General features: G+C 39.9%; 9 protein-coding genes and 1 long non-coding RNA gene across 10 annotated transcripts; 3 read left to right on the forward strand and 7 right to left on the reverse strand.

Moving 5' to 3' along the window:
* Window positions 1-10,154: 10,154 nt before the first annotated feature.
* smad7 (SMAD family member 7) lies at window positions 10,155-28,350 on the reverse strand. Its single transcript, XM_053340400.1, has 4 exons — window positions 26,876-28,350; window positions 25,889-25,942; window positions 21,947-22,018; window positions 10,155-11,050 (listed from the first exon to the last, which is right to left on the reverse strand). The coding sequence occupies exons 1-4, from the start codon at window positions 27,339-27,341 to the stop codon at window positions 10,512-10,514; spliced, it is 1,131 nt and encodes a 376-aa protein (XP_053196375.1). The 5' UTR covers window positions 27,342-28,350; the 3' UTR covers window positions 10,155-10,511.
* A 10,707-nt stretch (window positions 28,351-39,057) lies between these two features.
* dym (dymeclin) lies at window positions 39,058-90,334 on the reverse strand. The gene is made up of 17 exons (XM_053340397.1): window positions 90,143-90,334; window positions 88,653-88,859; window positions 86,906-86,958; window positions 86,562-86,655; window positions 85,371-85,507; window positions 84,350-84,422; window positions 81,908-82,033; window positions 79,701-79,840; window positions 73,571-73,756; window positions 73,239-73,417; window positions 71,648-71,773; window positions 71,404-71,517; window positions 71,060-71,154; window positions 67,124-67,223; window positions 51,197-51,379; window positions 48,801-48,914; window positions 39,058-40,613 (listed from the first exon to the last, which is right to left on the reverse strand). The coding sequence occupies exons 2-17, from the start codon at window positions 88,790-88,792 to the stop codon at window positions 40,464-40,466; spliced, it is 2,010 nt and encodes a 669-aa protein (XP_053196372.1). The 5' UTR covers window positions 88,793-88,859; window positions 90,143-90,334; the 3' UTR covers window positions 39,058-40,463.
* A 1,054-nt stretch (window positions 90,335-91,388) lies between these two features.
* Window positions 91,389-93,521, reverse strand: LOC128380546 (UPF0729 protein C18orf32 homolog). The gene is made up of 3 exons (XM_053340403.1): window positions 93,393-93,521; window positions 91,954-92,170; window positions 91,389-91,759 (listed from the first exon to the last, which is right to left on the reverse strand). The coding sequence occupies exons 2-3, from the start codon at window positions 92,131-92,133 to the stop codon at window positions 91,694-91,696; spliced, it is 246 nt and encodes an 81-aa protein (XP_053196378.1). The 5' UTR covers window positions 92,134-92,170; window positions 93,393-93,521; the 3' UTR covers window positions 91,389-91,693.
* Window positions 93,522-93,730: 209 nt separating this feature from the next.
* rad1 (RAD1 homolog (S. pombe)) lies at window positions 93,731-97,018 on the forward strand. The gene is made up of 7 exons (XM_053339486.1): window positions 93,731-93,786; window positions 94,254-94,455; window positions 94,706-94,814; window positions 95,015-95,172; window positions 95,333-95,433; window positions 95,809-95,907; window positions 96,832-97,018. Exons 2-7 carry the CDS (start codon window positions 94,261-94,263, stop codon window positions 97,016-97,018), a joined length of 849 nt encoding a protein of 282 aa, XP_053195461.1. The 5' UTR covers window positions 93,731-93,786; window positions 94,254-94,260.
* A 908-nt stretch (window positions 97,019-97,926) lies between these two features.
* bxdc2 (brix domain containing 2) lies at window positions 97,927-101,881 on the reverse strand. Its single transcript, XM_053340401.1, has 10 exons — window positions 101,728-101,881; window positions 100,645-100,756; window positions 100,483-100,526; window positions 100,329-100,399; window positions 100,187-100,236; window positions 100,019-100,092; window positions 99,262-99,312; window positions 98,911-99,012; window positions 98,631-98,759; window positions 97,927-98,442 (listed from the first exon to the last, which is right to left on the reverse strand). The coding sequence occupies exons 1-10, from the start codon at window positions 101,875-101,877 to the stop codon at window positions 98,200-98,202; spliced, it is 1,026 nt and encodes a 341-aa protein (XP_053196376.1). The 5' UTR covers window positions 101,878-101,881; the 3' UTR covers window positions 97,927-98,199.
* Window positions 101,882-104,366: 2,485 nt separating this feature from the next.
* dnajc21 (DnaJ heat shock protein family (Hsp40) member C21) lies at window positions 104,367-111,819 on the forward strand. The gene is made up of 12 exons (XM_053340398.1): window positions 104,367-104,860; window positions 105,277-105,370; window positions 105,486-105,609; window positions 106,322-106,453; window positions 106,674-106,978; window positions 107,063-107,229; window positions 107,807-107,891; window positions 108,665-108,850; window positions 108,980-109,028; window positions 109,143-109,285; window positions 111,057-111,141; window positions 111,363-111,819. The coding sequence occupies exons 1-12, from the start codon at window positions 104,764-104,766 to the stop codon at window positions 111,522-111,524; spliced, it is 1,629 nt and encodes a 542-aa protein (XP_053196373.1). The 5' UTR covers window positions 104,367-104,763; the 3' UTR covers window positions 111,525-111,819.
* A 491-nt stretch (window positions 111,820-112,310) lies between these two features.
* Window positions 112,311-119,799, reverse strand: LOC128380545 (alanine--glyoxylate aminotransferase 2, mitochondrial-like). Its single transcript, XM_053340402.1, has 13 exons — window positions 119,734-119,799; window positions 118,628-118,818; window positions 118,406-118,529; window positions 118,224-118,318; window positions 117,007-117,100; window positions 116,570-116,663; window positions 115,776-115,876; window positions 115,484-115,576; window positions 115,183-115,315; window positions 114,049-114,137; window positions 113,440-113,589; window positions 112,979-113,077; window positions 112,311-112,425 (listed from the first exon to the last, which is right to left on the reverse strand). Exons 1-13 carry the CDS (start codon window positions 119,767-119,769, stop codon window positions 112,324-112,326), a joined length of 1,401 nt encoding a protein of 466 aa, XP_053196377.1. The 5' UTR covers window positions 119,770-119,799; the 3' UTR covers window positions 112,311-112,323.
* Window positions 119,800-123,135: 3,336 nt separating this feature from the next.
* Window positions 123,136-133,672, reverse strand: LOC128380541 (alanine--glyoxylate aminotransferase 2, mitochondrial-like). Its single transcript, XM_053340399.1, has 14 exons — window positions 133,448-133,672; window positions 132,082-132,170; window positions 131,706-131,896; window positions 131,452-131,575; window positions 131,270-131,364; window positions 130,661-130,754; window positions 130,024-130,117; window positions 128,551-128,651; window positions 128,236-128,328; window positions 127,331-127,463; window positions 126,250-126,338; window positions 125,982-126,131; window positions 124,535-124,633; window positions 123,136-124,178 (listed from the first exon to the last, which is right to left on the reverse strand). Exons 1-14 carry the CDS (start codon window positions 133,524-133,526, stop codon window positions 124,077-124,079), a joined length of 1,533 nt encoding a protein of 510 aa, XP_053196374.1. The 5' UTR covers window positions 133,527-133,672; the 3' UTR covers window positions 123,136-124,076.
* Window positions 133,673-135,310: 1,638 nt separating this feature from the next.
* prlra (prolactin receptor a) lies at window positions 135,311-143,372 on the reverse strand. The gene is made up of 8 exons (XM_053340405.1): window positions 142,745-143,372; window positions 142,356-142,488; window positions 140,137-140,306; window positions 138,878-139,044; window positions 138,440-138,581; window positions 137,485-137,581; window positions 136,548-136,617; window positions 135,311-136,417 (listed from the first exon to the last, which is right to left on the reverse strand). Exons 1-8 carry the CDS (start codon window positions 142,812-142,814, stop codon window positions 135,311-135,313), a joined length of 1,956 nt encoding a protein of 651 aa, XP_053196380.1. The 5' UTR covers window positions 142,815-143,372.
* LOC128380548 (uncharacterized) lies at window positions 142,452-143,323 on the forward strand. The gene is made up of 2 exons (XR_008323489.1): window positions 142,452-142,564; window positions 142,663-143,323. It is a non-coding gene; the product is annotated as an uncharacterized LOC128380548 (long non-coding RNA).
* Window positions 143,373-144,179: the final 807 nt, after the last annotated feature.

The raw sequence follows: 144,179 nt of genomic DNA on the forward strand, positions 1-144,179 counted from the left end.
GTGCATCAAAAACATGCTTTATGCTTTAAAGCATTACTGCACCGATGTCTCTCTACATTCTCTGTGCAAACACGTGGAAGCACAAGAGAAGTTGGAACAGAGCTGAATAAGTGTTGGCGTCTAAACTCACAAACTAATTAAAACTGCAAACAGTACACAGAAAAGCGAGCCTTGAGCGTGACTGTTCCCAGCCATAAATCAATATTGGCTCAGAATTCATCACATGGAGAGTGCTGAACTCAAAACATTTTTCTAATGATGACCAGCGAGCTGTATTCTTGCCATTGTCAGCTAACTGGTTACCGTAAAATAATTATGCATGAGGCCGTTTTGACTACCTTCTGTATAAAACCTTAGAAGTATCTACTTTGTGCATTTGTGTGTGTGCACATATGTTTCAGGCACTGGGTATGTGCGTATGTTATGTTTTTGTGTGATTTTTTTTCTATGATTCATTGAGGTTAGGAAAAACATGACTGCAGGCCACACTAGAACAAAATAAGCATAAGAATGCCAGAAGTGACTGTCCCCTTCTTTAAACCCCCACCCGACACATCCAGCCTGTAAACATGGCTAGACTGTCCCCACCCCGCCACCTCCATCACCCCCTATCCTGGGCCCCAGCCCCCCTCCTGCTGGGAGCAGGCAGATAGACAGACTGTCTTATCTCCCCCCCCCCCAGGGAAGAGGAAGAGGGGGTGAGGGAATGGCTTTGTGTCTACCGGCACAGACGAGGACTTTGTGTTGCATTTCCACATGCATGCATGCATGCACGTGTGCAGGAATACATGGACATATACGCACACATGAGTACACACACACACACACACACACACACACACACACACACACATATACATACACAGGCGAGCAAATAATATATGACACGCAGCAGGCAAATGCAAGGACAAAGCAGAATTCTTTGATCTATATATACACTGCATAGGATGTTTCAAACAATAATGCCGTTTAAGATGCCTTACATTCCAGATAAATCTAAAGCAAATTCCAAACAATCAGGAGGATGTTTACGTCAGATTCAATGCCAGATGATATTCTAATTAAGAAAAACAAATCCTCAAGTGAAAAGGTCAGGGGACATTCACACACAAAGAGCAACCCAAAGCAACCCCCACTAACCCCACCTAGACAGGCTTGTGAGGCACCACCTATAGCTCACAACCCCTTTCATTACCAAACCCCCAGGTCTACAAACACATACAAACACACACACATACATACATAAGCAGTGGCTGTGTAGCAAGCCCTTTTAATATTTAACCAGTAGCGGTAATATCAACAATTGCTTTTTTGACTAGGATTTCAAGGCAGTAATTATACAACAGCCAAACAGCCAGTGCCATGGATGCCCCGGAGCGTGGTAGTTAAGCCCCTTCTAAAATTAATAACCCACATGGTCATTTTGGCATGTCATGTTTTGAACTGGTCATTGTGCCATTAAATGAAATCATTTAAGACTGCATGCTGCGCAGCAAATAAACAAACACATTTCCATGTCATCGTCATCACACTGGACATCAGCAGTGGCGCAAGATTTCTCCCACTCCAACAAATACATGTGTAACATTAACCTAAATTAACCTGCTAGCTAACATCAGCTAGCAATTAACGCTATTTGATAAGCAGCTAAATACTGTTTCACTGTACTCTTTATCTTAAACAAGAAATGTGACGTCTGGGACTGGAGAGATAGGAACAGAGACAGTTTAAAAGGTAAATGCTATTGGTTACATAATGAAATATAATTTTAATTAGTATTACACACACTGTTGCTCTTCAAATGCAATTTAAAATTCATATAAGTATAATTATGTGTTATAGGTAATTGAGGCGAGACAAGACCAACTGGATGCTTTTAAAGAGCCTACTGATGGTGTGCCACTCAAATTAAAACTTCAAGGACAAGGAAATGTCTTGTCTGTATCCATTAAGGTAATCACTTTTCCTGCTTTACTGTCTTAAAGAAGCAGCATCAACCAAAAGCAATCATAAGCACACTGTGGAGATCCATTGAATACTACAACATCAAAAGGTGTTTCAAGCCTCTATGTTTATGTGTGTTTGTGTGCATTTTGCCTCAAATTCCGGAAATTGATCCAGGTGTAACCAATGGCGATTGCCCCTGCAGTCCAATGTAACCCATCATCTGCTCCTCCTCCTCCTCCTCACCAGTCTTTTGCACCATCACCTCCACTTGAACCAACTCCTCATTAACTAATATGTGAACAAGTATGTTATTTTTCTTTAATTTGAATACTTATTCTAAATCTTCAAAGTTCTCTTTAGTCATTAAAGCTTTATATTTCTTTTTATGCTGCAGAATTAAACTACAAACTGTCTTGATAAAGCTTCTCAGCAAAGTGGATCTCACCTCTAATCGAACAAGCAATCAAATAAACATTTACAGAGACAACATCTTGCACGGTAGTCTTCAAGCATTTAAACAATGCTGTTTTGGCACAGGAGCAAAGCTGGGTGTGATTCTTATCAAAAATGAGGGGACACGACAGGATGGGGAGGGCTATGGATGATGGTGGGCCAACTAGGGAATACCAGAGGGTCAAAGCATGGTAGGCTGCTGGCACTTGATATGATGATAAGTAAGATTTCTGTACTTGGTTAAAAAAATTTAAATATAATCTGTACAAAACCACATTTTAAATATTTGTTTAAATGTTGAGACCAGATTGTACATGCTGTTTAGAAAAACAGTGGCTGTGTGTAATTCATGGTGGAGTTGGACCACAATTCTATTCAATTCTAGAGTCTATTTTTTCAGCTTTGCAGTAAATCGCTACCTCTTGCCCCGATGGACAGTAGGAGACTTCATCAATTATTAAAAGTGTGTGTTGCAATTTAAAAGGAATACTGGTAATTATTAGAAACCTGGTCACTAATCAATACTGGGTTGTTGTTTTATTAGGGGGGTGGGGGGTTGTTTCTGGCATCAGCATTTTGTCTGGAGCTTGTTGGCAAGCTGGAATATGAAGCATTTTTAGTTTTCAAGAGAACTACTCCCTTTTTTATTTAGATTAAAGGAACTGAGACTGTCCATGAGGCAAATGATGCAACCACAGACACAAAAGATTTGTCAGGTGATGTCTGTAAAATCAGAACATCTGTTTCTGGAGAGACTGGTTAATTAATGTTGAAGTTATGATATTTTAATGGCATATAATAACCTCTTGTTCCATAAGGTGCGGATAAATTACATAGGCTTTTGTGTTTTTCGCTGGACCATTGGGTCAGCAGTAGGATTTGCAATTTGGGTGGATGTGTTCCGTCTGTCAATCATTTGTATCTCTTTGTGCAAACAAAGTAGCGCTAATGTGCCACAAGGTGGCCGTAGGTATGTCAAACCACCATTCAAAAATTGCCTCATACATCTAATGGTAAGATCGTACACAGAAGAGTTCAGCGTTAATATTCCGGATCTGGACTCTAGACATTAGTTTCATCAAGATGCTTAGTTGAACCTTACTTGAAGCTTTTCAGTGTGACAGGCATGTCTATTTCTGCCATACACGCTACAATTTCTCTTGCATCTTTGTAGAGGGAGAATACAGCCCCTTGACACTAGAAATAGTGGTGGAGTTTGCTTCTGGAGTCTCAGCAGTGCCTCCCCTGGGCTTCCCACAGCATCCTGTCACTGAATTTCTCCACGATGAAGACATGAAAATCTTTCCAGAGGCAAACACGTGCATCATAATGCTCAGACTCCCCATTCACAAACAATATGGGGAATTCAGAAACTGTATGACAGAAGGAATTCTGCAGGCTCCACATTTTAGCATTGCATAATTTTACATAACACTCAAAACAAGAAAAATAAAGTTCATTACATGTATTGACCACCTACAGTCCAACACAGCCTTCCTTAGAGTGCACACACATTAAAGTTATGGTATGTAGCATGAACAATTTCTCAGGTGAGGTAGTGTGTCAGATATTTAATGGCATATTCATTTTTTACTGAGTTCTTGGGTTTTTTATCAATAGCTCTGTGGATTACCAAACTCCAGTTTGTGATAAAAATAAAAGAAAATGGTACAAGTTATCAATCCAACAGATTTTGACGCAGTTGGATTTGAACATTCATGGTCTGAGATTGTTTTTTTACACCTCTAGATTACTTAAATTAGAACTACTCAGTGAATGTATGCCTGCAGTCCTTTTACAACATACGGGCCAATTACCTTATGAGGCGCATGTTTCCGTCTATGTGCCATAAGCTGTTGGGATGAGGAACACAGTACACCCTTCTGGTCACAGCACTGCTCCACCTGCGTGCAGCTGTAGCAGGATTTATCTGGGTCAACACGTCCCGTACCCTACGCTGTGGAACCAACAGCCCCTCAGCATGCAGACATCCTCTCATCGTCTGAAAAAGATGAAACCAACCAACAAACTAACCAACAATACTTTCAGCTCATTTTAATGGTGACAAAAATCTAAATAGCAATTTTATAGATCATGGGAAACTTAACAACTACTGTACTCGACTTCTCATAAAAGGATAAACACCATGAAGTCTTGTAATTTGTTCAATGGACCCTTCGTCTGTTAATGGCAGATGTCCTCTCTTAACAAACTCTCCGAAAAAGCTCTGCTTTCTAGTGCTGAAACGATGAGGAGCAGGGCTTGAGACTAACAGCATCCCATCATCCTCGGGAGGGATCCTGTGTTTGGGACCACAAAGATATTCCTGACCGGGGCCATCACGGTGCAGAAATGTTCATTACGATTTTTCAATTTAAAGCCATTATCGACCAATACCGATGACGTGCCGATATTATCATGCATCCCTATCTTACTTTAAATTCAGGTGAAGCTAGTATGGGGCTTCAGCAGTCTATGTCCCCCAAATCAAAATGGTATCTTCCAAAGTTATGAAGTCTTTTTATTAGCTACTAAAGTACCTCTTTCCTAATGTTTCTTTGCTGAGCTGAAGTGAAGCGATAGAAAGAAAAAGAAGCAATTTCATACTTGACAGATTTAAAGGCTGTAAAGTATCCACATAGCCCCATGGGTCCATGTGACTTAAATTTCATCACCTACCTATGTCCAAAAGGCTCTTGCAAACACCTAGCCTATGTGTTGTCTAAAATGCATGATAGCACAAGCAGACATGTGTGTGTACATTTGTGAATACACCCATCTACGCAGACATCCAATATAGTACAAACAGAACAACGTGCATGTCCACAGTCTGTCTCTCTGTTTGTTTTGGAAAACATTAGGGCCTTAACTTTGGAAGATATTCACTTGATTTGCCAACTCTGACTGTTGACGCCTAAGATTAGATTAGATTAGATCTTATTCAGCATAGTCATGTTAGGAAGGAATCACTTCATTACCAATATGGAGAAGAGGAATGATACAGTGACCATAACTCTGAATCGAGAGCTGAATTGATTAGTCAATTGAAAAAAAATTCACTGCAAAAATGTTTTGATAATATTACTATCAGTTTGATTATGTCAGTTTGCTTTGGGGAAATTGCGATGGGTATTTTTCAATATTTTATGACATTTTATGAGTAGGCCTATGTTTTAATTGGTTTAATCCCATGAAGATAGGAATAGTTGTGTGTGTTGTGTTGTGTTAGAGGGAGTGGGTGTATCACCCCCATTTTACTACATAAGACACACCCCAGATATGACCGCTAACCCGCTAACCCTAACCATCCCGCTCCTTGTGCCTAAACCTAACCAAGTGAGTCCACAGATAGACATACCTCCCCCTTACATGGAGCCCGCCATGTTTCTACAGAAACCATAAATGGACAAACCAAACACTGGCTCTAGAAAGGGCCTTATGTGAGTTTTAGCAGACATCTTAGTTCCCCTACACACTTGGATGAGCAGGGTGAAAGGAGGGGTATTCGATGGTTGTAGTCACACACACTGGTCCTTTAAGGATGAATCAACCTAGTACATATCCCACATAAAAATATCACAAAAAACTCATAGATAAGTATAATCTGTGAATTAAACTAATGATCTAGTTGCTAATGAAAGCTACTTATGCAATAGGATGAACAAATATAAGCCCATTATCTTCATGGAGGATTGCAACTACAGGTGAACATCCAGGTGATAGCCATGTCCCACACTGCACTTGTTGCTGTTAACATAATCTCTTTTCTCCACCACTACCAGTTTAACAGTCTCACAAGACAGTATAAGCTGATATGACTAAGTTACCAACGCTGGTAAAGTAACTCCCAGTTTGAATGTTGTTACCTCTTCCGTTTATCCGGGGTTGGGTTGCGGGGGCAGCAGCCTAAGCAGGGAAGCCCAGACTTCCCTTTCCCCAGCCACTTCGTCCAGGCTCTTCCCGGGGGATCCCGAGGCGTTCCCAGGCCGCCCGAGAAATAGTCTTCCCCGGGGTCTCCTGAATGTTGTTTAAGTCTATAATTTGTTTAATATGAAGCCTGAGAGAGAGTGGCTTCACAGTTTATTTCGAAGTTATGCCCATTAACAGTTTAACACTGACCGCATCTAATTGGTATAGGCTAGTTTATGCTAACCTAGCCATGTTTAGACTAGCAAAGGATGCCAACTTCATCTTCCTCACTTCAGGTGCGAAATGACAATTGCCAGCTTTTACAGACCACAGGGGTGCTGTTTCACCAAGTTGAAGAAACGCGATTAAAATGTATGAACAACATAATATTATATAAGTATGATATAAATCAATCAATCAGTCAATGATATGATGATGATATGTGACATATGGTGGAAGAAGTGCTCTGATCCTTTACTTAAGTAAAAGTAGTAATGATACAATGTAAAAAAAAAAACAACCCCCATTACAACTAGAAGTCTGGCATGTAAATCCTACACATTTATTAGCTGTAAAATGTAAAGGATTAATGTAAAAGTACTAATTTGGTCCTTCTGACTGATATATTATATATGACATCATTAGATTATTGAAACATTAGTGTGTTACACTAATAACTAATGTTACAGTTGTAGCTGCTGGATGTGGAGCTAGTTTCCCAACCTAAGGGTCACCAGGCAAATCTGAGGGGTCCTGAGATGATTCATTGGAAAGGAAAGAAGAAAAACAATTGTATTACACAAATCTGGTTTCAGTTTTATACTCTAATCTTGAAATGTTGGCTCATTTATTGAAATTAAACCAATTTTAGAGGAAAAAATAATTTGGTGGAGCTGTTCACAACTCATCTGACACCTGAAATGTGACCCTGACTACAAACTGCTTTTTGTAAGCCCTCCGGTTTCATCTTTAACAATGTGTTGTATTTTAAAAGCTTGTAAAATTATCCATTGTGTCAAATCTTCATCTGAAAAGTAGGCTAACTAAAGCTGTCAATTAGTGGAGTAGAAAGTACAATATTTCCCTCTGAAATGTAGTGAAATGGAAGTAGGCTAAATGTCAACATTGCACTTATGTACCGTACTTGATTAAGTGTACTTACTTACATTCCACCACTTGTAACAAATAATATTGTTAGATCTTATTAAATGATAAACAGATTAAATAATATTGGAGCCTTAGTTCCTCAGAGACAATGCACTGCATATTAGGAGACGTACAACAAAGACTGGGATTTGAAAGATACTGCACCCTGTTCACCCAATAAGAATACTCAATAGAAACCAAAAAAAGGTCATTTTGAATTATCAACATTTAATTTATTCAGTTAGACTTTATGTACATTTTATTTCCCAACACAATAGTCTAAACAGTGTTTCAAGGCCTTCGTCACATTGCCAGGAATAAAATGACGGTTGAGATATGCTGGAGCCTTTACCTTGGCCCGAGAGTAGTCAAATTTAACCAAATTAAGTATAATAATCTGGAACCAGCTAATAAAATACTCAAGTGTTTTTCCCTAGAAGCTGCTAAAAAAAACAGCTTACAAATGTTACATATACATGCGCATGCTGAGTCAAGATGCCGGTGAAATCCGTAATAGTTTTTGATGGAATTATTGTTGAGTGGAATCAGGGTCAGCCTGTCTGAGTGAAGTCATGGATATAAGGCCATTCCTCTCTCTCTCTCTCTCTCTCTCTCTGTCTCTGTCTCTGTCTCTCTCTCTCTCTCTTTGTCTCACACACACACACACACACACACACACACACACACACACACACACACACACACACACACACACACAAAGCTTCGAGCTGCTTTAGTTGTATTAGCAGGGTTAGGGATTACTGTTGCGAGGGCATGCAAACAGATATGAGTTTAAAGTGCATGATGTCAAGGAACAGGGTCCCACTGTGAGGCCACGACCTCCTGGTGTGCCTTTCTGTCATTGTTTTGGCAATAATTTATCTGTAATTTATCCTATAACGTTTTCTTTCCAGGTTTTAATAAATTCAAAGGTACACAGAGTAGCGCATGCATTGGGTGCAGTCATAAAACAGAATATAAATATCTATATTTTCAGTCATTCAGGGAAACATTTAACAGCTAGTGTAGATTTAAGTTTAATCTTCTTAGCATGGATTATTATGCTTGTCAGCAAACATCACACAGATGTATGTCACCTGGTCTTTTTTCAGAAATAATTTTGCAATTATTTATATACAAGCAATACAAATTTGAATTGTGCTGGGAAATATCTACTTCTCACTCTTCACATTGAAATTGCACTGATTGCAATTCAAATCTTTAAAGTCTCCCTCCACTCAAAGATGTGTATTCCTTCTTGATCTTTCAGTTGGATGTTTGAGCTTCACTGTGCAGAGTAATGTATGCAGACTTCAACACTGAAAGGCTGTTTTCAAATTCATATTCTGAAAGTGGTAAGTTTCTCTGTGCTTATTGAAATCTGGTTTTTAGGGGTGGGCATGTGAGCATGATTTGTGACATCATAACTAGTTTGGAGCCAATTTAGATGTGAAAACTTGAGGGCTCCAATGCAAGTTCTGATATTGACAATATTTATATAATCAAAGATTCTATGAAGGAGAAGAAATATATGCCATTTTAAGGAGTTTAATGTGATAAAAGTGTGTCTTTTTGTCATTAAAAAAACATAATTGTTCCAAGCACATTACTTTAATGTCTTAACACATGTCTGGAGGGGTATTTCAATTTAAAAAAAGGCCAGCCAGCCCACCCAAATGCTAAAGGGACAAAGAGGAAGCATACATACACACTCCATCAACTCAGTGTCACTAAATATGTATTTTTTGTCATATTTGAAATTGAAATTCGAGGCTTTTCAAAGCAAGGTTTTTTTTTTAACACTGAGGGTGGGGGTTGGATAGTGTGGAAAGTGGGTCTTGTGAATGTAGGTCTTTGAGACAGTGTATGTGGGTAAAGCAGGCTTACAGTAGTAATCCTCTTCACAGACACCCATCTGACTAGCAACAGGACGATGCCCAGACAGACACACACAAATACATGCATGCACACACACACACACACACACACAGAAGGGAGGGATTGTTAGAAGGAAATCTACTCTGTTTAGTCTTGTTTTTTGAAATACAATAGGTCATAAATAGGCCATCGCCACTAATCTCATTCTCAGACCATTCCTTGGATATTTTAGATGTCTAAGTGAAGTTGTAATATTCCAGTACATGTTCATTTCCTCAGGTGTGGCACCAAATTCTTTGTGTTATTGTCTGATACATTACATTCCTTCCTTTTATCAGCCATTAGAATAAGGAGGCTCCTCCAGGAAGCCTGGATCCTCTGTTGACTTTATTGGTTCCTGAAATTTGTCATTACTGCTTCCTGGCTGTGATGTCATCAGTCGGTTAATGACAGAGAGGAAGAGGGACATTCATCCCAAAATAACCCAGAAACAACAGACAATTTTGAAAGGCATAATGAGACCGAAAGAGCAGGGACAGTGAGTTATGACTCTGTCACAGTCTGACTCATTGTCACAGAGGGAAATGCTTTTATGAGCCACGATATGACATCAAAGTCTTTCAGTGATGCAACGTTGACTTTGGCTATAATGAGGCGACAGCGTTCTTCGCCAAACCCAAGCTGGAAAGTTTTTAAGACAACTGATATATGGAACAATTTAAATAATCCAATTTGGATTTAATTTTAACATTGTTTTGCAAAAAGCACAAACACCAAGACAGATAAACAATAAAACACTGACTGAACAGAAAATGTTATTTGTATTTTTTTTTTATTTTGGCATTTCTTTGTTTTGCATTTATATTAAGCAAAGTGCATCTTATTTTCTTTTTCTCATCAACACATTGCACAATACATAAATAATGATGCATATAAAACGTCTTCATATTTACAATTAATAATATATTTATATATAACATAAAATACATTTTTCGCTTCTTATTTTATTTAATTAAATCTTACTCATTTATTAAACAAAGTCCGTCAGAATTTTATACATTCTTCTTCTTTTAAAACTTTTTTTCTGTTTGAACCTCTGGAACAAAAAAAAACAAGGAAAGTGGGTGTAGTCTGTTTTGTGAAGGGGGTGAGGAGGGTGAAGAAGAGGAAGGCTGCTGCTATCGGGTGTTGAAGATGACTTCCAACCAGCACGGGCAGCTACTGATGAACTGTCTGGTGTAGCACTGTCCCCAGCCTTTCACAAAGCTTATCTGGACCGTGAAGCCTGTGCGAGGCTGCTGCGTGAACTCGTGGTCGTTTGGCCTCTGCAGGCTGCCGGCCTTGTCATAGTCAAAAGCTTTGATGGAGAAACCGGGGAACACCTTGTGCACCAGCAGCGTGCGTGAGTCTGGGTTGTCCAGTGTGGCCGACTTGATGAAGATGGGGTAGCAGCTGCGGTTGTAGACCCACACTCCGTCTGGCTCACGCGTCAGCTGGATGCCGTAGCCGATCTTGGCCCGCACCATCTGCACCAGCTGGGACTTGTTGTCGGAGCAGAGCTGGCCAAGGCAGAAGCCGTTCCCTTGAGGTAGATCATAGAAGATGTCCAGAGAGGGCTCCTGGACTGAGTAGAGGCGCCCGACGCGTGTCTTCTCCTCCCAGTATGCCACCACGCACCAATGGGCCCGCTCGCCAGACTCCTGCAATGCTAGGGAATCTGTAAGAGACACATAAAGAAAAGGAGACGGTTAAACGTGCTGAAAGGTGCAAAGGTACAACATGATGGCACTGAAACATTACAGGAGAACGTACACAGATCAAGAAGTAAAGAAAAAGAAAAAGAAAAGAGAGGGGGGAAGATATGAGTGTGTGATGTAGAAGTTTTGCTTTAATAAAACACTACATGCTAAACCAAACTACTCAAACATGGCTACTTCTCCAGAACTTCTTCCTTATGCCTGTTTTGGGAAATAGAGAATTTGCTTTAGTCGAGAGCCAAAGCTAAACTGTCATCCTCAATTTCTGCCATACAGGAAAACCATGTTGGAATTCTTGGACTTCAGACAGGAGAAGCAACTCAGAGACACTGGCAGGCAAGTGTCCACATGCAGTACAATATTTGTCTAGGCATTAAATGCTTATCTTCTGTCTGGCTTGCTGTATTTTTGTAGCAGCATGGCCAACAATGCTCTGACATCAACCAATCATCTCTGTACGGCAGTGCACTGTTAAAAGGAAATTACAAAACTATCTTTGAATTTGTCTTCTACAAAAAGCCGAGGTCCACGGTAACCGTAACAGCAACAAGACAAGCTCACATAAACACAGCATCAGCCATTTCCACGTCTACAGTGAAGCACTTGGTGTTTAGCCGAGGAGCCATGCAGACCGTTTACTCTCAAACCCTGGTGTCTGAATCGTTGATAAGCTAGGCCTCGCCGGTCTTAAGTTTCCCCTGAGCGTAAAAGAAGTGTAGCATTGGCCATGCTCCAGTTTCCAACCCCCCCCCCCTCCTCCCCGCCCACCTACTCCCCACCTCCTCCCTCTCCCTTTAGTCTCCCTTTAGCGTGCCTCCTGCGCCGTCCCTCTCCCCCTTCATATCTCTATTCCACAGAAATCTGGCTCCCAGCTACTCCCAGCTAGAAAAGTGGGAGCCAGTCAGGCGCAAGGGAAATAGAGGGAGACAGAGAGAGCGCGAGAGGAAAGAAAGAGGGGGCGGGGGTGGAAGAGAAGGAATGCTTTTCGCATATTTTGACTGTTACTTTTGCAACTTTGCTTCCTCTTCTGGTTTTTAAGCGTCTCCTGCGCTCCTAGGGTCATCAACTAATTGCTGGAACTTCTATCAACTGTCTTTAATATTTCCTCTCTCCTCTCTCTCTCTCTTTTTCTCTCACACACACATACACACACACACAAACACTCAATGAAAGACACATCCAAGGGTTAAGAAAGCTTGAAGAGGGGAAATATATGTGAGCTAAAATATGAACAGAGCCCCCTCTCAGAGACATTTCAGTTGCCCCCGTCCTTCCCATCCCTCCCCCTCTCTCTACCGCTCCCCTTCTTCCTCGTTTCATCTGGCGGTAGCTGTGAATGTAACCGGTAATTTGGAAGGTCCCGTCTGAGACAAACTGCAATGTTAATGCAGCAGGATCTCTGCCGGCCCGAGCGGACTCACCGCGGCCTGTCATTAGCCTTCATTAGACGCAGGGAGAAGGAGGGTAGTGGAGGGGGGGGGCAACACTGGGATAAGAGAGACAGAAACAGAGAGGAGGGAAGGGAAGGGAGGGGGGCAAAACTGAATGCATGCGTTCCATAAAACAAGAAGGGCTGTGTTCTTTGAAGTTGGTCAGAGCCGAGCCTCGGGGAGTTTATCGTAAATCCATCCTCATGGGGTGCTGAGGGAAACTAAGTACCCAGCTATCTACCTTAGACTAAATTGAGAAAAAAAGAGCATTTATCTTTGAGATAAGAGACAGAAAGTGTCTTTTGTGTCTCAGGTTGATGTCAGACAGCGTCTCCGCTCCCGGCCCGGCTTTGCTAACGGGTCTGTTTTACATGTATGTACAGGAACAGCCGGGGTTGATAAGGAGAAGGACGCATTCGGCTTTCTTAACAGCTGACAGAGGGCCTGCTGGTGGAGCTCACCTGTGGGGCCCTGTGTGTGTTTGTTATTGCTGAGAGAAACAGGGCCTGGCGTCAGAGGTCATTAGAGTGGCTGCCTGTCTGAGCCTGTCATTGCAGCCTGAAAACACCCTGCTATTCAGGACTACACTAACTTCCCCGCTTCCCCTCCCTCGCCTCTCTACTGCTCTCTGAAACTCAGACTGGTAGCAAGTGAGAGAAACGAAAGGGAGGGTTAAGAGACAGAAAGGGGGGAAATATGATGGGAAATACTCAACAGAAGGTGTCAGCTGGTATAATAGAGTTGAAAGAAGTATTCAGATCATTTTCTCATATAAAAAAAGTGCAAAACCACAATGTAAAACACCACATGTCAAGTCCTGTCTTGCCAAAGACAGATTAAAAGCTAAAATATCCTGACTTTGGGTCCCTTGAAAAACTGAATCCTACACTTCCCACAATGCAACTCGATAGCCTCTTTTGTTCCCTTCTTTTCCTCCCTGACTAGCAATGTCTTTCAAACTCCATACCCTAAGGCTTTCTGTTATACATTCTGAATTAAAGACCACAATGAAATAACCCAGATGACATCAGTCTGCCATCATAAGGGGGCTGTTTCATACCCCCCCCCCCCTCCACAGAGCCACAGAACAAATTATACAAGTGTCTCAGGAAGGTGGAGTGCCCCTTTAACAAGTAAACAGCATTTCAGTGTTGTTGCTCTTTGAGTTGCAGCTACTTTATAAACTGTTTGAGTAGTTTTAGTAGTTTTATCTAAGAAATCATCATATTTTAAAAAGCTGGTCATGTGATTAATATGTTAAATCTGTAACTATAGTTGTGAAACTATTATAGAAGAGTACAAAGTACAATATTTGGCTCTGAAATGATGCATAAAGTCAAGAAAAATGAAGTTCAAGTGGCTAAGAATTGTTCTCAAGTACTTCCAGCACTGTTGTCCAGCTATGTGACAGCAGCTAAACTGGATTCTTCCCATTTCTCAGCGGTTATATAAATGACTGGAAGCAAATCTCCAAGAGACTAAAACAAATATAGCTTCTGTCCAGCTGAAACGATGCTTACAAGTAAACACAACCAAACTTTTTTCTGCTCAGTATATCAGCAGTCAGAGAGCGAGACAGGCAGACTCCTCCATCTGTGGGGCGCAGCCTCGTGAATAGTATGTTCACAGCTTGTCCTGACAGCAGATGAGCTTACACCTCATGAGTAATGCTGCTGAACACAGACCCACACACACACACACACACACACACACACACACACACACACACACACACACACACACACACATAAAAACACACAAACACACACTAATGTGAGTGGCCCCGTATCAACACACCTTGCAGCAAGTACAAGGCTCATTTAACCGAATTTTAATTTTTTAACACATGGTGCGAGTATGTTTGTGTGTGTTTGCATGTGTAGACATGTGAGGTATCTGCCGGTCATGCTCCTCATGTTACGGTCTGACACTATTTCAGGTACTTCTCGCATAGGTGTGCGTGTCAGACAGTGTCGTCAGAGTGTCTGCGCCTCGTCTGTCTGTCCTTGGAGTGGTGTGTTTCCGTCCGCTCCAGCTCCTGAACATTTACAGAGCTGTCTGCAGTGCCTGTCTGTACATCTGTCTGTCTGCAAGCTGGACGTCTGCCTATCGGAGCATTAGTCCGTCTTTCTGTCTGCCACCCCATCTGCTAGTGTCTGTGCTGCAGCCCTGCAGCCCTGCAGCCTGTCTGCTCGGGCTTCTCCTCGCTGGAGATAAGCTGGCTAGCTGGCAGCCTGAGGCCATCTGTCACCCCGGCCCTTTCTACTCTGCTCTGCTCCTGTCAGTTGTCTGCTGCAGGTCTGTCCCATTCTTGTTTGTCCCATGGGGTCCACATATAACCCCCATTCAAAAGAAAAGAAAAAAAGAACTTCACAAAACACATATGAGAGCTAAAATGTTGACAGATTATTCCTGCAAAATGAGCAGATTGGTGTGGAGTGCATCATGTGACCGTAGATGATGATAATAATGATAACAGGCCTTGTTAAAAGCATTTTACTGCAATGTAAGAAATTGCAAGAAGCATCTGGTGAGAGCTAATGTGGACGTTAGCCATTAGCAACCCTGTGCAAACAAAAACAGCACATTGCCACCATGTTTTCTAGGTATTTAATGGATGATCAGCTTATGTTCCATGAGGAGGAGGAGGGGGAGCTGCTGAAACAAGCCACCATGCTCTTCAAATACATCACGTAAATATCTGAGATTAAATAAAAACCCCTGCGCAATGTAAAATATTTCAAGCACACAGCTCAAGAGAGAAAGGTTTGGCAAAGACGGCACACACAGTTCTGCTCCCCCACCCCCACCCCCGTGGATTTTAATGGTCGTCTGTCTTAAAGAGTTGACGCCACGCTCACTGAGACAATTGGACTTGGACGAAGGGGGGGAGGGGCGACGACAGACTGGGTGCTTCACTCAGGGCCACAGTCTGGAAAGGTTAATCATTACCTCTGTCTGACTCCACACACACACACGCACACACACGCACGCACACACACACACACACACACACCAAGTCGCTACTCATCTTTAGCAGTCAGCACAGTCACAGAGAAACACACCTACACCCTCATGTGCACACACAGACACAATTTTCAACCTTCAGTTCTGGACACAACACTATCAACATCAGTAAATAGTGAGAAGGCTTCTGAGAGCTGTCTCGTATCGATCCCTGAGCGCTCTATGTGTGTGTGTGTGTGTGTGTGTGTGTGTGTGTGTGTGTGTGTGTGTGTGTGTGTGCGTGCCTCTCTCAGCTCAGACGTGTAATCACCCTGTCGTCATCAGACACACACAGTGGCTGACGGGAGGAATGGGGAAGACTTGAAGGAAACTGCTCTAGGGGGAAGGAAGGACTCTTCATGGTGCCTTATTTTCTAAGTCAACACCCTCTCTCGAGCCGGGGAAAGTCTATTCCAAAGGTCAAAGGTCACACTTTAAGGCATTCCTTTTGTTCTCTCTGCCTAGCCATATATGCTCAATTCTGTGTGTATGTATGTGTGTGTGTGTGTGTGTGTGTGTGTGTGTATCTCACTCTCTATGTGAAAAAAATTTGCTCTCAAATTAAAAACTTTTTTTTTTTGTTAATACAAGTTGGAATCTGTTGTGTTCACATTTTTCTGTGGCGAGAAATTCAATAACAGGTGACCCATCAGAGAGAGAAAAGGTCTGTCCAGTGAAGACAGAGAGCTGTCCTTGTGAGTTTAAGTTGTTGACAGTACTTAGTCTGGTTTAGGGTGTTTTTGTACTGTTGCAGAATAAATGAGTCAATCTCCTTTTTTACGATTGTGATAGGAAATTTGTCGTGTGGCAGAGCGTGCAACCAGAAACCAAAAATCAGGCTAAATTATGTCTTATCAGTTAGATTGCTTGTTTTATTTTTTTTGCAGCTTTCACTGTCTATTAAGCAGGAAAAAGATTAGTGAAATATACTACATGAGTTTCAATTGCCCTATTAAAACGCCTCCTCCTATAACTACTTTTAGGTAAAACAGATACAGACAAATACATGTTAGTGGGTTCAGTGGCTGATAGAGGAAGGGCCTCTTTAGGGTGGCAGCTTACGTAAGAAGATTCAAGCACCCCCACCCCTCCGTCAACCCTGAGTTCAGGAAACCTAAATAAGCCCTGATGGCAGGAAAACCACACAGGGGAGTGGCACAGTTTCGCTATCTACAGATCTGACTCCTCGCAGAAACACAGATAGAGAGAATGAGTTGCAGACACGCCATTGCTAACATGAACCATCCGGCCACGACCGGGAGGAGATAAGGAGGAGAAATGGTGCATGTTTTCCTAATGCCTCCATCTACGGTATCATTTTCTCTCAGTGGAAGTTTCTGCAATAATTACACAATCCTGCATGCATTAAAAAGACAAAACGCAGGGGCACCTTCTGCTTGAATGCACATCGCCACGAAACTACAGCAGGATGCTTTTTTTACTGAAGGACATTTTGTTGCTCTGTAACACCTTCCTTCCTACTCCTGCTGAGTTATTATTCCAACACTTCATCATGCTGACCCTCACACACATGCATGCACACACACACACACACAACCGTCCCCTGCAGTCCAGATTTCCCAGGGTGACAGGACAAATAAACACAAGCTAGTTGGGCACAGGGTGCCAGGCAAGCTTTAATGATGTCATCAGCTCACTTTTGCAAACACACAAGTCAGAAGATCACCCACAGGCTCTGTATCTTGGAGCTATTTTCACACACACAGTGCTACGGACAGATGGACAGACAAGCTGAACAATCACCCACATTGTTGTGGCGCTAAAACACCGTGGGAACAAAGTGGTACAGACACCACAAACAGATAGAAAGATAACCAGGAGAGCCAGTTGTGTGCGGTATGAGCGTTTGTTGTGTTGTTACTCTGTTATTAATGATTACATACCTCTGCCTGTCTGCCAATGTGTGTGTGTGTTTGTGGCTATGCCAGCATCGCGGTTTGTGATAGAGACGCGGGTCTGTCACTGAGATAAAAAGAAACACACGCACCCCTCCAGTTTGAGTACACAAAAGACAAACTGACTACATGAATGAGCAGGCTGGAGGGTGGAGACAGAAATCCTGTGTGTCACACAAGAAATCTGACACACACACACATACACACACACACACACACATATAAACGTTTACAGGAATGTGTCTCCACTTATTTCCATTTCCGTCTTTATCCTGCTAAAGGGGGGCTTCTCTCCCTCCTTTCCTCCTTCTCCTTCAAACACACACACACACACACTCTGACTCTTTTTCATATCTTCCTACATTGAGGTAATGTCAAAATCCACTTCCACAGAGTGACTGGGAACCAAAACAATGTTCATCTTGTTCTGGGCTTCCCTCCAGCTCTGGCCCGCAGCCAAATCTGCATAGCCCACCTTTCAATCAGCTGGCAATGCTAAGGTAGGCCAATGTCTTCAACTGTGAACGCTATCTTGATGCTTTACTGAGAACAACAGAGCATAATGCATCTGAAAAATCTTCAGCAAAAAAACAAAAACATGCAAGCTAGGCACGCTCTCCGTTATCCTCTTCTCTCTCTTTTTTCCCCCCACGTCTCTCTCCATCCTCCACTGTCTCTGTGCTGTTTTTTCAATTTGTGCAGCATAATGACACAGGGTGGGGAACAGAGGACAGCCAAAACCAAAATTAAGTCCCTTGCCAAGAGGCGGCTTGGCTGCCGCGCAAGGAGAGGAAGTGGGGAGTAATGAGAGATCCTGGCCCGGCACGGAGCAGCCCGGCTCTGCTCTACTCAACTTGCTGGCTAACACACAGCCTCCAAATTACAGAGAACAGAGCAGAGCTGCCAGCCATCTCTCCCTCCACCCAAAGCCGCCATCTTCTCTCCCTCTTCATTCCTTCCTCTTACTGTTCAAGCAAGGGGGAGAAAAAAAAATAACAAAAGGAAAATCCAGATTGGACCAAAACAGACACAGTTTTATGGTGAAGAAAATGTTTCTATAGCAAAGTTACATGACTGTAAAAAGGCTGCTATATATTTCTGTCACTGCAGCAGTTAAAATCATTCCTCTCCTTCTCTCTTGTTTTACTCTCTCCTTTCTGGTTGGTGCACTGTTTGTTTTTTCGTCAAGAAGAGGCCTCGGCTGCCTCCCTGTCCGCTCGCCTTTTCCTCAAAGACATGAGGTCATATCCTGCGCAGCCCTTTCCTTTCCCTGCTAACCCAAACAAGGCAGGAATGCTGAGAGAGAGGAGGGAGACTGAGGGTGCTCTGTTTCTGAGTGAAGCTGTCTGATTGCAGGAAGTTGGTTTAGAAAAAAAAAAAAAAAAGAAATCAAAGATAGTGTCTTGGGTATAACACTAAGTTAAAAACTATAAACTACCAACGTAATTCAAAACAACAGGCAGGCCTTATCTCTCATTGGGTTTGCACCAAAAATGGCCTTTTCTTTAGGGCCTTCCATATGACAGCAGAACTAGTTTGATTTAATGAGCCATGGTGCCAAGACTAAATTTAATCTCTGTCAGAGACCCTGATGAAGGTTATACCTCCAGCCGATTCACTGGATGACTAATTGACTGACTGAAGGGCTGGCCGTCTATCTGTCGAGCGAGGTGACTGGCTGGTGGTATAAGAATACAACTCAGCCTAAATTTAACCTGCAGTGGGAGGAAGCGCCTGTGTGACAGTCGGCCGTGCGCCAGGGCTCGCACCAGGTCATTCTATCTGCCTGCCTGTGTGTACGTGTTCGTGTGTGTGTGTGAAAGTGCGCGTGTGTGCGTACATGTCACCGCAGCCCGACTGGATCCTCTTACACACAGGCACTCCGGGTCAGTCCCTGATGGCACCAGCAGGCATGCCACCGACACATACACACCAATGCTACACATCCAATGAGAGCTTGGCACGAACAGAAGTCTCTAACTCGCCTCTAAAACACTGTAAACACATATATGTGCACACTAGAACTGGGTATTCATCCTCAATGCTTCTTTGGGCTGACTAAAAACAGCCCATACCATGATTATTAACTACAGAAAACTGACATTGAATGATTATACAGCTTCATAATCACGTTATTGTTTGATGAGATAGTTCCAGACTCTATTCAAAACATTTTTAAGCTATTCAAAACACATCCACACTTTGTGCCACAGCCCAGACCTCAAACAAAACAGATCTTTTTCCAGGCCTTGTGAGCTCAACAAGATGGACGTTTGACTACGTGGTTGCCACCTGAGCTGCTCATCAACAGAATTTAAGGCGATATCTGGTCTCTAACAAGTTTAAATATTACTTAACAGTCAACAGATTCTTAACTAACAATCCAGTGCCCTCTTAACCCTGACCCAATCTCTATTTCCAAATCTCTCTCTTGATCTCTCTCCTCAGTTCCTGGGTCAACCTAAAAAACCCTGCAGCTAAGCTCCCACCCCAGCTCGAACCAAGATCAGCACCCCAACACCCAGCTCCAGGCCTCCAGCCATCGACCCCCCTCTCCTCTCCTCTGCTCTCTGCTCTCTGCTCTGTTCCAAGCTGATGACGTGAGCCAGCGAGAGGAGCTTTGGAGCTGGTAGCCTGGCAGGCAGCCTAGTTTGCATTTGCGCTTGTCGCTGTCGCAGCTCACTTAACTCCTTCCAGCCTGGATAGTCTTGACTCTTTCCAAGATGGATAAAGGGGGAGAGTATAAAAAAGGGGGAAGATGAGGAGTGGAGGACGTTATCTTTAACCTCATCTCATCAGCTCTATCTGATCTCTGTTTTCAGGTTCATGAGGATTTTTTTAGGGGTAGTTTTCCTGCTTTTATAACTCCATAACAGAGCTACAGCGTCTCTTCCCATCTGCACACTAAATTCTTTTAAGTCGACAAGCCCTTAATTATTCTACTACAATGCAAAAAAGAAAAAAAGTAAAGTACAACTGCTGACTTCAAGTCTTTGCCACCCTCTTCTCTCTTCCTCCTTCCTCTCTGTAAATATGTCTGGAGAAGAACATAAAAAGGGCAGAGTGAGTGAATTAGAAGGTCAGCAGCGGGCCTCTGGGAGAGCCATGTTTCTTTTGTCAGGGCCCCAGAGGGAAGGAGGGAGGGAGCGAGTGTGAGGGGGGAGAAAAGGAGGAATGGAGCAGCCTTTTTTTTTCTTGGCTAACCAGGGAAATCATGAGGGCAGAGCGCTTCGGCCATCCCGCCCCGGCCTTTCTACCTCGCTCTTACTGAGGAGGCCCATTCACTGAGCGCTGGCCGCCGCTGCCATGTCATCCTCGCCAGGAAGGAAAACAAGGGAGGAGGAAGAGGAGGAGGAGTAGAGAGTACGCCTTACTGGGGGAGGGAAGGAGTAAAGGAGGGAGCATGGGGGCGCCTGTTAAGACTCCAGTTCTTGGGTTTCACAGTTTGAACTGGGTCTAAAATGTGTCTTTAGTTAATGCACACAGGGAGGACTCGGAGAGGAGGAGAGCAGAGGAGAGGCTGATTTTTGGTTCCTCTCTTCTTGTAAGCACTGCTGCTCCAATCTCTTCCCCCATCTAAGGACACACACACACACACACACACACACACACACACACACACACACACACATATGCAGGCAGGCGGGCTAACCCCCTATCACCAAACAAAGGAGGGGGGGGGAATGGGCAGCGAACACCAACTGACATAAAACAGGCTTTAAAGGCCCAGTAATGAGAACCATCTGAGGCAAAGGAAAGCAGAGAACAGCACAGAGCAATCTCAGGCAATGGAGAGCAAACTCTCTCTCTCTCTCTCTCTCGCTCTCTCTTGCTCTCTCTCTCTGTCTCTCGTGAACACCATCTTATTCTGTAGCCTGCGGACAGGGCGCTGGGTAAGGAAGGCAACGCTGCCAAAGGGGATTATGGGAGAAAAGCTGAGGAAGCCCGAAACACGTCCTGCATGAGAGATGGAAGAAAGAAAGGCGCCTGTGTCTCACTCTTATCCACACACAGAGACCCAGAGGAGAGTTAACTGTCTACAAAGGCGTCCCCTGTACGCACAAACACACCCAAACAAACACTCGCGTGTCAGTTGAAGCCTCTTTTTGGTGCTTTTTTTCCCCCCGCACGCACAGAGCATATTCTTCTCCAAACAACTGTTCGGCGTGTTTGTCTTCCATTACAACATAACACGGAAAGGGATGAGAGAGGAAGAGGAGAAGAGAGGAGCCTTGTTCAAAGAGCCAGTAGGGAGGAATTTATGTGGACGTGGGAGAAATACACCACCCTCCTTCACTGGCTTTTTTTTATTACAGAGGGGAAGCAGGGCCCCCACAATCACTGCCTCATCACTAGTATAGAGGGGAGATAAGTCTGAGTTGGGAGGGATGCATAGGAGAAGGAAAAGAAAACAGAAGAGGAAAATAATATGTGAAGCAAAGTGAAGGAACTGTAGAAAAAGATGAATAGTATAAACAGGGAAGCTATTTGTAGGAATGTTTACCTGAAAGCCCCACAGGGGCCGAGTATGTCGTTCCCCCAGTATCACTGGATGAAGGTCCAGAGTCTGGAGAATCTAATGGAGAAAGAGAGAGAAAGAGAGTCTTTGAATTAGTACTCTGTGTATGTATGTGTGTATGTGTGTGTGTGTGTGTGTGTGTGTGTGTGTGTGTGTGTGTGTGTGTGAGGGGAGAAGGCAAAGCAGCAGCTGCGAGGCCGTCAATCACTCCGGTGAAATCAATGCCTAATGAAGACGCTGACGACGAAGCTCACACTCTCTCACACACACACACACACACAAACACACACACACACACACACACACACACAAGACTTATAGAAGAGAGTTTCTTACACCCCTGATAATCCCCCATAATCCACTGCTTCAGGAGGAACGTTAGCCCTGCATCTCTGCATGGACGAGCTTCTGATCTGGAGAGAGCCGTACTCTTTCTGCTAAGGGCTTGGGTTGGAGATCCCTGCTCAATAACCATACGCAGATCAAATATTAGAGATGATTGCAACACATCGTGTTCTGGATCTCTTTAAAAAAAATTGGTCTCATAATTGTCTCCCAGTACTTTTCCTGTTTTTTCTTCTTCCTCTAAAGACAGAAAAATGTTCGCAATTTCACAGCCCTTGTTCAGGTGGAAAGGTCTAAATTTGATGCTTGCAAGCTACATTGGAAAACTGAGCCTTCTCACCAACAGCAAATATGTATCAGAAATGTTTCCAACCAATGTGGCTGTCTTGGAATTTCAAATTTTAGCAAGATGCACTATATCCAGGCAAAAACAATGAGGCAGACAGAGTGCAGAAATCCCTTGAAAGCAGCTCACTGTAAATTGTCTCTATCAGGCAGACATGGAAGAAAAAAAACTGTCATCTTCTCCCCCTCTCTTTGCATTCGAATACTTAACCCCCACCAGGATTGTAATGTAGACTAGTTTCAACATGACACCTGAATGGAGCTTTAACAAAACCACTGTGTGTGCTAAGTGCAGCAGTGCACCGCTGGGAGCGGGCTAGCTCTGCTGCAGAGCTGCTGCTGCTGCTGGTAGCTTGGTATTCACTAATGATACATTCCTTTTGCTGCACGTCAACACCGTGCTACACCTACCATCCATTCAGCCAGAGTGTTTGTTGGTGGAGGTGACCACCTCCACTCTTGACTGAATTATGACTCTAAAATGAGTTTTTTCAGAGCAGATACATGTACATTTTAGTCACATTCTTACTCAAGTCACCAAAAAACCAAAAGTTACAATTTAACTGTGGTTCCTCAAAATTGAGGCGTATTGTAACAACTGCAGAGGACGTAAATTATTCTTGCCATACATTGCAAGAGGTTTAGGAGGAGGAAGCTGGTGTTTCTGCTTCCACACTCCAGCGAACACATCGTGTCATTGGCCTCCACTTTGACCGAGCAGTTGCTATGAAGTAATAAAAGAAGCAGCAACCAGAGCGGTTTCTCTGCGGGCCCTTACACCCTGCCACCCTGCCCCATCCGGACGCAGCCCGTGCCCCTGTGGTCACACTAACGAGATGCACGGGCATAGCCCAGCCTGCCGCGCTTTCATTGGCTGCCAGGAGCCTTGCCCTGGTCTCCCGGGCAACAGTTCACAGCTGACCACAGGGCTGAGGGGGCATCAGAGAGAAAGAGCGAAACACTGTGTGATTTATATTCCCCAGAGCTGAAACAAGGTAGCGTTTTACGTCTGGGGCTGCTTTCATATTGACCGCTGCTGCTGGCGGAGCGGACAGGCACCCTGACACATATAACCCCACTTCCTGCTTGCTTGGAATCATAAAACCATCATCATAAAACCCACCGCTCTTCCACTTCATGCAGATTTTTACAGCATCTGATTGCCTTCTAAAAGTTAACTGTGCATATTTTCTGAATGTCATTATGATTTAACACAGCCTAATATGAAGCAAATACAGGGGAGAAAATTGGAATATCCTGCAGTAATGGGAAGGAGTCAATGACTGACAGCCTGCCTGAGGCACTGGGGAAAAACCCATGTCTTTCTGCATGATAAGCTCATCTGTTCTCTGTGTGTGTGTATGTGTAGCCTCCAGTTTGCTCCATTGTCCTATTAATATGTTGTCTTTCACTCTCCTTCCCCAATACAGAGAGAGAGAGAGGGAGAGAGAGAGGGGGAGAGAGAGAGAGAGAGAGAGAGACAGACAGTCATACAGCCAGACAGACAGACAGCCAGACAGACAGACAGACAGACTCTCCTTTGAATGACCGCAATTGCAGCTGCACTCACTGAATTCAACCAAATGAGGAAACAGTGTGGCAGGTGAGCCTCTACACTTAGTCATTTAAATACTGAACAAAAATACAACTTACAAGATTATAACAAGTATAATAACTTTACTTGGAGAGAGACAAGCAACTTGGTGATATATTCCTTTTCTTTTTCTGTTTTCATTCCCAATGTTTAATTCCCACAGCAGTCACACCAATTCAAGTTTTTTTCAGTTTGCTCTGAAAGGGGAAACATGGGTGGTAACATGAATTGTATAATCATTTCCTTTGTCTGCATCCAGCTTGCTTTTCCTATTTACCTTCTTGTTTCCTTTTATCACTGGAACGTCTCCAACCGAACTCACACAAAAAGATACTAGTTCTACCCTGAGACTCTGGGTAAAAAGAGGATTTCACTTGTCTATCATTGAATATTTTCCTTTTTAACATTTTCGATCAGGTCTGCTTGCATTTGGATGTTTTAAGAGTGCTTTTCAGGTAAAACAGCATCGCTAAGGCTCAGTAAATAAAGGTAACAAAGACAGAGAAAGAGAGAATGGGAGGTGGGGTTGGTGGGCTTTGAAGAACCACAGCTGCAGCTGCAATGACTTCCTATTGTTTCCACTCACTGAAAGCCACTTTCTCCTTCTCCTGACTAACTGGCCAGCCACTCGGCTGACTGGTCATTGTTTAACTCTCAGCCTTTCCTGCACTGACAGACAGCCAGACAGGAGTAAGGACCAACTCACTCTGTTCATTTATATCTTTGTCACCCTCTAAGTGACACCAAGAGAAGTCAAAGGGGGCCTTATCTCTGTCTCTTCCGCCCCAGTCTCGCACTATTCTGGTTATAGCCTGAAATTTAACACACTTCAAATCCGACTTAATAGGCGATGACATAACCTGATGCCACTTTCCGGCGCCAGGGAATAGGATGACAACCACAGCAGCATGTGGAGTCTGGCACAGGTGGAGGGAGGAAACAATTAGGCATGACCAAAGCTTTCTCTGGAAATGTTTTAGAATACATGGTTGAAAGACGTTAAAATGACAAATGCTCCCTAAAAACAAACACAAAGAGGGATGTGAGATGGTGACACACGCACACCCACACGCACACCCTCACAAGAGCCCAAACTTAATGTGTTGTTTAATTCAGCTGATAAAAGCTGGCTGGCTCCAGAGACGCCGCTGCCTGTCTGTTTCGCTCTGTGCTGCGATTTACAATAGATAGATGACACACACACACAAACAAACAACTCCCTCTCAGACACACACGCACGCGCACACACACACACACACACACACACACACACACTGCTCCCTGGTGATGTGCCAGTCAGTCTATAGCTGGTATCTCAACTTTGTGCTGCTTTGCCCTGGCTGCCAGCCATGCTAGAACTGCCCAGCCAGCCAGGCGTGCCACTCCACTGCTATCATAAATCACAACATAACATGGAGCTGTTTCCTACACACACACACACACACACACACACACACACTGCAGTGGTTGTGTGTAAGACTATATGCATATGTTAAGACATACAGACAAGCACATAAACAGTCATGAATACAAGATGGCTTTTTAGACATGTGTGTGTTTTGCATAGATTGTGCTTCAGGCAATAAACACATACATACATACATACATACATGTATTCATATATGCATATATTTCAAGCTCACCTGGTGGTTTAAGATAGTCCATGGGATAGCGAGAATATGGAGGAGGAGGAGACTCTGCATGGAGAGAGAGGAAAAAAGAGGCAGAGCATGAGAAAAAGAAATAAAAAAAACAAGGGAAAGATCTTAACTTTATGATAAGAGTTGTGATTCTTCAGGGAAAAGGGTTTGTGTCTGTCAGCTCAGCCTGGAGAGGCAAGCAGTGAGGCCGGCCGGGCGGCTATTGCCTTTCATTGGCAGGCAGATAAACAGGGGGCCGCCTGGCGCCAGGAGGGCCACTATCAGCGTCTAGGACAAACTGAGATACGGGCCTCTTTTGGCCCGGGACGCCAAGCAAGCACACACATACACACACACACACACACACACATACACACACACACACACACAGGCCCTGGAAACTTCACCGTGGAAAGACTGTAAAGCCCTGGCTGAGTCGCTTTGCACTTTGGAAATGCCAATTGTGAAATGTTAAAAAGCCAGATAGGTTGTTTGTTTAAGAAGCGTGGGCTTTGTTGGAGTTGATCATATCCAGATTTATGTTGGAATAAACACATCAAGTAAATTGGCCAGCTTTAAAGTGTAAAAAAAAGCATCTCTATTCAGAAATCAGCACATTTAAAAACATAATCAAGCCTTAAATAATGGTTGTAATATAATTAGGATGTGTGATGTCATTATTCAGATGCCAAACTCAGATTTCATGACGCCACACTGCTGGTGGAGATGAAGACGACTACTTGGCACGCTTTTCCCACACCGGTCAAGTTTGACCTTATGGAAACTCAAGACAACTGTGCCAAGAGAGGTGATGTCAATTTGAATTAGGCTAATTAGCCAGTTTAGAGTCTGGCAATTCTTTGACATAATGACACGGTGTCTGTTTTTTTTTTTTTTTTTGTACAAAATTAGGCCCGACCACCAGAGAATGCAATGCAATTTGGAGAACTTTTGTTTGGGAGATGAGGTTATTATAATAATCCAGCTCACCGAGTTCACAAAGCCTGCTCATGTGGTGCGGGTTGCAGCAAACGAGCTCTGGGTTGATTTTCCCGTAGGATTCACAGCAAGACAGCCTCTTCAGCTCCGAGGAATGCCTGAGGTCCGGCCACCTGAACACTTTGTAGAGCAGCATAGGGAGAGAGTAAGACTGTTGACCCACTTTCGCGTCCACTTTGCTGGGCAGGAGCAAGCAGGGGCTTCGGGCACCCCCCTTGGACTCCACCGCCTGCAACAGCACCTCTAATTGTTTCTCTTTGATTTTTTTCAGTATGGAGTGGGTCAACGCCTTTAATTCAGCCTCCGACCCGGCGTTGGACTTGGCCACCTTTGTCGCTTTGCCCATGCAGCAGCCCCCGGAGCCATGCGTCCCTCTATCCGCCTCCCCGTCGCCCTCCACGGGCGCACGGCTCCTCCAGAGTCGCCGGACGAGCCCCGATCGTTTGGTCCTAAACATGCGGGACGAAAAGAGGGTTCCCCGGCTAAAAAACGAGCATGGTGTCCGCAAATCATGAAGATTCCGGGATCCGAGTCCAGGCAATGACAAGCAGCCTGAGAAAAGACGGTGGAAAAACTGGGAGCTGGAGAAGCAGAGGAAATCTGTAGCATACGCCAGTCTCTGTCGCCTTCTCCTGCAGACTATATCACCGAAAAGCAGTGGAGGTTCACGGGACAGTCAGCTTTCCCGTGGGGGATAAATAACCATCACCTCCGGGCGTGTAAGACTCGCCTATAATGATGAATCTAGCAGCGTATACGCGTCTATAACAGCAGGAGAAATCTGCTCCAACACAGCAGCATGTAGCCTCAGTGTGTTCTAATTATTCACTTGGAGATGTGCAGCCTGAGCTCGCTGAGAACTGACCCCTGTTAAACAACACTCAGAGGCGATTTTCAACTCATAAACATTGTCAAAACATCTTTAGGTCTGTGCGCAACCGCCGTGGTAGAAATGAAGACAAACCGGGGCCTAATTAAGCCTAGACTCTATCACAATTATCCCATGAAAACCGACGCTCGCCCAGGCTATGTGTCTTGAAGAGCATTAATCCACAAAGTCCTTGATCCGACTGCACAGAGTAGGGCTCTCCACCAAAAGGCTTGCGGAGGATTTTCTTATCCGTTATCGTCTAAATATGCCCCCTCTTCTGCAGAGGATGTGGTCTGCTGGCAGCGATGAACCTCATCCGAAGAGCCAGGGAGCAAAACCCAGGACTGAATCTCCAAGCAGAGTTGAGTTTAAAGCCGGAGAGAGAAAGCGAGAGGGACCCTCGGGTTACGTCCACGCACCGAGCCTCGTAACCTATTTTAGCAGCCGAATCCCTCCAAAATGAAATAATCCAAGCTCGTATCACACCACACGAAGTTTCCGTGTCTGAGTGTGGAAGAAAGCAGAGCCGACGAGTGATCTCGAGGGGGGTAAAAGGCTCTCTGTCTGTAAATGAGGCGGATGGTTTTGGTGCCCTTGCTCCGTCTCCAGTCTCCAGTGCGCATTGACGCGCCCGGTCACGTGTGTGTCTAGACACCCTGTCGCTTAAAAGAAATGTGATTGTGTTGCGCAAACAACAGATCAAGTAGAGCCCACAGCGCACACACACATACATATACACACACACACGCACTCTCTCACACACATACTCGAGCACGCGCACGCACACACACACACACACACATTTGAGGAGTCGGAAAGTTAACATTTTCTCAGAAAAAGTTGACAAAGTGTAAAGTTGAGAACATAAGGGCGATGAGGTTGGGAAACTATAGAAGTAATAGTTCAAATACACAAACTCTCCATTCAAGTAATTTCTTTTTTATATGACGTGTTAAATTCATTGTAAAACTGAATAATAGTAATCTAGTTTAAGTTCTTTGTATCTTATTAAAGCGTCTGTTTCACTCACAAGTCTTGATTTAAAGAGCTTTGACAAAGATAATAGTAAACTGCCTAAAGGTGTGTAATCTGGTGCTTCTTTATTTTAGAGCCAACAATTCCTGATTCATTGGCACCTGAAGCGTTTGATCAGTGTTTTTATTAGCAGTTCATTCATAATAAAGAATGAATGTGTGCTAAAAGTGTGTACCAGTGGAGCTGGGGATCATTCAGGAAGTCAACATATTATGTCAACAGTTCAATCCAGGCATTCCCATTTTTTGGGGTAAAAATAAATCATGTTTGCTTTTGTCATGTTAATCATTCAGGACAGTTTTCCCTGATTGTAGAGATAGGGTTTTATTCCCTGAGCTTTGCCTTTCAGGAGGAGCTGCGACTCCCATAAGCTTCACTAACCAAATAGTTTTTTAGGTTTTAGTTTTAGGTGGTTACAGTTGGGATTTAATGGTTGAAATTTGAGTCTTCTACAAAAACCAAGTGAGCCTAGGGAATTTCAACATGACATACAGCTTTGTGCCTATAAGATTAACATTAGGGCATAAAAACCCACACACTACATGTCCGAAACACAGACAGGAGCGCGCTGCTGCCGCCCTCTGGACGTTTAAGCGTTCAGGTGGGACAATCACTAAACTGGCCTTTAAGTTTGTCTGTCTTAATTAGCAACACAACCGTCTTCATCCTTCTTTATTTATCCAGAATGATCCATCAGCTGAAGATCAATTTCCTTTCTTGCCTGACAGTAGATCTGTAACAGGAGACCCACTTTACTTACTGTCTTTATATGATACATTCATAGGCAGATCACAGCATCATGAGACAAAGAAACACACAGTCATTTAAGCGTGTCATTTACTTTTATAATTATGCATGGGATCAAATCTATACATAATAAAAAGAATGTAAATGGTTTAAACAATTGGCTACACTCTTTAAAGCAGATATGCATGTTGAATTGTAAGAACTGTAAGAACCAGAAACCTATAAAATACCAAACTCTGTTCAATGAAACTCATTTTAAACAGCAATGATCCTTGTCTGCAGCCATTCAGAATACCTCAGACACTTCCAACGTCCCTCAGTCACTTTTTGCTGCATTTGCATGAACGTAGGCTCCAACTTCTTTTCCTCGTGCGTTTGTGTGTGTGTGTGTGTGTGTGTGTGTGTGTGTGTGTCCTCCGTAGCCTAATTGTGTTCCCTAGACAGACAGGGGAGGAGGTGCAGGCAGCAGCAGTATGTTAATGTGCCAGTGAGCCAGTGTCGCTGCAGGGCAGAGGGGGGTGGATGGCTGATAATGATGATGGGAGAGATGTGTGTGTGTGTGTGTGTGTGTGTGTGTGTGTGTGTGTGTGTGTGTGTGTGTGTGTGTGTGTGTGTGTGCTTGGTAGGGGTGGGAGGGGGGGGGCGGTGGAGTCAATAGCTCATCCCCACATTGTCCCAGGATCCCCCACTGGCGCCGCGCAAGAGCGCAATGCAACAGCCCAAAACAGGGACGGGGACTTGCATGCGCCGCTTTTTAAGGTAGTCTGGAAGCAATCAGTCAGGGGAAAAGCTCTGTCAGAGGAATTGTGGAAGTGACTGCAGACACACATTGTCCCCTCCCCTCCCCTCTCTCTTTGCCTCTACATCTCCCTGCCCTTCCTTTTGTGTGTGTGACTGTTCTCCAGACTCCAGGAAGTAGCCAATTTTATCTAACCGTTTTCCATTTCAGTCTGGCTGGAAGAGTCTGTCTGCATTCTAGCCCGGGTAAAGCTGCAGGACAGGGTTTTATTAAATATTTAGTAGTATGACAGTGTTTGAGCCACAACACTTTACTCTTTACTTACTCTAAACCCCCCACCTCACATCAATTAAAAATAACATAATATTAAAAGGTACATGGGCAAATACAGCCCACTATTTCTTAATGCTGCATCCTTGTACTTTATGGTTGGTTCCTCACATGTATGTTAGGGTTAGGGTTAAAATGTCAATTTATCCATGAGATGACATAAATTATTCAATTTATTTGCTTAAAAAGCTTGTTATATGATTTTGCATCAATAGTATGAACTGCCTTAACCCGTCAGGTATTTAATTTGGTGGATTTGCCCCCCAAAACGGTTGTGTTTTGAGAAATGTTATGTTTTGCACCTCAGGCCAGGAAATTAATTATCCTATATCACAATATGTATTAACATCACAGTTTATATTCATAAATGGGAGATTTTATCTACATTGTCTCTATAGCCTAATTAATTTTGCTTAATTTATTTTTAATTTAGATTTTCATTTAGATGGGGGGTTTTGGGTTTTTTTAAGATTTCAAAATGTGGCTCCTTTTTGTGTGTTTCCAGGGCAACGTACACCCTCTCAGAATGTTTCATATGTGAGATTACTCACTTAACGTCTTTCAAGTTGAGTATTTTAATGAGTGTTTCTGCGTTTATGGATTGTACACCGGTATGGGTCCCTTGAACACTCTAAATTTAAAGTTTTCATCACTGCATAACAAGCTGAAGATCCCCTGCTACAGTCTATCACCACAGGTGTGATTAAAGAGAGAGCACACAATGAGGTAAAACAACACTGTAGAGGAAAAAGGATGATTAATATTCTAGATAGCCATCCTGGCCTTTACTATAATTTATTGACACAGTGACTGCTCCAGACAAAGGGTAATGCATATGCAATTAAAAAGGCTTATTCTGTCTAAACTGCAGTGCTCAGAACAGGGTGAAGATGGCACACAGGGTGCTTGTCAGATAAGAGCGATAAAAATAAGACAACTTTAATTAAAAAGATAGAGGAGACTTTCCCCCCCCCCCCACCGCTCGCACATCTAATATCTTGACAGGAAAGAGTAAAAACTCCCACAATGGTAAATGTCACTGCATGATTAAAAAATAAAAAATATTCGAGTGAAAGGCGAGAAACCGGATCGGCTTCTGTTCTCATCTTATTGTGTTGACATGAAAAAAATCAAGCATTTGTCAGTGTCTCCAGCCGTGTTTCTATTATAACAAAAGAGTGAGAGAGTGATGGAAGCTCTTCTTCTTCAAGCACACTGTCAAATCAGACAGTGACCCAGATGTTTATCCAAAGTTACAATATCAGTTCAACCTGTCCTGCAATCTTTTTTATCCAACTGATATTTCAGTGATTGCATCCAGGTCAAAGGCCAGTCCACATTTTGCTCTCCTCTGTCTGTCTAAACTTCATTAGTTCTACAAAAAGTCAGAATATTTAGAAAAGATTGGTCTAAATGAACAGTTTCTCCAAAGAGTTCAAATGAAATCTGACAGCACAGTAATGAGCGGCTGCTGACAACATGGAGATGAAGCCCATGGATGGTTTGAAAGAGCTTTTGAGTTCACAAACATCAAGGTGTCAAGTCAAGCTCCAGAAAATAATGGCCAATGATATTATGCCTCAGGGTTCACAGAGAGACAGATATAGATTACAGAAATTATCTAAACAGCAGGAGAGCCTCTGAAGGAAATAAGTGAGTTTTGCTATGATTACATTCAGTGTCAGGATTAATCAACCAATTGGTCTTTAAAATGTCAGATAATCATTAAAAAGGCTGACTACAATTAAAAGTAGCTATACTAACCCTTTTGTCTGACAAACAGTCCCAAACCAAAATACATGCAGTTTATTGTCACATAAAACTATCAAATCAGCAAATTTTCACAGTTAAGAGTCTCAAAGTAAAAATATATAGTAAAAAATGTTAGTGCTGAAAATAGTTGCTGATTATTTTTTTGTCTATCAAGTATTATTTGAATAATGCGATGAATCATTCCACCTTTAAAAACAATACATTTCAATCAATTCTCTATATTCTTGTTTTCCCTTGGTCTCTACATTTATTGTTACTGTTAACTACATGATAAAAATGAATACAATTTAGCTCATAAAAAAGCTGTAAAATGCAGCATGAAGCTGGAATGTACAGCGATATCCCCAGAATATAAAACTGGAGGCATATAAAGCAAATTTTTATGTATAAGCAGGGGAGCATATCTTGTTAGATCTCCTTAACAGCTAATTTCAGCTACATGGAGGGTTAAATTATTAATCGGAAAAGCAAAATACGCAATGAAAAAGCAATAAAACCCTACACATGCAAACAAATCAGACCACATGCCAGCAACTCATATATAAGCACTGACAAGAGATCTTTACTTCAGATTGACATGCAGCTAGAGTTAGAGTTATCTTTCCCTGTAGGTACATAATTCCAAAAAAAACGAATAAAATGGAAATAGTGAACGATAAAAACATGTTTCAACAAAGATATCAACTGCAGGTCTTTTAAATGTTAACACTATATGAATGGCTAAAAACATTAGGGGAAATTTGCATCATACCGTCTCACAGAATCAGCTACAGGAATGTAAATGTTTGTATCCTGAGCAGTGGTTACCACCACAGGAGTCAGGAGGATCCCCCCGAGGGTTCACAAGGAAAATCTGAAAGGTAGTGAGATGATTAATAATGCAAAGGAAAGTTCAGAAAATGACGGTTTTTCTCCAACATTCCTCTCATAAATCTGCAAAAAACTGGCTAGTTTTTCCTCTTGAAGCCAAATCAAACAACTTGGTGGTTGAAAATGCTCACAACTCATTGACATTTACATCTATTTATTAACTTGTGAGAAGGGATCATGACAAGACCCTGCTTAGCTTTAAAGCTAGATTATGTCATTTGTATTTGATAGATGCATTAACAACATTTTCCTCTTACCAATAAAAAGTGTAATTTATAAGCAAATTAACACACCCTGACTCAAGTCAATACACTGAAGTGTTTTGCTGATACAGGCTTGGTCTGGTATCACCAGTGCTAATGGTGGCTGGTATTAGCTCATGTTAGCGAAATACCTCCAGATCACTTGCGCTCCTATTAAACTATTGTCTTTTACAGGTCACACATTATCTGGTTTTATTGATTTATCTTAAGCAAAACAAGAAGTAAACACAGTATCTGAAGATAAAGATATTGTTGCACTTTTAGGAGTTTTCTGCAGCTTAATGCACTGAAAGATGAGAAAACTTTAACAGAAAGCAATTCAGTTTTTTTTTTTTATTATTCCTTCAGGACTTATGCATTTTTCCAAATACAAATTATTATTGATTTAATTTGACACTTCCAACAGGTATAACAAGTCATAAATCTGTCAAATTTAAGGGTGAGCAGATCAAAACTTAACCTTCAGCTCAGTACATGAAAGTTTAAAACTGGAACAGTAACATAGAAACATATCATAGCCTGCAGACAGCATTTAGTCAATGAACATAAACACCATAATGCAATAATTCATCATTACTTTTAATCAATCCAAACTTTTCAAATGGATCAAATGGATGTTTTTTGTACTGTTACCTGCCTCATACAGTACATTTACATATAAATAATGATATATAATAATTAATCTGCAGCTAATCACAGGAAGTTATACAGTGTATAAAAGAGGCTGGCTGAGACTGACAGGAAGATACAGAAACCTGATATCAATCTTCACTGGTGTTATCTGCACAGCCTACAGCAGTCTTCATGTGAGAAGCATTACATTCATGTCTCCATCTCTGTAACATTTCCAATGAAAATCAAAACCTTGTTACCTTTGTTTTTGCTCCTACAGACGTATCCTTAGGGGCATTTGATATGTGCAGCACATGAAAATCTTGATGAAGAAGAAGAAAAAAATCAGTATGCTCAAGTTTTCCCCATTTGTAGGTGATCAAAGAGGTTTTTCTCCCATTGAAAGGGTTTGGTTAAAACGTAATTTCAGTGTTTTACAGAGTTGTCTGAGGAAAGTTTTACAGTCTGTACCCGTGAGCGCCATATACAGCAGGTCATCCTACATTCACATACCTTAAAAGTGCTTTTGTCCTGGGATTCAATTTGTGACATTTTATCGAAGTAGCTGGAGGCCTCAATGACCCACTTCTCTTTATAGGCTGTTAGTGTGAAATGATTTTGAAGATCTCACACATTTCATTTTCTACATAAAGGAATGACAGTCAGTGTGATTGTCCAGGCATCACCGGTGCAGAATAAGATATCTCAACTACTACTGGTAAGATTGTCATGAAACGGGGTCTGGATATTCATCATCCCAACAGAATGGTACTTCTCCTGAAATCACTATTATGCCAAATTATCCACTTGTGCACATGGAAAATAAAAATCGACCAGGCATGAAATTCAATGAGCACATTCATGTTCCCAGCTGAGGAGGAAACCTTTCCTGTTTTGATACTCAATTATGACCAAAATTTAAACTTTGCTCAGACATAATAACCATGACTGTTTAAACTAATAAAAACCTTAGTGTGTTAAGTGGTATGTGAGGGGGGCCTAAAAAGTCCTGATATATGTTACAAAAAAAGTCATAAATTGTTACCTCTCTAATTAAAGTACTGAAAGTAGTAGTCTCTGCAAACTTTTGGGTTTCCCTTCGTATAATGAACAGTTTTAGGGAATGTCTGTATAGTTTTTGTATATTCATCATGTTACATTCACAATTTTAAACGCATCAGGACAGAGCAATTTCAATGTTAGCATGCTAACAATGTTAACAAGTTGATGTAAGCAGGTTTATTGTTTACCATGTTCAAAATCTCACTTTACCATTTTAGCATGCTAACATTTACTAATTAGCACCAAACACAATGATAGGAATGTAGTTTTGCAGATATTTGGTAATAAATAAAGTATTTGGCACATTTAGATTTTGATCTGATGATGATGAAAAGTCAGGGGATCATCAACATTATTTTAATTCATTCTGAATAAAAATAGGTATTTTAATCTGAACGATATTCTTACCTTGATTAATTAAAGGGCCAGTGTGTAGGATTTAGTGAAATCTGCAAAAATCCCTCTTTAGACCAGTGCCTGGTTTGTCCATTCTGGGCTACTGTAGAAACATTGCAGTGCAACATGGCAGCCTCTGTGGAAGAGAGCCTATGTAGATGTAAAGACTTATTCTGAGATAACAAAAACAAAATGACTTCGTTTCAGGTGATTATACACTCATTAAAACATATTTATGAATGCTATATTCCATTTCTGCCCCTAAATTTGACACTCTGGTCCCTAAAGGAAAATGCAATGAAAAATGAATGCCTGTCCCTGATGTCATAGCAATTTCACTCAAACCATAATTACCATATATTTAAATTCCTACACTACTAGTATTGCTAAAAATGGCCTCTTAACCCCCTTTTCACGCCTTAGACAGCTTATCTTGTGTTGTGTTAAGTAGCTCCATGTAAAAAGGTCAATGACTGGTGACCTAGAAAGAGTAATGTGCGGAAAAAATAGAGCAAAAATAGAAACTAGATCCAGAGTAAAATAGAAACATAAGAAAAGCCACTGTACAGTTATGTGACTTTTTTTTGGTATTTCCTTTGGTGACGTGACCACGCTGCTGACTTATCGTAACCCGTGACAACTAAACATAGGTTATCTTGCAGACATCAAGGGCATGATATGGTCTGTCTGTCTCCTCTTTATATATCTTTGTGAAACTTGGTTTTGTTTTTCCCCGTTGACGCTCCAGTCTGTAACTGTAGTACACAACCAGAGAAAAGTTGTTGTCATTCCAGTGGAGATTTGAAGGAAGGAATGACACCCGATGACGCAAAGTGTCAGTTTACTTCTGAAGAACCATGATCCTTTCCATAAAAGCACCAATACAACAATCCCACATATGAATTAGCAGCAAAATGTAATTCATTAAAGTAAAAGTACTCATTTGGTCCTTCTGACTGATAAATTAATATATATGACATCATTAGATTATTAATAGTGAAGCATCAGTTTGTAAGCAGCATGTTACAGTTAGCTATTTTAATCCAGTGGTTCCCAACCTAAGGGGTCAGGTCCCTCTAAAGGGTCACTAGATAAATCTGAGTGGTTGTGAAGTGATTAATGGGAGAGGAAAGAACAAAAAAACAAAACAAGATTCTGATACACAAATCTGTTTTCAGCATTTTTTTTCTCTAATCTCTGATTTTTGGTGAAATATTGGATCATTTGGACATTTATTGAAATTAAACAATGTGAGAAATTTAGAGGGAAAATTCACTCTCTGGTGGAGCTGTAAACAACTAATTTAAAAGCTTGTTATATTATCCATCGTGTCAATCATCATCTGAAAAAAAACTAAATCGAAGTAATGGAGGAGAAAATAACATAAAATAGAAGTACTCAATTGAAGTCGAAGTACCTAAAAATCGAAGTACAGTACTTGAGTAAATGTACTTCATTACTTTCCAACACTGGTTTCATTTATATTTACATCTCACTCTCAGTTCTGTTCTCATGCTCTGAGCAACCTTCCCCCTTGCTGTGACCCAATCCTAAAACCGTTGAGCCTAACGACCTTCCATCGTTACTGTGGTAATCTGTCATATTAATGAGTTCTGTGTCACTAGGGGCAACCAGTAGTTAGTACAGAGCCACTTCAGCAAACTGGTCTCCAGTGCCCTACTTTTTACATCACTCAATAGATGCAGCTCTGGGTTTGACCTCTGTTTCTGGGGCCACGCTGCACACGCATTGTAACATAGACCTTGAGGAAAATGTAGCAGTCTCTTATAAACATAAACTACCCATCCCAGAATCCCCTGCTCCATCCATCTTCCTGCTGTCACCTGAAACGGGAGCCCATGGTAAGGTGACCCCGCTCCATGAAGGAACAAGGAGGGCCATGTCACTTTGTGAAAACCTCCGCTCAACCATCTGGCACTGTGATAATAGAGCTGGAAGCAGGTGAAGGTCGGTGCATAGAGAGAAAGAAAGCGTCAGTCAGGATAGCTTGTACACGCGCACGCAGTCTCACTGTAACTTACCAATGACCCTGGCCTTTCTTTACATCAGATTGCATCCATTATATTGTCCTAGAGAATGGGAGAATTTGAGGCATGAAAATCAATACAATAGAGACGAAAGGCATGAAATTCTCTTGGGAAGTGGGAGCTCCAGCGACACAGTGGGTGCCATTGTGCCGTAAACTTTTCCCCCCGAAGCGGTTTCATGCCTCTGTTTCTGCTGCCTCTGCAACCACGACCACAACAGTCGACAATAAGACATGAGAGACACACTCAGTGCTAAAATGGATTCATATTCTGTGATTCAGATATAAGCAGCATGTCAGCCAAGGAAGACCTGATGAAGTCCAAAAAGAATAAATATTATGGGTATTATTATATGGGTAACAGAATTGTCTCGGCCTGCAGAAATCAATGTTGACCTCAACCTCAACCAAATCCCAACGAATAACATATACAGAGGGAAGCTGTGTACAGCACCAGTTCACAACCAGGAGTTGGCAAGATAAATCTACAGGCTCAAGAGATGATTAATAATCTATGCTGCAAAAATGACTGCCTCAAAACAGTTTTCAAATGAAACAATCTGCTTGCAATTTATAGACATAATGCAGCCAGCAACAAAGGCACATAAAGACATTGTTTTTTGCTCTGTCTACATGCCAAATATGAAGCTACAGCCAGCAGCTGATTAGTTTAGCACTGAAAAGAGGAAACTGCTAGCTTCGCTTTGTCCAAAGGTAAAAAAAATGTGCCTACCCGGCCAGCGCCTCTAGTTCTTACTAATTATAATATTGTATATTGTTTGTTTAAGCCATACAAATTTCATTGAAGTGTATTAATTAATTAGTGTTATTTTATGAGGGCTGATGTCTGGACTGTTTCTTGGATGCTTGGTGCACTGCATAGACTGTATAAAATGATTGAAGTCACGAGGTGTAACGTCACCCATTGGAGATGCAGCGTTCCCATTTGGAGTCAGGACCTTCCAAATATGAAATGCGTGAGCAAACTGTCAATCATCGCCCACATAGCAGACGTCAAAGCTACTATAAATCTAAAGTCTTATTAACAGAGCTATAATTTCAAACATGACCACAAGTTAATTTGTCAGAGGGCTTTAATTTAACGATTGAGACCATAATGACTCATTGCCATCGGTGGCGTTGCACTTATAGGTGCTTCTACATTGGCATCAACCTCAAGCTGTGATAGCTGGAGTTCCTGGAGTCTCTGCCTGGCAAGCTCACTGTGATGACAAGACTCCAGGAAGTCACTCTGTAAATCCAGAACTTTTTATGCTTCGGTTTTTGCATGAGTTAAACAAATTACATATCGTGTGTCAATGATGTGTAGACGTGCTAGTCAGCTGTCGCCCAGTTTTCCCTGAATGGTAGCATTTCATTTTGCTTAATAACCACGTGACACTTAGTTGCTTTGATGTAATATTTTTATTTAAACTCCTATTTTCAAAGTAATATTTGCCACAAAATGACAGCTGTTGTCATATTATATGTAATAATATAAAGCCAGTTTTCCCACCTGGAAAGGGTCAAAGGATAGTACCACTGTTTCTCTTTCATTAGTAGTAGTCGTTTCAGTACTACTACTGTCTACATTTGGAGGGGCTATGTATATATATGTATGTGTATATATATCTCTCTCTATATATATATATACACACATACATATATATATATAAAAACAATATACATGAAAATAAATAATTTTATACAAAGTCTCTAGTTAAACATGCAAATAAAGTGACAAATTAAAGAGACAGCTGTAATTATACGCTCTACAACAGGAGGTTTAATGACTCGCACTAGTTGAAGTACTTGCCTTAGGTTACCATCAGGAAAACAATGGAAACGACAAAGACAGGGTTAAGTCAAATAAATGGGCCTGGAAGCGTCAATGATATCGCATGAATCAGAGTGATGTGGACTGCTAATATTCTCAAGGGACTGATGAAATTAAGCTTTAATTAAACTATATTTCAATGTGGGTTATTGGAGGTGGACACTAAGCAACACCAGTGGGCTCAAATCTGAAATCCCCAGACATTACAACAAAACAGAGGACTTTCCGTTGGCGATCAGCTCTATTTTCCTGACCCATTTTAAACTTAGTTTCACACACATCTTTTATACAAACTCTTTGTATTAAGAGAACAATGTGTGGTGATAATAAAAAGCTAATTTATGAGATTATCATACTTAAAGTCAGTATTTTACAGGATATTTGTGAGATGTAGGCTGCATTTTTCAAGAGCGTGACTTGCCTTGAATGTTACATTGGTGCTATTTCTTAGCATTCAGTGCAGCTTTAAATAAACGTTCACCGGAGCAGTGTAACATTTAAGTGCATGTGTTTTAATTGACCTTTTTCTTTGTAAGGAAGAAAAAAAACCCATTGGATTATCCATCGCCAGTGTCCTGAGCTCCTCACAATAACAGAAGGTTTTACAGAGGAGATGTAACTCAGCACGTGGTGTGGGGATCAGGTCATTCTGCTCAAATGTTAAATAGGCAATTTTTCTATACATGAGTGGGCGCTACTGTGTGAACTGTTAACCTGCACAGATGAAGCTTCACAGTGTAGAAGCAGAAGGATTATTATGATATGAGGAAGAGTGGAAAAAACGAAGTTGTGCTGCATAAAAGAGAAAAAAAGAAACACCGTTCTGTACAAGGTTGAGGCACTTTCAAAGCAGCGTGCACATACTATAAAGGGTAATGCGCACACACACACACACACGCACGCACACACACACACACACACACACACGCAGGTTGTCAGTTTTTTTTTTCTTCTCTATACTGAACAGGGATGAAGACACACACAGTCCGCAGAAGTTTCAGCCAGAGTCCATGCTGAAGAGCCCAATGCCATGCGGGCTCCAGTGGAGGCCAACTCCAGAGTTGAAGACCAGGGACCAGACATAAGGGATGAAGAAATCCTCTGGCTGGTCTTCCTCTACATACTTGAACTTCAGTTCTGGGAACTTCTATTGAGACACAAGAACAGGAAGAGAGAGAAAATTGTTAAAATGGAGAAAAAAATAGTACAAAGGTAGATTTGGACAAATTCAAATATGATACTACCATGATTTAAACTGTGTAAGTGCAGAAGTTTGTGACTGAAGTGTAAAGTAATTGCCAGTGACGCTATTGTTTATTATTTTCTTCTGTGCATTGCAGCCAATCACAGCCCACTGTAAAATAAAATGTGAGATTGTCTTTAATGGGGACATATCAGGCACATTTCCAGGTCTATATTTTTGTTCTCGGGCTCTACTGGAATATCTTTGCATGAATTACAGTTCAAAAAACTCCTTATTTACCTTATACTGGTGTTTTGTGGTCACCCCTCAGTCCAGCCTCTGTCTGAAACAAGCCGTTTTAGCTAATGCCTTAAGACCCCCCTTCTGGAGGAGCCCACTCTGTTCTGACTTGTTTTGGAAACTGCTTCTCGGCTGACTGGAGGCTATTTCAACAAACCACTAAACAAACTATAGTGGTAGGATTTCACTACTTTTTCTCATTCTTTACTCGAAATGTCAACTTCTCAAATGTATTCTTACAAGCTTGAGCCACAATCCGATCCGAAATATGAGTGGACAATGCAAAAAAAAAACATGGAAAAACATTAGCAACAAAGGCTACAGAATGGGTGTTACAAGCTGACAGCAGATTGTTGGTAAGGTAGAAAAAAACATCCTAAATGAAGCATTCAGAGCAGGCAGCTGCATATAAATAACAGACAACCACAAAAAACAGAATTATGTCCTCTTTAAAATTCAAGCAAATGTTAGAAACTTTGAATAATTCAGGCACAAATGTCTGAATGTAGGGAAAAAAGTAAAAAGGACAGCCCATTTCACATCTCCTGCCACATTGAAATATTTATAAAGTGCTGCGACCAAGAGAGTGACATTTCTCTCAGATGGATGGTTGCTATAGGTGCTGCTATACAGGTAGGTTTAACTTGTTCAGGCCTTTCAGTAATCACTCTTCATCAGGTACAGTACCGCTCTAGGAGATGTAATTCCATCCGACTGTGAGGTAAAATTGCTTACAGCTGCCTGTGGGACAGGTATCACTCTGTGGTCCGACCGCTGACCTCTTAAAGGGCTGGCTAAAGTGCTAATGTCACCTCCTGACCCAAGCAGCCGACTGGATATCGACAGCTACTGTTTGACAAATACAACAGACGGCGGACTCACTCGTGGCTTGTTCATAAAATACCCACAGAGAAATGAGAAAATGGCTCGATGACAGACTTGACCTTAATTCATACCAAGTAAATACATAAAGAACAGAAGATAATCCAATAAAATGTAACCAAACATAGAGGTGTGTTGTGTTACAGAGCGGTCTGTCAGACATCGTGACCTTATTGTTTAGGTCTGTGGAGAAGTGCTGAGTGACATGATTACTTGTTAACAGCCACTAGACTCAAGACTCAAGCTTCAGCTCATCTTGACCTGACTTGTTAATGGACAAAAGAGAGAGCGCAGGCCCGGGAGATGTTGTAAGTCATGTGATTATGTCAGAGACTGATCCACAGGAAAATGTCAATGGAGGACGTGGACAGAGTTTGGATGTTGTTTAATCAATCAAGCAATAAGCCAATCAACAGAAAATTAATTGGCAAATATTCTGATCAACAATGAATATTGTTTTAAGCAAAAATGGGAAAAAATGAATAGTTCCAACTACTCAAATGTGAAGATTAAATGTTTTTCCATGTCCATGTTCCATATTTTTGGGTTTTAGACCACTTCTGTTGCCATTTTAGGACACTAAGTGAACCAAAAATAGTTAAAATAATCGCTGGTTGCAGGCCTAATTCATTTCATAATATATGTTGTTTAGCTCTATTTTTAGGGTGTCTTTAGGGTGTCTGGTTAATTTACAGGTCTTCTTCCTGTTGATCGGAGAACATGATCCTTGTCAATGAAACTAATAAAGTAAAACAATAACACAAAACAAACATTCCAAGTTTCATCACATTTATAACAACTTAACATTTTAGAAAACATAATCCGAGAATCCATATTTAATTTAATAAATGTCTTGAATGTTAGCACAAGCCTGAGATGATGAAGATATTGAACTCCATCCTGAATCAGCGACATAAGGAATACAGGATATGCAAGTCTTCCAGACCTGTTAGAAGCAAACGCAAGCCCACTGAGCAGACGAAACCCACCTAACAGCAGGTAGGTAAAAGAAGAAGAGCATCAATAATACAACAGTACCTCATTATATTCTCCTGTCTACACACAGACACACACATGTATATACGCACACGCAGCCAGTATAATCAGTCTACAGTGAAAGACAGACGCTGAGGGCCTTTATGTGGCGGTCCCAGTCCGGTCTATTGAGCCCGGCTGGCTCTATTCACAGCCACACTATCGGTATCATAATGACACAGACAAGAGGGGCTATGGGGTCACAGGCCATATGCCAGGCTACTGAGGCTAGACCACACACCGCCGCCATTGTAATGGTTAGACACAATGCAGGAGCTGTATTATCTGGCTGGTATTTGTGTGTAGGTGACTGTCTCGTAGACAAGCTTACCAACTCATCAAATGTTCATATGACACTGATGTTGCCAGTATGCTCAACGAAGGCTCACTTTTGCTTGTAATATAATATAGCTTTCAATTTTTAATTTTAAAATGGAAATAATTGTTTTTTATTTATTGGCTTTGCTTATTACGGAGCAGAGACAAAACAAAAACAGAAGGCAGTGGAGCTGATTAATAACTTGCGATAATCATCGTGATATATGAAACATAGCCAATTATGGTAATGAGGTCATTGAGATAATTAAAGCATAAATCAGCAAACACTGCAATGTCAACATTCTTTCAAGCAACATGTGTGGTATTAATATCATTGAAGCATTAGGGAATACAATTTTCCACTCATTAATGTGCAAATATATGTAAAAATGCTCTAAAAGCTAATCAGATCATCTATACGAAGAATATGTGGTGCAAGCAGTATTGTCATGTAAGTTATTGTTTTCATAAGAAAACGTCTGTAGAGATTATATGTATGGCAATAAACAGGCTTCAATGGAGGCAGAACAGTAAAAGAAAAACATTTCAGTGACTGAATATGAGGAGTACTTCATAATGACCCCTGAACGCTGCATTGACAGTTAACTGGAAAAACAATATCGAGCCAAAATGATAACAGGCGTTAGTGTGGTGTTACATCAGTAGAGCAGGGAGTACATAATCTGACAAGCTGTGGAGAGACTGAGAAGTAAGAGAAAATGATGCACCTTGTGCCACACTAACAAACATTTTTATCTAATAGGAGGAATTTTTGACACAAATGCCCACTGGAGAAGAAAATTATGAAACTAAATGACATCAATATACAGTCCCCATGTGCACATCCAGATATGTTCACTAGAAAATATAATGAGAAAAAAAGAAAAATTATCCTTGTATCACAGAGGCCAGCCTCCTATGTCTATATTGGACAGAGCACCAAGGGATTTGGTGTTTCGGGAAGTCTTGGATAACACTACATGCTTTGCAGAAAGAATGTCCCTTCTAGGCTCCAGTGCTTTCTTGGAAATATCAGTCAGGACTGCCACATCCTCTCCCCAATATTATCTTGGTCCGTTATTCTGTCCATACTGTGGTTTCCTCTCTGTACATATCTCCTCTGGCACTCTGTTGCCTTCTCTCCCCCTCCCACCCTCCTCTGTTTTGCTCACAGTCTGGCAGCTGTCTGGGCCCACTTGGCCCAGGCTCATATCAGTTAGTTATGGGTCCTGGCGGGTCAGGCCCTCGCCCCTGAACACAGACTGACTGGCTGGCCTCATATCTTCACTCAGGACTCAGTGTTCCTTTCCCTCCTCTGCACGCCGCTGTGCTGTCAGAGCTCGGCCAGACAGAGAAGAATGCAGCTTGGGAGCAAATATGAACTGAACACACACACACAAAAGCACACTCGCTTGCAGGTACACACACAAACATTGAAAGGTCATCTTTCAAAATAAAAAAAAGCTACTGTATTAATCTTTGAGTTGAGTTCATGGTCACGAGGAGGAGGCCTACTCAAGATTCAGTGTCTTTAGAAACACTAGCAGAGTGGCTCTCTGGATGGAAATGTTGATCTGTAGGTAAGCCGGCTGCTTTGGTTAAAACTGAAATATCTCAACAAATACTGAGTTGACTGACATGACATTTTGTAAATACATTCATGGTCCCCAGAAAATAAAGTTTTCATTATCCTGTGCAATATCTCAACATCTATTGGACTGACTAACACAGACATTTGCACATTCATGTTGCCCAGAGGATGAATATTCACGACTTTGCTGATCCTCTGACTTTTCCTCAAGCATCCCCACAAGGTTTACATTTGTGTATAAGTATTTGACGAACTGCCATGACATTTGGTATTTGGTATTCATGTCTTCCTCAAGATGATCTGTAATTACTTTACTGATCCACTGACTTTTCATCATGAGGTAACAATTTTAATTTGACGAGTAACCTACAAAACTAATGCTGTACTTTGTGTTTGGTGCTAATTAGCAAATGTTAACATGCTAACACACTAAGATGGTGAACATAGTAAATATTATACCTGCTAAACATCAGCATGTTAGCATCTTGGTGCTAGCATTTAACTCAAAGCATTGCTATACCACAGAACAGCTTTAGCATTATATGATTTAACAGTTCCGTTTTTAAACCGTTTCTTGTGAGTCCATCAATATTATTGAACCGACAGACTGAATCAGTGGAGTAACCCTTCAACTTATCATATCATTGGAAAGAAAGGCCTTGCAGTCATGTAATGCTAACCAACTGTACTTTCAGGCCATGTTTATTCTTATGAGGATACATCTGAAATACATGTTTAGGTCCTTTCAGATAAATGTCACTCTCTTCATTTCCTGTTCATACTTGCATACACACTGCCAAATCAACATGATGGTGTGGATGATGTGGTTTATCTTAATTAGTGCTGAAGCTATTAGTCAATGAATTGATGAGTTGATGAACACTACATTAACCAACAATTTCAGTGATTGATTAGCGGTTTAAGTCATTAATCAACTAATCTACAACTAATATTTATGACCTTTGAGAGTGAGAAAACCTCTAAAGCCTGTGTGGTCAACGTGTGGGAAAGTAGTCCTGACTGGCCTTCAGACCTACAAAGGCCCAGGTACTGACTGAGTAACAGCTGGTATGCTCCACCCTCTCCCACCCCCCCTCTATCCAGTTCCTGAGGAGCCAGAGAGTCTGTGGGCTATCGCTGCTCAATAAGGCAGATTTCAGCTGGTCAGGCTAAACAACACATTCCTCAGGCACTGCCCATGAGAGCCACTCAGCCTCACACACCCTGAAACAACACACACATATACAAAGAATTACAGAGAGAGAGAGAGACGGTTGAGTGACGAGGCACTGAGGGTCGTCCCTGGGGTATTTACCACCTTCTTTTTAACCCTTTCTTTCAGTTGGGAGCTCATCTGCATGTCTGTGTCTTTGTGTGAATGCTTTAAAGTCCTTTAAGTAAACAGGCTTTTTGTAGTCTTGTGTCTACAATGTTCCCCTTTACCTAAAACAACACGGTTCTGTTTAGTCAGTATAATGTCAACTAAATTATTTACTTTGCAACAGTCAGCTCTGCCTAAAAAAAATATAGAAGTTTAATTTGCATTTGACGCTGATAATACTTTGAGGTTGTTGTAGAAAACTGTGCGGTCCAAACAATGACATGCATAAACAACAGGAAAACAGCTAAATGTCTACTTCCTCAACTTATTTCATCTCTCAGTAGGTATTTATATGTTGTTTCAGTATAACACACAATTTAAGTTTCTACATATTTATGTTTCTGTTGTCAGACAATTGGGAGTCTTGAGGAGCAGTCTAGTTTAGAGTCATGTATGTTATCTGCTGACAAAGGCTAATAGTAAACCCTGCAATGAATCTGTCAATCATAGACTACATCAAAATGGACGTAGTAAAGTGAGGGTTATGTCACCCATCGTTTAGCACTGGAGCTGGTTTGAATCTCATAGTTTCTGCTTTTGGTGGTCAGTGCCATCTTTTTTGTATGGACCCAGGATCTACCAGATAAGGACTGTGGGGTGTTTACATTAGCTATAATGTTAGCTACTTTAGCTAAACTGTGCTAAGAGGGCAGATGTTATAAATCAAGTTACCAATAAACTTAAATATTGCAACAATAGTCTGACTCAGTCTCGGAGAGCAGCAGGTGAGCCAACTGTCAATCAACGCCCACACGGCAGACATCAAAGCTACTGTAAGTCTTCAAATCTTATTAACAGAACAGTAATAATAAAAATGCCCACCAGCATATTATTATTGTTATTATTATGGGAGAGCTTGAATTTAGTGATCGAAACCATAATGACTCATTGAAAAAAATATCGATTTAGCATTTCTAGAGAGAAGCAGACACTGTACACTGGAGCCAGCATCTAGTGGCGGTTGTTGGTATTGTTGCACTTTCAGTTACATCTGCATCCACTCCAGCCTAAAGCTGCAGTAGGTGCCGTTTGCTGTAAACTCACTGTTGTATGTTGGAGATGGAAAGATTGCTTCTTTACATTATAGCTACAGTGTGTGTACCACCATTCACCATTATTTCATTCACAATACGCTAACTTGCTGCACATTCAAATGTGTTGTGCTACTATAATATGTGACTTGACTCATATCTGTGATTTTTTAGAGAGGAAATAATATATCTTGTTTATTCATGATATATGATGTGATATAATTTATTGATTGATTTTCCTTTCCATTACACTTGTCTTTTCAGCCCTCTCTCTGTGCACGCACAACTGATTGAGACACCAATACTCCTTCGAAGAGCAAATTAAAGTAATTACCAACTTTATCGATGATTCCACACAACATTAATCCGAGCTATGGATTTTTACATTAGGGGCTGAATAGTAGAATGAGCTCATAAGATGAAGGGATGCGAGAGGTAGAGAGACAGCTGTTTGTTTGAGTGATGGTACCATCAAACGGCTGGGACCTCTCCCTGAGGAGACATTGCCCAGATATTCTCTTCACTTCACGTCACCCTGTGGAGGTGGAAAGCACTCAGACGGTGAAGAGTCAATGTGAGACTGAAGAACACTTTTGCACAGAAACAAAAAGTGGCACACACACACACACAGAGTTGCGCATCTAAACACACAGATCCAAACACACATCTGCAAACACACACAGATGGAGAGGAAATGACACACACTTGTACCATATATACCACAGCTGGCTGCATGAGTGTGTGCTACAGGTAATTCACCGTCACTGAAGGACGCGGCAGGGTTATCCACATGGCTCCATGTATAATTCTACGGCTCTATGGTCGATTGCTACATTAGCGCTCCGAGGCGCTGCCGGAGAGAGAGAGACAGAGAGAGCGCACAGACTCGTGGCCACGCACCATCCCTCTTCCACATTGGCTAGCAAGACAAATGCCTTGCAGCCAGCCGCCAAGTATAGAACATGAAACACATGATGAAACATGCAATTAAGAGCTTCGGTGCTGGTGAGGAGCGGAGTGGGGAGACCGCTGGTTACATATTTCCTCACTGATTAATGGAGGAGCTCTGGGAGGGGCAGGGGTTAGCGATCCCGCCAGGAGTGTTGGGAGTGTTGGGTAACGAGGCACAGTGGCAGATTTATGTCCCCCCACCCTTCCCCTCGATCTTATGTGCCCATGACAAAGTGCCCCCTAGCCCCCCATCCCATCTCCTTGAAATGTCATTACATGTTCGCATGTAGCAGACCAGCAGAGATGGAATGAAGACGGGCATTAATGCTAATGAGAATTGGGCTTTGGCCTTTTGTCTCATGTCCCAATGGCTCTTTCCATCTTTCCCTTGCCCCAGTCCATATCCACATCCCATACCTCTCCCTCTCTCTCACCTGTCTGGACACACTCGTTTCTTCACTTCCCACCACCAATCAGCCGTTCCTCACAGCCTCTGACAATACACTCTACACATGCCTCTTGATGTCCAATATGTACCATGTCTTTTTTGTATGTGTGTGTGTGTGTGTGTGTGTGTGTGTGTGTGTGTGTGTGTGTGTGTGTGTGTGTGTGTGTGTGTGTGTGTGTGTGTGTGTGTGTGTGTGTGTGTGTGTCTGATTTACCTTCAGTCTGTCTGTGGGCAGAGCCTGGGCTCCTTTCATAATGACCTCCTGAACCCTCTCGACTGACAGGTCACTTCCAGCCTGCTCCAGACGCTGACTGAAGAAGCCAATCACCTAAATGTCACACGAGAGGAAACAACCAATTACATTGAGGAACCTAAATCTGCTAAACATACATAGACATGATTTGTAATGAATACTGTGTTTGCAAGATGTATTATTTATAGCTAAACTCAACATGGGCGAGCAAATATCATAGAACAATATTGGATTATTGTAGATATATATTAGTATTAACATTTCTGCTAGCTTCCAAAAAATATATGGATATAATTTTATTTAGATTTATATAGTTTAATTTCATTAATTGAATGAATTAAAGTTCATGTTTACTGTTATCTTTGATTAAATAAAGCCTTTTAATAAAATTACTCTCCTTGCTTCCAACCTAAAACTGCCTGAGGAACATTATATTTTCACTTTTACACCTTAATGTTTCCTGGATTTACTCTCTAAGCCTCTCTATTTTTCTTTGTATTGTGATGACCACCTTCCAAATCAAGTTTATTGCTTGACTGTAAAATATCTTTACTCAAACATATCTTCATCACAAAACCTTCATCTTAAAAAAAAACAAGAATACCTGCTGACATATTTAGCTAGTGGTCTCAAAGATCCGGTCTGGGCTCTAGTCTAAATCTTTCACGGTTAAATCCTGTTCCGTTCCTAAAGACGCTGGATCTTGTGCCATCTTGATCTCATTGAAGCTTAATATCAATTCCCAGTTGTTTCATGGAGCTCTTTGACTCGTCTAATCCCAGTGTTTGGAGCTGTCACACTGAGATTGCAGCAGCCACACCCTATATGATGACACTGGATGCAATATGGAGATCTAAAGTTGGAGCAAAATGACATCATACCACATATAGAGCGTTTATTCTGTAAACATTAAAACTAGCTAATGCTGCAACCTGTTTGTAAGTGTCAGAAAAATCTCTGTTTAATCTGTGTAGCTAGCTTGTTTTGGTTTGACACAACATTTTGCTACTGGCATTAACAGCCAACAACATGGGTTTTCATGTTTCCTAGCAACAGTATAGTTGCACCAAAATGCGTCTATACTATGCAGCGATGCATACTCTGTAGCATCATTAATACGCCAAGGCCAGGCCTAATGGGACTGATTGACAGTCTTTGCAAATGAAAGTTGAGGCAATGTGGAAACATGCTACGAACGCTACGAATGCTACAAACACCGGCTTGGATGATATGCCTGTAGGCTACATACTTGGTAAATGCATACATGTAGTATTTCAGATTACAGACTCACCATATAGGGTCAGAGTATTTCATCCCACTTAAAATAAGCACTTCACTGGAGCTCAAATTATCTGGTGCCTCCTGGGTTTAAGCCCCAACAAGAGATCAAGGAAAGTGTATTTTGCGTTTCTGCTGCTGTACTAGGTTCCTCCCTGGAGAAATAATATTTGAATATTTGATAATTAAAAAAATCTGTATTAGTAATTCTTTTTAATGCTCTTTTTTGTCAAACCAACAGTGAAAAATGCATCTACAGGCAATGTTTTCTCTGCTCACGCTCTGTGGCTGCTTTGGAGAATTCAAACACACCAGAGCTCGGCATGAGCACTGCGTGTGTGTGTGTGAGTGTGTGTGTGTCTACATCTATCTAATACTAATCTCTTCATTAACTCTGAAGGCCTCCCATATGGGGTTAATTTAGAGGAGCAAAAAAGCAGGCCCCTCATCCTGAATCTCATGCTCACACACACACACCCACACACCCACACCCACACACACACACACAGGAAAGGCTTCGGAGAACAGCCTTAGGGAGACTGACTTAACTGAGGGATTCTAGCAAGCATGCTTCCCCTCATACTTATGGATAACAGCAAAGCTCATGGCAACGTATGCAGCAACCCCCATCACTCATGCATACACACACGCCAAAGGGAGACGGGAGCCTGCCAGCTTCCTTTCCTCCTCTACTAATACAGCTATGAATGACAGCTTTCTCTTGGTTTGTCCCTTCCTCCGCCATACACCAAACAGTCTGTATGAATATTTGACACAGAGTCTCTTGACACAAGGGGGCTGATTAATTTATCAATACTGCTTAAGCTCACAGAGCTCAGCGCGCTGTATAGTCCAACTGCACGGTACGTTAACGAAGGAGTTCGCCTACATTCCCGCAATGCACAACTTTCCAAGCAGATGGAAAGGATATTCAGAGAAAATCTGTATAACCTTGATCTGTGGAGTAATCACCACAAATCAGCCAACACCATGAGATTTCTAAAGGGATCCCAGGTCCAAACTTCCTTCAATTCATGTCTGATGTTTGGGTGACAACCTGGAAAAAATGCAAGACTGACCGTGTCCAGGTTCTGCATGATGTCCTGGAAGGATGGGTGTGTCCTGAACTGCTCGAAGAGCTCCCTCTTGTAGAGCAGAGCGTACACCAGGTTGGGGTTGTGGTGTAGAGAGTTGCACAGGCAAGAGTTGATGATTTCCAGCATCATGCGGATCACCTCCTCAATCACATTCAGGTCCTGGGCCTGGGGGAGAGGGAGGATGTAAAGGTTAATTGGTTTCCCACTACACTGGTTCCACTTATAATGATGTTTTTAAATTATTTCTTCCTGATAGATTGATCAGCGGGGGGGAACAGAAAGGTGAAAGAAATGTCAGAAGGAGAGAGAGAAAAGAGAAAGGAGGAATGAACGATGTTGTTACTAAGTTGTCAGCCAAGGTGACCTTGTATGTCACAGATCAAGTCATGTCACAGTATGTTTCCTGTGGGCAAAGACAACTGTCGCAAGGGACAGGTGACAGCACGCGGGAAAGATGGAGGGAAAGACAGGCTGTCTGAAGGCTGACATGATGAGTTATTTCAAAAGTTTTTCATGCACAGCAGGCTTGTCACAGTAAAAGGTGGGAACTTTTATGTGTGCGTGTGTTGTAGTAAAGGTGCCTTAAAGGAATAGTTCCAGCATTTTGTTAAAAGCATTTATTCACTTTCTGGCACAGAGTTAACTTGAAGGTGGTGAGCTTAGGTTTGCACAAAGACTGAAAACAGAGGGAAACAGCTAGACTGGCTTGGTCCAGCAGTATCAAAACCTGCCAATCAGAACTTTTGGCAGCCTTAACTAATCTGCAACACAACGTCCTGTAACACAGAATCTGTTTTTTGTATGGATGAAGACAAATGAGATACAACATGTTAAAGGGGTGAGCTTTAATGGGGCCTGTAGGTGGATTTTGGTCATTGGACAGGCCATTTCCCAGTCTTTACCATGTTCATATTTACCTCACAGATATCAATATTCTCATCTAACTCTTGGCAAGAAAGCAAATCATTTCCAGAAATGCATTTCACAGTTCACACTCTCTGTCTCGCCCCAGAAACCAAATTTCTGACCAAAACCATGTGATAGGAGCTGACAGCAGTCTGCTTGGATTCAGGGTGATAATAGATATACTGACGCACATACCCAACACCCACAGCGATAGAACGGGACCTTACCCTTCCTGATCAGAGTGAATATAATTTAGATCCTGTATGACTCAGGTTTCAGTTTGGGGTTTGATTACTGGGAATTGAGAGGACATGTAAAGACTGGTTTTAGGAAGTCTAAACTAATAAAAGCTGTCAGCAGACTACACGGAGTTAACAGCTACTAAAATCCCAAACAATACAACAGCCATTCATTAAATATGACATTTGTAAAGCTTAAAAATTAGCTTTGTAGCTGACAGTGGTAGATACAGGCTTGTATTAGTATTTTAAGGAGTTTTGGTAGTTCTAAGAAAGTCAGCCTTATCATTAATATGGAAATCTAAGGCGAGGTCTTCCAATATGTAATCGGATCATCTGCTCTACATAAGAAACATGTGTAGAGATTCTGTCATGCATTGTTCTGTAGTTATTGTGTTCACAATAATGTGTCTACACAGACAGACAGATAGACAGACGCCACCATGACGAGATAACGCCCCACACGGCCTGTTCAGTGGTGCCACAGAGAGAAAACTGCGGAAAGACTGTGAAAATGAATAATCTTTAAAGAGATAAAAACCAGGCGGCATGAATTGGTAAATACAGTTCAAGAGATGATGTCTGATTTCCCGTGGCGCGACTGTGGGCAGAGCCTTCGCAAAATCTATCATGCACTGATGGTATTATAGATAGGATCCCATGATGATGCAGTCGGTTGAAAAAAACAATCTAAAAATACAAAACAATGAACAGTGCCACGCGCCAGCCCAATAAAAAAAAAACAAAAAAACAATGCCAGAAAGATAGAGTTCAGATACCATGATGTGGTTTTCATTTGCCAAAAAACATAAAAAACATATATGAGCCTTCCAACTACATCGAATTTAGAATAATAAATGTATTTGCAAAAGTGTACCATTATCCACTTGGCAACTCATTTGTTCCCAAGTGGGATTAAGTGGTATAAAATATTTTAAGTCACATCTTAAGACACTGTTCCAAAAATTCACTGGTTCCAGCTTTTAAAATCTGCCTCTAAGTCTAGTATAATATATATTTTTAAAAAACCTTTGGGTTTTGGGTTGGGACTGTTGGGACTGGTTGGGAAATAAAAAACAAAACATAAAAAAACCCACTTTGAAATTGTGATGCCAACATTTTACGACTTCAAGACATTTTAGAGATCAAACAATTAATTGAGAAAATAATCTGCAGATTAATCAATGAAGAAAATGATCTTAGTTGCCCTGATACACTGAGCACTCTCAGTGAATAGACGCCAGCCAAGTTCAGATAAGAAAAGACTGGAGTGCAGTGATGCATTTGCAGCCTTTAATTGAGCACTGCTGAAAAACACAAACAACATTTGCTACTCAAGTACTCGAGTCTATGTTAGAACTTGTATAAAAGTTGAAGGTCAGCTGACTCAGCCATTTGGTCCAAGAACTTTCAACATCATCTTTGCTTTACAGGAAACCATGCCTTAGACAGTTCTCATCAGCAACGTCCTCCAGGGTTACATCTCATCTCATTTCATTTCAAGTGTATTTCACTGGAAGCATTGCAATTCCAGTAAAATACATTAGAATAAGGTGCTGAGCAAGTCAATTTAATGAATAGATGTATAAATCTATAAATCAAGCCCTTGGATTAAAAAAAGCTTGTTTCCAATAAAAATGAGAGATATTTTAAATCTTGGAAAGAAAAATAAAAAACATTTTTAAAAAAAGTCACTAAATCTACTTAGCCACGGACAAACAAGAACTATCACTAAGGAATGAATATGGGCCTTAATGTTCTCAATTTCCAGACTTAACCCCAAGGATTCATTTTCATGACAAACATCATTGTTCTGATGACCTGTTTTGACCAAGAATTTGTTAATACCAGCTAAGACCAGATTCAAAACAGCAGCCTGGCGAGACTGCGACAGCAAGCTGATTGGAAGCTGAGATTCCACCTCAAATCTGGGCTAACCATCTGTAACAGAACTGCATGTGGTAGCATTTTATATTCCATCTTTGGTGCCCTGCTTCAGAAACAAGTCCTTATCTTATAAATAACTCCTCTTGCTGTGTGGCCTTTTTTTTTTCTTCTTTTGCTGTATCTACACATAAGCATATGCACAATGTTGTGCACACCAACTCACACAGACACCCCCTGAAAGTAGGCAAGGGGATCAGAATGATTGTAAATAACTGTATTCTTTTGTGCGTGGACCATGAATCAGGCTTGCCACACAGATGCAATCATTTCCACAGGCGGGCGGACAAAAGGTGTGTGGCGGAGTGAAGCTTTAACAGGCAGACGTGAAGAGGCAAGTGGAATGCAGGAGAGCCGGCTATAATGAGGATTGATTGTGCGTCTGGAAGCAGAGGTGGTTCTCTGTGCTCGACTCCACTGCCTAGCTAGACCTGCTCTACTCTGTTCTGCCGTGGCAGGCCATAATTAGACAGAAAAGCGGAGAGACAGATATGGGAGACAACCGAGTAGGAGGAAGAGGAGGCAGCGGTAGCGAAAAATGAAAGCGTAGAAGAAGATAGTGGGAGGGGAAGGGTGTGGGGGGGATGTTGGTGGAGAAAGTGAACACAATGAAGAAGAGACAAAAAGGAAGAGAGGACGAGAGAGTAGGAGGGATGCCTAGTGTGTTTGTTCTCTAGCTCTGCACCCAGCTTAATGAGATTAGCCTGGCAGGAAAAAAATGCCACACTGGGGAATTCAGGTCACATGAAAATAGGCTAGCTAGACATCTGCCTGGCCCTGTGTGTATGTTTGTCAAGTGGATGAGATTAAGAGGTCCATGGTCTACTTGAAACCCAGACAGGATTTAAATATCTTGGCCCCTCCTCTTCTACTTCCCACTCTTGTACTTGCCCCCCCCCCCGCCTAAAAAAGGACCCTCTAGACAGCCAGAAAACACCTGACATGTGTTTGTATGACTGCATGAAACCATTAATGCCTTTCGTTTACAACCCCCCCCCCCCCCCCTTACATTTCTTTCCCTTCTCTTTACTCTCCTCCTCCTCTCTTCTGCTCTGTCTCCTCCAGTCATGTGTTATTTTCCAGCCTCCTGCATTGTCATTTAGTCACAACCACTCATGCCGCTATTTCTCTCCACCCAGGAAAACATAGGCCTCAGACATGAGCTATATCATTAGTCTCAATGATCCTGCCCCATTTTACTTGTTTCACCATTTACACAAACCTTACACAAAGACTGTGGGTATGCGTATACGCCTCTGTGTCTTTATAAGCTTTTCCATCTGTCTGATTCTGCTGCTAATTCTTCAACATGCTGGGCACAAATGTGTTACGTCTGCAGGTATGTTTGACCTTTGCTATCTGTCTGACAAGGAAAAATATAGAGTTTGCAGATGCAATCTGTGCCTGGGAAGGACAGTGTGTATGTGCATCCGTGTGTGTGTGTGTGTGTGTGTGTGTTGCTGTCCTATCATATCCATGCATGTTTTTTATGCAAGTGTTTGTGTGCGCGTACAGGGTGTTTAGAGACACAGACATGTAAATCCCTGTAAAGTAGGAGCTGGCATCATTAAACCAATAGCTTAGTGATTCCCTGGCTGGCCCCACTGCTCACTGCAGGCTGTTGCAGGGCAGACAAACCAGACATATTAAGAAAGAGTACTGACAAAGACAAGGGCATGGAGATAAACACAGAGAGATACTCAGAGGGAAAAAACAGTAAGAGTCAAAAGCCACGCCTAATATCTGTTTTACCGTACCAGAATACAAATCATTCAACAGAGAGACCAGGAATATTTGCATTTCCATCCATGATGCCATGTCATCATGCAAAAAAAATCACAGTGTGTGAGAGAGACAATATTGAGAAGTCATTTTCTTGTAAGAACCACAGGAAAACATTAATTTAAAAAGAGTGAGGGTTGGAATAAGAAAGACAGATGATGGAAAGCATGAAAGAAGAATAAAAAGCACTATGTGGGTCGACAGAGAGGGTCAGACTGGCTGAGCAGCAGCAGCCTGCTCTGTCTTTTGGGAGTTTTTTAAATAGGTCATTGTCTGACCTGCATTATGGTACCATGGCCATGTCATAATCACACCATTTTGTAGAGCATTGTGCCCAGGTCAGCCTCTTATTACCCCATAGCCTCATGCAGGCACAAAACATTCTTTGTTGCACATACACAGAATGAAGCAAAAGACAGTGTTTGCCCCCCAGAACAACGGCACCATCAACACTGTCTGCGTCTAGGATCTGTTTCGGAAAGATTGTGCTAGACAAGCGCTACATCACTGTCTGTGTGGAGGGGAAGTCCAGCATATTTGCAGACAGACACCTTATTATCAGTTTAAATAAGCGCACCACCTCTCAGAGACATGGCTAGCACTAACAGCAGGGGTCCGTGGGGCAAAACAGCAGTGATGTTGGTGATGACGCCAGTGATAATGATAAAAAAGATGACGCCAACGGCTGCAACAGCACTCTGGCAGATAGGTGGGCAGTACTAATTGATCTGCTGCGAGCTGTGCTCTGTTGTGCTGTGCCCGATCAGGAAAAGACCAGGGCACAGCGGGGCTGCCCTAATTACCATTTGGAAGCAGACAATCATTAGGACCCCATAACACCTGCTATCTGCAGGGGTGCCTCTCTTACTGCCGTTGAATAAATACAGAAAGTGTCAGAGAGACACAGGATAAAAGAAGAGAGACCGATAGATATATAGAAAGACAGGCTAACAAGTAAACTAACAGCCAGGCCCAGCAACATCTTCCTTAGACAGGTGAGAAAAAAACATTTGTAGGATGAGAGACTGAAAAAGGGGGAGTAAACGAGTAAGTCAGCTCTCCACTCTCAGCAGGATACAACCTTAATGAATGGAGCACAAGAGAACAGACTTACTGTATGTTCAGTCTGAGTGGATGACATAATGAGCCACGTAAGAGTTTCAGAACCCAAGAAGTTACTTATAATTTGTGAAGCTCAACCTTATTTTAGCTCTTTTTATTCAGAGTTAACTTTTACGGAGACTGCCTAAGACTTGCAAGTGTGGCTCATTATTGCAGATAAAATGAACAACCTTGGTATTTTTTAAACCCTGTCTACCTGGAAGCTTGCACAACACATGACTACTATATCAACTATGCTCAGGATTTTTGGGGCCGATCGCCGATCACCGATTAGTGAGTTTAAATAAACCGTTCACCGATCCGATCACGTCTTCTTTGTCCACGCTCCGTTTCTTAAACTCGGCATGCTCCTCCTCGTGTTCCCTATCCAGGTAAATTTGTGGTGTTGAAACATTTTGCAGATGCTTCCCTACGAGGTTCTTTAGTGTTGCACAGATTGCAAATAGCTTGTGTTTTATTTGTCTGCCCACACCACCGACATGTTTGTTTGAATCCGACAGCTAATGATTCAAGATTCAAAAACTTTTGTCTGTCACATTGTGACATGGCTCAAAACTAACTGTCGGATTCAAACAAACATGTCAGTGGTGTGGAACTTCTTCAGAGTAAATGAGACAGATAAAACACAAGCCATATGCAATCTATGCAACAGGAGCATCTGCAAAAAGTTTCAACATGACGACACCGATCGGATCGGCGAATTAAAACATTACATCTGATCTCACAAATTGCATAAAATGCAAAATATCGGCCGATCCGATATAGCCGATCAGATCGGCGTAAAGCCTAATATTGACTGGGCAATTAGAAAGTATAGCTTTTTTGGAAACAAAACTGTTTTCAGTTTTTATTAGCCATGTTATGGCTAGAGGGCTGGAAATGCCAGTCTGTTGGTTGCTTCAGACTGAAATATGAGGACAGCTACTTAATGGATTGTCATGGTATTTTGTATACACAGTCATGGTGCCCAGAGGGTGAACCTTCAAGACTCTGGAAATCCCCTGACCTTTCCTCAAGTCATACCATGAGGTTGAAATTTGTGGTTTGAAATTTTGTCGACAAATGTGGGACTGATTGCCATGAAATTTGTTATAAACATTAATTCCCCTGTCAGGATAAAGTTTAATAACTTATGTGATGGCTTAATAATAGGTTAATAATAATCCTCGTGTACTGCTAGGTCACTAGTCAAAATCTTTAAAATGCAGGCATACACATTATTTTAAATGGTATGAAATTGTAACAGGTGAAATATATAGGCACCCTTTACCTTCCTCATTTCTCTCTCTCTCTCTCTCTCTCTCCCCTGCAGGTATTTTCACATGAAATGACAGGAAGCTCTGTGCATGCCCTGTAACCTCTGATTTCAGGGAAAGGGGTGTGATAATGTACGTCAGTCTGGCAGGAAGATTGGCTCTACATCAAAAGACCATACGAAATGTGACAGGATAATGTAACATTCACACTCCAAGCAATCAATTCCTACTTTTGGGTAAACCATGTATGAAAGGAGACACTGATCTCTGTCCTTGCACACAATATTGTCTGGGAGCATCATGGAATTAAAAAAAAAAATAGACATGGAGGAACATCAGCATGTGAAATTGCTGTATCTTATAATGTCTGACACTGAGACATATGTTGAAAATACATGAGCTTCCCTCTTGCAATGGAGCCAAGAGGTGGCTACACTGAATATAGACATATATAAGTCATTTCATATAAAATATGCAGAGGTGAGAAAGATCAGGAGAGGAGATAGAATTACTGGTGAAAGAGTCTGGGAGTGATACGCACTTACACTTGAGCAACATTTGAGATACTTGAATACATTTTTAAAGTGATTTTACTTAGGTGTGAGTTTAATTATTTCACAACACTGGTGTGGGAAAACATTGACATATTTGGACTCAGTCAAAGCTGAAATTGTGAAACATATCCAAGAAAATGCAAAATGGCTACAATGTCTAATTTGATAAACATTATATTTTTTTCCCACCCACACCCACTTTCCACCTGCAATGACCCGCCCCTGCTCTGCCTCTAACTGACCCTGATATTTTTACCCAGCAATGAGTACTACCCAATCAGAGGCAGAGTAGGGTGGGTCATCGCATAATGTGGGTGGAGTAAAAAAAGGCTGATGAATGCCAGAGTAAGTCAGCTAAATAATAATTTACAGCATAAGAATGATGAATTCCAAAACCTGTTCAGCTAACATGCAGTATACCTCAGAGACTTAACTGTAACCGGCTTTAAACATCATTTCAAGTCCAGTCTATGAGCTGTTACAGCGTTAATAGAAAACTTTGGATGTTGCAAAACATTTGTGTTGCCTCACAAGAAAGTGGCAAATTCCTGGAGGGCCATGATGATAAACAGAAGGCATAATGTTTATTATCAGTTGATATATCCTCTGGCTCTGCTTCTCCCCTAAACAAGAGGAATGGTGCTACAAAGCTAATGCATGTCTCTACTCTGGCTATTAAAAAGAGATCACAGATTGTGACTCAACCAGCACGCATAAACACATAGCCAGGGTGGTCCAACATGCTGCTGGCTGTGTGTGTGTGTGTGTGTGTGTGTGTGTGTGTGTGTTTCTAGTCTCTTCCCAGAAATGTGCAACAGTAAACAGACTAAGAGACAGAGAAGTAACATTACCACTGGCTGGGAGCATAAACATTGACACACAACGCAATGCAATGCAACCCAGCATATACTTCCTTCTTTTTATGTTTGTTTGTGTGTACAGACACACACTGCATGTCACTGCATATATCTCAAAGGGCAAAACAAAAAACAAAACAAAAAAAACCTCTGCAATCAGAGGTGCAGAGGCTGCACAGAACAACCATGGGGCCCCCTGAGAGCTGCCCTGCTTAGGACTGGGAGCATGTGGCTGTCCCCTGGGGGCTCAAGGGGCCCTAACCCTTCACTCTTTCTTCCCTGACACTAACCAGACACAGCAGCACAAACACATTCAGGGATAGGGGGGTTATTCTCTCTCTCTCTCTCTGTGTGTGTGTGTGTGTGTGTGTGTGTGTGTGTGTGTGTGTGTGTGTGTGTGTATGAGAGAGAGAGAGAGAGAGAGAGACTGAGACCAAGAGGCAGACATCAAGAGGAGGAGGAGAGGGAGGGGAAACAGAGGAGACAGAGAGAACGAGGGAGACATTAACACATAAGCAGAACGAGCCCGGTTCTAAAGCTCAGAGCATTTGACGACGCTTTCTCATATCCTCCTCTCAGTCTCTCTCCCTCGTAAAGAGGGCAATTACATGTGCAGGACAATCCCACATTAAACAAATATTAGTTCTCTCTCCAGAGCCAGACTCAGCCAAATTACATTGTTTCCAGATGCCCGTCACAAAAACACACTAACCATTCCCCCTCCTCCTCTACACTCTGCTTTCCTCTTGCCTGTTTCTCCTCCCTATTGTTCTCCCTCACCTCCTCACCTGTAGTTTCTCTTTGTCTCTCCCTAAACATCCAAAACTTCCTCACTTCTCCAAAATTAAGGTGAGTAATAGCAGAGCAAGCTGTTTCCAACTGCATCTACTATTACTGCAAGAAGAGAGGAGAGCCAGAGATCGAGGAGACAAAGAAGCTGGCACGATGAGACAGCAATCCTTCTTTTGAATGTCGCATCTCTCAAACTTCAATCTTAAATGATGGACCTCAGCCACTGCGCCAGGTCATTATAACTGTCCAGATTAGAAATGCAACAGTATGCATGAGGATTTATGTAAATGTCAGTTTAAGATTCACACTGATGGAAAAGGGTAGAATTAAATGGCCGGTCGGCTAATATTTATCTTACAGATAACGTTCGTAACTATTAACTTTTGTATTGCGTTACTTTCTGTTCACATTTGCCGCTGCATTAACATTTAACTTGCCATTTATTTTTCATCTATGGTCTCATTCCTCCTCTGATACGAACAAATGAGCTATAAATTTGGTTAACATTTACTCTATGTTCTTGAAACCACATCTTTTACATCGAAAGAGTAAGCTAGCTTAGCTGAGTAAAGCAACTGACAAAGCTGATGCTAGCTGGCTAATATCTGACCTGACACTTTCAATTTCATGGACAAAAAAACCCACACAAAACCACAAATTACAAAACTTTATGCCAATGAGGTTAGAGTAAATGACCAACAACACTTATCTTTGCATTATCAGACATTTCTTGCTGTAAAATGCATAAATAATAAAAATTGTCAAACACGCATATTTCTTCAGATTCAAATTGATATAAAAAAGACTCTTCAGTCACTCTAGCAGCTTCATGAGTTGTACTTATAAACACAGCAGTGCTTAGAGCTACATAACTACTTCAACATAACATGCTCACAGTGACAATGCTAACATATTTAGCGCACATTATGTTCACCATCTTAGTTTAGCGTGTTAGCATACCAACAGTAATTAGCACTAACTCCCTGAAGCTGATGGGAATGTCATTAGTTTGCAAGACTTGTGTCATGAACAACAGAATAAAATTTGTCACAGGAACACCAAGGTTAACACTATTCATCCAGAATGAATGAATGTGTGTACATGGCAATCCATCCAATAATTGTTGAAACTTTTTAGTCATGACTAAGTGTGGCTAAAAGAGTGGCTAGTAAATAAAAAAACCTAAGGAAGATTTCACATTGGCTGACAAATTGGGCACAATCAATGTGATTAACACATCACAAGGTTGCATACTGTATGAAAACATCCAGAATTGAGGCCAGGCTGGAAGGTCTCCTTCCCTCTGAACGGCACAACACAATAGGCCTTATCAAACACTCAAAAACACTCTGTTTACTACCAAAGACATGGGAAACAAAGCTGCTTATACACTTTTGTATTGGCACTAAAATGCACGTACTGTCCAAGACACAATTAAGCTGAATGTATATCTCCAGAGGGTGTACGTGTGCAGAAGAAAAACAATACAATACGTTCCTTTTCATTTAGAGATGTAAATAAAGCTAAACGTTGCCTTCTAGGTGCGGATAGCAGACGGGAACCCTCATAGACATGGGAACCAATGTCACTCTGAGTTAGTATAGTCTAAGCTCAAGGATAACGGTGGTATCAGAAAAGTTGACCAGTTCTGTCTTAAAAGTCTATGACCCAGACTAGATGTCTGACTCCATTCTAGGAAAAAAAACATATTGTAAAATTCCCATGAAATAATCTTACTATAAAGCTGCCTTGTGACCTTGAGCAACACATCAGCTTTTCAAATAAAAGGAATGCTATTGTGTTGCTGACCTTACACTTTGACGTTCCACTGCATGTATTTGTCTTATTATTATTGTCACAACTATTATAACCTCTCTGAACGGACTCTCCTATTAGAACATCTGGCTAGACTAATATCGTTAATCATGGCAATGTAATCTCTCTTAATGTTTTTCTTTTCTATTTCCAGTCATATATAGTGTGCATTTATGCACGTGTGTGTAAATAAAACAGAACATTAAAATAAGCCTTGAAGGAAGGAAGCATCAAAACAAAGCGGAATAATTGCATTTTATATGTTTTTACGTGTGTTTGTGTTTATGTGTGTGCAAGGATGTCTGTTTGTGAGGGGCCTCATCAGACAGTTGCTACATGGTTGAAGGAGCACTCAAATATACTCATGTTTCCCCGACACCTAAGGGCATCTGCGGGGACCTCCTAATAGCCTACATCTCCAACCCCCAAACCCACACACACGCAAACACACACAAATATGTTCACACACGCACACTTATCCAGAACCATGCAAATCTAATGAGACAGCCAGACTGAGACCTAGACAGACAAACCTGAAGGCAAAGGTGCCTGAACACAAATACGATTATACATAGTCAACAGTCAACATAATGCACCACTGGTCAGGTGTAGCTATTAGTAGGATCCACAGATAGTTTATTGCATTGGGACAATATTATGATTAATTTATTGGTTTAAGCTACTCCACTTAGCTACTGCTGTGGTGCTATTAAGATTTCAATTTCAGATTAACACTGATCTTTCAGAGCAATTTCAATATTACTTTTGTGCCAGTGTGACTCATTTTAATATTCAATTTCATAAATGTTCAATACTTTCATCAAATATTATCCTACAAGTGGAAACGCTTTCAGTGCAAATTAAACATGTGGGATGTGGTCTGGAAAAATAATGAGAAGGAGACAAAGGATTGGAGTAGACAGAGCTGAAGTCTGCCAGCAACAGGGCTTTAGATTTGATACTTTCCAGGGGCTGAAAACATCACAAAAGCGTCAAACCGTGCCCTGCATCCTCAGATAAATCCCAAACTGGCTGACATTACTGGTGCCATTGACCAAATGTGGAGTTGTTTTTTGCAGTAGAAAAAAGGGGCATAAAAAAACACAAAAAATATTTCAAAATCCATGATGGAGAAGACGCTATAAAGCGGACCAAATAATATGTGGTGGCACATACATAGGTTGGTGGACTAAAAATGTATTAGATGATCAATAATTAATTTAAGTGACCTATTAAAATAAATAAAGCATTTTCTGGTTAAAGTATACAATATTCGGGTTAAACAGTTGAGGGTTACCTTAACCGCTGATTGGACTACCCAAATCTGTTCCTTCTCTGAACACAGTCATCATAATTGTTGGGTGAGGTCAGGTGTATTCAGAAATGACCTCTGTAAGCACACACTGATGTCACGATGTACTCATACACCTTAGGCTACACTTCACATCACTTCAGCAAGGTGATAAGTGATGTTACCCTTTAAAAAAATGGCATTTAATGTATGAGTCAAACAATTTTAGTTTAAGACTTCAGGCCTTTACACACCAGGGGTGTTTTTTCATGTGATTAATTTGCACGGCAATATATTTTCTTGAACTTGTCACAAGTACTTAGACATGAATATAACGTGGCAAAAAAGTGGCATAATTTCTTTTTCAGAATAAGGTCGGCTTTTTTAAATTTTCACACAGCGAAGAAAAGCATTAATCAATCCTGAAGCATAATCTGCACAAACAGCTGTTTATTGCAAAGGGCCACACGGGGTGTTGAATATCCTGCTGTACGTGTTTGTGTCGGTCTGTGAGCTCATCAGTTTCATTGCAGCCAGACAGGTAGACTCACTCGCTATGGTAGGCGGAGAAAATCAATGAATCAATATATTGATTCAGTGGATGAGTCACCATATGACTCATCATCATGTATTTATAAATACAAAAACTGTCGATTTCTTCCTGTGGAGCCAACATGCAAATTCTTCTGGTTCAGTACATTTTTGCTGTCTGTCAGCCTGGTGAAGGCAGTGTGTGTGGCCGCTGTCCTCTCAGCTCCTCAGGAGATGCAGCTGACAGACGGCGGCTTCTGTGGACAGACACTGAACACAGGTCAGAGATGACTTTGACATCATCCAGTGATGATGATGATGATCTTGTCCTCCTCCTCTCTCGACAAAAGAAGAGGAGAACGTTATATCCATTCAATCTAAACAGACTCCGACCTGCATTCAGCGTCTCTGTCTACAAACCGGCTGTCTGTCAGCTGCAGTTCCCGGGGAGCTGAGACGACAGCTGCCTTCACCAGGCTGACTGACAGCAAGATGAGCTGTTGCAAATTCCAGATTCTGTGTTTCTGTCGCAAATTCGTACTGCTGCTGGAATGAATAGTTTTGATACCAAATATTCACAGTAGAGTATTTGTGTGGGTGTGAAGGCCCTAATACTGATGGCAGGGGTAGAAATAAATTGCTGGTCAGGTTGTTTTTGGTTTTCAAATTATTATAATATATAAATAGGGTTGATTTTGACCACTGACGGGACTAATCAAAAAATAAGTGAAAGGGATTAAAGCAAGATTTTCTTAAAAACCTAAATTAGTTCAGACCTGTAGCCCATATATCCCTTGTCATGAAAAAATATATTGTGGTCTCCAAAAATCAGACCACTTGCAGTTTGCTTATCAAGCTGATAAAGGTGTGAAGGGTGCAAAAGACTTTTCTAAATAGTGTGTATAAGCAAGGAAGTCAAATCTCGTGTGAGACCTTTATTCGCTGATTTGCCGAAGATGCATCAAATTAAGATGCAGCCTTAATTTGATTAAGTGACTTGTTCCTTATTTTAAATCATCTGATCAACTTTTGATGTTGCTTTTAGAATTTCAGGTTTTGGTGAATGGACATCCTGTATGTCCATAGGGGACAAAATGAGCACCAGCCACTAGCCAAATGCTGGTAAAATATTAAAGTGACTGGTAGATTTGCTTCACCAGCCAAAAAAAACAATACTAATCTATTGAGTAGCTGCTAAAAGTTGAACATTCATAAGCCAATTTGCCGGCAGACATAAAAAGTTAATTACAGGCTCACCCCAAGGTTGTGTCGTGTCCCCCCTGCTTTCTACTAAGTACGCAGAGAGCTGCAGGACTTCTCAAGAGAGCAGCTATCTTGTTAATTTCTCTGATGATACCACCATATTGCCTCTTCTTCAGGGCTCGGAGTCAGATCACTGTTGTGCACTACCTGTACTAACCTTTGTTAAAGGTTGTGATGTTACCTTCCTTAACCTTAATTTATCAAAAATTAAGGAATTAATCATTGATTTCATGCAAAATGTTCACATTGTCGACACATAAGTATCTAGGAGTAGACATCAGACAGAGTTGGTTGACAACAAAGAATGCAGTTATGGTGGAAGCTTAACTCTTTTTGTGGCTGTGATACTATTTTATGTAAATGTTATCAATCATTCATTGAAAGACTTCTAACTTCCTCATTTATTTGCTAGTTTAATGGGTTGTCTATGAAGGACAAGAATAGCCTAAATCCTATTGTGAAAGTCTGCTTCAAGATAATTGGAGCTCAGCGAAGAGACTTATGCTCCCTCTGGGAGAAACAGGTGGCCCAGAAAGCAAAAGGAATTATCAGCCAATCTGACCATGTTCTGTCCACTGAATTCACTGTAATGCCCTCAGGTCGGCATGGTGATGTGCCCAAGAACAAAATGCGGTATTTTATTTATTGCTGCTTGTTTCCTTGTATTGACCCATGTATGTTGATCTGTTACTCTGACATATAACTACCTTACCTGGGAGTTTAGGAGTTGTGTATATGGAATGAGTAAGCTGAAAATGAATTGCTTTTCTTAGGATCAATAAAGTTGAGAAACACACTTATTAACTTGCCAACAGTTAAATGGGATTGATACCCTCCTCATGTCTATATGCTATATGAAGCTACAGCCAGTAGCTGGTTAGCTGAGAGTAGCACAAAGACTGGAAACAGGAGGAAACAGCAAGCTTGGCTCTGTCAGAAAGAAACAAATTCCAGCTACGAGCATCCCTACAGCTTGGTTATTAGCATTTTACAACCCATTTGTTAAATCCATACATAAATCTATGTCTAGAAATTACAATTTGTGGTCTTACCAGGCATTATGTGCAGGACTATTTCTTGGCCTGGAAGTCATTGCACCCGGCCAAGAAATAAGAAACAGTCCTGCGCTTAAGTGCCAGGCTAGCTGTTTCCAGTCTTTATGCTAAGCTAAGCAGCTGCTGGCTATGGCAATCATATGCAATGGACATTAAAAGTGGTATCAATCTTCTCTTCCAACATTTAGCAAGAAAAAAAAACAACTACATTTCCAAATTGTTGAATTACTCAACAAATCAATCAATTTTTTTGATCAAAGATCAAACTTTAAGATGCTAAACGTGACAATATAAAACTCAAAATGCTGCTCTTCTTTTATTCCAATCTAGTTTGCAAGTGTATTCCTAGGACATTTAACCTCACACTCACTAAATGGTCACATAAAATAAATTCTCAAACTATGCATATCCACTCTCCTTTATCAAAGTACAAATTATTTGGCAACTGCTAATAAACCAAATGTGGACTGTGTGTTTGTGCGTACGTGTGTGTTTTACTCACATAATCAGGCAAGGCTGTGTTGTCTCCCTGTCTGCCTCTCAGACTCTGTGTTGCCTGCTCCAAAACCTTGTTGTGCTTTTTGGAAAGCAAAGCAAATAAACTGCAGGAGAGACACAGAGAGGGAGTGGGGGGTGAGGAGTAATAACAGATGAATGATACACGAAAATACAGTCATCCTCCTATTGGACATGTTGACCTGTGATTTATGTGCCGTAAATACTCAAATAATGGCCTTTACTCACCTCAAGTAAAGAGAGAGGGGCCTTTATTTAAAACAGATTATTATTAGAGACAGGCTTGCTTTGCTCTGTAAATGAGGCCTTTCAAATAATAAGAAATAATGAGTCTTGCAACAACAAAATAATCATGAAATTGGCAGTAGACAGTTTAAGAATTTTGTGTCAAAATACTGAAAAATTACACTTAATTTACAATCGCAACAGGTTTTTATAAAAATCTGGCTTGTAATTGCCCTTACAGGTCACACAGCCTTAGTGACTTAATAAGAATTTCCAAGACTTGTACTTATTGTAAATGTATTTGTTTGTTTGCATTGTAGACAGCACTTCCATTTGACCCAGTGGTTAATAGACTTCCTTATGTGTTTGTGTCTGTAGAGTTGTATGAGGGAGATGGCATGATTGCATGTGATGGCTGGACACAGACATACATCAAGAGTCATAGAGTCTGCTTCGGCGACCTTGGATTGTAGCAACAGTGTCAGGTAGGTCAGTGCACACACACACACACACACACACACACACACACACACACGGCACTGTGACAATGTGACAGTAAACAGATTCACTCAAAATGTGTGGTCATGCAAGACACATTTTTCGCAAGACTTTCTACACTTAGCTATGTTTTATCTCCTGTGCAAAGAACACACTGACATTTAGAGTAATACAAAAAACAAAAAACATTCAATCTGATTTAATACAATAGCAGTTTTTCCTTCATTGTTCATCATATTTACTACAGAATTGCATTGAAGGGAGTAACCTTCTGTTTTAATTACAACTTTTTAGTACTCTTGTTTAGGCTCTCATGGGTGGTGAATTTTTATATTTTTTGTGTGTTATTCAAGCAAAAAAAAATTGCAGAATAAACTAAATTCAATAACAGGAAAAAGCTAGGGAAATGCAGCTGAGCCCTTTAGAGCTACACCTGTTCACCTGTCAGCACTGGAAAAGACACACACACAAAATCTATCAATGTTCCTTATCTGTAACTAATTGGCCAAATGGATATTTGAGCAGCTATGAAGAAGTCTGCTTGTTACCTACAGACCTATTAGCCATGACTGCTTAATAGGATCTCTTGTACTATCTGTGAAAGACCACCGAGCATGCTCCACCTGGGACCCTTGCCTACAATAATGCACTATGACTAGTTGTTCTGTCCATTCCCTCACTTATGCTGAAGCAGTGACGGATGAGGCTCAGGAAACAGCCACACAGGAGGATTTCCACACTGCTTGGCCTGATCCCAAAGTCAGTTATAAAGCTAAAGTAATGACAGACGCGGTCCAACTCGACACAATGAAGAATGTAAAGGTCCTCTGTCTCAGCAGCCCAAAGGATTCTGTTGTATGTGGACACACACTATCTGTGATTGTGAGCTCTTCCTCCAATTAGTATGTTTGAGGTAACATTAATAATACATGTTGAAGTTATGCTTCCATTTCAATGCTGCTCAAGCTTTCAAAGATTTTCTTAAAATTTGGCAAGTTAAAACAAGTCTTAACACAAGTCTTTATCAAAATATATTCTATTCTGAATATGATATGAAAATATTGTTCATTTCAGGAGATTAACTACGGGGCACAATCAGTTTCCTACTTCAAAAAGTCAATGTATGAGCGCTGGAGGTTTTGAACTTTTAGTTTCATACTGGATTGGCTCCAAACTAATTCTGATGTCACAAAAGGTCTTTTACGTCCATGTAGTAAACTCAGATTTAAGGTGAGCCCAGAGAAACGTTTGTTTTTTTGCAGATGACTGAAGAAAAATGGAGTAATAATAAGTAAAATATATTTTTGAGTGGTGGGGATCTTTAATGGGTGACATGCAATAGATTTCTGATGGAGCTACGATGCTCAGGCACTGCAACATCAAGCTACACTTGAAAAATCAGTTTCAGCCTTTATCACAAATTCTCTTTTGTGAGGTGCCAATTATTCTGTTTTTTTTTCAGGGTTTTTTTTTTTTTTATACAAAGGATGGAAATGTACCTAAAGTTCAGTCAGTTGACTGTGGACTACTGAAAAATAGGGTGTGTCTGTTCAGTCTGTAGACATCAAAGTAATGAGTAAATGAACATGAGCACGGACAGAAGGGATGTGGATATGGAGCGCAGAGACAAGGGAGGAAGGAAATATTGATGGAGAGAAAGGGCGAATTAAACATCAGGGAGAAATGCAGGGTGGTGGTGGTGGTGGGGGCAACATCACCCACTGCTGTGTGTAAATAAACAGCACCAGCAGAGACTCTCTCTCAGAGTCAATTAATGAGCAGAGTCCAATGCTGCCTGGCTGAAATGTGGAAATTCCTGCCAGGAAATTCCCATTATCTTGCCAGCCAGCCAGCCAGTTAGTTAGTTAGTTAAGCCCGGCCCAGGTCATCATAGCCATCATCATCATCATTATCATCAGACATGGAATCAGTTGCTCTACATCACTACAGGACAGACACATTCACAGACAGTGTTCCTCTTTGACTCAAAACACCAGAGAGTCACAGATATGGAGAGAGAGGCAGCAAGATAAGAGGAATCTGTGTGTGTGCGTTAATGTGTGCACGTCTTTAGGGAAGGAAACATTCCTTCCCGTGTGCCTGAAGTTAACAAACAGACATGAATGACTCCATGCTTGTGTGTGTGTGTGTGTGTGTGTGTGTGTGTGGTTTGGACCTTGTCCTCGCAAGTCTTCCGTCTCCTTATGGGCCAAACCCTTTCCCTCAATTCCCTCACGTTACATAATGTTCTTCTCTACACAGACACACTACTCTCTCAATATTTCATGTCTTAGTCTCTTCAGCTGCAGCCACTGTCAAGTTACTACAACAATAACTATTTTGTGCTGATTCAACATGAATCATTAAAATTAATGAGTGTGTTTGTGTGTGAATTAAAATTTCCACTCCTGTGTTTGAACAATTTGTGGCTTCTTTGCTTGCCTCAGATGCATTTTTTAAAATTTTGTGAAGAAGGTCAAAGCCTGCTGCTCATATGAAACTGCACTTTAAAAAAAAAAGCTAAGATTTCAGCGAAAATGTCAGACAGCACATCACCTTCATAGGCAACAACTCTAATTTAAGCAGTTTTATGTTACATTGTCAGCCAAAAAGGAAGCAATTCAGCACAGGTTAGAGTTGGTTGGCTTGGGGGATGATATAAATTTGTCTACAGTCAGAGTGTATTTAAACACACTAACAAATGTTGCAAATGTTTACATTTTTTAAATAACAACGCTAATTTTGTTTCAGAATGATGGTGACCTATTTTGATTTGTCAAGTGTTTTATTCACTGAATTAGCATATATCTTATTATGTTATCCATGAACAATTTTCTTAATTTATTATACTATGATATGCATTGATATTGTTATAATATTACGTATCCATTTCACCCATTCCTAATCAGTAAGACTGTGAAAAAACTATGAAGGTCTAGATTCAGATTCTAATTTAAATAATTTAGGATAACATAATCAAATGTCAAAATACACACAATAAAAATAGACTTGGTTATGTATCTTATTTTAAGCCACTATCAATATTATGCAAAAGAATACATTTACATGCTAAAACGAGAGCTGGGATTGGTTTTATAGGAAATGGATGGATGGATGGATATAAGACAATAGATACCATCTAACATTTTCTATCATCTTCTGTTCATTTCTGTCTGGATTTTCATATGAATGTCCTCACCTGATGATGCGCTGGGCAGCATACTGGTGAAGACATCGAAATTGAGCTGACATGTTTGCGAGTGCAGCCAGGCAGTTGGTGTGGAGGTACTTATCCTAGAGAGGGCACACACATAACACACAAACACACACACACAAACACACACAGCAAAGATGTTCTTGTTAAACATCAAGACACTCATTTTCAGTTCCATCATGAGAAATGCTGTATTGGGAGGTTATTTATGAAATAAATTACTATTTGGACATATAGATGTGCCTACAGCAGATGGATTTCTGTATATACACATTATGTTTGCAGATGCACAGAGTGAGTGAGTATGTCTGCGTATATGTGCAGCTTACCCTGGTCCGGGTCATATTGAACTGGATAGTGCGGATGACCACCAGGATGAGCAAACTGCCGAGTGAAATCTCTGTCAATGACCTCTCTGTGTACCACGAGACATTCTTCAATACCTGAGAGTGTGAGAAAGACAGAAATGGGTCCTGAACAAGGAATAATTTACTATAATCTCAGCAATTGCAGGTAATTGAGGGTTTGCTATGCCAGTGTGAACAGTGTGTATTAAACTGGGTGTCTACCCACCACCTCGTGGATGGAGCGATTGAAGGCATCGTCTTCTGTAAGGATGAGGAGAATGATGAGGGCCATGTAGACATGATGAGAATTTCTTTCTTCCACATGGTAAAGGATCTCGAGGATGGGTAACACCTGAGAGGAACAGTGGGAGAGCAAGAGGAAGGAATGAGCATGTGTGATATTGTCAAAGGAACATTTATCAGATCTCTGTTACAGGATTTCTGACTATGTGTGCACGGGCATTTGTCTGAAGATAAAAACTAATCATGTTCTTGCCAAAGCCCTACACAACTCCAGCAGTTAAATTCCTCATTACTTGGTTTTACCTTTTAATGATTACTAATTAACCACAATTATTTTTGTGGCTAATTAGTAACAACGACTATTAGTAACCACAACTATTTTATGTCTAGTTTTGGTGCCTGGCTATGTGTGAGTCCAATTTGGGGGCAACGCCTTGGAGGCAGCATAGAGTACAAACTGCAGAAGCAATAGTGGACAAAATCTTAACATCAGTTTTGTAACAGATGCCAGAGCTGAATAAACACTCAAAAATGTATTTTTGTGTATTATTCTATACTATTCTATTATATTACTGTATACAGTACAGTCCTGTTACTATATTATGTTCCTACCTGTGGAGCTAAGAGACAACCAATTCAAAGAGACAAAAAACATACTTCATCATTTTTGAGAGCTCTGAACTAACTATGACTACGAACAATAAGTGGAGAGATGATACATGAAGAAATATGAAGAAAAGATGTTAAAAGGATGCAAAAGATTTTTCTCTAAGAATCATACAGTCAAAATGACAGCAATTAGTAGTGAGTGATAAACACACATAGTTGCAGCATTAGCTCGTTACGCTCCTGTGTTTTATTATTCAGCAGAAAAGTAGTAGCAGCAGAGCAGTAGTAGTACTCATTACACAGGTGGAAATTAGAGAATACTCCGAAAGGTTATACTGATAGTGATTTCAGTTCCTGCACATCTTGGCTTATAGTCTTGAATTTGCAAGTGGTTTAGATGTTCGTTGTTGATGTTGTTGTTGTTGTTGTTGTTTCTTTAAATTGTGGTACAAAGGCTCAACAGATACTATTTAACTCTTACTTCCACAAACTGAATGTCAACACCCTGAAATATGATCATCACAGTGCACAGAACATATTATTTGAATAAATATCCAATCAGACCACATTATTTTATGCTATACTGGGTGAAAAAGTCTAATTTAGCGAACGTGCACCATCTGACATGCTGAGCAAAAGCTTGAAATTCATTCAGTAAATGCCCCAGTACATTCACTGTGCTATAAACAATATCTGGCACTGTCCCGCATGGGCAGGACAGCACCAGCTGCCACTACATACATCCTCACTGCTTACTGACCCATAGTACTGGTCCAACATGTCATGGCCAAACCTATATCTGCACGATTTTAACCGGCTATAGCATACCAAGTATTTGTGATTGCATTAGTATATGAAACCAATGTCAACCTTAAATTAGATTCAGAGAGACATATGTACATACATGTGTGTGCACTACACTCTGTAAATGAACAAAGTCTCTTCATTGCTGCATTTCTACCCACCAGATTGTCCATGTCGGTTCTGGAGAGCATGTACGTCCTCATGTTGGCATTCTGGTGAAGCAGGGTGTACAGCAGCAGTGTGGCCTGGTCTGAGCGCTGCTGCTCACACAGTGCTGTGTACAGACTGTTGAAATTGATTTGAAAAGTGTGAGGTTGCTCCACAGGCAGCGACGATGTGTCTACATGGGGAGAAGCAAGTATTATTAGAATTAGTAGATCATTTTTAGCACAGGTCATACATATTAACAACATATTTTCAGCAGCAACCACAATATGCAATCAACATGTACAATAGATTCAAAAAACTAATATGTCAACTATGCATATATTACCTTGTGTGTTTCTGAAACAAGTAATAGCCTGGCGGTATGGGTTGGGCCATTCAGGCCCGTCTGTCAGATTGGCTAGAACCAGAAGTAACAAAAGGCTCTGATTGGACAAAGGTAAGGGGTTGTGTTCCTGTTCCATCCCTGCTTTGCTGCCAGCTCCACCCAATGTGAAGACACTCCACAGACCACCTGAAGACACAAAAGACACAAAGGTAAACACACCCCTATATGATTTCTTTTTAATGGATTCTTACTGTATTTAGTCATGTTTCTAGTGTGTTGCATTCAACGCTATACTTCATTTTTATTTTTTCATATTATTTTTATTCATTATTCATTTTTGACAAGAGGAAATATTTCAATCGTCTCATATTACAGTGAGTAGTTTCAGTTTAGTCCTGAAATCTGCAGTTCTCTGTTTCAGTACAGCAGATGGGTAATCTGTGTAGGATCCCGTAATGAAGAGCCGTCAGGTTCTGTATGTCAACCTTTTTATAGAAAGCACTAGAGTCATTCTCATAACTGATTTATGCTTCATAGGGGGAAAAAATGAGTATGTGCAGCCAGACTGATGTAATCAAGGCCAAAATGGGCACAATGGAGTCACGCACGGTGGTTTGCAGCACCTGAAATTTGAAACAACATAGACGGCGCCAGAGAACAAAGAGAAACTAGAAGTACTGGCCAACTGGAGCCATGTTCGTTTTTCTTGTTGGGGCATGAGAGTGAGAGAGAGACGCTGAGAGACACAGAGAGAGAGAGACACAGAGAGAGAGAGAGAGAGAGAGAGAGAGAGAGAGAGAGAGAGAGAGAGAGAGAGAGAGAGAGAGAGAGAGAGAGAGAGAGAGAGAGAGAGAGAGAGAGAGAGAGAGAGAGAGAGAGAGAGAGAGAGAGAGAGAAAGAGAGAGAGAGAGAGAGAGAGAGAGAGAGAGAGAGAGAGAGAGAGAGAGCTGAATTTCCTACGCAGCCTCTGAAGTGCTGGTGCTTTCAGGCGTCATGAGAGGCACGAGAAGCATGAGCAACAAGGTACACAGATGACAGTCTCTGGCTCCTCCACGTCTAGCCACACAGAATGCAGGAACCGAGCACTGGTGAGAGGCAGAGTGAGTGTGTTGTAGGTCCACACTGATCAAGCTACTGAAATTAAGGAAAAGCCAAGTACATCTGTTGCCATCTAGTGGCAAAGGACACAAGAGCAGAAAGAGCTCTCCTTGATTTAAGAGTAATGTCATCCTGTTGCATTCAACTATGACACACTCACATCATTTGTTTACTTGGTTGCTGACCCATAAAAGATTTAAATCAAGCGAGAAAGAAGATGGTTCAAAACATTACGAGCAAGGACCTCCGATTACATTAAACAGTCAAAAGTTTTAAACCATTTCATGGACTTTTTCTCTTTGAAGAGTTTCTTTTCAACAGTTTATATGTTGGTTTGGCCTTAATTTCACTAATGGCTAGTAAAGAGCTACTCTCAGCATTTGTGTATATAACTGTGAGTGCAATTCCAATGAGGGGGCGAGGGAAGTTGTTTATATTTCAGCAAGAGGACATCAACAAGCTGCATCCACAACAGAAATAAAAACCTCCGGGCGACATCGTTTGCACGGGTCATGCTCCCCTAAATTCTGTCTCTCTCTCCACACACACGATACTCTTCCCTCTGCTGCCCAGAGAGAGGAATGAGTGTGAGAGAAAACTAAATCAGGAGAGAGAGAGAGAGAGAGAGGGAGAGGGAGAGGGAGAGAGAGAGAGAGAGAGAGAGAGAGAGAGAGAGAGAGAGAGAGAGAGAGAGAGAGAGAGAGAGAGAGAGAGAGAGAGAGAGAGAGAGAGAGAGATGGAGCCCTGTTCATCTCATCACTGGCACCAGAGTGACTGGCCCGACGGTGTCAGAGAACCCGGTCTGGCAGCCACATTTCCTGTACTCTTGCACTCTCATTCGCAGAGCTCTATTTTACCTTAGTGGGTGCTGTTTGTTATCCATCTGGCTCAGCTCCCTCTGCCTGTCTGCCTGCCGACCACATAAACCCAATAATGCTACACTGCTTAGGCTGCTCGGGCCCTGGCTAGCCGCCCAGTGGAAAAAGAGGAGGAGGACATGAAGAGGAGGAAAGGGAAGGGGAAAGTGAGGAAAAGAGAAGGTCACACACGGACATAGAAGCCGGCATACAGAATCTGGGCTTCAGGATTCGGTGGCAGTGAAGGTATCATGCTATGAGACATGCAACACAACTGCACCCACAAATTCCTATTTAAAAACCACAACAACTGGAAGTTGATCTTTTCATCTTTCATACAAATGCCGATTGAAAGCAGAAAGCAGATGCCGATTGAAATCAATTAAAACAGACTGTCTCACCTGTCCCACCTGTCCCACCTGCAACATCAGTAGGCCTGTTGAGACACTAGAAACTCTAAGGGATTTGAGGTGTTATTACTTTGATTATTAATATCACTGTCTGTATTTTATTATAATCCTGATTTCTCTTCTTCTCTATTGTGTTTTTTTTTTTTCTGCTCTGTGTATTGTAGAGCACTTTGGATCTCTGGAACTGTGTTGTGTGTAAAGTGCTATATAAATAAAGTTGGAAGTTGAAGTTGAAGTTGAGGTGGGAAATTGTTTCTCATAGTTACAGCTGAGAACATATGCTTCAGTGTAGACAGAGACGCCGGGCAAACCGAGACAGACAAAATGTGCTTCTTACTTATTTACTTGCATAACAGTGAATGAAATATGACATCAGGGCTTCGGGCCAGAGGCTTGGCCAAGTATGCAGACACACACGCGCACACACACACATGCATGCACACGTGCACACACACACACATGCATGCACACGCGCACACACACACACACATACACAAAGTATGCAAGTATGCTTGACTCGTGATGATTATCCAAAAATGCACATCGGGAGACGTGCTGTACAGACAATAAATAAACACACTCTTCTGATAATCCCACACAAATCAAAATATACTGTATGCTCAAAGTGCTTTTACCCAAACCCAAAAAATAAATCCCTGCTAAAAAAACAAAAAAAACAAAAAACATACAACATATGAAAACATTCCACAGGCATTGAATGATTTGGAAACAATTACTATATTAAAAAGCTAGCACTAATACGTTCAATTAATCTTCTAATGACCTTTCCCAGTGTGACCAGAATGTTTTCCAGTAAGCGTGCAATACTAATAAGGCCCTGAAAAAAATACATGTCGACATCACAAGGTGAGCAATGTAGAGTAGCCTAGCAGAGAGGAGAGGAGAGGAGAGTAGAGTAGCATAGCGAAAGGAGAGGAGAGGAGAGGAGAGTAGAGTAGCATAGCGAAAGGAGTGGAGAGGAGAGTAGAGTAGCATAGCGAAAGGAGTGGAGAGGAGAGGAGAGGAGAGGAGAGAAGAGGAGAGGAGAGGAGAGGAGAAAAAGCTCTGAGTTGCCAGTCTGGGTGATAATCCCCCCTGCAGACGCTCGCTCAGACTCAGACAGCAGAGTGTGTAAAAGCAAGAGAGGAAGAGACATCCTACCCCCCCCCCCTCCCCCCATCACACACACGCCTGCACGCACGCACATCAAAATGGCGACAGAAATCAAGAACTGTTTTTCTTTCAAGTGATCAGTGTTTAGATCTGGGGACCAGCCAGCCTGTCTGTCAGTGCGAGAGCCTAGGCCGAGTGCGTTGACATGCCACTAATATGAGGACCACTGATTCCTCAGTAACAACGGGAATATAAAGTGTAGTGCATAGGAGTCTAGTCAGTCTAGTCCAGCAAACTGTTTCACCTGTTTGCAGTTTTTAAAATGTATTTCACCTGCAGGTCGAGGCAGCTATTGGTCTCCATTATCATTATGTGGGGGAATGCTGATTTAAAAGTCTGCATCGCATAACCTTGCAACAATAATGCAAACAAAAGACAAAACCGCTTTTCAGGGGCCTACTAATTATATTCATGCCACAAAAAAATCAATGGAAACCAAAGGGTGCCTGATGATTTGTAAGCTATTTATTAACGAAAGCATACAAAACCACTGGATTGATCCTTTAAATTGTCACCCAAACGATTTTGGATATCAGTTTCGTAAAGTCAGGAGATTCACAGGACGCAGATTAGGAGAAGAATTGTCAAAATTGAAGCAGAAGATGGCTGATATCTTTGACTTCTTGTCCTTGTTATTGGTCAAACTCCTACATTACCCATAATGCTGCCAACAGACAATAACCATTGACATGTATTTATAAGCCCTTACCTGTCTAGTAAATGGCTTATGAATAACACATTTTGCCATGACACCATCTGGGTTATTTCCTCAGTCTTCAACAAAACTCCTCCAGAGCCACTGACGACACGTACTAACCATCTATGTGTAAAATTCCCCTTTAAATAACTGAATATTTGCTCATGGAGGCAAAGACCAAGAAATTCAGTTGATATTTATGGTGCTGAAGAACAACACTCATATGTTCTCCCTTTTTCCACATTAAAATAAAACGTACTTGTTTGTGTACTCTGTCAATGGGCGACGACTGTGTGCATACGAGACAGAGAGACAGAGAAAGAAAACAAGTGTTTTGTTTCTGAGCTCTGGGCATAAGAGAGCTTGTGTCTCTGTTGGTCTGCGCGTGTGTGTATAAGGGAGGCGGCTGCAGACAGACAGGCTCTAGGGGATTACGGAACAGGACAGGGCACCATAACTCATCGGGCCGATCACTGGCCACAGACAGACAGGCTGGGTGCATGCTGATGGCTCACTGATAGGAATCTGCCACCAACAACCGACAAAGAGCATTTATCTGTGGGGGAAACCCATGGGTGCAGTCCTATTCTCACACTCAAACAAACATCCATTCAACAGACAAACACAGAGCGACACTACTAGCCTAATACACACATGCTCTGTTCATTTTTGACTCATCACTTTCATTTACGTTGCCATGGCTGTCAGCACGACTTGTACTTTGATTTCACTGTTTAATCATATTTCTGGCTCCTTGGGCTCATTTTATTCTCTCTCTTGTAATATGACCATCAGTCCTATTATTTGACAACATTTTTACCCTGATGGAAATGTAATAAGGGGACAGCAAAACAACAACATCAAGTTTTAAAAAAAGCAACATATTGAGTGTGTGTGCTGAAAACAATCAATACTTTCAATAACTCTTTCAATCTATGAAATGTGCTGAATAGTAGAAAAAAATCCCATAGATATTTTCTTAAAGAAAAAGGTGATGTAATCAAGTTACTTATTTTGTCCCACAGCAGTCTCAAACCCAAATGTATTCCATTTCTAATCACATAAAACAAAGAAAAGGAACAAATACTCTCAGTGCGTAGCCGGTCTGTTGCTTTCCCAACTGCTGGAAGGGGTTACCCCCAAAGTTAGCGACAATGGGTTAGCTTTGGTCATAGAGACTGAGGACAATCCCACAGGTGTTGTTGTTAAAACTGGGTGGAAGCAATTCAAGAGTTTTTTAAAAACCTGCAATGCACAACCTATGCAGAGTCTTTAGGGTGGCCCTTCTTATTGGGATGGTGACATGCAGTTCACTACGGTGGAGCATGAGAGGAGAGCATCATTTCCAGTGCATCATTTCCAGTAAGGTGTGTCCTTGACAAAATGTAAGAGGCGCGGCTCAGGCAACTACCCTGTAGACTTTGATAGGTGATCACCCATTGTTTAGTATCACGAGACTACGCCTAACCTGACCAGGCTCACTTAGTTGGACTGACCTTTAAGGTGCACCAGCTATTGTCATTTTAGTGTCAATCTCAGCTTCCCCTGAACACAGAAATGTCTGGCTGCTGAGTCTCTCCCAAGTTTTGGACAGCGCCCTAACCCCCGCCCTAAAGTAGTCATCCTAGGGGATACGATACTTAATTACAGTTTCTAAGCCATGTTATATAAAAATAAAGGTAAATGCACCAAAAATGTCCATAATAATCATTCATTGCAATGAGGAACTGGGTCTATGTCAAAGCTGAACTAGGCTATAGGCTCTCAATTTAAATAATAAACACAAATCACTAGAGATCTGTCCTGATTTTCTGATTGTGTGTGTGTGTGTGTGTGTGTGTGTGTGTGTGTGTGTGTGTGTGTGTGTGTATGTGTGTGTGTGTGCGTAAACATACTTGCCACCCCGGATGCCAGGCCATATAGCAGGCCGCCCTCAGCTTTTGGCTCAAAGATGTGGGTTGCTGGAGGTGGACATTTCTCCTGTCTGATGAAGTTGTAGAGAAGGGTCTTCACCAGTCGACTGGTTAAACACAAACTGGGGAACAGAGAGAGAGAAAAGAGACAAATAGAGTTAAAAAGTGTAGGACATGTATTTTTAAATTTGACTCCACTTGAAACATCACAGGTCAGACTGACATCCTGTTCTCAGTCCGCGTTCATGTCAGGTGTCAGTTACTCTTTCTTTTTCATATAATCTCTCTCTCAGTGACATACATGTAATTGGTTGCTTGCACAATATCCAATATCACCATCTTGGTAATTTGACACAGTTTTGCTTTCTTGACAGTCTAAATGGCAAAAACATTTTAGATAGCCCTCTAATCTGTTTTGCCTACATCAGCTACTTGGAAGCCTTTCTTCAGCTCAGTGGCAATTAATCGAGAGTGCTCTCGTTTGGCTCCAACACTGTGAGAGCCCTAAAAGAAAATTACTTTCATCCTCAGTCCAGTACACCCATCTAAACTGCACTACAAGACTCAGTGGTGCAGAACTTATTTAAGTTTATCAATATTCAAAATAATACTGACCTACAGAAAAACTGGGTTCAAACCAAGGTTATTATAGTTTTGAATTTTTCTTTAATTTGCTTTTTTATTTCAGTTTAGTTTTAGTTAGTTCAACACGTAATTTAGTAGTTTTTGTGTAGTTTTTATTTTGAGGAATTGACTAGTTTCAGTTTAGTTTTTATTTAGTTTTCAGGTATTAAGAGAAAGCCTTGACTTGTAGAAGCTGAAAAGGATGAAAGAATGTGTGACACCAAATATGGTGTCCTTTTTAATTTCATTCTTTAACCACAAAGTTTCCATTTTAGTTGCATCCCACAAATGTTCCCATCAGTCCTCATCACTAAACTTTACTCTTATCTATCAGTAGGTCGTACTCCAAGTAGTCCCATATTGGGCTGTGGCGTTTTCGTCCTGCAACTTTAGCCATTTCTAGCAAATCATAAAATGCCCGCTAAGCACCTTCTCCTTGCAGTATGCAGCAGATGATATCCGCTATGCTGCCCCCCTCTGGAGGGGTTAGGGTAAATGGTAAATGGATGGTAAATGGACTGTACTTATATAGCGCCTTTCTAGTCTGTGCGACCACTCAAAGCGCTTTACATCGTATGTCATTCACCCTTTCACACACATTCATACACTGATGGCAGGAGCTACCACGCAGGGTGCCAACCTGCTCATCAGAGGGATCTAACCATTCATTCACATTCACACACCGTTGGCACAGCAACGGGAGCAATTTGGGGTTAAGTGTCTTGCCCAAGGACACATCGACATGTGGACTGGAGGAGCCGGGAATCGAACCACCAATCTTCCAATTGGAGGACGACCGCTCTACCTCCTGCCCACAGCCGCCCCTAGCCCGGGGTAGCAGCATAGCGGCTGCGGCAGGACAGGGGACAACGAAAACAAAGCTGAATTTACCTGCAATTCAGTTTAGTTTTACATTGTTCATTGTAATTTTTATTTAGTTTTCTTCTTTTTTTTTTTTTTTTAAATTGTAGTTTTAATTTTAATTTCAAATAACTAAATTATTTTTTCATTGCTCGTTTTAGTTTTAGTCTTAGTTTTCGTTAACTATAATAACCCCGATTTCAAAGTACCAGTCAACATCACATGGTTGGTTTTACTTTTAAATTTAGTGAGTTACTTGGATATTATTGTGATTTAATGAAACAGATTACCTTGTTTACTTTCTCACTGAATCACAGACTAAAAAGGTCACAGTGGAGACAAAGGTCTTGGTTGATTAGACTTATTTCTTTTTTGAATGACACATGAAGATGCTGTTTGGAGCATGATGAGATCGTCTGGAAGTACAGAGACAGGCTTAGAGCCCAGATAGAGGAACAGTAGGTTGGATTAGCCGGTCCAAACTGATCTGGGCCTACGTTCAAAAAAGTCGTCAACAGACTGTCGACGACCAATTTACTGAGAGAAGTTAGAGTACATCAGTCGAGATTTTCAAAAATGATTCATGTGTTTGTTTACCAATCGTGTTTCTATCTTTACACAAACTTGGTTTTAGGGTTTAAGGTCGGAGTTAATGATTTGGTTGAGCCACATAGTTATAGTGGTTACAATTACTGAGTCCTCACCATCGTCCCTTCATGATGTGTTGGTAGATTAATCCATCTCGCAGGATGTCTTTGTGGAACAGCTGATAGGAGAAGAATACCAGCAGCGTGGTCACCGCTTCAAACAGGATGCTATAAGTGATATCTCTACAGGGACAGAGAGAGATGGAAGCAGAGTTTTATGTTAGAAATGTTCATATTTTGTATCAAAAAATCTCCTAGAAGTATATGGATGATCACTTTACATTTGAGGAAGCAGATTAATCTTGTTGTTTACATTGCCTTTCTCATTCTAAAGGAGGTACAAACAACAATGTGACTCCTTAGAGGAAAGTATCCTTCCACTAAAGCATGTTTACTAATCTCGTACCTGCTTCCTGACACATACACACGTACGCACACAGATTTCAATGAAGTGACCCGACTTCAGACGTGGGTCATTAGTGTTTTCCTTTCACGTTCACATACTCAGTCTGCCAATTATATCTCACAATGAAAGATTATCACCCGGCAGTGTGTGACAAAATGCACCTAAATTTCCCACCTAGCTCGTCAACAATAAATGTTATTATTGCTTAATTTGATCATTACTTTCTTGGTCTATAAAATCATATACACATTTGTGAGTCTTTGGCATTTTGCTTCATAATGACTTCATTAGTGATTAATAGATAGATGAAATCAAGTGACGGAAAATTAAGCACGTTTGATCATGGCTTCATCTGTGAGTGGAAAAAATGACCAGTGACAAAGATGCAGCTAAACACACAGAGGCTATAAATGGAAAACAAATGGTTAAAAATCAGTAACTTAACCACATGTTGAAATCTTTTTCCAGTTACTTAAAAGTTTACAAAGTAAAAGTACAAAAGAAGGACACTATACACTGACAATAGGCTTAAATTATATAGTTTAGTCTAAATCAACGATACTTAATCTAATTTACAGATTCTAAACAATTGATTAGAGAAACAGTATGAAACATTATGTGTGGAAAAACAAAAAAAGGAACTATCAATATGCATCAATCGCCCACCTGGAAAAATAGTAAAAAAAAAAAACTAACAAAACTACTGATATCTATGTTACTTGTAAAAAATTAAGGGTACAATCAAAGTGCAGAGGTCTGTTAAGGATTTGGGGGAAATACACCAAAAGAATGGTGAGATTCCCATCCAAACCAGGAGCACGTACAGAGGAAATGGGCCGAGAGCCACAAAGTGGTGAAGGGAAGAAAAACAGGGAGAGTCTTGAAGCCTGGAACAATGAATAATGTTGGAATACTGAATGCATTTATACAAGAGCCAGGGTTTGATGTCCGGACACACAGAGGGGGGAGAGAGAGAGAAAGCGAGAGAGAGAGAGAGAGAGAGAGAGAGAGAGAGAGAGAGAGAGAGAGAGAGCAAGAGAGAGAGAGAGAGCGAGAGAGAGAGAGAGAGAGAGAGAGAGAGAGAGAGAGAGAGAGAGAGAGAGAGAGAGAGAGAGAGAGAGAGAGAAGGATGTCAAGAATAACATGGCAGACAAGAGGAAAAGAGTGAAAGAGAAGAGAAAAAGAAAGATGCTGCGTCATTTATCAGACACTTATGCAAACTTATTATGACTCTTGTGTATAATGTAGGACTGCAGGGAGATTTTCTCTGCTTATACGTACTTACCATATCATTGTTAGTCTCTGTGTGACAGACTGAGTGGCAGGCGGAAGATAATTCTGCCATTGATAAGTAAACACATGGAAACATTCACTCATTAAAGCAGAGTGTGCTGGCGTGCACACCACCCACTGGGAGTAAAGGCTGATACCCATTTTTCAACCATTACATTGGCTGCTCTAATGCTTATTGGCACCACTCTTGCTAATCCTACTCAACTTTCAAACCATTTCTCCCCTTCTTCCTATATGGCTGCGGACTCTGGAAGCAAAACATACAGACATCCGAGCCTAAGCGTGTCCCGTAATGGATTTCATTCCCTTTCGGTTAGCGTATCGAGGGGTGAATGAGCAAACAGAGCACGCAAAGAGAAAAGTTTCGCAAACTGCTTTTCATTAACTCAATGACTAACATCCTCAACAGATTAACAATGAAGGGAAATTAATAAAAACAAGGAGCTCAAACTAAAAGGACGCCTGGACTGAGAAACTGCACAAGAGACTGATTTTTCCATGTGATTATTACGCTGATAATATAATGTCAAGACAAGCGATCTTGAGCAAATACCACTTTGACATTATTAAATCGATGTGTGGGGGCATTGTGAACAACCTGGTCGTGTAAAATGTCTTTTTACAGTGCCGTATCTGAATTAGTTGAGCATGTCTGACCTTTTTAGCGTAGTGGAAGATATGGTGGGATGTTTTAACTCAGCTCTACACACACACACACACACACACACAGACACACACACACACACACACACACACACAGTACACACTCATACATAGGCAAACAGCAGGGAGATACTTACAGCAGGGGCACTTCAACGATCAAGTGAACAAGGTTGGACAACAGCTCCTCAAGGAGGTCCTCACGGCCTGTTTCTACATGGAGGGTTGAGGATGTTATTATAGAACATTATTATAAAATAAATATATTGCAGCTTGTCTGCTCCCTCCAACTCCCACAATCCCTCTCTCTATCCCACCTATCATCCCTATTTCATGCTCACTGTGCAGAATGTGACTGAGTGAGATCTTCCTTTTACCACTTTCAAAAGAAATTAGAGATTGAAGGTTTTTGAAAACAATCATCCAACAAAGCAAATGTAAAACCAAATCCTGAAGGTCTGTAGGAAGTGAAAATGTCCCAGTTTATGAGTGTAGACGTGCACAATAAAAAGGAAGAAGACCGAGAAACAGCCGCAGCAGAACAAGAAAAATGTGCATTTCTCCCGACTGTCCCTTTGATGGTATTCCTACATTTCTCTTCAAGTGTCCACAATTTTAAAAAGTAATTAGTAATGTAATTTAGATTTATCAAGGTCATCATCACTACGGTACACATTTGCAGAGTGGAGATCCTCAGTATTTAGTAGAGGCAGGGCTTATGTTTGAGGCCAAAAATGATGTGCAGTCAGGGAACACAGATTCTGATTTTTATTAACTGAGTTTCTCAGAGACAGCTGATCCAGGTCAGTAGCCAGGGGTATTTGTGCTCAATTAAAAACTCAATTTCTTATCTCTCTTTTGGTCGGAAAGGAAGTGTTACGCATCCGGCCCCAGTGACTAAACTGTATTAACTCACACCTTATGTGTCCACTGGGAGCCAAACACTTTCAAGGAAGTTGCTCAGATTAAAGATTTTTCAGTCGATGTTTTACTCGAATGAATTAAAAACACTCTAAACTGACATGAAACACTTTCATTTTCGGGTTTGACGACACAGATGTTAAATCTTGTGAAGCTGATCTCTTTATTATAATTTTGTGGCCCCATTTCAGTCTTTGTGACACACCTTCAATTCCCAAATGAAACTGTGATAGGGCTCACCTCCACAGGAGCCTGGTGCCCTCTCCTGGTAGGAGAACTGTAAGTGCAGCTCTTCTTCACTCATCTCCCTGATGAACACCTTGAGCAGGCAGCGAATCATGAACAATGCATTGTGGGCCTGCCAGATAAACAGCTGACTGTGGAAGAGAAACAAAGCAAAGACATGTCAAGGTAAAATACGTGACTGGAATAAATGCAGTGAAGCAGCATTGTGCTAGATACTTGAGTTTGATATGTGCCTTTGATTTATGTCCTACATTTACAGTGAATATACTTCAGTAACATGTTGCTTTAAATGCAAATAGATACACATATTCATCCTAGGGTTGCCTAGCATAGTTAAGTAATTCAACCTGAAGTGTCTGGGACTAAAGCCCTGGTGTATTTGGCCTACTGTAAGTGAAACACTAACTGCTCCAAGAGTGTTTTGTTGCTCTTACCTCCAGTAAAAGGCGCCAGTGTGTGACGTTCATTTCCTGACAGCAACTAATAAAGCGTCATGTTATCACTTTGTGCTAGCCGCTTACTGTGCCAAACCAGTGGAGTGTATTAGTTTGAATGAGGGTCAAATAATGACAGTAAACCAACATTTCATGGCTTCAACGGCTTTTGTGTACACGATACGCCTCTGACAGAGACAAAACTTGGGATGAAATTGGTGAGAAAGAAATGTAGAGGAAAATAAGAAGTGATTGGAACCATTTAGTGCTAGCCACAATGTTTCACAACCACTAAACAACTACGAGGTGTTAAATCATTCCCACAATTTGACATTTTACACATGTGAATTATGTTACTCCAAGAACATGTGGATTTGGTTATAGGACAAAACCTGTTAAGAAATTTAAGAAGAAAAAAAGACGGGCGCAATAACTCCAAGCTCACAGAATGAAGAGTTCTTAATCGATGACTGATGCCTGGTCAATCTCTGTAGAAATGTCTCTTGGCAGTGAGTGGAGAATAATGCCACATGTGTTGATGGTTATACCTCAGCAGTTTTCTCATGTGAAATTGCAACCATTTCAGTGTTTCTCTACTTTAAAAACAAAGGGATTCCCTGATTGCATGCGATTAAACAATAGCTGGCCTGCTCTCCCACTCAGTGGATACGCTGACATGAACAGGGTGTATCATTACTGACACAGTCATCTGGGTTCATTCTTATCCCTCCTCTGAGGTTCCCATACTCACTCTTGGCATTCTGTGGAGATTTTCAGCTCTTTGGTTCTTCCCAGGAAAATTCTTACAAGGGCGCCAAAGTTCCCTGTTCTGGGATTGTTTTCAACTGGTAAAAAAAAAAAAAAAAAAAAAAAAGAGTATGAGAGAACTTATCAACAGCATTACATAATCTACTGCATTCCTGAAATGACAGTTTGGTATTCAAAAAACAGTATTAAAAAAACAAAGTGTATTTTTATACTTAAACCCCAGAAACACTGATATTAATTGTGCTTACTAAAATAAAAAGGTATTTCTCAGTAAAATCAACATATATATAGAGTATGTAAGTAAGTAATATAACAGAGAAAACATACTGAGGATCTTTGCCAGGGGGATGACGGCCTCTTCCAGCAACTTAGAGTCTCCACTGTTAACAAGGAAAACAGGGAAGAGAAAAAAAAGGAGAGGATACTTGAAAGATAAGCATGAGAAAATAGATCTGAGCCCTCTGTTGTCATGCTAGAAAAACACTGCATAATTACACAGTAATAACATTGAAGTAATTGTTGCAATTTTCACAGATTTACAGGGACAGGGGGAAAAAAGTGATATACAGGCCTCTAAAATGGCAAGAAAAGGTGAAAAATGTCGATCACTGTTTCCCAAAGCCCAAGATGCAACCTGAAATATCTTGTCAACAGTCCACAACCCAAAGATATTTAGTTTATTTCCATAGCAACCTAAATAAAACATAAACTATTCACATTTATGTAGCTGGAACCAGAGATTTTGGCATTTTAATTTGAAATTACCTAAAAATGAAACATCCATTATCAAAACAGTTGGTGATTACTTTTCTGTTGGTCGACTAATCAACTGATCAACTAATCGTTCCTTAGATCACATGGAGGAATTCATGGTTTATACTAACTAATGCAACTGTGAATCTCCATTAGAGTTCCGTATGTAACATGTTCCTTTTCTGGTGGACAGAAATCATGTCATGTCGTGCTTATGTACAGTATGCTACAGAGGGGAGTGCCATTCATTTTTATGGTAAAGGATCAGTGTGTCCTCTGGGCGTTACCGTGATCACAAGCAAAGAAAAAAAAAAACACCCTTCTTTTAAAAATCAATTTCAACGAGCCAGAACTGAGAAGAGCAGCTGGGTCACTGTAAGATGTTTTCTGATTTCCACTCGTGTGTCCTTCTCACGTGCTAATTGGGCATGATTCCCCTTCAGGCTTGTCCAGATGTTTCACTGGTACTGTATGCTCTCTATGCAGATCATATGTCTTCTGCATTTCCACATTTTCACAGTCTTACTGCAACTGAGAAGTGCAGAAGCATATTTTTTTTATTTAAAACTAGAAACTACTGTGATGTTTTGGCTGAATTTAGTTTTCTATCACAAAAACATATGTCTGCACAATTAGATTAGCTGAATCCTAGATTTTATGAGGTTTTTTTTATTTTTAAATCAACAATATCAATTTATAACATCTGTTACAGTCCACCTTCAAGAATGAATGCAGTGCCTTTACTTCTCAACATGATTTACAAAGGAGCTAAATGCTAACTAGTCCATCCATTCTCAGCCAAACATGACAATAACCCTGTTGAATCATTACTCAAGTGAGCTCTGCAAACATCCTGTCCTAAGTTTAATGATAGATCCTGGCTGGGAATCGTAAAGAACATACCCATCGAAAGGTTGAGTGTCACAAGGTCTGTTGGTATAGCGCACTATAACTGAGGAGTAGAAACTTGGGGGAATTGAGATGGTGCTAAAGAAAAGAGGACTGTTTTTTTAGAAGAATTTAGAAAAAGCTGCAACCAGGAAATGACTTGCATTATGAAATCAACCATGTCAAAAATGAATTATTGTGACTCCACTAAATGCTATTTCCTCATAGCTTGACCCTCATTTCACTGTAGTTCCTTGTCCTCAATACAGGAGGGAGGGTGGTGGATGTTGGAGAAATTTGAGAGAAAAAAGCTGTAACGTTCTGTCAAATAAAACATTTCCGTGTGTGTTTGTTTGCTTACGTCCTTAAGTGTCCTTGGGTTTGTGAAAGGCGCTATATATATATATATTAAACTTATTGTTAATATTCTTACCTGCTGGTTGGGCTGATGAAGGTGAAGGAGATGAGCTGGTTCCAGAAAGGGTCATTCTCCGATATGGACTCAGTGCCCACCAGGGCCTTGAGGCTGGGGTTCTCAGACAGGTCACTGACCTGGCTGGTGTTGGCTCCCATCTCTACTGGCTACACTCAGCCAGACACACCGCTCCTTATTGCTTTTTCACCGGGCATATGCCAAATCCTGGAGCAGAGGAAAAGCTTTAAACTTTGTTGCCATCACCACCAAAAAAAACCTACTAATGCTTGACAGATGCTTATAAACCTGCATTCATAACTTTATTACGAGGCTAGAAAACAGCTTGCATTTAACAGAGCATTTACATTTCTGTCTGCGCTAATGCTCAAACGTATTTCCTAAATTGTAATATGATAATAATGAAATTATATTTGTAATCTAGATACAAGGAGTACTTGCTCACTGTATCAGAGCTCCATTTATTTCATTTGTGACATTTTAATCTTCCTTTGCGTGAGAAAGACTTCTTACTATCTATGTATCCATCTTGTTCAAATTTAAGGCAAATATAGTGCAATCGACAAGGCCTCAGGCATTTATCTACACTTTTTTTTTTTTTAGGGGGACAAAATATTTCAATTTTTAGACTTCAATGGCTTTCTGCATTATATTGAGGGTTTCTGAAACGTTCACATCTTTCTGGCCTCATGTAAGACCTTATTTATAATTATATAATCACTCTGGTTCAGGAGCTACAACTATTTTAATTTAAGTAGGTCAGTTTAGTTTTTTCTCCAAAAATAGGGCTGGAGTGGAAGCTGATAAACTGCATAAGAAGCCATGCATGCATCGAAGCACACGATTTGAGCAACGCATGTAAGCAAATTGGATCCTTCCTCTTCAATGTTTAGTTAAACCATGTCAAAAGGCCACGTTTAAGGATGACAAGCTGCGAACCAGGACGTGCTTTCTTGAAATGACACACCTTCGGCATACATACAGGTATAGCCAGCAGAGCCAAGTTTAAACAGGTGAGGATCAGGACACTATAGCCTTACCACACCTTGTGCCTCTCATTTATTTATAATGAAACATTGAAAGACACAACATTGAGCAAAGATAAGGATGTGCATGCCACCAAAAAAATGCTACCTGCTCTTCTGCTCATGTTGTCGGACTATAGTGATCATGCTAAAGCTAAATTGAGTCTCCACATCCTGTTTGCTATTTCATGCCTCTGTAGATGTATCCTTTCTTTTTATCACTGCAGTTTTGATTCAACTTAGCTTACAGGACGTCAGGTAGCTCATCCTGTTTCAAGTGCAGGCGCCTCGGCAGCCATTATCACTTTCACCATGATATACTGACACAAACTAAACAGTATGAAATCAAATATACATAAATTACAGACTCACGGGTATGTCCAGTTCATCAATAGTTATTAATTACAGTCCAGAAAGCAGCTGATGTTCACTGCTTGTTTGCAATCAGCTGACCGCTTAGCTTACCTGTCATAAATGCTTCTCGCAGCTTCCGTGGCTCTCAGCTCCCACGACCGTCCAGAAACGACTATTATGTATTTAAATTAATTAATGATGTTGTTCAATTTGTTTACCGGGTGTAAATAACAAATACAATTGCTTGAAACGGCGTGGAAATTGAGACAGTTAAGTTTACTCTACATACTCCTTTCCTCCATGTTTTCCACGTCGCCACCCCTTGCGTAATGACGACACACGGGGGTTTGACTTACGTACGTGACGTTGCAGATAGAAATAGGACCAGTAGAAGAGGTGCCTGATCTACATTCAGATTTTCTATCTACTTATCTAGTTATTATAAGCAGGGATGGGAACGTTACTTTGGAAATGTAATAGGTTGCAGATTACTTATTACTCTAATTAAAGTGTAATAAGTAATGGAACTATTTCAATTACTTAAACAAGGACTTAAAACATTTGTTTTTAATAGATTTTTTGTCTTTTAATTAGTTTATGTTTTGTTTTGTCTTGTAGCAATTTGAGTTTTGCCTTGCAAATGTAAAGTGCTGTATAAATTAAATGTACTATTGTTATTAATGTACCCATCAAGCCCACAAAAAATCTAAGATCAGGTGTTTTTCAATTCTTATAAAGCAAGATGTATCTCTCATTTGAAAATGAATTCATCAGTTTATGCAGATGTTAGAATAGAAAAATACATTTTAAGTCTTACATGGGCTCAATTGGTACTGGCACAGCATTTAAGCCCAAGTGTGTTCCCAACTAGCCCACATCATGATTTATTTACAAAATATAAAAAAAATGTGCAATATTCAATAGCATGTTCTCAGACAGGTCTTTTAGCTTTCAGCAGCACTGTGGATTGATTTAATTGGCAGACTTGGGACACTGCAAATGGTATTGCGCACATCAAAAACATGCAAGGCAACAAAATTTATATTATTCAACATACAGCGTAACATTTTTTACATAAAAAGTTCACATGTAACCCCCTTTGTAATAATCAACATTTTCATATCTGCAGCCACAGTAACATTTTCTTCTTGTCTGCTTGTTCTGCCTTGTTGAAACATCATAATGTTTTAATCATCAATGTCAAACCCATTCTGCATGTATGTGATATTTCTATCACTTTCACAAGGTTTAAAATATAATGAAATACAGAATGACTTAATGACGCGACACTGTGAAGGGATCAGACTAGTTGTATCATAAGCAGCACTTATTAAGGAAGCAATAAATGAGCAATTTTTTCATGTGAAGAATTTATTTTATTCATTGATTAAACAGCAGGTCTGACTTAGAAAAACTATCCCATTGAATTTGACTATGCAATAGATTAAAGTCTTGTATCAAGTCATGATTAACAATGAAAATATAATAACTAATTTCTTAAAGTTACTGTAATATAAATGAAATAATTAAAAACAAGTTAAACACACAATATGGAATTTTGTGAAGACCATTTGAAGAAGACTGATAACTTAATTTATAATTTCTATATTATATCAAGAAATATTTACACTGTTGTAGATGCATTATAATAATGTAGAAGTGTTAGTCTGTCTTCTTATCAGCTGCTATCGTAGATCCATTGGCAGTGGCCTCACCATTGCTTTCAGGCTGAAAGACATGAATACGTAAAAATAATAAGACATCCTGTCATAATCAACAACATACAATCATAAAGATCTCCGAAGACTTCACTTACAATTTGGTTTGAATCATTAATTTAAGCAAATTGTAGTAAATTGAAAACACTCATCATCAAAACAACATTATTATTATAATAACTTGGTCATTATTCATGATCTTACCTTGGATGTCCCATTACAGTTTTCACTAACTTTTTGGTCACTAGTGCCAGTCTCCTGCACCGCTTTTTTGGTCCAGAATGTATTCATGATGGGTGAGATGAAAGGATAGAGGATAGGCTCCAGGAACCTCTTGTAGACCCACAACAGGACAGGAATCACAATACAAGGAATGCACACCATGACTGCAGCTCAGAAAAGACCGTCCAAAATGAAGAACCTGTAGCACAGAAAGGGGACACTCGTTGTCATCATCTCATTTACAACAGGGGTAAGGTAGCGTTCCACATTAAGGTAGTCATACAAGTTATATGTTTTAGTTTTATAGGACAAAAAAAATTTTTGGGTGAGCCCCAACACATCTGTCCATAAGGCCTCCTGAAATAGCAAAGTAGTTAACAGAATATTGTTTTCAAAAGACAATAACAGTGATGCTGCCCAAGAAAACCTGAACTCTTGCCTGAATTTTGCAAAATGCTTTGAGGGGCATTACTACGTGGTTGCTGAGATTTTACTCTATAGTTGAATTGTGCCTGCTGTTGTTTCTGCAGTGGTGCTAAAGAGGTTTTTAACTAGATGGTTGCTGAAATATGTGCACACAAATGTTTCATGACTGAGGTGCATCCCTGAATGTTAGACTTTAATGGAAAGAAGATAAGCATGTAAATAAATATGCAAACTAAATAGTTGATGTGTTTGGAATTTATGCCAATTTTAAATGACTTACATGCTGTTTCTCAAATTATAATTTTGGATCTAACAACAGTCTCTGAATCAATATTTCTGTGATGTTCACAGCTGTGCCAAAGATGACAGAACAGCAACAGTAATAGCAGAGTTAAGCAATCACTGAATAATGTTACATCATTGCAGAGTTGCAAGGATTAGTCAATTAATCAGTTGGTCAATCACCAGAATAGATGAATCAGCTACTATATTGATAATTGAATTATTTGACATAAATTCAGAAAAAAAATGTCCAAGTTCTCCAATTCTGTTTTACCATTTCTTTAGACCTTCCATAATAAAAACTAAATTAAAACATAAAAAACTAAAATAAAAAAGCAAAAAAATACAGGCACACTTGCTCTTTGGGTTGTGGACTCGTTTGTGCCGAAAGAAGAGGTTTAAGGATGTCACTTGCATTACCATGAATTCCTGCCTCTACATACACCTGTTAATGATCAGTGAGGTTTGTCACAGGCTAATTGGTGTTTGTCCTACATAATTCCTACAGGACTTTATCGCAACTGAAGTATATTCCTGGAGGGGTTTCTTTTAAGAGTTAAAGGACTATTATCTTGTTGTCTTTACGGACATCGTCACCAGACTGACTATAAGCTAAGGCTAGCTTCCTGCTAAGGCTCGGTGCTGAACGTAAACAGGTACGTACTGTAACTAACGTACAGGCTAAACGACATTAAACTGACTAATGTTCTCACCTGTGTGTCTCTGGATCAAAAACACCAGTGTAATCGCGTTGTCAAGGTTCACAGGATAAACCTCGTGAGTATGTTTTGGACGAAATATCTAGAAGAAGAGCTAACGTGACATGCGCAAAACCAACTTCCTAAGGAGAAGCGGAAGTTGATACACGGAGACTATTTCCTTTCCTAGGACGGCGAGGTCATAGCCCGCCCTGCTCTGCCTTTTGATTGGCTGCTTCTCATTGCTTCCGTTGCTCGGATTGGTTAGAATTAGCGTGATAATATGAGGGTAAGCCAATCAGAGACAGGATATGGCGGGTCATGACGTTGCAATCCTAGGAAAAAAAGACTGCACACCGCGGCGCCTTACTTCAAAATACTACCGTATGGATTTCTGAATTTCAACTTTGTAAGTGTCTGACACCTCTTCACATTTATCATCGGTAATTATTTAAAAGTTTATTCACCCTGGATATTAGATAGTACGGTTTACTGCACTGAAACGAGCTGTAATTAGCTACGTTGTTTAATCTCTTGGTGTGATACAATAGCCTGCGTTAGCTTAACAGAGAGCTAAATGACAACAGTTTCATGTCAACTCTTTTTTTTTTTTTACTGAGTGTTTAAGTTGCTTTTTAATCTGCTCTTACCTTCATTTTTAACTTCAAGGTTTTTGTATATATGTTCTTATTTATTTATGTATGTGTTTGTATGAGCTACTGGATACCTGCATTTCTCTGATTTTATCTATATATCGCCCAGCCCTATATCTATCTATCTATCTATCTTAACATTTTCTACATTGAACTTGGCTGCTATTTTAATGCTATACAGTTGTTTACCTTCCTTAAATCCTCAATGTGTTTTTCATTCAAGTGCTACAATGCCTCTATCGACCCAGTCTCAGCCTGACGATGAACAGTACGCCTTAGTGGCAAGTTTGGATAATGCCCGTAATCTGTCCAACATCCTGAAAGCTATCACCTTCAAGGACCATGCCATTTTCACCGCTACACCAAATGGTCTAAAAGTCACTGTGGAGGACTCCAAATGTCTTCAAGCCAATGCTTTTATCCAGGTGTGTTAATAAATGTTTCTTGTTTTTTAAATTGGAGTAAAAACAGATGAGGTGATCCACTTGTATGCTCTTGTTTTGCTCCCTTGCAGTGATGATTATTTTGATTGATAATTGTTTATAGTCTTTTTATTGAATTTTATTGTACTTGTTTTGATGTTTTTAATTTATTATTCTATAAGTTTGATTGATTGATTGATTGATAGATACTTGAAATAACCTGTCCTGTCTTTTTTTTACATTTTTATTCCAGGCTGAGATCTTCCAAGAGTTCACCATCAAGGAGGACTTGGTGGGTTTTCAGGTCAACCTCACTGTTCTCCTAGACTGCCTCAATATCTTTGGAGGAACCACAGTACCAGGTAAAAGAGCCAGAAACCAAATTAGAGGCAGCTAAGGCTCAGTGTATGCAAGAAGTGTTACTTAAACTAGATTTTATTCTGTTTCCATGCAGTTTTACTAAATATAAATCTTCTAAATCTGTAGTTCATTTTATTACCCATCACATTTTGGAGTATGAGTGTAGTTCATTTTTGATTATCCTGCTTATGTGATGTTGCAGGAGTATCAACAGCCTTGCGGATGTGCTACAGGGGGTATGGTTACCCTCTGACTCTGTTCCTGGAGGAGGGTGGCGTGGTGACTGTTTGTAAGATCAACACAGAAGAACCAGAAGAGCCAATTGACTTTGACTTCTGTAGCACCAACGTCACAAACAAGGTGAACTTTATGTATTTAAGATAATGACAGATATATACTATACTACTACATTCATTTGGAAGCATGACAGAATCAAATAATACATCAGCTCATGAACAAAAATATGGCTTTTCTCATGATTTCTATTGATTACTCACTGTATCTTTGGTTCCTTTCAAAGGCGATCCTGCTCTCGGAGAGTCTGAAGGAGGCCTTTTCTGAACTGGACATGACCAGCGAGGTGCTGCAGATCACCATGTCCCCTAGCCAGCCGTACTTTCGGTGTGTTGTTAACACTATTTAATATTTAGTTCACATCAATTATTATGCTCTCATCTAACTGGTGTCAGAAAACAAAAGCCGTTTTAAATCAAGGAAATAGTTCAAGAGTAGTTGTCCGTGTACATGATTGCTACTATTGAAACTATTATTGTTTTTGGTGTTCCCAATGATCTTTCCTTTGTGAGGCTCATATAGTGCTACTTCAATTATTTCAGTATAACTTCTTGGGGACATTTAGCTTATTGTCATGAATGAGACCGTCCAATCTTTTAAGGAGTAAAACATGCAAAAGGTTTCTTTAGCTTTTTTTTATAATGCTGAGTGCTGACTGAATTCAACTAACTTGTTCTTTGATTTTTTTTTTCTTATCTTGAGGTTATCCACATTTGGGAACTCTGGAAATGCGCATTATGATTATCCCAAAGACTCAGACATGATGGAGCTTTTCCGTTGCACCAAGACACAAACCCACAGGTAGTAAACACACTTGTTACAGCACACAAACGGCACAGTGTATTGTTAAGACTGTAGACAAATAAACTCTATACACAGGTAGTGGAGCAGTAGAGAAATACATGATGACAGATAGGACCTTTTATAAAACTGTTTAATCCTCCTGAGCAAATCTTAAACCGTATAGTGGAATATTGGAACATTTACAGGATTGAGATCAAGAAGTGGAAACCTACTTCAAGAATCCTTATGGGATTAGGATAATGGATGGGCAACAGACAGGTTCAATCCCAAATGTGCTCTCACCTAATCAGTCTGATTAGATCTCTCTTCAGTACTGTGTGGGCATACAGATTGGATTGTAAGTGTCATCATCGCTCTACGTAAACAGTGCAGAAGTCTCATCAGCCTGTGTGAGACTGTGTGAAACGCTTTGCATGGTCCCATTTGGATTTCATGTAGTTGTCTTACATTGAATTGTAAAAGTGGTGATGGACTGACCTGTTTTTTTTTTAAAGTTGACATACTGATGATAACTGATAACATTTTAATTAATATATCTTTATACTTTAAATAGTTATGTAATAGGCCTTTTTCCACAGCTGCTATTTTGATTTTGTCATAGCAGGAAAAGCATTAGTGTAATTAATAACATTCATTATTGTTTTGTTCCATTTAAACATCTCAGTAGGCCACACCAGTGAGACAGCATGCACAATAGCAGGGCTTGGGAACTTGTGACAGCATATTGATGTGACAGCATATTGATTGGTATTATGAACACCTGTGCTTTTTGGGGTGGCTTTATTAACCTTTATTAATATCCATGTATACATGTTGTTATCCTGTATTGTCAACTCTATTATCTCTTATACTATAAAAGGAGGAATATTCTTGTTTCTTCTCTCTCTCATTCTTTGCTGTCTTCTCTGTTCACTGTACCAGGTATAAGATGTCCTTACTGAAGCCGTCCACCAAGGCTTTGGCTTTGTCCTGTAAAGTTTCTGTGAGGACAGACAGCAGAGGATTCCTCTCTCTGCAGTACCTGGTCAGGAACGATGATGGACAAATCTGCTTTGTAGAATATTATTGTTGCCCCGATGAGGAAATGGAGGAGGAGGAGGAGGAATGATTACACTCCAATATACACATTATTGGTGGTCAGTCACTTGGAATTAGCTGAAGAATGCCCAAAGAAGCAGAACAGACTGTGGGGTGCACACTGGAGAAAAATGAACTGAAGTGGGCATAATGGATTCTGGACAAATGGGCAAAGTTGCATTTCTATGGAAAAAATCAGCTGGTTGTTCATTTGGTCATATTTAAGTAGCACTTTGGCACTGGGCTCATAGCAAGATGACATCACCTACATGGTCTTATGTACATTTGTTTATTAGTCAGGCCATTTAGAGTTTGTATCTACTTTTATAAATATGGTTGCAGTTACTGAATTGTTTCAGTTGCACTGGAGTCTCAGCTCTTCTGACACACAAGACACTCTACATGTGGACTTCTCCTGTCTGTGTGAATAGTTTTCTTCCTACATCAGAACAAATCTGCCCTCCAGGAGTGTTTTCATTTTAAAGCACCACCCTATTTGTGCCTTACGGTCCACATTATCTACAATCCAATGGTAGACCCCTTACTTATTAGGGTGTTATGACAGATTCTGTGTATGCAGGGATGAGCAGAGCTGGACAAGAGTCTATTATCCTTACAACTTGTTAAGACTGTTACCTTTGATCATTTTGAGGGCAATGTTATATTTCATCCACTCAGTGTTTCTGGAGCCCTTTTTAGATGCATGCAGTGAGCTGGTTCTATGAGATGATATATAGTGTTTCTACATCATCTCCAAAGCTTAAGATGCTTCAGCAGCTCTGCACATTTATGATGCCATTAGACTGTAATATTTCCTTCACATCACACCATTTGTTGTAAGAACACATCAGATGATACTGAAAGTTGGTTGGTTTTATTTCCATGACATAGAAAAACAACTACAGTCACATTCAAACTCAATAAACAAGTGGGTTTTTTTTTAAATGGAATATTTGCTTTTATCAAAAAGGAAAAAATATTGTTTGTGATCTTTTACAATCTCAGACTTTGATTACCAGTTACAATATTCATGAGTCAACCAGCAAAATAAGTATTATCGTGTGTGACACTTAACACACCACATTTGCAAGTAAAGGATTTTCTCTGTTAAATATTTTCAAAACGTGTAAATGCTGACATGTTGCAGGCAAATATTGAAGCTCAGACTTGACTGCAGTGGTGCATTCACTCTGTTTGATCCAGTCCATCCAGTTACCTGCGTGCCATCCTTTGTCTTTTGAAAGCTTTGTGTTTATTCTTCTTCACCATTTTTGGCACCGGTGGTTCTGTCTCGATGTGAACAGGCTTCTCCTCAGCTGGTGTTACGAAGACGTCGGCGGTCACGTCTCTGGCTAAATCCTCCTTTGCTTCAGTCCTCTTCATCTTCTGCATCTCCTTCACCATCTGCTTTTCACGCACTCTGGCTGCCGCTGCTAGTCGTATCTCTCGCCGGTGCTGCAGGTGTGTTAAGAGACAGACGAGCAACACAATTAGACAATAGAAGATCAAGTATGATTTTGTAGCAAGTGTGCTCAATATACACACAGACACTCCACCTGAGTATGAAACCCAACACTATCGCTATATTGAACTTGAGTGAAGTAATTGTTGCCATTACAACTGGCTAAAAAAAGGGTTATTACCATGTTAGGAGACTGGAAGTCTGGGTTATCATAGAGCGTAGGCCCTCCAAAGCTCCCCTGAAAGACCTTGATGAGGTTGAGAACAAATCGAGGTCCGATCTCCACTAGAGAGGCATCCTCCTCGATGATCTGAATGTGGTGAAGAGAAATTGAGGCCATATTACAAAAAAAACAAAACATGAAGTTTAAGAAGCTCCATGACAGAAGATTTTTATATTGAATATATCTAAAAATGCTAAAGTAAGCCGAGTACTGTGTACAACAGGTCAGGAAATATTACCTGGTAGTTTCTGAACCATATCCTGTTGTCTGCGATGGTGAATGTTATGACGTGGTCCACAAAAGGTTGACTCTTGGGGTGGTAGCGTGGAGTAGAAAATGTCTGGAACAGAAAAACTTCATGAGTACTTCCTTAAAATAAAATAAAATATACAACTCTGTCAACTTCAAAATAAAATACATAGATCCACAGATGGATCTAGTTAATGATCAATATTGACAATCCAAGTCATATTACATCAAGTAAACTCAATTTTAGTAATATAATCTGACATTCCTGTCTTTAAATAACAGCAGCAACTAACACATTGTTCAACATCCCAGTTTAATATCATTGATCAGCTCTACAGACCTGGGTGAACAGCTCCTTCAGTAAGGCATAGTGGGGCTCCTTGTCAAATTTCTGAGGGAGGAAACAAAGAGTGACATGAAACATTAAGCTTCTGTTTGGGTTTTCACTAGGGATGCTCGATATTGGCTTTTCTGCCAATAGCAGATATTCCGATATTGTCCAACTCTTAATTTCCAATCCCGATATATGTAGGCTTTTTACACCAAAACTGTTAGGTAACAACATATGTCCTGTTGTGGAATAAAAACATTATGCCTAATTTTATTGTGATGCCCCACTGGATGCATACATAAATGCAACATGGCTTTCCAAATGTAAACACTGTCTGTGCAAAATAAGTTATGTAACTTCAGTTATGGAAAAAAGTGCATACTTGGACATAGTTCCAAACCACAGACATAAGCCCCGTTTCTGAAGCCTTCAGAACAAGCATCGGTTATAAAAACCTGACACCAATACTTCCCGACATTACATTTTTAAGTAAATATCGGCAGATAATATTGGACATCCCTAGTTTTCACAAATTCTTTCTTTCATTGATTAATCAGTTGTTAATATATGTGATTGCAAATTGTAGTATACTGTTTCAAAGTAGCTGGCGACTATAGGATCAGAAATGGAAATCATGTCCGAGTGTTACGAGTGTTACAAGTGTGGATGTTTTTGTAACTTGGCTAATTTCGTGACTGTCTCACAATCCCTGAAAACAAATCCTGACTAAAAAAAAATCCCCAAAATTCCAGCAGGTGCTACTCACGGGGTCAAATGACAGCAGCGGTCTGGATCCTTTGAGGCAGTTTCCTGTCATCTTGAGTTCAGCTAGCGTGTGAACTGTGGAGATCGGTCAAAATGTAAATCAGTTTTTGTAGCATATGATAAATGTGGTCTTGCTCCACTTCAGGACTATAAGAGATGAGTAACTCACTGTTCTGAACCAAGAATTTTGCAGAAGGTCCATGAGGGCTGTTTGAAATCCTGGAAGACAAGAACATTAACAAATTGACTTTAACTTTGTCATACTGAGCCGACGATGTTTAGAGAATGTAATAAAGATCCCAAATACTCACCACATATAGAGGTCCTGCTTCTTCTTGGCCTCAAAGAAGAGGCATTTGTTGCAGTTTTTGATTTCACACACCTGTAAAACAATGTTGATCGTTAGCTCTGCTGGAGTGTGTTAGTGTATTAAGAGTTTATCCACATTTAAAATAACATACTCACCTCATTTACAACAAAGAGCTTGTCCTTTCGGTCCATTTTTGTATCTATCAGGCAGAAAATGTTCTTGATATTATGACAGTGAAATAGACAATAGTGACATCTGAATACATAATCTGATATGGATCAGTGCAGATAGTTGTATGAACATCACATAACACTAACCTGCTTTTGCATGAGGCATCAAAGTCCTCAGGTCTTGCATCAAGTGTCTTGTTCTGAAGTTGATGCCTCTCGAGGAGAAAATGAGAACCCTTTCCTTGTTGGTCCATTTGCCCTGTTCAAGAGATAATATTCATCATCAGAACAAACTAACTTTGTTATTGTGGTGCTGAAAACACTGCACCATTTATCCAGGTGGCATCTGCTGTTGTAATTTAAAGGATAGGTACTCAATTTTTCAATTTTGTCTTAAAACAAAAGTCAGATTTCCATATGGACACTGAAAGAGGTTTTTATCACTGTCATAATTCCTCCTATTTATACAAGCTATTAAAAGATCCACTTCCAATGTGATGGGGGCCAAAGTCCACAGTAATTTTGAGCAGAACTGTATTTAAAAAGTTTATCTGAAGCTTATGAGGCTTCAACAATCTGAGTTAGCCATATCAAGTGGATATCTGCCACATTTTCAGTCTTTTTAACATTAAATTCCCTCTGTATTTCCTCAGACAGTGTTTCCCTGATGACCTGCAGTGGAAAATAGCAAAACAAAAGCAGGAACTTTTGCACTAAAAAGATTGTAACGCTGAAAGATATCTACTTGATTGGACTCATTTGGACGGCTGAAGCTTCATATTTGCTTCAGATCAACTTTTAAATAGACTGTTGCACAGAAGACAGACTGTGGATTTTGACCAGTATGAACACGATGAATGATTACAGCATGAAACATCTAATTCAATGTTAATTTTGGGGGTGGCAGACTTAAAATATTGTGAACACGTCCTTTAACTACACCGGGCAAATCAAATGTATCTTGGCCCTGATGTGTGAGTGAACATGATGCATGGTGGACATGCTGGAGAACCTAAAACATCTCTTCTGAGCAGCTTTAAGTTTAAATTGTAATTTAAAGGCTCTTTCTTTAGGTTACATATTATATTTAATCCTTGGTGTTTTACAGAAACATGCTTGACAACAATTTCAATGTTAAAATAAACAACTTATAAGACACTACCCCCCTGCTTAAAGCTAAAGCTAAGAGGCTAACAACTTCACTAACAATGAACAAGCCGGAGCTCTTACCTGAGACACTGGTGCTGGGATTGTGATTTCATTTTCTTTCTCCGGTTTAGTTTGAACCGGTGGCTCGCCTGCATCTGCTACAAATTTGACTTTTTTAGCATTTTTTGCAGCAGGACCCTGTCCTCCACGTTTTCTCTTGTGTGCCGGCATGTTGTTTTTTTTTTCTTGACGCCGACACAAATCTCTAGTAACACATGTGCGGCTGAAACTGGAGGAGAGCCCCATATTGGTGCGGAGGAGGTACTTCAGTAATGTTGTTTAAAGTGTACCCCCCTACCAAATTACATAATAATAATAATTATTATTATTGTTATTATTATTATTATTAGGGGAGTATACTAATAATGGGGAGTATCAGTGTAAGGGTGTAAGTGATGAATAGAATAAAATAAAATAAGATAAGATAAAATAAAATACTATGTACAGTAAACAATATCTGTGTAGATACATCTGCAATAAATGAATTTGCAACATGCATGACTTCCTGAAATTATATACATGTGTGCAATGTTTCTGGGATTAACATAGTAAAGACAGCATCAGTCTTTTTTGTGGGAGTGGGAGCTGTGGTGTACAGTCTGATGACTGATGGTATGAAAGAGCCTCTGAAAGCACTTTGAGGCACATGGCTGGATGAGTCTGTGGCTGAACGTGCGCCTGAGCTGCTTCAACTCTGCAATACTACTGTAATCATCTTATAAAATACCCATCACGTGAATGTTTGAATAATTCGGTGTCCTTAATTGTCCTGGATGTCCTCAATAGTTTAATGATGAGGTGGCCTGTGGAAGCTGCAAGTCTCCTTTGTCATCACTAGAGGGCATTGTGGGATAATGAATGGCAGTAAACAACTGTACACTCCCTCTGCTGGTTCCCTCTAGTAACTACAGCTACCAGTACTACTGCTGGTGTTAGGCATCATTTCTAAAACATACGGGAACACAGAAATAGGCCAAACTAATATGACATTGCCGCAGCTGACAAAATCATAAACATTTTAAACACAAACTCAACAATAAAACTATAACCAGGAAATACTAATACTGAATATTATTCAATAATCAGTCACACTAACACAATGTGGTGTCAAACTGCAAACTAGTCAATTTCATTCCCTGGATCCTTCACATTTCAAACAAATAATCTCATACAATGTAATTGTGTCGACCCTCACACTCTGTTGCAAACTACCTAGCATGGTCTGCCTTTGGTGAACGGGAGGAGGGCTCTCTTTATCAGTTGTATGATTGACTAGCAGGTGTGGTAACTCAACTTTGATTAATAATTAGTTATATGATTCAACTTTGAGTTATAATGTAGCCTGTCTTTCTAGTTCAGAGTAACCAGGAATAAAATAATTTAAAAATACTTTTATTTATCTTTAGAATAACATGCCCATTTCACTATAACACTGCTCTGACAAATCACCACAGGATAATGGTTAATTTATCATCACTGCTTTGACGGACTGGAAATAGATTGTGTGAAATAAAGGAGCATACACAGAGAACCAAAATACAGAGTGACAACGAATTGCCTGAAATGTAAGTTTAAAGCATGTAATACAATGTTCATAGGTGACAAATGTGAACTGAGTCCAATGAAACAACTTCATGTGTAGAAGGTTTTAAATATCATAAGAACAGAGAGTGCAGCTATTTAGAGTCCCTTTCCACTCAAAAATGTGTTTTTCTCTTCAGTTGGACATTTATCTGTTGAAGGGCGAAAGTTTCTCTGGGTAAGTATGTGGGATGTCTGGTTTGAGAAAATTGTGATTCACTCACAGGATATCAAGCTATTAATGCCAAATGTGTGGGAAATATCTAAATATTTTGTTTGACAGGCACAAACCAGAAAAAAACAAAAACCCACGTCCTCTGGTACGGATCCAATACTGATAAAAACTGAGAGTTGGTGACCTTTCACATTACCATCAGCTCTGCTCTTCTAATTCACTCGAGGAAACATCTCTGTGGTTGTGTTAGAAGAAATAAGAAGTCCTCCTCCACTCAAAAATACTTTTTGTCTGGTTGTTGAATCCTCCTGTGCATACACAGAGAACTGACTTAACAGCAAAGCAGCTGCTTTCTTGGCTACACTTCTGAAATTAAATATACACTCATCAACCATTTAATTTGGTACATCTGTGCAACCTAATGCAGTCGAATACAACAGCTTCACCATAAATTCTACTTTACAGAAGTTTGTACATTTTCAGTTCACTTTTTTTTTGAAAATGTCTTCATTTTAATTTTAAAGCATTTTGTCAATATTGAGCAGGACATATCCTTGTGACAAATTCTGTAAAATCTGTTTAAAAAAACATAGCACACGTTGTAAAAGTGGATTATATCTATTCCACATTTTAGTTCACATTTGTTTTCCTGTATATAATCACATTTTTATGAAAAAATACTGGTTACACCCATTGACACTGGGTTGCATCACGTAATCGACCCATATTCCCATATAAGTGAGGAGGAGGAGATGCCATTTGAAACATTTTAATTAAATAATAATATCAGACACACATTATTTTTCAAATTAGTGTATTTTATAAACATCTGAAAACATATCTGGAGGGAATCTTTGAGTCACTGAGTGAATAAAAACTTCATTGCGAACTGTAGAGGGCAGCAATAAGCAGATGTAGCTTCAAGTCTGCTCAAATTATAATTTAAAAGAAAAAGACACATTCTCGCGAGACTGTAGCTGCACCGGGCAACACATCCATGCCATAGTCGTGAAAGTATTATAATAAAGAAAAATAGATACTTTATAAACTATTTGTCAGTGATACAGAGCATTTCACAGATTTGAATATGTGAGGTTCAAACATTACTATGTCATTACCATCGTCTGTGAAGTTTCATTAAATGTTTAGAGATAAGAGTAGAGATGCTTACCCGGTCACTAGCATGCAAACAGCTTAAATGCTAAAGCTAAACCTAGTGTAGGACAACGTTTTTCCACAACATTTATAGAAATATTTAATTTATTACCGCTTTACAAGTTTCTTTTATCAGTAAGTGAACAATGAAGTGTCATTATGAAATCTTGGGAGTGAAGAGAGATGCAGGAGACGACGACTTGAAGAAAGCTTATCGCAAATTAGCACTGAAATGGCATCCAGGTAAGTTAAGAGCTGACAATTAATAGGAGAGTCCTTCATATTGAAGTATATATATGACATACAATACGTAATTTAAAGTAGAGCTGGACTCTGTGTTTGTTTTAATGAAATAGAGGCACAATTACCAAATGTGATGGGAGTTATAGATAAGAAGTGTGTCATTTTCTATTAATATTACATTGTGATGGTGAAATTAGCTAGTTTGAAGTCCCAAAGGCTTGAGTATCATGACTTATTTTGTCTAACTGACACTAAAAAGCTATGGAATTGCCCTTGAAATGTAGTGCAGGTTGAGCTTCCAAGAACTCTACTTCTTAAATTCCTCTGGACTAGGTACCTTGATGTGTTTCCAGACTTGCCTGTCATAAGTCAACTCATACTCCTACTTTTTAACATAATACATTTCATATTTACAGATAAGAACTTGGACAATGCTGAGGACGCAGCGGAGCAGTTCAAGTTGATTCAGGCAGCGTATGAAGTCTTGAGTGACCCACAGGAGAGAGCTTGGTTTGTACAAATATAACTCATCACAGTGACAATGTATTCAATGTCCGCTGGTTTATATACTGCTTTGTAGCAGTGTGACTTATGAATAATGCCTTTGTTTCCTCCTGTGTGGCAGGTATGACAATCACAGGGATGCGCTGCTGAAAGGAGGAGTGAGTGGAGACTATGAAGATGATAGTATCGACCTGCTGCAGTACTTCACGGTCACTTGCTACTCAGGCTACGGAGATGATGAGAAGGTTTGTGGTCACATGTACGAAGATCATGTTGCTCAGCACTCATAAGCAGTTGTTTTCTGATACTTTCACTCCTCTTCTTTAAACAAAGATAATCTCAACACAACACAAGATCTGCATCCGTTACCATATAGTCTTTATTCAGCATAGCTAAAGTCTGACCTCTTCCCTACTTTATCTATGGTATGACCAGATTGAAAATGTGTGAGGAAAGTAAAAACTGTTTTCAAAGCTATATAATGCATCAGAATTAGTGATTTGAATATATTTATTGTTTGAATGAGTGAAATGTAATATCCTTTCCTTAAGTCTGAGAAAAAAAAGGTGCTCGCAAATGACCTCGAAGTACAATCTTCAACTCAAAACACACACAACAGAACCCACAGAACCTGATTGTATATCTCCTTATTTGTAAAAAGACGTCAGAGTAACATAGGAAGTCTGGCACCACTCAGCTAAATAACACTCTGTCCTTGCTGGATGACCAAGTGTGAGGGTATAATGAGACTATCAAAGGTCAGATAAAATTCAATCTTCCTCTGAGAAATAAAAACATCCAGCCTCCTTTTCACTTCACAATAACACACAGCAATTTCTGTCCAGGTTGGAGGTTGCAGATTTATCCTTCATGATTGTGCTGTTAGAAATTCTGCATGCAATTTGAGTTGCACATATTTATTTTCCCCTCGTGTTTTCATTAACTCTCCATCCTCAGGGCTTCTACACAGTCTACAGGAATCTCTTTGAGTCTATTGTTAAGGAGGAGATTGAGCACAGAAAGGTGGACCATGAGGAAGAGGAGGAAGAGTTTCCTGCTTTCGGAGACTCTCAGAGCGACTACGATACCGTAAGCCAACCTCACATTTAAAACACATGTCACGATGTTGTTCCTTTAATGGATGATATAAGAGTTCGTTATACAATTCAGTTACATGAATAAAATAGTAAGCAAGCCTTCTTTTCACTTTTTCTGAGTAAAGACAGAAACTAAAAAGTAAACAGACTGAAATATTAATCATGAACCAGTAAAGAGGAATACTTAGCCAGCTTTTATTTCCATGTTACAGGTAGTGCACGTGTTTTACGGCTTCTGGCAGAGCTTCTGCACACTTAAAAACTTTGCCTGGAAGGAGGAGTATGATACGAGGCAGGCGTCCAACCGCTGGGAGAAAAGGGCCATGGAGAAGGAGAACAAGAAGACCCGAGACAAGGCTCGAAAAGAGCGAAACGAGCTGGTGCGACAGCTGATCGCTTTTGTTCGCAAGCGTGACCGACGAGTCCAGGCCCACAGGAAGCTGGTGGAGGAGCAGAACGCGGAGAAGATCAAGAAGGTGGAGGAGCAGAGGCGGAAGCAGAAGCTCGATCAGGCCAAGTGAGCAGGGGATGGATAGACAGGTGAACGTGTATTTCTATGTCTTCCTCACACTCATAAAACTGTTCTGTCTGTTCATCCAAGACTGGCAGAGGAGTACAAGGAGCAGAGCTGGGCCGCCATGTCTGAACTTGAGAAGGAGCTACAGCAGATGGAGGCTCAGTATGGAGAGGAGTTTGGAGATGCGTCAGAGAGCGAGGAGGAAGAGATAGAGATGGAGACACGGGAGAAGAACGGTGAAGAGGGAGGAGGTCAGTGAGAATATGTTTTATTTATATTTCTGTTATAAGGAGTTACGTCACACCTACGGCGACTACGTAGATAATACACAGAGACTCCAAGAACTGTGATTGGTCAGTGTGGGCTGCGTGTGTGTTTTTTTTTCCTACAAGTTTGAAGAAGACAACATGAAGAAAGTTAAATGCTCAGTTATATCCTCCTTCATGGTAACACACTTTTAGGAACTGCAAGTTAACCACAAGGAATAGTCTCATTTTCAGATGTGAAATTAGGCTTCCCATTGCCACTTTTATCATAAAATATATGAAAAAAACAGTGGGGAGTGTAATTAAAGCATGATCTAGCCTGATTATGTACATTATAGCACTCTAATGTGATGAACCGTATGTTTACTCCTTGTGTTAAGTATCAATCCAGCCTTAGGGCAAACACTTATATAAACATTTTTGGAATTCATTCTTAGACAAACCAAGTATGCTGTCAGTCAATTCCACAGATTCACATGTGAAGTTTTAATAGTAATAACTTGATGATGAGGAATTAAGTGTTAATAGCTTTTTTCTGGGTTGTGTGTTTGTGTGGTCACAGATCAGCCTGATGAAGAGGAACTGATTGACTATTTCGATGATCTGTACTGCCCAGCCTGCGACAAATCCTTCAAATCAGATAAAGCGTGAGTACCTTTCCTCCCACTCAGCCTCTGTGGTAATTATAAACGGAGAGAGCAAATAGAAATGATTGTAGGTGTGGACTAGATATACTTGCTGAAAAATAAGTGTTTTCTTTTTCTTTCCACATTCTATGGGGAAGGATTTTAAGTTTCTAACAAGCAGTCTGAATAATGGAGAAAAACTAATAGTCAATGACAAGCTCATTTGTGCCATTGTTAACATGTGTTGTGGGAATTCTTTGTAATTTTTTTACTTACGTGGAGCTGTTGAAATGTTTTTCCCCTTATTGTGCTGCACACTTCAGATAGTGATTCATTGCCCTGGGTATAATTCCTTGATTGTGCTAATTTCCAGGGAGGGATATATTTTATTTTATTTACAAACATACTAATTAAACCCTGACCAATATTATCAGCCGATATTGACCTATCACAGATATATCAGTTTCAACCTATTTGTTAATTCAAGTTTAATACATATATGTACTATTGTTGTATTTATTTTATACTCATTACATGTCTTTGTCACATGTGTTTGATAACTGTATTTGAGGGATCATAATATATAATCTGTATATACAAGATTTTTCTACCCTCTAATATTGGTATCGGCCCCAAAAATTCAGTACTGGTCGGCCCCTAGTGCTAAATATGTATATATGTATGTATATACATACATATATACATGTTGGGACAATAATGCAAATCTGACTTTTACACACTGTTAACTGAAATTTGTGCTCTTGACGCATTTTTATTTGTCTCTCTCTCTACAGTATGAAAAATCATGAGAAATCCAAAAAGCACCGGGAGATGGTGGCGTTGCTGCGGCAACAGCTGCAGGAAGAGGAGGAGTCACTCGGTTTGAATGTGGACGGAAAAGAGGCAAGAGAGGACGAAGATAAGCAGGAGGAGGAAGAAGAAGAAGAAGAAGAAGAGGAGGAAGATAAGCCGAGGCAAAAGTATGTAGCTCATGCTGGATGTAACTGTAAAAAGAAATTATTTTCACGTGGTTGTTGGAGTGGTTAAAACTGCTGAATTTTACATCATTGTTGTTCTGCTGACATTTTTCTGTCCACACTCATAAACAGGCTGTCCAAAAAGCAAAAGAGGAAAAAGAAACAACAGAAAGTAGTGCATGTGAGTAAAATCTTTACTTTCAAGTGGCTTTGCCTGGTTCAGTGCACTCTTTTTATGTCTGTGAAGTGAATCCTCCTTAAAAGCCTTTTCTATTCATGTTCTCCTCTGTTAAAGCAGAGTGCTCCAGATGTGGAGGAGGTGGAGGAGAAGGAAGAGAAACCAACGCTGACCACATGTAACGGAGATGCCCCGGAGACGTCAGTGGACCCCACAGAGCCCGAGCAGCAGGATGAACCCCCTCCCACAGAGGCCAAGAGGTCAGTCTAGTTTTTGGCTGTAGTCTGGCCGGTTGTTCTTCATGCTACTAGATACAGTTATTGTCTTGTGCCCTGGATTAGTTCAATAGTTTAGTTTAAGGGATGTCGTAAATTAAAGTGGCCTCATTTTTGTAATTACAATGTATTAAAAGACAACTAGTAATTTCCACGTTCTATGAGGAAGGATTTTAAGTTTCTAACAAGCAGTCTGAATAATGGAGAAAAAGTAATAGTCAATGACAAGCCCATTTGTGCCACTGTTAACATATATATATGTGCCTTTTCAACCTATTTCTTAATTCAAGTTTAATACATACATGTAATGTAATGTGAGGGTCTGCAGCTCCCCCTCAGCTCCCCCTCAGCTTTGCAGAGTTTCTAGTGATTTTTATTTCATTGTTTAACTGTCCAGACTGAACCTTTACTGTTACGGTTCATCCTCACAGCTCAGCTTTCAGCAGCAGCAGGGAGCTATTTTTAGGGCAAAAGCTCTCAAAACCCACTTTTCACAGCCGGCGCAGCACCAGACAGCAAACAGACACAGTTAGCAACAAGCTGATGAATATCCATTCATCCATCCACATATGAATGAATGATGGATGGATGGAGCCATGAATGAATGAATAAATTATAATATTGCTTTTAAACTGCTAGATGTGTAACTTTAAACAGTGATATGTCAGTGTTTCTGCTGCCCCCAAATAGTCAAAAAATGAGCTGTTTCACTTGTAAGTCTTATTGGAACTATAGTTCCACTAGTACTGAATGTTAAAACCTGTATTTACTGAATATTTGTTGACTTGGGAGCAGTGGAAGAAGCAGAAAACATAACATCTGGCATAGCAAATGTGCCTACTTACACCCCCAGCATACACAGACATATAAGCATTAATTTAGAGTTGGCTTTGTGGCTGCTTGATGAATATTAAATCCAGTATTAAGTCTGCCTTTAGTTATCAGTCGTGTTGCTAACTTTGTTTCTCTGCCATTTGCTGCTGGGCAGGTAGGGTACAGTGGGGGGGGTTCATCCTAGCTGAAAACAGCTGCCTGCTGAAATTGAGGTCGCTGAGTTTGTGAGTTGTAAAAATCAAAACAATAAACTTAAAGATGCCTTAAAGCTCCGAACAGATGAGGGGATATGCAGAGTTGGGTGATAAAGCCCATTCAACACTTTCCACACTTACCACTTACCACATTTTAACTAAATATTTTGCGATTAATATAGCTTTAAATATTTGCATTCCATTACTCTATCTGTATTAAGGCTTTATATTAGGTGCATAACGTTACATACATGGGCGTCCCTGGTCTATCTGTGTCTCATTAGACTTTTGAGGACTGTTTGTGTTCTTGTTCTTGCTGCTGTGGTTCCTGGTTTGTTCAGATCAGGCTTCTGTTTTCAGACAAATAGGAATCAAATCTTACTGAATATGAAGAAAGAATTAAAAAAATAAAAAATGTTTGCCACTCTAAATGGAAAAAAAAGTTGAAACTTTCTCATTTTGTTTTTGGCACTACATTCATAACAGAGGAAAATGTATTTTTGGACGTCCAGAAACCTGAAATCTGATCAAATATTAAAATGTTCTTTCTTGAGCACACAATATTAAAAAAATGCTAATGATTCAGAACTACCAGGAACTCCTGTGTGAAGTAGGGGGATACAACAGGGTTCATTTCTGAAATAAAGGATCTAAAATAAAAGTCATTTGGGTTATAAAATGTAATGTAATTGTAGAATTGATCCGTCATCTACACTTTGCCTCTGCAGCTCCGGGAAGACAAAAGGAAAAAAAGGAGGAAAAGACAAACCAAAGAATGTCAAGTCTCACGCAGTAGAAGAACAGTGTGCCGAGGTTTGTACAGTAAAAAAAACATATGACTGTTTTATGGAAGTCATTTGTCTAAACCATTTTCAGTTTAATATTTTACAGCTCTCTTCTGCCTACTTCCACATTTGCTAGTGTTACAGCTTCAGTTTTCCTTTTGTATCTTGTTGAGTTATCAAAAACAAAGATAAAAAAAAAAATGGCACTATCTAAAAAATAATAATCCACATATCCCTTCTCCCTCGCAGAAGGAATTAATCCTCCGATGTGTGACATGTGACCACGAGTTCCCCACAAGAAACAAGTTGTTTGACCACCTGAAGACCAGCGGCCACGCCTCCGCGCTATCCTCAAACGCTGCTCACAGCTCCATGAGCAAGGGCAAAAAAGACAAGAGGAAGAACAGATAACACATCTTCATCTGAGCCTGAAAGAGTTTGACTTAGCCAGACACAGGAAACAACACTTTGGGATGTCTGTTAGTAGGAAAACAAACAACAAAAACAGCCTATGAAAATGGACTTTAATGAACTGGCTTGGCTGACTGTGTGCAGATAGTTTTTTAAAATTCACATAATATTGTGTCCAGTGAAACAACTGCGTATGTATGTGAGACTGAGACTTTTTTTTAATGGCTGCTATAACACAATGTAATTCAATGTCTTTTTCCCCAGTTCCCAATTTTCTGAATTGATAATCCAGTGGCTGTGCATCAGATATACATTTATCCCTATTATCAGATCCTTTACTGTTTTTGGTGTCTGCAGCCAACAAATAAGCTCATAACATTAGAGGTGATACCACATGTTGGTATAATAATTTGCATTAATGCTTCTAGCAACCATGTCCAACAATAAATTACATCTCAGAATAAAGTGTGTTGGATGTGTCTGCACCAATCATGCAACTGCACCTTTTTATATGTTTTCTTGGTAAGACAGAAAAAACACAAAATATACTGAAGCAAATATGTCATAAAACTTTGTGATAATTAGTAATGTGTTCATAATGACTGCAAAACAATTGTAACTTCGATTCAAGCAATGGAGCAACTTATTAGAAAAAATGTATAGGTGTAATATTTTTTACCCCTTAGAGTAATGATTATGAGTTTGCATTGTAAAACTGTTCTAAAGCAGCTCAAGTGTCTTCATAGAATTATAAAATGCAGATAGTTATATGTGCGACAGGTTAAAATGATTGATGTGCTCAGTTTCTGGCCATGTAGTTACGGATGGCCTTTTCAAAAACTGCCAGGAAGAAATCTACGTCCTCCTTCGTGATGCACATGGGGGGTTGGACCCGAAATGCCTGAAGTGGTGAAAAAAGAAAAGAGATTTATTAGCCTGAGATTAGCAGGAAAACATGCGTAACCTAAAATCTCGACAAATGGAGAAGATGAAATAGCGAAGATAATCAGTATTCTGTGGACTAGAATTCACTTTGTAGGTAACGAAATGTAGAATTGGCTCTTATGGCACTTCTTTACTGTGTCATATACTGTATGGGAAGTGGCCGTGATTGCAACAAGAGCTCTCAAAGGCAAGGCCGAGGTGATGACAATGGTCTTCAATGCATTGGTTTAAGTATAACCCTAACCCAATAATCACTATAAAATATTTATATTTATATATTTTTATATTCTAAAGCTGGTAAAAGCAATGCTGTGTAGTCACACCAAATCATTTTTGTAGTGATGACTGATCAAAGACTGTCTTTCAAAGGTTATGCAAAGAATCATAAAATGATGAGTCACCACTAAAAGGAACATGCCATTTTATTGATTTATTTTACCCTTTTACCTAAAACTCTACAAAATATAAATGAACAGTGAGACAGACTACAACAAGGTGAGTGCTCTTACCTGTCCATACACTCCACCCTTCCCTATCAGGACTCCCATGTCCTTGATGTCCTCAAAGATCCCGTTCATTGCATCAGGTGGCAGCGGGGTTCTGCTGGCCTGTGGATGATAGAGGAGGGTTTAAAGTGTGGATGAGACCAGATGTGGAATATAAACTATTCTTATTGAAGTGACAATGTGAACATTTGTTAAGTGGCTGTGTCGAAGCAACTAACATTTGAGTACTAAATGGTCTCCGGTCTCTGTTTGTTTCCAGAATTTCAAAAAGCCCTAATCAGGACTTCAGACATGCAGTGCAGAGGAGATTGTTCTGTTCACAAATACAGATGGTGTCTGCAGCTAATGGTTAACTGGGGCACTGCTGAACCATGCTCCCAGGAGGTACAATACACACACACACATACACACACACACACACGTTGGAGGTGGACAGATTGTCACTTTTGTTCCTAACTCAATACCTTGTCTTTGACCATTTCCACACCGATCTGCAGACCTTTCCCACGGACATCGCCGATGATCTCGTACTTGTCTCTGAGTTTTGCCATTTCAGTCATCAGATAGGTGCCCACCTTAAGACTGTTCTGCTGTGTGCCGTCTTCTTTGATCACCTGATTAGTGAATATCTGTCTGTTAGTGTCTAAAGTCATACTGAAAACATATTTAGTTGACCCTTTTTTATGTCTAATTTTTTTTTTATAACATCAACTGATTTTTATTATTAAAAAGAAATACAGGTCTTATGGAATGTATCAGAATTACTCATTTTCTATCCCATCTGCTGCATTGGTATGTTGGTGTCTGTGTTTGATTGACTGCAGCTGCCAAACAAAGCAGCATAAGACACATAAAAAGAAAAAAAGTGCTGTAGCTTAGCCATGGACAGGTAGTGTGTTGTTACGGTTGTTACTGGTACTGTAAAGAGACAGCCACCACAGGAAAAATTTGAGGGGGCTCGTGTCCATTTATACTCCACTCATTGAGATCAGATGGTTTTTAGAAATTGTTAACGTGTGATAAACTCTTGTGCTGATGCGAAGGACCGATTTAGAAAGAAGAGGAACTCTTACATCAAGTACTGCTGAACCGACAGCACAAGCCATGGGGTTTCCTCCAAAGGTGTTGAAGTGGTAGGCTTTAACAAAGGATTCAGCAATTTCTGGAAAACACATGAATAAACAAGCTTACACCTCTGCTCACCGGGCAAAAATAGATTTCTCAAAATGCATGCAAATTATGTGTGGGAATATTCTTAACCTTTACATAAATGCCATCCAGTATGATGTTTTTTTAGATGGACACATAACAGAGAACAGTGAGACCTTGAGTGAAGTGATTGTTAATACATCTAGAGGTTGATTACTCAAAGAGAAGAAGAGATGGCACCTGTCAACTCACAGAAAGCCCATGTCTGTCAATTTTTTTTCTTGATGTCTTTTATGTTTTTATTTGAATGCTGTTTATCTTTTGTTGGTTTTCATATTCTGGTCCATAGAAAAACAATAATTCATTCAACTGTATTTGCCAGTGATTGAAAGTCAAAAGTAGAAATCAATATCAGGTCACCACAAACATAAAAAATGAGGTAGAGAGCCAGTGTACTGTACTTTTAATTGAAGAGATCAAGCCTGTATTTACTCTATTACAAGTACATGTAAAGATATACCACACAGATGGTGGTGAGTGGCCAAGAAGTTTCACTTTCAGTCTGTTCTGTTGTGTAACTATCACAAGTAGTTTTTTAACCAATGCATATAGAAAATAATTAACCAGATCTTTCTCATCTCTGTCAGTGTTTCTTTACTGTTTAAATAGTGGAAATAATTTAGAAAAAATACATACATAAAACTGTGTTAATGTGTATAGGAGCATATTTTCGAACAAGGCAGTTGTGTCAATTATTAGATTAGATTAGATTAGATTTATTTATTTGTACCCGCAGGTAAATTTGGCTCGCAGTGAGAGACATTCATACAAAACAATACAATAAAATGAAAACAGTAAAATAGCTACACAATTCGTCATTATCCCCATCATCATTCCATGCTGCCTCATAAAGTGCATTTAATATGTAAGGGGGCTACCCTCAAAGTGCATGGCATAAAGTGCGTAAGTGCACTCATCATCATATCATCATCGCCATTATCAACACAATCATCATCAACATCAACATCATCATCACCATCATCATCATCAACTCTCACCTGGTGTTGTGACAACAGCTCCCATTGGGAAGCCATTGCCAATACCCTTTGCCATAGTAACCATATCAGGAATGACATCATAACCCTGGAAACCCCAGAAGTGGGTTCCTGTTCGTCCAAAGCCAGTCTGGACCTGTCAGTTGCAAAATGTGATTACATTTATTTGATTTTTAATAATTCTAATTTCTTTAAATACTATGTAAGCATAAGTGAAAAAGAGATGTAAAAAGAAACCCAGACAGAGGCTGTTAGTGCAGTTTATGTTATTTATGAGCATAAAATAATTTAATGTGTCTCTAACCTCATCAGCAATGCAGATCCCTCCTTTTTCTCTGACAAGTTTGTAGGCTTCTTTGAAGTAGTTTTTCGGGTACTGCACAGCTCCACCCATTCCCTGCAATACAACAAACACATTCACATCCCATAACTTCAAGAACACAGACAAACAATAAACATGGATGATAATGATAATAATAACAAATAACTGATAATCTGATTTCAGTTAACATTACTCAGTAAATTCAAATATCAAATCCAGAACATACATTCAGAAATAATATCTGTTAAATGTAAGTCTCTAGAATATGATGTACCTGAATGGGCTCTCCAAAGAAACCAGCAACTCGACTTGGGAGACTAGTAGCAAATGTCTCTTTGAGATCTCCAATATATTTTTCATTTGCCATGCAATAGCCTGTGAGATGAAAGACAATTCTGCTAGTGGGAGTAATGATACACACATTTGCATATATAAATGCAATATTTAAAACAGAAGGGTTAATCATCTTACCAAAATCTGGTTCTGCATGAGATTTTAAATACTTGAGAACAGGCATTCTTCTGAAAAATATGCAGGATGTTGCTCTGATAAAACCTAATTTTACTAACCCTGGTGTGCCTCATGTTACTCAAACTGATATTATATTATACGTTATGTAAACACAGCATCCCAATAAACTCTGGTTGAGACAGAAGCATATCACATAGCTCAATTTACAAAAAAAAAAGTGTACAGTGTTAAAAGAATTAAATGATCAAAAGTTAAAATTTGATACAGACACTTCAACACTTTTCTGTGATATAGCTAACCCCTCTTACATTCAAGCAAAAGAAAGGAACAAGTTGTCAAAACAGCAGGTGATTTGACTACAATGCACAGCTGTGACCAAGGTCATTACGGTCATATCATAAAGTAGGAACACAGTATAAATGTTTTTGGATCTTGGATACGCTATGAAAACTCAAGCATTCATTCTATCAACGCAGGCAGTTTCCTGTTGAAGTTGAAGATAATGCTCACAGACAACCGTGGTAAATGTTCCTTTTTATATGCATGCAAGATAGATAACCTGAGCGTGTTGAGCCATGGATGCATGTGTTTGTGTACCTTGGGCACAGTTACACTCTCTGATGGTCTGCACAGGAGAGTCCCTGCAGTGGCTTCCTCCCCATGGACCTCTGAACACATCGGGACACATGGCCTGTTTATTGAGCAGAAACCTAAACAGTTAGGTCAACCTGAGAGCAACAGCCACTTATACAAAGAAATCATCACAAGTGTTGGAATACTGCTGCAGCATTATTCACAAATTCACACAAAATAAGCAGAGGTGTCAGAAAGCAGTTTAGTGCCAAAAAAATAAAAAATAAATAAAAGTTTGGGGTGTTGGATTATTGGTCAGCAAAGCAAATCATTTGTGCTAGGTATTTTTCACTATTATTTGTAACTTAAATGACTAATTGAAAAAAATGATTGACAGGTCATTTTGATTGACACAATTAATTCAATCAATAATTAAATTGTTATAGCCCTAGCATACATACATTTACGCAGCCTGTACTAGTGGAAATGGGGTATTTATATGGTGAGTTGGAGGTGAGACCCATCGTCTGCATGGTGCCACCATGGTATGATCCCCTAAAGACAAGAATTAGAAACTTCTTTTAACATTTAGACAAAAGAGAAGACATATCAATGAAGCTCTAAAGCTTCATACTGAATGAATTACAAGAATAATATGCAATTTTCACAAATATACTTTTAACTGCGAATTTTTTATAGATCTTCTGTTTCCAAAAAACATGAAAGGATTCACTTTTCTCCAAATAGTGAATTATTGAACTATTGCAAAGCCAATAAAAATATCCATGTTAAACCAGGACAGGAAAAACCTGCTTGTGAGTTTTAATCTATTGCAGTATCAAAGCCTTGTCACAATGTGACCATCAAGCCTTGCTAGTGGATTAAAGTCCCTGAAAGACCTCTTCTCAATTTGCCTCTTACTAAATGATGAGATTATAGTTGGGACAGTTTTGGTTATTTTTCTCCATCCCCCTTTTTGAACGTTGGAATGTATTCATTAATGATAGGTTTTTTTCTTTAAGTTTATCGTTGTTTGTGGCTGATTTATTGATTAATTTATCCCTTATGTACTGTTCATATTCTCCACCCTTGCAGTATGTTCTGGGTCAACTTTGACCCATTCTAAGAATCCCCTCATAAAAAGTGTCTATATCAAATGTTGAACCACAGATCTGTTTGTATAGTCCGTCAGTTACCTGAGACATGAAAATATATATTAGCATAATGATTTAAATGTATTTTATTGAGAGTGAAAATTACAAGAACGGTGGGGTTTATTGTATAACTATTAGAGCCATCAGTCTTCACTTCTACATCATAAAGAGAAACCCTCATAACTACAAAAACTAACTAGTAATTAACTAGTAATTTAACAAAAAATCATGTCAATAGATACAGGTCAAATTTCTGTCCATTGAGGAACAGCCTCAATGGACAGAAATTTGTAGCACCCATACAAAAGTATAACATTTTTAAATATTTTAATTTTTGTGCATTTTGGGCCACTCTAGGAGGCGTCATCAAATTTCAGGGTAAAATACATTTGGGGTGTTTTTACAGCTGTCAAATGTCAAAATGGGTCAAATTTGACCTGAACAGTACGGGTTATGTTACTGATACACACTCAAGTTTCCAAAAACAACACACTAAGATGTCTATAGGGACAGTTCACTTGTACCTGAAAGTGATGATGTCAAAGTTGCCTGTGTAAAGTCGAGCCATCAACATAGCCAGGTCATTGGCTTCTGAGCCGCTGTTGGTCAGATATACCACCTGTACAGGGACACAGAGACCAGCACACATTTTAATTTCAGCCAGCACATTTATCCAAGTAATCAGTATAAAAATGAACCACAGTACCTTAAGAGGATCTGGAAGGTGGGAGGTCAGTTTCTGACAATACTCATGGAGAGCAGGCTGGACGTAGATGTTAGTCGTATGCCACAGTGTCTTCATCTGCTTCACTACAGCTGCTGTCACTTTCCTGTAACCATAGATAGCAAGGTACAGTCAAGTTACTTTATAACCAGAATAAAACCAACTTTTACTGTGTGAAATAGCAAAGGAAAAAAAAGACCTTACGGGTGACAGTGGCCCACACCAACAGTAGCCACACCAGCAAACAGATCCAAATATCGCCTCCCATCCACATCCCACATCCACTGCATGTGTCCCTGGTGGATGAACACTGGTTTCTTATAGTAGGTAATCTTCATGGTCATGGGGTTGCAGTTCTTTCTGCGGATCGCCATCAACTGCTCTTTGGACATACCCTGGACAGACATACACCGGAGAAGGGTTACAGTGTTACACTTCTTTTTAGCGCTTGGGACTGAGATTTTACATAATAAATATGTATTTGGTTCTGAGTTAAATGCATTGACAACTATTCGAAGGACTGCAATCAAATTTCATACAGATATCGATGACGCACAGAGGTTGAATACTGATGACTTATGTTCTCTTGATTTTTCTACTAGTGACCTCAGCAGGCCAGAGTGTAAGACCAGACCACACAAGCAGGGGGTGAAGTAAATCCTTTTGCATTGAGCTAAACTTTGGTGAACTTTGACATACAAATATACACATTTGTCCAAGTAGCTCATCAACTAGTCCTGCAAATAACCTACAAAAACACTGAGATTTCAACTATTTCACATGACATGCAAAGTAGCTTTGCTATACCACCTGCTGGTGTGACTGTTACAATTAGCAAATATTAGCATGTTAAATTTAAATGGGTGGTATTGTAAATATTTTCTGTTTATGTCAACATTGTCATTGTGTGTACATTAGTATTACATTAGTATAATGCACTCCTGTGTCTAAAACCTCATGGCGCCACAAGCATGTAGACTCTTAGTGAGACTCCTTAAGTAATCTGTCTTTCTGAAGCTTTAAAGGGAACTTTGCGGCATTTTCAACTTTGTGAAGCTAGGCCTTTACGTGTTACATTTTATTACCTCAAAAAACATTTATAAAGTAAGTATATACTATAAAGTTGTTGTTTTATTCATTTTTTTATCTGCACATTGCTAATTTTAACTTCCATGAGCAATTCTCATGCATACTGCCCTCTGCAGTCAGCAGGTGTTTGTTTGGTGCTATTGTGTATTTAAACTATAATGGCCGGCCATTGTGACATCAACAGTGCAGTAGATACCGTCTGGACAGCAAATCACGCTTACCTTGTAGTCATCTGGTTTGAAATTGGTCGGGGGCATCTCTGGGATGTCTGTGAGAGGTTGTTTGAAAGCTGCTTTCTGACATACTGCACCTGTTAAGTAATCAATAGTAAGTAATCAAGTAAGAAAGAGAGGCAAAGGAGACTCTATGAGATGATAGAGTTTGATGGCTGAGGCTGATTCTGATAATGATATTGTCCCAGTAGCATTAAACTATTAACTTTCTTTCTAAAATCTTACATTAAAACCTGACAATCAAATTGCATTGCCATTTGTCAATCAATTGCCAATGAATTGCAGAAAAAAGTCAAACACTGGCAGTAATTCATAAATCTGGTACCAGGCTAATTATTATCTACAGAGGGATCAGATGAACAATTTTCATTATGGCTGCACCTTCCATTGTTTACATGACATGCAGAATTATCTGGTCAATATTTAATTGGATTAAAACCAGGTTGATGGCTGAACCATATTAACCTAACATTATGCAACATGGGAAAAACAGGATGCTGTTTTTTTTTATTTTCTAGTTTACCCATGACTGAAAAAGGTCAGTCAAAACTGGTTTGACTGACAAGCACACAGAAGATCTTTTTAAAGGTATACATAAAATGAATGATCCTTTTATCTTCTTTGGTGTTAAGGTCTTGGTATTGGTACTTAATGGCTCACTATCACACTGTTGGAGCTTACTGGGCCTCTTGAATAGAACTGACTTATTATTAATGTTATTAGTGACATCTTTGCTTTTCCTACTTTGACAACATGTCTGTTTATACGACCAAATTAAATGTAATACTATTACCTCCTGCATAAAAATTTCACTTGAGTACATAAAAGTAGAGATTATGTACAGGTCTGAATAACATATTCTTGACTCACTATTCATCACCCATTTAATATTCAAATGAGATAAAATGACAGCAATTTGTGTATGATTTTATCTTTGCAATATTTTCTCCTGTACTTTAACTTAATGTAGTTGCCTTAATTTTTATTTCACCATATCAAGTTGGCCTTGTTTGACCCGAGTCAGTCCGTCTGACTCAGGTACTGAATAACTGTAAATACGTTACCTAGTGTAGTGCATCAATTACTACTGTAGCCTATAATAAACACAGTTGAACTAATGTGTATCTCTGGTACCTGAATTTAACAAAGACAAAAAAATCTGAGGATTATCTTGTGTTATATAGTCACCTGAATTTCTACACTTACTATGTAAAATACTTCATAAGCATCAGAAACATAATCAATCAGTAATCAATAATCATAATCAACGAATTATGTTTTTGTTTTTTCTTTGCATCCATGGTAACTCACCACTTCCCAAGTGAAATTTGGCCAAACCAGGAGAACACAAGACCTGTCCTGTGGGACCTGCACCCCGGCCACTCAGACAGGATACCACTTTATACATGTTGAGCAGATACAGAGGGCTCCCTCCACTAACACTGACACTCAGCAACTGACTGGTTTCAGGCCTTCCTTTTTCTTAAAGGATACAGGGATGGGTGGACAGTGCACAGCCAATGGTATCATGATCCCACCAAACTGCAATGATTTCTCTGAGACGTCACATAGCTAGTTAAATATGTAACGAGTGGCACATGTTGACTGCATTTCCACTACATCCTCCCTGATTGGGAGTTCAGTTCAGGAAGAAGGTCAGATATGTTGGGTGGTGTTTGTTAATGTCTGCTGGGGAGCCAGAGCAGACCTCTTGGAGTTGGAGTTTGATGTATGGTAAAGCGTGTTTACTATGCTGTGCCACGACCCTCTCTTGATGAACAGCCTCCACATCTTCACTTCTGATAAACTAAATTTGCATTTACAACTTTTTTGTTTGTGGACTCCCTCAACTGGGATGAGCCTCAGTCAAGTTTATAATATGAGGCATTTATGTTTGAGGTCTAATTTAATGAAGTTGCCTTTTAGTATTCTGTCTCTCTCTTATCAGCCTCGGTTCCAGCTTTAGCAGACAGCTGTTTTCAGCTAAAACCTAAAACCACTGGATGCTACCTAGGTACAAATACAACCAGCCTGTATCCTTTATTCAAGAGAGCCCAAGTTAGTTAGACATTAACTCCCCAAAATTAGTAAGGATTTGACATTACTGTTAAATAAATTGACCTTTGGTTTTAGGCTTGGATGTCCAGTGATTGACGTGTTGGACGTGTTGTTTTAGGTGTGAGAGCAAATTGGACACAGTGTTTGTTGGTCAATGGCATCCTTTTTATGAGAAAGGCTAGTTATAGACAGTGAAGGGGAGGAAGCTGCTGCAAAATCTCAAAACTAGAGTTGACTAATGTAAAGAATCACACACTGTCATGATTCCCGTCACATCCCTCTTTATGTAGTGACTAATGGCCTGAATAATACTTATTTGGGTTAAACTAGATTGGATGTTATTGTTCTAAGTGTCTTCCTGTCTTGTTGATAACTATTTTTAAGTGTACAAACATGACCTTTGGGAAGTCCCAGTCCTGTTACTGAAGAAAAGGCCTGAGATACTGCCAGATGATGGAAACCACGTCAAACTTTGCCATCATTATTGAAAGGTGAAAGACCCGAGGCTGTTCCTGTTCGTATGTCAAGCCATGATTAAATTTAACCGATACAAGCATGATTCTGTCGGTGATCAGTCACGGTGTTTGCACATCAATGATGATTATGACCACAGGTCTACCTGTGAGGCTTTGCTGTAGCTAACTGCATCATTGAACCAAGGTAACTACAGTTACTCTGGCTCAGTGTTGTAAATCTGATTCAAGATGCAGCTGCCTCATCCTGAATATACTCCAAGTGCCAGTAACACCTGTGACCAACATGGTTGATTAGTTAAAGTGCAGGCATGTGTGCAAGCTGACAGAATAACAAGACTGAAGCTGTTTCTTGGGTCAATACTACACACTGATTGTGTACACTATTTACTAATCATTATGGTTGGGTATCGTTAATGGACAAGTTTCAATTCTCTGTGGTCCTGGGTTATTTTAGTCAATACTTTATAGGTATTGAGTACCAGAACTCAGCCCTACTAGTCATCATAGTACAGTACTGTTGTGTTACAGTTAATATACAAATCAACACACTACATTGCAATCAACATACTACATTGTTTTATACTTGCAGAAAAGGATGTGTGTTGTGCATCTTCAGAATGTAAAACCTAACAAAAGACAAAAAACGATCTACTAGCCTCTACTAAGGAAATCAATCTAATAATTATTGAGAAAACTAAAAATGTCAACCTTGTGGAGTAAATATCTTTAGGATACATATCTGTAGACAACTAATATATGTACCAAATCTATCTAATTGTTGAGATATTTCCATTTGGACCAATGTGGTACACCGACTGACAGATCATCAATACACACACTCAGGCCAGATGGAACAACTGGATAAGATCTCCATGTTTTAAGAAAATCACATTTTATTATTTTGTATACATAAGATATGTGTCATGTTATCTTAAGAAAACAACATTTTATTTTTCAGACAAAAGTAAGTAATCCATTACCAGATAAAATTATTGTTTTAAATCCGAGATTATGAGATAATTAATTTGTAGGATGACTGAATTAAGAAGATAATTAAAACCACTGCAGTAAATTATGACTTCTGTAAACAAATAGGGGCAGTGTGACCAGTTTGTAAAACTACATACAGCTGTTTTTCAAGCTCTGAGGTTTAGTATTATCACATTCACTTTTATAATCAGTAACAAAGCATGTGTTCACACATTACACATTGTTAAACAATCATATGTTACATCCAAGCATGATTCAGTACATCCAAAAGCAACCAAATTAACTTCAAGACAGGTGTTTAAAAGACACTGTACATGATTTTTATATCTCAATTACAACAGCCAGCCTGGCTCTGTCCAAAGGTAACCATCACCTCTAAAGCAAAATTATTACAATGATATATTTTATAACATGTTGGTCAACTTTAAAGGTGTTGGTAAGTAGAACCAATCTAGTTGTTTCCACCAGTTTTCTTTGTGCGGAGCTAAACTAACTGGCTGCTGGTGGTAGATTCTTATTTAAGAGACAGATATGAGAATGCTAATAATCTACCCATCTAATTCTGGCTCTCTGCCAGAAATTAGAAAGCTTTCTTCAAGCGTTCAATGTCTTTAAATTGCAGCATAGTTAAACATAGTTCTCTTTTACAATGGCTATGCAAAGCCAATAACAGAGGTAGTCTTCCTTAGAAGGTCAAAATGATTCAAACTGACATTTTCAACAATTGAAAAGATGTACAAAAATAGTATTCCACTGCTGAGTTGATTTCCAGGTTTGGTCCTTGGCTCTGGGTGATGAATCTGACCTTCATCTTCTTTCCATGTAGTTGTGGATGGACTTGTTAAAGACAGCCAGGAAGAAATCTGCATCTTTCATCGTGATGCACATGGGGGGTTTGATGCGGAAAGTCTGCAATGGTGAGGAAAAATAAAACAAGAGGGGAGATTATTGGAGTGCCAATAAAGTGTAAACAGCAGGTTTCACATGAAAATAGTCATTGAGAGATGTTCAAAGCTGGAGACAAAATTACCCAAGATAGTCTTACTGAAAGGCTGCAACTTCTCAACCAAAGAATAACAAATGAATACAAATGATGATGATGCAGGGTGAAAAAAACATATTTAAAGTGCACTACTGTACTTGCTCAACATTGTTATTTTCAACACAACAAGCAGCACTGTGATGTTAAGCGGCTGACAGCTGTGGCCACAGGCTGACCAAGCAAAAAAGTATCTGACAGAAGGAGAGAAGGTGAGTGCTGTTACCTGTCCGTATAACCCTCCTTTCCCTATCAGGACTCCCATGTCCTTGACGTCCTCAAAGATCTCATTCATTGCGTCGGGAGGCAGTGGGTCTCTGCTGGCCTGTGGACAATAGAGAGGAGGTGAACGTGTGGATGAGGCTGAATGTCATACAGTAACCACAATAATTCAAGTAATTAACTAAATGAGCATTGTCCAACTGCATGTGTCCAATGATTATTCAGTTGTAACTGTAGCATCTGATTGCTAATCAGCTTGATAGGCTATACATCTAGATACTGGAAAGGGACTTGTGCAGAATATGTCCACTATTAGACAACCTCACCTGCAATCTTCAGGCTAATTGTAACAGGCAGTTCAAGAAAGGAAACAGAAAATGGCATCCTCTAGGGGTAATGAAATTCTGCTCATGCTCAATCACTCCCTACAGTAATTTGAACAGTAATTCAAAGTACTGAATCATATTTTTTTAAATAGAAAATGTGGTGTGGATTGTTGGGATGCATCATATCTCTAAATTTAAACAATATATGAGGACTGGTGTTTGATAAGATATTGAGTTGATGGGATGGATGAATGGACAGAGGAATAAAATGAAAGACAACATTCAACAAACAAGATAACTTCCAATTTTTCATTGTTAGGTACACCAAAAGGGGGTGGACAAAAAAACAATGCATGTTGATAAACTTGAAGTTAACATTCACTATATGAAGCTTATAATTACTTTTTTAAAAATTCAATTTGATGGTCATTTTTGAGATTGCAGCGCATGGTTTCAGAGTGACTTTCTTTAAGGTCATCTTGATGAGCGTTTACATTTGACTGCTATTTCTTTCTCTCATTGTAATTTTGCGGCATTTCCTATTAGTTATCATATATTTTAAGATAATTCTTCTTGCTACTTTAATAATTGTTCGTGGTGTTTACAGCTGAGACACAGTTGAGTGCTTACAGTTAAGTGTTTCCAGGTTAAAGTGTTACAATACAGAATCGTTCTTCTTAATTTGCTAGCACAGCAAACACTGCAAAATTATGCAATGCAGCAAAGAGACAAACACCAAACACAGGAAAACTGCATTAAAGAAGAGGAAAACTTGGCAAAATTAGACCCTTAATAACAATGATTTATTTCTGCCAAACAAAACTGAAGATTACATATTTCACTAAACCAGTATTCACTGTCTTATATTGTAAGAAGATTCTGTACTGGTTCTGTCCTTTTCTGGCTATTTTCTTTATTTAACAAATTAAAAGCAGAACTTTAGTCAGTGGTAAATGCAGTGTAGCAGAGATTGTTTTGTTCACAATTACAGATGGTCACTGCTGCTCCAGCTAATGGTTAACTGGGGCACTGCTGAACCATGCCCCTGGGAGGCACAGCGCACACAAACACGTTGTACAAGCATGTGAGGAGAGGTGAGCGTCACTTTTGTTCCTAACTCAATACCTTGTCTTTGACCATTTCCACACCGATCTGCAGGCCTTTCCCACGGACATCGCCGATAATCTCGTACTTGTCCCTGAGTTTTGCCAGTTCGGTCATCAAATAGGTTCCCACATCCAGACTGATCTGCTGCGCACCATCTTCTTTGATCACCTGATTAGTAAAAATGTGTTTAAGTTATAACTTAGTTTTCAAATGCAGCTACGATAACAACAATAGGACACTAGATTTTGATCAAATGGAAGTGTAGAAAGATGAGATGAAGTCTTACATCAAGCACTGATGAAGCAACGGCACAAGCCACAGGATTTCCTCCAAAGGTGTTGAAGTGAACCCCCTTGGCAAATGATGCAGCGATTTCTGGAAAACACACAAATAAACAAGATCACAACTCCATCCACTGCTGCCATGAATTAAAACCTTAACCGAAAATACATTTCTCAGATTACATGCATTAACAATGATTTGTGGAAATATAAAAGTGATTTCATGATGGTCTTTGTACCTTTATAGAAATGTAAACAAAATGTAAACATTGCGGTGGAGCAGTGATACCACCTGACAGACACCGAGACCCAGTAATTGAGAGAAAGAGAGATAAAGCATCTTCTACTACCTTAACAAATGGAACAAGGTGCAACCTGTGAACACAATCCACTGCCACAAATACATGTACTTACTTCAAGAGGCTATTCTTTGTGGTAATCAACACATCCATTCTGCTCGAGCATATTGAAAAGGAGGTTGAGAGGCATGGCAATTACAAATAGTGGTGAGAGCCAAGAGAGCTCATTCTCTCAGCGTTATTTTCCCAGAACAGGATCAATGCTCACAGGTCACCACTATTGCTGTGTTAATTAAATTGGTTCCAGAAAGCCTTTTAATGACCATTGTTGTGTTCTCTAAAACCTGTGACACAAAAGTCCTCTCATGATGCTGTTATCCACAAATGCAGCTGACGTTCAGCTCTCCCCTCATTCAGCAGAGACTTCCTTGAGGGTAAAGCAGTGAATCACGGACATAATATCAATCACTCATAATAATTCCTGTAACAAGTAAATGTGTAAAATGTACCATAGGTGGTGATTTAGTGCCCATAAGTAGTAATCAAGGAACTGAATGTGTAACGATGACTTTGTGAGAAAGAAAATCAAATACATGTTAAAATAAATGGTCAGCCAAGCTTCATGAATAGTTTCAATTCATTAAAATAAAAACAAATGAATGTTCCAGTTGTGTATCAGTCATTGCTGTTCTGAGCTTCTTTAGTCCTAAGAATCAGCTCACTAAATACAACCAAATCAATTTTTAAGGAGATTTTCAAGCAAGATTTTTGTGCTTTTTGTTCTCACCTGGTGTTGTAACAACAGCTCCCATTGGGAATCCATTACCAATGCCCTTTGCCATGGTAACCATATCGGGAATGACATCATGACCTTGGAAACCCCAGAAGTGGTTTCCTGTTCGCCCAAATCCAGTCTGGACCTGTCAGGTGCAACATAGCACATCAGTTTATTTACATCTATTATCCAAATGCAGTGGAAATTCCTCATATTTTTAAGATAAGTAATCATGTCATGATACTGTAAGCAATAAATCGACTCATCTCATACACTCACTTTTTGTTCCCTGTGCAGCAGCAGGAGTCTCATTTCTCTTAGAGCTGCAATAATCTATATTCTTATATTAACAATTGCTCATTGTGTCTAATCTACAGGCAATTGTCACTAAGCTCTGCCGTTCCCTTACACAGCGTTCGTTTCAGCATCTTACAGCTCATTGTTCTGATTTTACAGCCTGTGAATTTGTTGTTTTTATTCACTTTCACTGCTCTCATCAACCTCATTTCCCACCACAGGAAGCAGCTGTTTTCAGCAGATGGACTAAACAGAAAGTTAGAGGAGACCAAAAAGAGCTCATATGAGTGAGACTTGTGGACTTGGGTTTGTTGGGTGACCGGGACAACAAAACCAAATCGATGATAATGTTGCTCAATGTGTAAATACAAATGAAACACATTTGATGTTTGCACCTTGCTGCTCTGCCTTATTTTTTATTTGTTGAATGATGATACAGACATTTACTGTATCAATTCCATCAGATATAGTTTCTTGACTCCCAACTTACAAGTCAAAGAAGCTGTAAAACAATTCCAGTCGCCAAATAACTGTGCATTGTGATTCTATACTAATCAATAGAGTGTAAATTGTACATACATTTTATAAAATATATAAAACATAAAAAATATGTATCTAACCTCATCGGCAATGCAGACCCCTCCTCTCTCTCTCACAAGCTTGAAAGCCTCTTTGAGATAGTTTTTTGGGTACTGCACAGCTCCTCCGACTCCCTGCACAAAGCAAACATATTCACATTGCACAGTCCCATCTTAATTAACACAAGCAGTCACACTGAACATCAAAAACAATTAAAAAAACAATAAACACGGATGGCATGATAACAATGCTATGCCTTGATTTGACTTACTGATACAGACAATACTGTTAATAATTAGTGTGGCTAAGAAGTAGCGTTTAAAACATGCTAAGGGTTAGGGCTAAGAATATCATACCTGAATAGGCTCTCCAAAGAAAGCAGCAATTCGACTTGGGACACTAGTAGCAAATGTCTCTTTGAGCTGTCCAATGTATTGATCATTTGCCATGCAGGAGCCTGTTGAATCAAACACAGAAAGTCCTTTGTGTATACAGATAAGAAGCTCCATAAATAATACCTATCTTTATCTTTTATCATCTTTCCATATAATAGAGTCATGATAAAATTCTCATATTACTACATCATGGTTCACAGATGAATGAATAATAAGCTAAAGATTACTGAAAAAGAACAATGTGAGATGTGTGTGTGTATGTGTGAGAACTGATGCTACTTTTTAAAAAATGTTTTACAGCTAAACCAGGATAAAATATTAGTTATAGGTTCTCAGGCACAGGGAGAAAAACTGGCCACAAAATTAAATTATCTACCTCTGTGGTATTTTTGACTCAGAATGAAACAATAGTGCTCATGTGGGGTATGTCACCTTTATGAGGCCATTTCTCTACGTGACACAGACACTTGTCTGACTGCACACTTTTACATCCACCAGTCTCTAGACTCTTGTAATGCTCCAGGACAACCCCTCAGGTCCTCTGGCATGAGTCTTTTAGTTGTTCCAAAAAGTACAGGGCAAAAACTTACAGTGAGGCAGTTAGTTTAGTTTTCATACTTGGTACTGTTGGAACAGCCTGCCAGAGCGAGTGTTTAAAATGTTTTTTTATTTATCTTTAGTCTTTTAAAGCCTATTTAATTGTTTTGATTTAATCAACTTTCTGAAAAAATTGGACTCTTTTCATGTGATTTTGAATATCTTCGTAACTATATTGTATGTTGTGAATTGAGACAAGGATGTGATAATTAGCACAATACTTGTTTAGTTCATGTTGCTCGCTACTATTAGCTGCTATTGGGAGTTATATTATACAATATTACCTAACAGTTGCTTAGGTTGTATAAACAGTCACGTAGATATGTTGTTTCCAGGTATACTATAGTTCATACACAGGCATACTACATACAGACCTAGAATTCCTGGAAATGGTAAAAGGTTAAAAGAGGTAAATGATATAGGAGGGTAAGAGACGTTGGACTTTAAACAAACACTTTCACACTTCTTTTGTCTCATTTTCAAAGTTACATCTGAACTGTCTTACCCTCGTGACTTTTAGGCACATGTTACAGAAAGAAATACATTTTGTAAATTGCAACACTCTGTAAATTCGACAAATTAGATGCTGTGAAAACACCACATAATTTAGTGGAAAAAACACATCCCCTTGAGCTGTTGCAGATGTCTCTACAGAAGAACTGAGAAAAAACTATATTTTTTTCACCTTGGACAAAGACAGAATACTCTTATATATAATATTGCAAAAGGATCATAATGATTGTAATCTCAGAAACAATGTGGTGAGTTATCCTTTTTATGAGCATGCAAGAGAGATAACTCGAGTGTGTTGAGTCATGGATGCATGCGTTTCAATACCTTTGGCACAGCCACACTCTCTGATGGTCTGCACGGGAGAGTCCCTGCAGTGGCTTCCTCCCCACAGACCTCTGAACACATCGGGACACATGGTCTGTTTATTGGGCAGAAACCTGGTCAGTTGGATCAGTGACAGCAACAGTCACTCATAATTATTGCAGCACAAAGAAATCATCATGAAACTTGGTATGGTGCCACAGCTGTATTCATCTGTATAATTCAGATACCTATACCTAATATAGATCTTTGTGAAATTTCATTTGTTCACTAGTGCTCATACTATAAACACTAAGAAGAGCAAACATTTTTGGAGTGATGGTTAATTAGCCTCAACACAGTTCAAATTTAGAAATGTGTTTCTTACAACATCTGTTTGGAATGGCAGCTGTTCTTCAGGCAGATTTTGCCTCAGCATTTTTAGTATATTTGTGTGTGTGTGTGTGTGTGTGTGTGTGTGTGTGTGGGTTTCATCTGCTTCCAAGTGCATGTGTGTACTAACTGAGAAATTGTCCAAATGCATTTAGTAATGAACGGCTGTGGGATGTTTATTTAATATAATAGTGCTGGTGCACCATCATATTATATATTCTATGGTTTTCTCATGGTCAGATATTGTAGTAAATTCATGCATACATACATTTGTGCAGCCTAAACCGTTGGCAATGGGGTATTTATATGCTGAGTTGGAAGTGAGACCCATGGTCTGTGGGCTGCCACCATGGTAAGACCCTCTGGCGGAGAGAAATCAGTCAGAAAACCTTTTGCATGTTTAGATTACAGAGAACTTTTCTTAACAATCAAACTATGAAGTTGGAATATGTATGGCATACTGAATGAACCACAAGAATACAATGTGAACATGTATAGTCACAAAGAATATGTTTTTATATTCTTGAGTGAGAGCTTGAATCATCATCTTTTTAATATATTGTTTACTCAAACTGCGTACTTCCCTTGTTGTGCCTCATAGAAAGGTATACATTTTTTAAACAATCTTGAATTAATGGAGAAAAAAGGACAAAGAACAGCAAGGCCAATAAAAAAAATCTGTTGTCAGGCCAAACAAAAACTGTCGCCAAATTTTAGTTTTTAGCTTTGTGCAAAAAAGCTATGTTATTTACTCTTACGTGATGTCAAGCATTACTATTAGCTTGGTACAAAAAACATTTCTTCAATTTTAAATACTTTTTATGTTATTATAAAGCACATAGGGAGGTCACTATGGACTATTCATAAAAGTGAATACCTGAAAGTGATGATGTCAAAGTTGCCTGTGTGAAGTCGAGCCATCAACATAGCCAGGTCATTGGCTTCTGAGCCGCTGTTGGTCAGATATACCACCTGTACAGGGACACAGAGACCAGCACACATTTTAATTTCAGCCAGCACATTTATCCAAGTAATCAGTATAAAAATTAACCACAGTACCTTAAGAGGATCTGGGAAGTAGGAAGCCAGTTTCTCACAATACTCATGGAGAGCAGGATAGACATAGATATTAGTAGTATGCCACAGTGTCTTCAACTGCTGAACTGCAGCTGCTGTCACTTTCCTGTGCCCACAGATAGCAGGAATCCCATATAAAACCACTCATAAGAAGTCATTTTCATTACAAAACGTATATCAGAATAAAACCTACTTTCACTGTATAACACAGTCAACTAGGGGGAAAATGATCTTACGGGTGACAGTGGCCCACACTGACAGTAGCCACACCAGCAAACAGATCCAGATATCGCTTCCCATCCACATCCCATAGCCACTGCATGTATCCCTGGTGGATGAACACTGGTTTCTTATAGTAGGTAACCTTCATGGTCATGGGGTTGCAGTTCTTCCTGCGGATGTCCATCATCTGCTCTTTGGACATACCCTGGACAACAGGAGTAACAGAATAGGAGGATCATTGTTTGGAGTCTGTGGTTGTGGCTGAGATAATGCCACTGTCATCAACGGTGAGAATGACTGAACCAGCATATTTTTATTAACTTAGTCTGACATAACATTTTGTATTCATTACTGAGGTGATCAGAGAACACAGGAGGATGCTGCTCTTACCTTGTATTCGTCTGGTTTGAAATTGCACAGGGGCATCTCCGGGAGGTCTGTCGGACTGGATTTTAAGGCTGATTTCTGACATAATGCACCTAATTGCGATTGAAGTTCAGACAAAGAGATAAAGGACAGAGTTACTGTGAAGAGCTTCATGAGATGACTGGGATCCTTTGCTAAGACTAATCAAAGCTTTACAGTGACATTTTGGATTTCTATGTGAAACAAACTGTGATGACTTTTTACCCAAAGGTCTTTCTTTTTTTTGTTCTACTTTATTATCAACACACAAATATCTAATGTTGGCTGGCCTTCTTCTGTGCATTTAATCAGATTTAGCATGACATACCTGGCATTAAGTTCACCTTGGACCTTACATTGTGCAACACAATGTTAACCCTGTAAACCCCTGGCTGTAAAATGTGAGGTAGAGGGACTGGTTTGTGAGATAGGACTAGTTTAGCTCCTGGAGATACTCTTTGCACAGAGGATTGGAGACTATGTAAAGTCTAAGCATGTGCTCAACAATTTTCTCTTCCTATGCAGCTAAGGTCTAAGCTCAGAGGGGATAGAGTGTTTGCCGTTGCAGCTCCAAAACTTTGGAATGAATTGCTCCTGCACATTAGACAGGAATCCTCTATGTCTCATTTTATAACCCTTCTTAAAACCCACCTCTTTTCTTTGGCTTTTGCCAAAGCCAGCTATTTTAAATGAGTCATGGACATTCTTCACCATTTTCTGACATTGCGTAATGAGAAAGCTGCAGCTAACACTTATTTTCATTCCTATTAAATCTGTTGATTATTTTGTTGATTAGTTTTTGATCACTGCTCCCAAAAGCCCAAGATGACATTCTTAAATGCCTGATTTTTTTGTGCTTACAATTATGAAAGACTTTTTACACAAATGCATTTTGAAAGTCTTCAACTTGTTCATATTTAACACTTGTGTTGATTGGCTATGAGCAAGTCCATACAAATAGTCATATTTTTCTAGATTTGGGTGCAAAAAGGATCGATAGCAGGTATCGTTTGACAGGAGACGTTTCTATATTACTTGGTATCGATTGGTATGGACTGTTGATACCCAGCCCTACTGGAATCACACAATATGGTCATTGTTTTCTGTTCAACTATCATTAGGTAAATGTGATTGTCATGTATTCATTAAATCTGTCGAGGGTAAAAGAATTAACAGTAAATAGCGAATGCGAGATTATTTTAAATTTTTTAAAATGACAAATTTACAGGCGAACTTAAACACACTGTCTGTCAGTCACTGGTCTGTTACAGGTTTTATAAGCAGCAGAAACAGACTGAAACAAACTTGTGCAGGCCAGCTCTGGATTTTGTTGGTCTCCATGGTAACTCACCACTTGCCAGGTGGAATTTGGACAGGCCGGACGTGCAGCAGGACTGTCGTGTTAAAAGACAGGACGCAATTTTAAACATGTTGAGTAGGAACAGAGGGCTCTCACAGCTACAGTTACACTCAGTCAGCAGCAGACTAACTTCAGCTCAAAGATTTTTCTTTTCTCTGTAAAGTTTGTGGGAAGGGCGGACAGCGAACGGCCAATGACCCCAGGGTACCCCGCTGCAACGTCACTGGATGCGCGCGCAAGTACACAAGTTTGTAAACAAGATAGCAGTAGTGGTGGTTTAAAGGACAAGTTCACAATTTTATCAACTCTGTCAACTATATGAACATTCAGTGCTCAAATGAACATTGATACCTTTTTTGGCCTGCTGTAATCATTCATTCATAGTGACTATTAGAGGATCCCCTCCAAATGTGCTTAAAAGTTAAATCCTGGGATTGAACAAAAATCTATTTTAAAAGTTTATCTGAAGATAATATGAGGATTCAGTCATCTCTGGGTCAGGCAAATATATATCTTCCACAATTACAACTTATTAGTAAGAGTTTAGCTGCAGTAGAAAGATCTTAACAAATCATATATTTGATATTTTTGGATTATGGTATTTACTTGATTTGACTAATTTGGACAGGTGAACTCTCGAATTGGCTTCAAATAATTTTTATGTACATATTTAGGGCTTTGGATTTTGTCCCCCATCACTTTAAGTAAACTACAAAGTGATCTCTCAGCAGGAATAATTATTGCATGAAAAACATGTGTCAATGTTCATTTGGGTAGTTGGCTATTGTTGACAATTGATATACTATCCTTTAAGATCTCCATTACCTATATATTATCTTAGTTATATATTATATTTATTACTATAAAACAACTGTAATGTTTGAGTTTTCATTGTACTTGCACAGTTTGCCCTTTGTTTACCTGTGAATATACACAGGTAATAACAGGCACATAATCAATACACTTAAAATTACACTAGAATTTCAGTGATACAAAATAAAAATCAACATCCCATTAGTCAATATCGTAAATTTATTATGAGCATAATTTTATGGCTTTCCAAAAAAGAATTGAGTGGTCTTTCCACTTTTCCTATTTGGGCAATTGACTTATAAAGATATACATAGATAGATACTGTATACATGTTAAAGAAAAAAAAAGGTAAAACACAGCAATTTCTCACTGTTATACAATAGAGATGGAGTTACTTAAAGTTAGTGTTGCACATGGCATCATGTACAAATGATTATGACACTACTTTGCCATCCATAAAAATGTCTTTGTAGATTTGTTTTTAAATTTCCACTTAACTGATAAAACCAGTAATGACTTTATATACACAAAATAATCTCTGAATAAAAAATAAATAAGTATATTCCCACTTCTAGAGGCCGCAGAGAAAATATGCACATACAAAAAAGTTAAACAAAATAAAAATGTTTGATGTTTGAGCTTTCTGCTATTTTGATTTTACATAAATCATTTAACAGATATTACACCAGTATACATTAATATATTTCATTAGCAATATCAAAAAATATTCATAACATGAAACGTGTGATGGAAAAAAATCCATGACAGACATATGATTAATCATAGTAACAGCACATAGTACCACATAATTTGTACAATTAATCAGTTGAATGAACAGGCTCATTCAATCAAATCCATCTGGATACTCAAAATTAGAGTGTCACTGTTCAGTGAAAATACATCTCTTAAATGAGAAGAAGATGAAAAAATAAATAGACTCTGTGATAGCAAAATATTGTCATTGCAACCATTTCTGAAGGAGTTTTTGTCCCAGTCTAAAACTGGTCTTGAAAAGTCCCAGACCTGTCAGTTATGGGGCACCTAATGTGTGGGCATTGTGAACATGGTGGCAGTGTCAACATAACCACTTGCAGCAAGGACCCTTTCTTCCTGGGCCGGCATTGCAGTGTGAATACAGGCTGTAGGCTTCTGGGTAGTGGTGATGATGGACGATGTGTAGCAGCTCTCTGTCACTCCATTTGTCTCCTGGTACTCACAAGGGCACCTGTCCACCTCTTCTTCCATTACATCCACCTTTCTCTGGAGCAGCAGCACGTTGTCACCATCCACACTCTTCACCTTGCTGTAGTCCTCCCCCAGAGAAACCTGCAGGTTGCCTTCGTGCTGGCCTTGGCCTGACACAACAGGCTGGAGAAGCACTGTGCTATCCTCATTGACCTTCTGAACTTCAACGTACTCAGTGGAGCGGAGAGCAGGCGACAGCAGGCCAGCAGGTGCCTGTTTGCGGCCAATGCTAGAGATGTTGATATTGCTGTGGGCCTGGAGCTGCTGGCGGACCTGCATCTGGGGATGGAGAGGATGAGGTTGCTTGGTGCTCAAGCTGAACTCCCAGTAGCTGGTTCCAAGAGCCTCCTTGGAGCTGTGGCCAGGTTGGGTGAGGTAGGAGGATGTGGTGCCTGGTGGGAACAGGCTGTCGGAGACGCAGTGCTGTTTGGCCATCTCGAGTGAGCGCTGTTGGTCCAGTGGGCTTGAGCTGTACTGGGGCAGTGGAGAAAACACTGAAGGCCAGGTCTTCACCCTCCCACTGGACATGTCAGGGCTAAGCATGTCTTCATGAGCATAGGCGAGCGCCTCCTCCTTCCAGTCTTTCTGGTGCCTCTGCTTCTCTGTCCTCAGTCGACTGCTTTCCTGATCTGTTAGCCTCTTTTTCTCTTTCGCCTCTCCACACTTATCCATCAGCAGAGTGTGGCTGTCGCAGCTGCCCCGGCCAGAGTCACTGTCCGATGTGGAACCCTCGGATTTGAGGCAACCATCATGAAGATCCTTGGTTTCCTCCAGCATCAGCTCCTGCTCCTCAGGGATGTACACCTCTAAGTACTCCACCAGCAAATCCTCATAGTTGGATGATGTGGTTGGGGGGAAACCAGACACCACCAGTGCATTGAAAACCTCCTCTGACTTGCCGTCCTACACAAAAAGAGTAAAACAAGCTTTGGTAAGTCAGAAGGTTTTTTTCTTAGCTAAATATGATTATTAGCAGCAGATTGAGATCATTATTTCATACATGAAATCTTTGATCAGTATGTTGTTAATTTACCTTGAGAAGCTGTTTATCAAATCCTTTGATTTTAGGACCAGGGACTGGTGGAAGCAGACAGTGCTTCAGACTGAAAGACAAAAGAATGAAGATAAATGTCAGGATTTGTGAGCAGCAGATGAAAGCCTATAAATATAAGGAATAATTGGAAATAACAATGACTGTTACAACATTTTAAAAATGATGGTCAGTTTAACAGACACAGTTTTTCACAAATGATCTCTACACAGTAAATTCATATTTTTCCCTGTGAAGTTGTTAAGTTGTTAAGTTGGACTCAGACCTTTGTCCTCCAAACTATAAATGTGAATGAATAAATATAAACTAATAGTGTGAATGAGATCTCTGTGCTCATCACAATAAAGTGACAACTGATATCGCTACATGGCAATGTAATTACATTATTATCTCTGAACTTTTATTTGCTGACTTTTCCTCAGCTTTTAACACAATTCAGCCACCCATCTTATGCCATAAACTAGTGTCCTTTTTTAATCTTGATGTTGGTATGGTGAAATGGCTTGCAGACTTTTTAACATGCAGGCCTCAGTCAGTCAGGGTAAATAGTGTTTTATCCCAAAAGAAGTCGTCGTCTACAGGCTCACCACAGGGATGTGTCCTGCCCCCATTATTATTTATTTTATATACAAATGACTGTTTGGTTGTGCTGTATGCTGAGATGATGTTTGTTATTTCCCTTCGAGGGACAATAAAGCTCTGAACTGAACTGAACTGAATAGTACTTCAGGAAAGTCATGGTCACAAAGGAATTAGTTTGATATCTTAGGATAATCTGACACTGAAACTAGAAGAGAGAGCCTAAGAATACAGCTGCAGCCTCTGCATCATATAACATGACTTATATTTATGAGTTTGTAAATAAATGTCAATATTTGACCCAAAAAGTGGCATAAGGCATTCATGATCACTCTTTTACCTGGTGCTGTTAATATGCAACAACCATGTGAGGATGAGGAATATGCAGGCAGAAAAGACCGCTATGAGGATCCACACTGACCTTTCCCGCTGGAAATCTGTAAGAGAACCAATGTGAGTGTTTACACACAGCGTAAAACAGCCACATCTTTCCTTAGCGATTATTGTTATAGGATATTAAAGGAGTTTAACGCTGAAACAACACCAATGAGCGGCATGGTTCGCTGCAAAATTGACATCTGTCTACAGCCGGGGGTTGTATCCTTTCACTTTTGTCATTCTATGTGCCACAGTAATGTACTACCAATGTGAAACAAAACACATTGTTGACATAAGACATAAGATGTCATTTCACTAAGCTGATTTTTTTTTTTTGCAGGAAAGGGATGCATATAAATAGTCCAGATCCTTAATAAGAGATCATTTGTGCCATGAAGAGAAACCTTGCTTTAGCTGGTGCCGTGGTATACTTGAGGAGGAAACAGTACTTCAGGCTCAACATTGCAATTTGTCTTCAGTGAATGACTGTAGATGAAACAAAATGTGTTCATCTTCCATTGTTAATGTGTTTCAGGCGGGAAGAAATTATTTGAAACATGGCTGTCAATTGCCACAAAAAGTTAAATTATTCCCAATTTTAGATTGGCCGCCACGGGTTTTCCATCAAGGTTGCATGGCAGCTCACCGCCAGGACACTTTGCCACTCTTTGATGTCATTTCAGCATAATACATAATTACACAATCATTAACCAGTAGTTATCAGAATAGTTCACATTTTAGGAAATACATGTAATCACTTTCTTTCTGAGAGAAAGATGAGAGAATTGAGTAGTCACATTCCACCAAATGTGGAACTATTCCTTTAATACATACATATAATGTATATCTAAATATTACTTGATATACTGTATAAATGTACTGCATAGTGTACAGCAGATAATTGTTAGATGTCTTACAGTCAGGAAAGCGGATGTAGGAAGTGGTACTCCATTCACTCCAAAAGCCATGATCAGGCTTACAGCGCACCTGAACGAGGTAAGTACCACCTGACCGCAGTCCAAAAATGTTAAATAACTTCTGCTGGCCTGCAGGATGCATCTGGAAATACAACACAATTAACATAATGTGAGTAGTCATGCACATCCAGTCAACATATAGATTAGAAATACTGTATGGTATCTAAACATTTTATGACAATATTAATCAGAAACATCCACTGGTGAAAATCTACCACCCTGTCAATATACATTAGAGAAACATAAGCAAAAGCCAAAACAGCATTGCAGGGGTTATTCATTATTGAAAGAAAAGACATTTTAACCACCAGGCCCCTCACTTGCATGACTTGACTCCCATTTGCTTTAATCAACATGCTGTATAGTAATGTTACGTACCTCCCACTCATTTTCTCCATCCAACTTGATGCGGATCTCGTAAATGAGAGTGATCCAACCGGAACGGGTGTCAGCCTTACGTGGCGGTTCCCATGACACCCGAAGGAAGGGCATCCCTCTGTCCTCCATTAAAGTCACGGACACCTTCTCAGGAGGATTAGGCTGGACTGGAGAAGGGAGAGAGAGATGGAAAGTGAATGAGAGAGGATGTCTTTGTGTGTGTGACTTGAATAGAAAAAGATTAAGTGGGATATAGTGTTCGTGACACAGTAACACACTAGGAGCCAACTGTGATTGTGTAAAAGCAGAATTGTTTCCTGACTAGAGTGTGTCAATGTTTCTTCCTCTGTGTAACAGTAAACCAATGCACACCTCTAGCAGATGAACACTGATAGTGCAGGAGTGACTTTCCAAATAAATGTGTGTGTGTGTGTGTGTGTGCTGACGTAGTTGAGATAAATGTTAATGTTTTGAGTTTTGAGTTGAGACACATTGTGACAAATGACAAGAAAATAAAATCACTGAGGACTGATAACCACATCAGGTCAAAACAAATATTAGAGACAAGGGGAAGAGGAGCATTTTCAGATAAGCCGCTTCAACGGCATGGTGGATACTTTTTAAAATCTTTTAAATCTAGCAGTTCACACTCCCTTTTGGATTTTTCATGAACAAAACAACAAGCTTTTGTATTAAGCAACCTGACAGGACAGGACTAATTCCATACTTCATTACATATTTATATTTTGTTATGTAATATGGAGTAGATTTGCACAGTATTTATATTTAATGTCTTTATCCAGTAACAAACTTAAGGATCAACTTTGGAGGCTATGCATTTACTGTTGTTTTCATGGAGCTGTAGAACAACACCACTAGCATCTACTTAATTTCATCTTAAGAGAAAAAGCCTACAATTACAATTATAATCAATTACAATTACATATATATCATTTGTTAGTATTTCCAGCAGCAGGATGGTGTAAGGAAATATACAGGATGTTACCTTTTTTTTTTTTTAGCAACTTGATTTCATTAACATATTGTTCGATCATGATTAAAATGTCTTCAGTGGGCCGACAGTGTAATTTTTAATTTCAAATGGTGACCTTCAGGGAGCGGTTACAGCTGGTGGGAGGGTTAGTACACTCACAGAGAACATTAAACACAGTGTGCAATTGTGAGTGTGTTAAAATACACTTATTTACAAACAAATAAATAAATAAATAAATAAATAAATAAAGCACACATTCACTCACCAATGTAGACAACATCTATATCCACAGGGTCGGAGAAGGTGCTGCCCAGTTTGTTGGTGGCTACCACAGTGATGTTGTAGTTGACCCAGATGGATGTGTCGTTCTTGTTAAAGAAGCAGGAGTTCTCTCCGGCTGTGTGGTAGTCGGGACACTCGTACACTGTGTCAGAGCTGTAGGAGAGGTAAAGGAACTGTATTTAATTTGTGCATTTCTACATGTCCACTGTACTTTGTTGTTACATTGAACAAGCTGTAACTACAGCAAAAGAGATGAGTATACATCTACTGTGCTTATAAGATAATGTCAGTGTAAATGTTTTCAATTCTATTTCCTACACTTTTAATTAGTCTTTTTGTTTTCTGCACTTATTTTGTGCTGCCCTGTAGTGCAGACACATTGTATATCTTTGGGTTTGCCTCTTCTTTTTTCAGGTCACTGGCAGAAGCTCCTATAGAACTGTATTTCCTGCTGTGGCTTTGCCTCGTCTTTAGGAGACAGTGGAAATAATTCAGCCAGCTTGCTGTGCATGAGCATTTGGCCATCACTGCACACACTTGGGTTCCAATCCCAGTAGACCTGAGTGGTTTAATGAACTCAGGAAAAAGTGTGCTTGTTGCTGTATTGCCGACTGCTGGTGATTGGCCTGTTCAGTAGGGGGCACATCTCTAGGAGCTTCTGAATGCACTATGCTCACTCAGTGGTGAAGCTCCTCGCTGTGCAGTAAAAGGAAGCAGCTGGCGATGACATTCATGTCAGAGTTGGAAAATTATGTATAGTAGGAACATCCCAAGGTCAACAGCGGTGGTAGACAATAACAAGAAAGACTCTTCTTTTTGCTGAAAGTGGGGAACAACAGCTCCCATCAATACTGCTGCTTTGACTCATGTAATGTATCATGTTGAGCACCACTTACATTTTAACTAAAGTTAATTTGTTTTGCAGCTGCACACAGTTGCATTTTTCTGGTGGGAATTAAAAAGTGAGTTCAGAATGGACACACAGCGGGAGATGTACAAGGAAACTTCAAGCTCAAGACAATGTTTATAGCATTGTAAAGGAACAGAGGAAAAACACCATACATGTATTATTTAATAAAGGATGATGTTAGCTAAAGCATCAACATGTCACTGTGTGATATTATAATGCATATGGCTTCCTAGACATAAGACCACTGGAGCTCAACAGACAGTCGGAGCTCCTGACTAAAACTAATACAGCAGGGCTTTTCACGAGAAAGACTGGAGAAAGCAAGAGACAGCACCTTTTGTCCAAAGGTTAACAAAAACATTACCAGCTAGCAACTCTACTTAACATTTTATATATTGTTTGTTTAGATTTCTGGCATGTTTGCCTTTCCTTACACATAGATTCAAGATTTGAGAACTTAATTTTTATTGTGCAAGCATAATGAAATTGCAGGAGTAGAGAGACAGGAATAAGGTAAGATAATATAACATATAATTGATAGAAATAACAGAATCTAAGCAATATAAGTACAAAATAAGCAATATCAAGTATAAATACAACTAACAATAAAACACAACAATATACAACACGGCTGTACAACTAATGAGGGTAAGGCAAGTTTACTGTATTTGACTGAACATGACATGCAACAAAGCAGCATTGCAGCAGTCAATGTTAAACTATTTCTTGAACATTTTACAAAACACTAATCTTATGTCCTTCTCTGTTACCACAAAGAGTTTGCTCCGCCACCTCATCTTCATTCTTGTAAACCATGTGAGTCAGGTATTCCAGTACCTTCCCTCCTTCTCTGCAGCTACGGTACATGCGTTCCTTATCTACCTTGTGCAGTTATGAATCCACAAGCACAGGCACAAGCAGAGCCAAATAACTTTCTGCAATCTTTATCTTGATATCTTGACAAACCAGATGGCTATCCTCAAAGCTGCAAACCAACAGGTACGTTACAAACCAACTGTGCCGACAATGTAAAAACATCTCATTTGTGTTTGCTGCAAATGCTATACTGCTGCTATGCTCTGTTGTTCTACTTTTGACACGTATGACATCATCCATACTGACAGAATCAAACCAGCTTCCCCACACTAGATCTCTGTAATGATGATGAATATACTGTTGACTGTGCTAACCATCCATCCTTTTATGTAACGTACAGTCACATAAAATGCAAAAATTAAACAAGAGACAAAATTAAGTGAATGTGTTACAGCATGAAACTGGGAGCCACTGACCTTTCTTTTCGATAGTGCAGGGCGTATGTCGTGGGCAGTCCTCCATCAGAGCCTGGCTGCCACCAGCAGGTGAAGGTCTCTTTTTCGGGAGAACGACAGCTGGTCAGAGCAGGCTTCCCTGGTGGGCTGTAGTCTACAGACAGTCAAAAAAGAAAGAGAAAGCACACAGTAAAAAGGATGTATTATTTATATACAAAAAAAGGAGACAAGTCAATATTTGCATAGGGGCAACTGAATAAAAATCAAATCAATATCTACAGATAAACAACATTACTTGGTTACTGGCTCCTGGTTCTTGTTTAAACAGCCTACCAACCAATGAGACACCTCTAAGATGTCTTACCTCGTTGCCAGAGATTTAAGAAGATACTGTGTTTTCAAGCACTTACGTGTTCCCCTAGCATGCAGCGTGAAGACTAGCAACAACAGCAGGATTGCTTCCAAGACTTTCTTCATCATGGCACCACAAAGCCTTTACTGTTAGAGAGAGAGAAAAAAACAAACAATGAAAGGTGAGGATGGGAAACTGCCTGACCATGACACATGACAAGAACTGTAATGTTTGATCCTATCCACCAAAATAGCAGAACTGCTTTGTCTTGTATTGAGTGACAACATGCTTGCATGATGGAAAGGAAAAACATGAAGGATGACGCCTGCTGTACAGTAGCTGGGATGTTTTGTTTCATTATTCTATCACACAGTGTTTGAGAGTAAAGATATACATGCAATACTAAAAATGTATTTAAAAGGTAGAGTCAACAATTCCAAATTACACATTTTTGTCAAATTCCGCTAATATTTCCTCACAGTTCACCAGTTGTCTATTTTGTGTGTGCGCTGAAAAAACATCAGGTGTCCATACACAGCAGTGACTCTGTACATGGGTATGTAAACACGGTGGTTCGAAGCAACCTACACAACAACTTTTTAACCGTATTCGTGAATCAATAAATACAAACACATTGTATGTTGATTTCTTCCTGTGTAGCTGACATGCAAACAGTTTTGGTTCAGTACATTTCTGGTATCAGTCAGCCTGGTGAAAGCAGTCAGTGGAAAGAGATGATGAACGCAGGTTCAAGTGGGGAGCCTCAGAGAGTGTGGACGGACTGTTGTGCTCACATGAGATGACATTTTTTTCAGATTGTGAAAAAAAACGTGCCTCTACATCTGACGCATCGCTCTGGATCCCACCATATTTCTCTGTTTTGGTGATTGCCTTGGCGATAAAGTAAATGAATTTGGGGTGGCAGGACTTCTGAAGTCTGAAGGGAGGACTGTATTTGTTTAGGTGTTTAGTTCCAGACTAGTCACCAGGATTAATCGTTGGTATTGTACATTTCTGCAAACCACAAATACATTGAATTTCTAAATTTAACATTTCAACAATATGTATCATATCAACATATCTACAATACATTAAAATAGTTCACATGATATCTATATGAGCTGACTTTCTCATTATCAGCTGAATGAAAGTTGGAAAGCAGCAGAGGGCACTGTTCGAGACCACTTCAAAATCACTGCCTGCTTTCCGTTTCACCCCAGTGTGGGGACATTTTTTAAATCTTTATTTTTAACTCAAAAAATGATCTTTCCCTAACCCTAACTAAAATGTTTTTGAGCCTACATCTAACCAGATCTTAACCAAAGCAATGTCACATCATCATAATAATTCAACCAATAATGGCCAACATATGTAGACATTCACTGTATCCATGATTCGCAAAAAACGTACAATGTCAACATTTTGTTCTGGCGATTTGGTTTTTAGTTCAAATATCAAGAATCAAAAGATTGACTGACTCCACCTTTAAAGCC

This window comes from Scomber japonicus, chromosome 19, assembly GCF_027409825.1.
Source record: "Scomber japonicus isolate fScoJap1 chromosome 19, fScoJap1.pri, whole genome shotgun sequence".
Taxonomy (NCBI): domain Eukaryota; kingdom Metazoa; phylum Chordata; class Actinopteri; order Scombriformes; family Scombridae; genus Scomber; species Scomber japonicus.

Coding starts and splice junctions, on each gene's coding strand:
- smad7 (XM_053340400.1), bottom strand. CDS start 27,341: ATGTTTAGGACCAAACGATCGGGGCTCGTCCGGCGACTCTGGAGGAGC. Junction 25,943..26,875: donor GAGCAGGCTTTGTGAACTCG/GTGAGCTGGATT, acceptor CTCTCCATGCAG/AGTCTCCTCCTCCTCCATAT. Junction 22,019..25,888: donor GGACTATCTTAAACCACCAG/GTGAGCTTGAAA, acceptor TTTCTCCATTAG/ATTCTCCAGACTCTGGACCT.
- dym (XM_053340397.1), bottom strand. CDS start 88,792: ATGGGAGCCAACACCAGCCAGGTCAGTGACCTGTCTGAGAACCCCAGC. Junction 71,774..73,238: donor GAACCGACATGGACAATCTG/GTGGGTAGAAAT, acceptor TGTTCCTCTCAG/GTGTTACCCATCCTCGAGAT. Junction 51,380..67,123: donor ACACAGCCTTGCCTGATTAT/GTGAGTAAAACA, acceptor CCTCTCCCCCAG/GCCCAGGACCTGAATGTGAT.
- LOC128380546 (XM_053340403.1), bottom strand. CDS start 92,133: ATGGTGTGCATTCCTTGTATTGTGATTCCTGTCCTGTTGTGGGTCTAC. Junction 91,760..91,953: donor ACTGTAATGGGACATCCAAG/GTAAGATCATGA, acceptor CATGTCTTTCAG/CCTGAAAGCAATGGTGAGGC.
- rad1 (XM_053339486.1), top strand. CDS start 94,261: ATGCCTCTATCGACCCAGTCTCAGCCTGACGATGAACAGTACGCCTTA. Junction 94,815..95,014: donor TGGAGGAACCACAGTACCAG/GTAAAAGAGCCA, acceptor GTGATGTTGCAG/GAGTATCAACAGCCTTGCGG. Junction 95,434..95,808: donor CCTAGCCAGCCGTACTTTCG/GTGTGTTGTTAA, acceptor TCTTATCTTGAG/GTTATCCACATTTGGGAACT.
- bxdc2 (XM_053340401.1), bottom strand. CDS start 101,877: ATGCCGGCACACAAGAGAAAACGTGGAGGACAGGGTCCTGCTGCAAAA. Junction 100,237..100,328: donor AAGCAGGACCTCTATATGTG/GTGAGTATTTGG, acceptor CTTGTCTTCCAG/GATTTCAAACAGCCCTCATG. Junction 98,760..98,910: donor TATGGTTCAGAAACTACCAG/GTAATATTTCCT, acceptor CACCACATTCAG/ATCATCGAGGAGGATGCCTC.
- dnajc21 (XM_053340398.1), top strand. CDS start 104,764: ATGAAGTGTCATTATGAAATCTTGGGAGTGAAGAGAGATGCAGGAGAC. Junction 106,454..106,673: donor CTCAGAGCGACTACGATACC/GTAAGCCAACCT, acceptor TCCATGTTACAG/GTAGTGCACGTGTTTTACGG. Junction 107,892..108,664: donor TCCTTCAAATCAGATAAAGC/GTGAGTACCTTT, acceptor CTCTCTCTACAG/TATGAAAAATCATGAGAAAT.
- LOC128380545 (XM_053340402.1), bottom strand. CDS start 119,769: ATGCCCCCGACCAATTTCAAACCAGATGACTACAAG. Junction 115,877..116,569: donor AGAGTGTAACTGTGCCCAAG/GTACACAAACAC, acceptor TTCATCTCACAG/GCTATTGCATGGCAAATGAA. Junction 113,590..114,048: donor TCGGTTCAGCAGTACTTGAT/GTAAGAGTTCCT, acceptor TTCACTAATCAG/GTGATCAAAGAAGACGGCAC.
- LOC128380541 (XM_053340399.1), bottom strand. CDS start 133,526: ATGTTTAAAATTGCGTCCTGTCTTTTAACACGACAGTCCTGCTGCACG. Junction 128,652..130,023: donor AGAGTGTGGCTGTGCCAAAG/GTATTGAAACGC, acceptor TTGATTCAACAG/GCTCCTGCATGGCAAATGAT. Junction 127,464..128,235: donor GGGTCTGCATTGCCGATGAG/GTTAGATACATA, acceptor TGCACCTGACAG/GTCCAGACTGGATTTGGGCG.
- prlra (XM_053340405.1), bottom strand. CDS start 142,814: ATGATGAAGAAAGTCTTGGAAGCAATCCTGCTGTTGTTGCTAGTCTTC. Junction 142,489..142,744: donor GCTGCATGCTAGGGGAACAC/GTAAGTGCTTGA, acceptor GACTGTCTGTAG/ACTACAGCCCACCAGGGAAG. Junction 136,618..137,484: donor TTGCATATTAACAGCACCAG/GTAAAAGAGTGA, acceptor TTTGTCTTTCAG/TCTGAAGCACTGTCTGCTTC.